The sequence below is a fragment of the Centropristis striata genome, chromosome 18 (genome assembly GCF_030273125.1).
Source record: "Centropristis striata isolate RG_2023a ecotype Rhode Island chromosome 18, C.striata_1.0, whole genome shotgun sequence".
NCBI lineage: Eukaryota > Metazoa > Chordata > Actinopteri > Perciformes > Serranidae > Centropristis > Centropristis striata.
The window spans coordinates 7,420,726-7,564,904 of NC_081534.1; the positions used below are offsets into that span (position 1 = coordinate 7,420,726).

General features: G+C 41.0%; 1 protein-coding gene across 1 annotated transcript; it reads right to left on the reverse strand.

Annotated features, from left to right (window-relative positions):
- Nucleotides 1–3,555: 3,555 nt before the first annotated feature.
- On the reverse strand, nucleotides 3,556–75,509 carry ches1 (checkpoint suppressor 1). Its single transcript, XM_059355955.1, has 6 exons — nucleotides 75,096–75,509; nucleotides 42,196–42,795; nucleotides 26,825–26,976; nucleotides 20,144–20,202; nucleotides 11,306–11,414; nucleotides 3,556–9,154 (listed from the first exon to the last, which is right to left on the reverse strand). Exons 2-6 carry the CDS (start codon nucleotides 42,775–42,777, stop codon nucleotides 8,596–8,598), a joined length of 1,461 nt encoding a protein of 486 aa, XP_059211938.1. The 5' UTR covers nucleotides 42,778–42,795; nucleotides 75,096–75,509; the 3' UTR covers nucleotides 3,556–8,595.
- Nucleotides 75,510–144,179: the final 68,670 nt, after the last annotated feature.

Below are 144,179 nucleotides of genomic sequence, written 5' to 3' on the forward strand. Positions count from 1 at the left end.
AGTGCGATCACAGCACACAGCAGAACTCCTGAAAACAAGCTCTGGTTTTCTGATTCCATGACACACACACACACACACACACACACACACACACACAGTCCATTCACTTTGTATAGCAACTATTTTACACATGATTCAATAAAGTGGGGGTGTAAGTGAATTTTTCAGATGAGCCACATCCATAGGTTCTATTGGTTTAATCAAAAACACACCAGTCCTGACTACCAGGGGAACATTTCCAAAAACAATAAAGCTTTGCAGTAAATGAGAGCTGACAAGAGAACGTTACCTCCACTTCTGTCTCCATGGAAACTTGCCTCACTGGTCATTGTGTGGATATGGATGATATAGACCAGGAACACACAGCGCTCTGTGTATCAATCCACTTAACACTTCAGTGTTCTCCTCTACGATGAAATGTCACAACTGACTTCATTTAATTTATTTCAGTGAAGGGGAAATTAAAGGTCTACCCGACACTGATGAGAACATGCTGTAGATATCACTTGTAAGCTCTTTTATTTTTTTAAGAAAAATTGGTAGTTGTAAAAAAGAAAATTGGAGACTTGAGTCCAGCCGGTGTTTCTCAAACTATGAGCTGTGATCAAACCGAGGCATGTCGTCGCTACCTTTGAGTCTCACTCTCTGTAACTGAGTAGTATGATGCCCTCTAAAGATCTAGAGAATGCACACTTTTCTCCCCCCTCTTTCTTTGCTGTAGTTGCATAGCAACAGAGGAGCTGCTAGCTCCAGTTGTGTTGGTGGTGGGAGCGCTCTGCACAGGGAGGCACTGGCTCCAGATTAAGCCTGTCTCGGCTTCAATTATGAATGGGCTTCCACTGCCACACGGCTCCAAAATGGCACCACTCAGATTGATAAGGCATTGAGGAACTCTTTGGTACACTTAACTCTTTTACTTCTCTCCCTGAGGGGGCAGCTGAGTTTGACTTTAATCAGAAGTATTGAACTTAAATGATTAGAGGAAGTAAATGAATAATTAACTGGTGGAGGAGGCATGGTTATGATAAGACCCTTGTTGATGGGAATATGTGAGGTTAATGATTGGGGTCAGCCTTGAGAGCAAATTAAAGAGTCTCCAGTCTCACAAAGCTCACACTTTACCAGGAAATGGGGGTTAGTGTGTGTTGCATGTTAGAGTGGTGAAAAGGAGGGGGATAGAAAGTTTGATATGCTTTCTTGTAAGGCATAACTATATTTAACTCGGAACTTTTGAGGAAAAATTGTTAAATTGCTGCTTTTGTAGCCCACATGAACTTCTTACCAGTGATGCTGTGGTTAAAAGCATTGAAATATCTTAAGTTTTATTTTTTGTTGAGTTGTGTACTTAGATTATACCAAATGTTTCCATAGTCAAACCCAGAGAAATCTGTAATTGTTACCAAGCTCACTCCCTTTATGTACAAAAATAGATACATCCATTCCAAACAATGTAACTGTCACTGCCCACATAGTCTCACATAGCCAGAAATCCACAGCGCTGAAAGGTCTGTCTGAACCTTTTATCACTCCAGCTTGTTTGTATTTCTTTTAACCAATCACACACGTCTTGGGTGGTACAAAGCCCTGGATACGGCGACAGAATGTTAAGCAACATATCCACTAGAGGGCAGCGCAGCTCAGAGTTAAAAGTTTACGATAACAGCAGGTATGGTGAAGGTGGAGAAGGTCGTAATAATGAACCCCTTTTAGCAGAAGCAGAGGAGGCAGTGTTGTAGACGGCAGTGGTCTGTGAGGCCAATAAATACATTGTGTCATTTTTCGCGAATATTGACCTAGCCCCAGGATGAGAAGCACACTTCTGAGCCAATTTTTGCAATGGCCCAACTGTGGAATGACAGCGTGATTACGTGATGCCATGAAGCCCAACACCCATTTTTTTTGCATAACCATCCCAGAAAAAAAATATTTTTTTCACTATTAAATTTGTATGGAAAGTCTCAAAGAGACCCACAATTAAATTGTTGGGAATGCTTTATATCAAGGTCCTTGTAATAACAATTAATTAACAATTAATACGGCATTGTTCTCGCTTTAGATCCCTTTAGCTGCAAAAAGCATAGTTAACTGTTAACAAGTGCATAGTTAACTTATAATAGATGAGCAATAAAGTATATTTTAATATCAATAAGTAAACAAAAGATTAATAAAGGAATGGCAAAGACATAATGGGTGGGTTATGGGTGTTTGTAATGCTATTATGAAGAATTATAAGATACTCATGAGGATTTTTTTAATGTTCTTATTATACATCTCTTATAGCCTGCTATTAGCTGTATTATAATGCCATTATTAACACTTATACAGGCTTATAAAGACACAGTAATGTAATAAGCATCTTGCAAGGACTTGCAAGGGCCTTATTACTTGTTAATTAATGGTTATTACAAGGACCTTAATATAAAGCGTTACCAAATTGTTTTATTCCCATACAAGTTAGCAGAATGTTAAACTGGAAGTTAAAGGGCTCAGTCGTTAGAATCATCAAGGGTACTAGTTATTTTATACATAAAAGTTGGCACCATGCACCACTATCATAGGAATGAATGGGATTCTGCATGCGAACACTGTATCCAGTTCCTTTATACATCCATAATATCTCTTCAAAACATTCCATTTATAACATTTCTTCAACATGTCTTATGGTGGCGTTTTCCCCCAAGATTTTCTCATGGTGCTGTTCTTTGTTTGTTTGTGTCTGTAAGCTTTTGGAAAACATGCGGAAATACGTACGAAATGAACGCAGAGTATAAACAGAAGACTCCGTCTCTATCCATAGCTAAAGTTAAGCAAAAATGAGGCCTGATTATCTTTGCACATATTTCAACTTTGTAGTTGTCTGCCAGAAGCTGCTATAAATTGTCATTTTATTCAGTTTTAAGCCCCTTTTTATTATACGCTTTTTAGATCTAGGTCTTATTTTTGTTAATTATATACAGTATTTTAATTGGACGAGGGATTAAAGTCACATCTGGATCTTAATGAGAGAAACAAGCTGAGCAAACGTTAGCGGCTGCATGGCTAGCACCCCCTCAACCGACATGCAGGACAGCTTAGGAGAAACAGTGTGTAATGTGTAGTATTCTGTGTTTTAACCGGTTTAAATCACTGCTTCCATTCGTTTTCAAGAGGAAAGACCTCTGTGGATAATTCAGCTCAGGGTAAAAACTTCCAAAACATCTGAAACTTAAGTTATCAGAAAAACAAGCTGAGCAAACAAAGCTCAGCCAGCAGCTCCAAACACCATTGAAGAAACGCCGAACTTAAGGAAAACTGCTTTATCCAGTGTTTTTACCAGTATAAATCACCATGTCTGTTTGTTTTGGAGAGGAGGAGACCTCTGTGTATAATTCAGCTCTTGGTGAAAACCTCCTGACAATTAAACCCTGAAGGATTTGAGAGACTGGCATAAGTTTTTGCAGAAAATTACATATTACACTTTAAAATGTGTCATTCTAGTTGACACAGGTATTATTCTCTATGATTATGGTTTTCATGTTTGATCCAAGTCTGTCAAAAAGAACAGCCAAACAAATCTTCTGCAACTTGTATTTTTTATTATTGCAACCAACTGGAAGACAATACATCACATAAACATCATTGCAGTTTTTCAGAAAATGGAAAACAAAATAAAACAACATTTATATATTTTTTGCCACGGTATTGGACAACGTTGATATTTACATGTAGTGATGAAATAGGTCTTGAAATCATTCTTTGGCAATATGATTGCACAATAAGGAGAGAATTGAACATTTACTGAAAAAAAAAACCAACACCCGGGTGCACTCTGCATCACATCTCACAGATCAATAACAGTTTTGCATTTTGACATCTCTAACCTATGGCTTTCCAATATTCAGCTCAGACAGTCACCAAAAAATAATGGCAGTATTGTAGATAATTTTGTCAGAGAGAAAACAAAAACAGAAAATGAAAATGCACATAAAAATATCAACAAATAAAAAATGGCAACTGTATTTTTTTTTTTAGAGCGTTTCATTTTATGTTTGGCAGGTTTGAAACAAACACTTGTTTTAGGGGGCTTTTCAGGCAGTGAAAGTATATTTCCTTTGCTTTAAAAATGTCCAAGGTATATTTTATGTGTTGCTCTGTTTTTTTCCAGGACTCATAGGTCAGGAGTTCATCTTTCCTGCATGTCACCGAGTGAGTCAGAGGAAAAAAGGTGGTTGCTAAAGCAACGCATTCTCCCCTCGACATGCCTCTTTGCCAGCTGAACACGTTATTAGTCACCACAGCAGTGGATTGTTGCTGCACATACAGCAGAGTGCTTGACCTGGGCCGCGGAGCACTCAGACAGATATCAGACGACAGACGGATGGCACACAACAAGACAGTGTCTCCTTTTAGCCTTTTTTATATGTCGGCATGGATACCATACAAAATGCAAAGCCGGTGATGCATGCTACAGGTGGCAAAAGACTGTACCAGTGGATGGGACATGCATTTGTTTGCCTGCTTGGCTCGCTGACAATCACTCCATTGAGCTTAAACAAAAACCTTGTCTGACTGCTACAACCAGCCTATGTTTTTCTCCTACAAAGCTGCTTTTTATATGCATTGCATCTCTGCAAAGTGAAAGGGGGCGATTAATACTTTTACGCATTCCTGTTCCAGCAAAAGCATGCCGAATAATGGCAGTGCAGTATTTATATCGATTCTGATGCAAAAAGCTCACTACTGCTCCTGCGGATTTCAATCAAGTCAGTGTTTTCATTAAGTGCGATAAAAATACACTGTCAGAGTATATTAAAACAAACCTTCTGACTCTGGATTGGGCTCTGGAGATAAATACCTATTAGGGCTGTCAATCGGATCGATTAAAAAAAATGAACTAATTCATCACACAATTTGCTGTAATTATTTACACTTAATCTTTTTTTTTTCTTTATCTTAAGACTAGTTGTCTGTAAAGGGGAGACTCATGGGCACACACCCATTTTCATTCAGGTATCTTGAGGTCAGAGGTGAAAACGGTCGTACCATTGTTTCCGTGCCAAAATGTAACCTAACATTCATTAAACTGTCTGGAAATTGTGAAATCCTATTCTAGTTATAGATATAAATGTAAATAATTATGTTATATAACCACAATATATCATTCGATATTTAATCGAATCGAAACACCCGTTTCTAATGTTATCATTTGATTTAATGTGGCTGTTATCAGTCCTTACCAGATTCATTCATATGGGTTAGAAGGCGACTACTCCACCGTCTAGTAGGTGCAGAAGGTCGTTATCAGCTTATTCATAGGCCGGTTGCTGTTTGGTTACATTTCACTTCCACTTTCGTTAGGTTTAGGCACTAAAATTACTATATAATTTTAGAAAATAAAAACTATGTAACCCTGTGTTACACATGTCGGGACACGTACAGGATATAAAAATCACTTACAAAGTTATCTTTTGTTTAAAACTTTATGTCTTTATGAACTTGTGTCCCAGAGATGAAAGGCAACATCCATATACAATGTCATGTCCTTCTTTGCTATTAATTACTACGGCCACTAGAGGTTAGTGGATAACAATAACCTTAGTATAGCAGCCCATTTTCTGGGCTGACAATGACCATCTCAACCTGCTAGCAGGTGGAGTAAGCCCCTTGTAACCCAGGATGGTTGGATAACCACTGATAATGCCGATTAAATCATGTGATAATGTCTGGAAGTTGTATTGTGGTAGACTTTGTGATATCAGCACATATGGTATTGTTTCCCAAATAATTTATATTATATCGTATTGTGATGGAACATTAATTTTGTGTTAAAAATGTTGAATTAATCGCAAATTTCCTTTTTTGTTTTGACAGCACTAATAGGTATGCAAGCTTGACATCCACAACAGCAAGTAATTCCATTTATCAAATGTTAAAAATACTGTAAGTAAATAAAGAAAAACTTTTTCTGAATGCCATCTCCTACATTCCTCTCTTTCTTTCTTTTCAATCCAACTCCTAGTAGCCTGTTTGGAGATATGAGGTTCTTTCAGAAGACCTACAAAGTTTCCCGTCTGATCCGTACATTTACACTGAACAATGCCGATGGAAAATAAGGACACATGTACATATACACACAGGAGAGAAAATAAACAATACTGTTATAAATAAAGACAAGGAACGTTCTGTCAAAACATGTCAGAGACATGACAACAGAGGTACTGAGGGCAGGCAGGCAGGCAGGCACAATGTTAAAGGGGTGTGTGTTCCTGGGCACACAAACTCACACACTCTACAGATGTGTTCTGAAATAACACTGGGGTTAACACTGAACACCTAAAAATCACTGTACAGGCAGAAGAAGACGGAAGCCCACCCCTACGAGGTGATTCAGCTGGCCTACATAGCCTGAACCCGAAGCCCAGAGAGGTGGCACCCTCGGGGCCTCTATTTGCAGAGTGATCTCCCACGCTCCTCCCTGAAGACGTGTCTTTGAAAGCCCGCTCAGAAGAAAAAAAAAAAAAAAAAAGAAAAAAATCAACGAAAACAAAAAAAATTCAACGAAAAAAAAAAAAATCCAATATAATCACGGGTATAAGAATTGGCGGCAAAACTTTTTTTCTTTCCTCTAGGATCAAGGTTTATATGAAAATAAGTCATGCTTCATGCTAAATACATTGTTTATCTTACATGATCTTTGAATAAAAAAGATTTGCTTTTTATCTTATTTACAAGCACCCATGCAATATAACTGAGAAAGTCCTGCAGGTCAAATTGCTTCAATTAAGAAAGGAAAAAAATAAAATATTTTCTAACCTTTTTACAGAGTTGTCCACACGGGACAAATTGCTTATATCTTTATGAGGGTAGAGTGAGGGTAAACAGACACAAACAGAAACCCACAGTTCATGTATATAGTTCTTTGACATTGTCAAATGAATAGGAAGGTGTGGTAGCTGCTGGTAGCTACGATATCTATACCAGGTGTCTACGTCTATGGACAGAAGTACTGGGGGGAGGTTAAGGGACGTTTACATTATGCAACAACAACAACAAAATGAAGGAGATATTGCCTCAGACCCGGCACACTATCCATCTCTATGGTGATAAACATGACTTTTTTTTTATTTTAAAATATCTATTCTTAAATACTATGAGTGCTCTTGAAATAAACCATGTCTTTACCCATGATGCTTTTATTATAAGTGGTGTTAAATAATCTTAAGTGCATGAATATATATCACATTGGGTTTTACAATTATTTTGACTCCCTAGCTCTTCTTTACTACTATGCCTTCTCTTCTTCTTTTTTTTTTTGTCAGCTGTCGTTATCGGCTACATGAAGCAACCTGGTCGCTTATCTTTGGCACAGTCTCACATTTGTGCTCGTGGATGTAGGAGAGTGATGCGAGCGAGCGGAGGCCCAGAGAGCGCTAAGTCTTGTTAAATAGGCTCTGCCGTCTTTTGCTGGCATCACTGCAAGATTGCTACAGATTCACATAGAAACAAACAGGTAAGACAAACAGCCATCTTCTGTGTTTATGCTCCTCAATGTGATTCAGTTTTGTTCAACTTGTCCAAATTAGTGACAAAACATGCTTTTTTTATGGCTTTCATCCCCTTTTTAAACAACAAAAACAACAAAGACACATGAGAAATACCCATTGATGTTAGTGTTGCTGAACATGTAGGAAAACATAGATTTTTGATATTGCCACAAATAAGTAGGATTCACCTAATGCCCTGCAGATAGATAGAGGGAGATGAGAAGTGTCCGTTGAGACTAATGCTGTAGTAACGTTACCTGTTGACCTATTTGTGTATTGTATGTGTGTTAATGTGTGTGTGCGTGTTTTGAGCTGTATACTGTAGAGTAACTTAAGCGTCTTTATTATGAAATCAACAGAAGAGGTTTAAGAGTAAAACTTTCCACACTGCAATAAAAAATAGATTTGAGAGCAAAACTATCGACACCGCAACCAGAAATGTTTTATTGCAAGTAAAATACATTTGTGATTAAAAGTGTATCATTGCAGATCAAAAAGTTTTGGACCAAGTGTTTTGTTTGCAAATACAAAAGTTCTGTTTGCAAATCCCCAAATTTTGCATTTGAATGCAACAGTTTTGTTTTCAAATCCCCCCAAATTTTTTGCAAATTCAAAAATGTTGCATTTTAATCAAAAAGTTTAGTTTGCAAATCCAAAGATTTTTTTTAAACCCAAAAGTTTTGTTTGCAAATCCCAAAATGATGCTTTTGAATCCAAATCTTAATTTGCAAATCCAAAACTTGTGCTTGCTGCTGAGCTGAAAGATGAATCACTTTTCTACTGATCAGAGTGACGGCTCGGCAACATCCGCTGTTTTGGAGTCGATGGAGAAGACGGAGCCGGAGCGATGTTGCCAAGCTGTCACCCCAGTCGACACGTTTGGATATGCAAATTATTATATATCCACATTAATACTTTTTTTTATCACAAATGTATTTTACTTGCAACAAAACATTTTTGACTGCAGTGGTGATAGTTTTTCTCTCTTTTCTGTTTGACTGCATGATAAAGACACTAAAGTGACCCCACGGTATACATCTGTGTGTTTGCATGACTATGTAATATGTGTGTGTTAGTTTCTAAGGGCCTCTTTCTGCTCCTTCTGGCCCTTGGCGGTGCGGTTTGTGATGTTGTTGAGGCAGGCTCTGACCCCCGCCAGGTGGAGCAGCGACCCCGCCGCCTCCTTCATCTCCTCGTCGTCGCTCTCCGGCGGCTTCTCCACCGCCGCCGCGCGCCGCTTCTTCAGCGGCAGCGTGTCGCTAATGCCCCTCGCTCGGTTTTTGGTCCAGGGCAAACTGCTCCCTGCCAGAGTCCCAGCTCCCGGCCCCGAGCTACGTCTCTGTCCGCGCAGGGGCTGCTGGGAAATGTAGGTAGCGGCGGCAGTGGTGATGTGAGAATCCAGCGGGATCTCCCGAGGCTCGGGTTTGACGTCTGATTGGATCTCCACGGCGATGATGTCGTCGTCGTCGTCCAGCGGGGAGGAAGGGGTTCCGGCCTGGGAGGAGCAAAGCCTGCTGGGGGATTTGGCGGTGCTGTAAGTGTGGTCGTCTTGGAGGTCCTCGCTGCAGAGCGGGGGAGAGTAGCGGGATGGGCTGTCCTGTCCTCGGCTTAGATAATCTCCCAGGGATGATCTGTATGAAGCACAGAGAGAATATTGTTACTGCTGCTGTCACCCTGCCAGCCAGGTGGCCTGTCTGTATACGCTTCACTCCACTGAAGCTGCTCCAGTTTGCTCTGCATTTGGCTGGAAAGCAAAAAGAATCCACGTGATAATCTATCACCCTCAAATAGCCCCCTCAGGCCTAATGTGCATATTTCAGAAGTCAGATTAAAACCTTGTATCTCCCAAAAAAAAGTCAGCCTTTCCTTTTTGAAATCAGCAGACTCATTTTCACATTGCCACCTTTGCATTTTTCAAATGACACAGTGCATTTTGAGCAGCTCTTGTGCTCCCTAAGGTTGTGAAACTTGCTCAGCACATAAAGGACCTCGCAAGCTTTAACCCCTTAGTGTTTCGATGTCCCACCAGTGGGCCTGGATGACCTTTATTCTCTCAGACAATCTCAGGAAGCCATAGGCATCAACCATGTCATGGTATCTCGCTGTGAAGGGGGCTACATAACCTCGAAGTTATGCTATATTTCTGAGAGGCAAAACCTGACATGGCCATTTTCAAAAGGGTCGCTTGACCTCTGACCTTAAGATATCTGAATGAAACAAGTCTCTCCTTTACAGACATGCCCATTTTATGCTAATCTCATGCAGTTTGAGGCCAAAACTATGCAGTGTTTCTCATGCAGTACAAATGTGTTATTCTCGCCTATTGAATTTGACTATTTCTGCATACTGGGGTCCCTAAACAGTCTTGGAAGTCCATGAATTGGATATCATGGAAAAGCAGAGTTTTTTGTGAATTCAATGAGCCCAATTCAATTTATGTGATTCATGTGATGACATTAGTCCACATAGTAGCCATAACACTGCAGTGGGAACATTTTTGAAACTTGACCTCACTGTAAAAATGACCTGTAGTGACCTCTAGGATAATCACAGCCTCATGAAACTTTACAACTACAAACTAAAGACATAGGGTATCTAGAGGATGTATAGCTTTCTATGTATATTGACAATAAGGGGGTTGCTCAGCAGGTTGCACAACATTAGCGCTCACCATCCAGTTGCTGAAAAATGCAGTTCTTGTCGAAATCTTGCAGAGATGTGGTAATTCGGAGGGATTTCTGATTTTTAATCAAATCTTGAGTGTGCACCAAATGGTATCAACCTCAAAATTGATGGAAAAATTTAAGAAACATAATTGAGCATGGGAATGGCAATTATATCTGCCCTTCATAATGTTCTATACCCTTATACACGTTCAATATTTTAATTAGTTCATTAATTACATTTTATTCTGAGATTATTAATATTCAGGTGTATGCCACTTCTGTGTGCCATCTACTGACCTTTTATTTATCCCTGAACATCCCCTGTCCACCACCCCCACCCCCTCTAAAAAAGAAGAAAAAAAGAGTGGAATGTTAAGAGGTTAAAGTGAGAATGCCACAGACTTTGCAGCGGAGCCGTTTAACCACTGTCCACTGTACATCAGCTTCTACATTATATTGCAACACATATTTTGCTCTATTAGGCAGACGACACTTTTCTCTGTAAGGCATTAAAGGACAGGGGTGTGTTCTGACAACCAATAAATCAAAAGGAGCTTTAGCAGCGTGCCCTGTCCCCCGGACATTTTCTCCACTCGGAATGAGCGGGTTAGCATATTAATATCTTATAAGAAAAACATGCACCCCTTACAGTGATCAAATATTCACTGCATACCTTTAGTGAGACTTTGGGTATGTTTAATTCATTATGCAATGCAGGCTATCATACTCTTATGCTCCTATGATGGATGTGCATGTCCATGCATGCTCCGAATGTTCTTTGAATCATGAGGCCTCTCCCTCTAATAAACCTGTTTGCGTGTGTGTGTGTGTGTGAGACCGTTATATAAACACACCTGGATAAAATGTTCTGAACAGCAGGGAGCGTGTGAATGCCTCTGACTTTTGGACACAATAAAGATGTAATTATGTAAACTATCAGTGGAAAATTTGGGTCTGTTTTGTGTATGTGTGGTTTTTGTGTTTGCTTGAAGGCTACTGTACATGTGTATGTGTGTGTGTGTGTGTGTGTGTGTGTGGGTGTGTCTGTCTGTGGGGGAATGTGTTTGTGCAGAGAAAGCCCTGGCTGACATTAATTATGGGGCAAAGTTAACCCACCTTATGGCCGAGGTTCTGCTCCCCACAGGGCTTACAGGTAGGGGTCTTATCACAGGGAAGAGTGCCTGGCTCCTAACACGGGCGCCATTTTGGATCACACCACGAGGAACTGAAAAAGAAAGAGCAGCAGATGTAAGAACTCATACAGAGCCACATGCAACACACAAATCACTTTCAAAGGAGGAAGGAAACACAGAGGAAGCTTCTCCAAATCCTGATCGGACCTCGATAAGACCCGGGAGCAGCTCGATGAGCATTCACTGACCGTCTGAGGAGGCCAACAGGGCAATATTGATGAGCAAGGCAAGGTTAAATTGAGCGGGAAAGCGTCATAAATGAGTTAAGGCCGCTGCGAATCATTCAATTACCAACGACCGCTGGGCTCGGCTAAATCCAGCCTGTCTGATGCTGCGGGCTGAACAGCAGGCGGCTGTGAGTTAAAGGGGGATACCGCACATTTTAATATGTGAGTAATGTCATTTGTCTGGTTTAAAACTTAGTTCAAGCTCATTAAATGTACTTTTAAAAGCAATCCACATAAAATACTTACTTGGTTTTATACATTTATTAGAACCAAAGTAATTCAGTATGATGCCAGATCATTTTTCTAGTCTTAATCTGCCGATTCTTTTCTAGACTCATTGTCAGAACAAAGCAAAAGTTCCCCAAAAAGGAGTTTAATAACAATGAGAGGCCGGAGAGCTCAGCAATTTTGCTGGATCAAATGACTTAAACGGTTAATAAATTATTAAAATTGTTGCGAGCTATTAGTGCTGCAGCTAATGCTTATTCTCATTATCAATTCATCTGTGGATTTTTGTAGATTAATGAATTGTTTTGATCTATAAAAGGTCCAGGATGAATGTGTAAATGTCTTTTTCACTGTCAGTCCAAAACCCAAAGATATTCAGTTTAATTGTTTAGTTTAGTTTAGTTGTTTTATAAAACAAAGGAAAAGTGACCTTGGTCAGGGAGGAGAAAGGAGGAGAAAAGGCTCAATGGCCTTACTAACCAATACTCAAGGTAACTAGAGAATCTATAGCAGAAGGGCAACTCTACAGCACTCCATCTGAGAGCCATTTTACTCTACTGAATAAACAGGCATATGGCAGCCCACCTGGAGTTTACCAAATAGTGCTTTCTCTCATCTAACGAGGCAAAAATTGAGTTCTTGTGTCTGAAAGCCAAACATTTCAACTGGAAAGAACCTGTGCTGCTTATCACCTGGTGTCACTGCACTGCAGCATGATGTTGTGTCCACCATTAATACATATACAGACAGGTCCTTGAAGAAAACACCACAGAATAGGGCAAAGCTTCACCTTCCAGCAACACAAAACCCCGAAGCACACATCCAGGATAATGGACTGGCTTTGGAACAAATCCCTGAACGTCCTCGAGAGGCCCACCCAAAGCCTGGACTTGAAGCCATTTGAAAATCTGTGGGGAGACCTGAAGATCATAGTTTACCAACGCTCCTAATCCAATCTGACAGCTGGTAGACATAAAGCTGTAGTCGCCATCTCCTGCATACTATAGTGACATGTCAGCTTTTGATTTTTAACACATGTGCAACTAAGAAATAGACTGACTTATTCGTTTCGACAAGAAGATTGGCACCATGCTCAGGTGTATACGCTAAACAAGAAGCTAGAGCCGACAGCTGCTTAGCTAAGCTTAGCTTAAAGACTTGAAAAAGGAGGACAATGTGTAACTATTATACTTCTGTTTTTATGTGTTGATCAAGGAGCTTCTGAGGTGTCCAGATTTTAAATTACATTACCTTTGGACAGAGCCAGGCTGGTTGTCTCCACCAGATCAAAGTCTTTATGCTAAGCTAACCTAACGAGCTGCTAGTTGTAGCCTCATATTTACTCTGCAGACATGACATGTTTGGTAACAATCTTCTCATCTAACCCTCAGCAAACAAGCCTATGAGTCTATTTCCAAAAAATTATGGTATATAATTTCATTTAGCTATAATGAATTAGGTTTATGTGTGCATTAATGGGAAAAAAAAGAAAACTTTAAGAATTAAACTTGTGATGCCATCAATATTTAAAATCAGCCTGCTTTACAATCAATTCATTTAAGGTTCCAGTGTGTCCAACTGGACTTCTGAAGAAACATTTTCTGGCTCAGAATGTAGACTACATAAAAGAAATGGACTTAGCCCTTGTGACATCCTCAATTAGTTTGTGCACCATTGTTAGTTAGTTAGTGGGCCTGAGGACACTATGCATGTCCAACCTGTCAATCACAATTGTAGCCAAGCCCGAGGACTGAACAATTACTCAGAATTTTTTGAAATCACACTGTTAGAGTAGTGCAAAATCCAAATCACAGGAGGTGCAATATTTGTTTTTCCTGGGCAACAACTACATATTACACATGAATAAAAACAGAATGTATTAAATTCAGAATTCAAATGTTAAATAAAATATTACATTCCATGTTATTTACATTTTATACACAAAAAAAATCTAATAATTTCAATATATTTGTCAATAAAAATGAGAATGATGCAAAAATTGGCCATGTCCTTCAATCTTGTTAATGATATCGCAAATGCAATAATAAATCAAGTGAAAGTAGAGTGATTTTCTCATAGATCTCTATACTTTTTGTCTTCTTTTTGCAACCAGTGGAGTGGCCTCCTGCTGGCCATTAGAAATAAAGCAGGTTTAAGACACTTCCACATTGGCTTCACTTTTCAGAGCCGTCCACTTCTTTATACAGTCTATTGTTTAGAACCAACAATGTCTCAATTTAAAAACAACACTTAATTAAAACCAAACTATAAGCACATAATAGTTTGTTTCTTTTGCAGCTTCAGATTTTCCATCAAGGTCAAAGTCTTGACTATGGTTTCCGACAACACTGACTGGACTATTAAAGACCAGAAAGGAGATCTATGTGTACTAATCTATTTCCATATCTTTATTATCTGTGTTGCAGAAGAGCAGAGAGCAGAAGACAAGAGTGCATGTGTACATCTGAGCCAAAAGCTCTCATTACTCAGGGCTGGCTGCTCACCACAGCCATCCCAGTTCACTAAAACAGCTGTCATTTTCATCTCTAGGGTCAGTTTGCATTTTGCAAATGATGACCTGCTGTTTGCTTTGTCTGCTGCAGACACATTTGTTAAGGTGTGTAAATTGTAAGAACGTTTTACCACAGCATCAATACGCTGTAGCTCAAGCTTTTTTTTCTTTATGATTGATGTTATGAGGAGAAATCTAATTCACCCCAGGAACCACAAGCTCATTAAAACATACAAGTTGTCATGGCGAGGCCCCCCAGAAAACCATCCCACAACGTATATTTGGATCATGTCGTAACACAGAGATGAATTATGATGGATCTGTTTGTCGTTTGTCATTGTTGGTGTGTTTCTGTAGCCTTTCCCTTGGCCGCCTGCGTCCACAGTAATCTTATTGACTCCAGTTAGTGTGGCTCTGCCCCTGATATCTCCAGCTCTGCTCTCCATAACCTTATAAGTAGGTCCCTGCACAGAGTCTCTTTTGTAATCTTGATCACTCGCTGCACGGCTGTGTGTGTGTGTGTGTGTGTGTGTGTGTGTGTGTGTGTGTGTGTGTGGGCAGTGCATTAGGTCTCCCCGGGTTGATGTGCACCCACCCCTCCTTCCCCACCTCGCTCCAGTCAGGCTTTGGGTTGCCATAGCAACGGCTCCCCTTCCACATGCCACAGAGTGGTAGATCATGCATCAGCAGAGAAAGTGATAGAGAGAGCGAGAGAGAAAAAAGGGGGAAAGGAAATACCAAGCTCTGTTTGACATGGCCTCTCATAGCTCGGCGACACACTCCTGACCACCACTGTTTACCCTAGACACACACACACACACACAGACACAGACACACACACACACCGCCCTCCTCACACAGACAACTCTCCTCTTATGTGTTTGCTGTTTGAATTTCAAACCCTTTCTCTTTGTCTTTCTAATTCCGTCCTCTCTTGTTGATTTCTTTCCCTCTCTATCGATCTCGCTGTCATTCTATGTATAGTGGTGACTCATATCTCCAACTGAGCATGCACGCTGTCCCTGCAGGTAAAAAGCCTGGGACATATGCTAAGGAGATGAGGTGACAAACTAAGTGGGGAAAGAGCAGGCGGCGCTCCCGGAGCCCGTCCTCACTCACTGGGATTGAGCAATACATTTTTACTCCAAGCAATAAAAAAAAACACAAGACTTGGCTTGGTTAGCAGAAAGCTGAGGGAAAAAAACTGTAAATACAGAAGAGAAGAGGTGTCTGTCTTCATCTCTGCCATCTTCCTGGAGAGAAAATATCCTCCAGTTTGTCTTTTTTCCCATGTCTGGTCAGTTGCTCTGCCTTTCTGTCTGCTTCCTACGTCTTCGCCTGCCTGCCTGTTTTCCAGCCTCCTCCCCTCGCCGCTGCGCTCTCATGTGCCGTATACGCACTCAGCCTCCTCTGCTCTCCTTAAATGAGTTCCACATGGCCCTGCAGGCTGCAGTCTCTGCTCGTCCACACAAACACACACACTCTGGGCTCACACACCCGGTCCAAAGGGTCAAAGGTCACTCCCAGTAGACCTCGAGAAAGCAACCGTTTGAAAGTGGCCTCTCGTTCAGTCAAAATACCCCCCCAACCACCACCACCACCTGTCTATCTGCCTGCTTGGCTGCTGTGTGTTAAACTGAGTCCGAGGGCAGGATGCATACTAATGTTGTCTGACTGACTGTTTTGCTGGTGGGTTGGCACATTAACTGGATGGCTAACTGGCTTGTCTATCTGACACTCCAGCTGAGCGTCTAAGAGGCAGGCTGACTGACATGTGCTATGACTTACAGGGGGGGATGGAATAAATGCAGCACTTCATTACAGTAACTTAATAAGGCTTAATAAGCCCAGCGACAAACATGGGTCATATCAGGGCTGAAGGCTAACCAGCAGGACACCTCTGCTCTTACTGTACATCGGTCCTGGTTACATCCTGGTCTTTTATTTTCAGGCAGTTTGGCTAAATTTTTAACTTTATTCCCCTAAACATATTTTAAAAAATGAAATCTTTTGACCTTCTGTTCGTGCAAAAATGATCTGGGCACCTTGGAAATCTCATACTGCTTTAAAAACTTCACTCTTTTACACATAAAGTTTAGTTTACTTGAGGAGTTCTACTCAGAAAAACAGTTGAAGGTTACTTTGTTCAGTAGAGAAGTACTCAAATACTTTACTTAAGGCTATAGTATGCAGGATCTTCATAAAAAACAATGTATAGACTAAATTAATTAATCACTCTAACTCTGCTTATATTTCTCTTTTCATTTAATCTGGCTGTGTTCGGGACATTCATTCACTCTAGACACGAATTTCACGAAGCCCGGAAAAAACAATAATATAACGAAGTGAAATGGCAGGCAGGCAAAGCTGGTTCTAAAGTGAAAGTGAATCTGGGGTTTGCCTTCACTTTAGTTGAGCTGGGGAGGTGGGGCCAAGTTAGAATGTTGTGTTTACAAACACTAAGCTGCAATTCCTGCGTAGTGTGCCTTTAAATAAATCTATATCATACAACGTTAGGTAATGGTCCTAAAAATGAAGTAAATTGTGAAGTACAGTTATTCAAGCACTGTATATACTTATTTCCATTGTATTATACTCTCTATTTCTGTTTCATTATATTTCAAATGTAAATGTACTTTTTAGTCCACCACATTTATTATACAGCTGTAAAGTAAAGTTGCTGGTACTTAATTTAATTAAATAACAATTATGTTTTTATATTTATTTGTCACTTTTTGTTACACAAAGTTAGGAAAGAAAAGTTTTAAAGTGCTATCAGCTGGTACTCGGTTTCAGCCACAGTCCAGATATTGATATTGGGACTAAAAAAGAACTGGTGCATTCATAGATTTTACATGACTCAAAAAAAATGGTTTGATCAATTTATACAATATGATGCAAAATATATTAATATATATTATAAGACATGATAGAATGTCAATTGTATATGGAAGAGTTTAACTGAACTCCACCTCTAGCCAGCTAGAACATTAAAAAGCTGCAGTAATCATAATGTAATAGTTAAATCATCTATTAAAACACTTTAAAAGTGGCCATCCTGCATTGTGAATACTTTTGCTATGTTAAGTAGAATTCATTGATAACACAAAGTAATTTAAAGGTAGGACTTTTACTTTATCAGAAAATGTACTAGAAAAGAAAAGTAATCAATTTGCAGCATAATGGTCCCTGTTATGATGAATAATAACTCTGGATCATTACTGCATTTTAATATTGTGGCTGGTTGAGGTGAAGCTAATATTGTGCAACTATTGTGGGGTTCAACTTTCTGTCAAACAATGCATCAAATTTTATATATATTTTTTTTATTATAGTTGTAAGTCATTACAGGTATCAAGGGTGCCACTTTGATTGGAAAAGTGGTGGGAAAATACCTCCACCAAGACTCATGGATGAACTGATTAGACTTTGGGGGTGAAAGGTCAAAGGTTACCTTGTGACCTTGTGTCTGTCCCATTCTCATGAACTTGTTATCTCAGGAACATCTTGAGGGAATTACTTCAAATTTGCCATAAAAGTCCACTTACTGATGGATGAACTGTGACCTCACAAAATACATTTTGAGCCATAACTCAATAATTAATTAACTAATAATGACAACATTTGACACAAACTACTAAATGACATTTAATTAATACGGTCAAAGGTCAACTTTAAAAACATTATTCAACCTCATAACTCAGGAACAGAAGAGGAGACTGGCTGGATTCTGAATCTGTGACACGAATCTTAAAGCTGAAGTGATTGTATAGTGGTTGTGTGTGAAGGATCCACGTTTTAGAACTTCTAGCTTCTTTGCAGCAACATCCATATTCAAAGCATTGTCATTATCATTATCAGCTATATATATATGAGCCTGGACAGTTACAAGCTGCAACTTGACTGGTTTGCAGAGGCATACAACCACAAGGCGGTAATTCTAGTTTTGACCTCATTTTACTTTTTTAGACAATTGTTTTTTCTACATTTTCTTTGCATTGTATGTTTTCTTAGTGTACAAACAAACCATCTCAAAGCCTTCACATTTAGCTGTCTTTTAAGTCAGTTCTAGCAAGTTATGCTTTTAAAAAGTTATGTGGGAACAACATCTATGATGGGTCTAGGTAAAATCTGAACCTGATCATAGCTGTAACTGTTATTAAGCATAAAATAGTATGCCATGACATAATCAAGTAAAATAAATACTCAAAACTATCTTTACAAGTGTACTTCACAGCTTCAATTCAATTTAGTTTTTGCTGTGTCTCACTTTTAAAAAATAAAAATAGCTGCTGCAATCTAGCTGTCTGTAGTTGCAATAAAAAAGGAATATTTAATCTCCTTTGCCATGTGAGTAGAATATTCTGACTGTACTGTTCTCGCTAGAGTTGAAGGGTAATCATTTGTAAATAGATGTAATTCAACAAACCCGATATATGTTTGAATCGTCAAAGTGGTTGTGATGTGCTGATATGCTGCGATTAAACATTTAACAGCTGGTCAATTTCTCTATTAACTTGGAAACACCCTTCCTCTGCAGCTGACAGGTTTCTAAACGCTACGACTCAAACAGGGTTCCCTTTAAAACCGATTCCTGTGTAATTTAGAGCTACTGGATGATGAACCTTGGGGTGACGGGGTTGGATTAAGGACACGGCATCCAGGCATTTGTCCTTGTGTTGATCCTGAGCCGGTGCCTGGCCACAGGGAGAGGCAGATTTCAGCCCACCTCGGCTCCGAGCGGAGCAGCTCTGAAAGCTCTGGGAATGGGAGATGGAAGTAATAATGGAGGGCACTAACAGCCCCGAACTCACTCTATCTGGCAGCCCACGTCCCCTCACCCCACACCACCCCCATCCTCTTTTTCCTTGTCTTTGCCTCTGGCTGTCTGTCACAACTTCTTTCCCCCCGCTGCCTCCGAATGTCACGCCCCACCATTCTTTCAAAAACACATTACACATTTAAAAAGTTTCCTCTTCCTGTCTCTCCCTGTCACATGTGCACGCCAAGTTCCTGACTGTCTCCCCCTCTCCGTCTGTCTATCCGTCCATCTATCTATCCGTCCAGCCGCTCAGACACATCACTCTCACATTGTGTGCGTCTAGAGGGAGTCCAGGTTTTCAGACACTCTCTCCAACCTCGGCTCCTTGACCATTACTACTCCATTATCAGCGGCGATGGAGGGCGCGCCGCAGACGCCTAATGTATCCATTTCCCCCTCCATTTAGGACTCGGCAGCCCAGCGAGCTCCCGGAGTGCTCCCTGATTGGGATTGAATGTCCATTTAAACTGCCGTCCAGCCACCAGGGAGGAGGTCGAGGGGGAAGAGGAGGAGAGGGGAGGAATAATGGGAAACACAGGGAAAAAGAGGGAGTAAAGGAGTCAGACTGTTGTGGCGAATGAGGAAAAGGAGGCAAGGGGATTGCTCCCCAGCCTCTGATTTGAAGCTGAGATTTTCTCTCTTTCTTTTCCTCCCTCACTCACTGTGTCTCTATCACTTCTTTTTTTTTAAACTTTCAAATACGCCTCCGTAGAAAAAGCTTTCCTCCTCTGGCTCCGAGCCAAGTGTCAGAACTCAGCACTCGGTATTCTCAAGGTGCGCTTCTAAAAAGAGGGATTTGGAATTGAGATGATTGGAGTTGGCACATCCGTAGAGAGGGATGGGGGTGGGGGGATGGGGGGGAGAAAGAGGAAGAGAGTGAGACAGAAAGAGAAAGAATGAAAGAAAGAAAGAAAGAAAAGAGGCGGGAGATCACACACGTACAGTAGAAGACTTGTGGAGGTGAAACGGTACCTTGTAGGAGAACTCCTCCGTTCTTTCTGAAGAGGGGACTCCCCGACCACAATGGAGGACTAGAAAGGGCAGAAGAAGAAGAAGAAGGGATGGGGTGAGAGAGAAAAACTGGTCAACCATTTGATCATGTTGCAGCAGCCAACCAGCCCAGCAGGCTTCATCATGAGGCAGATAGCAAGGCAGGAATTTGAGCCCATAAGCCAGTGCTTCTGATTATAGTGATTAGATTCCCGGGTGTCCCACTGTTGCCATTATTCCCTGTGATTACCTCGGAGAATTACAGCCTCGCCGCTGTAGTCCATGGGGGTAATTTCTCATGACAAACCCCCACCGCCCGCCACTAGTCCATTCACACACATTCAACAGACAAAAAAAAAAATCATCAGCGCACACACACACACACACACACACACACGTTTAACACGTGCTCACGTCACACAGGCATGTTTGAGACAGACACGCACACACTGAGGTACACACAAAGCCGGGACTCAGTTTAGGTGATCATTGCACCACTAATGAGGGAGGTAATGACGGCATTTCTCACATAGACGGAGACATCTTCACTCACAAATGCACACACAGGAAGACAAAAGATACACTTCTGCTGGCGAATCTATAATTTTAAGACAGAAGGAGAAAGATGGAGAGAAAGAGGAAGAGAGAAAGAGAAAAAGAGAGGCTGGGAGAGCTTTTCCAGGTTGAGTGGTCTTTAGCTCCCCATTAGACAACACGTCTGACTGCTCTTCTCTCTGTAGCTAGACAGGCTGTGCTCAAACAGTTATTGTGTAGATGATATACAGTGAATATCTTTAAAAATATCTTTATATATATATATATATATATATATATATATGTGTGTGTGTGTAGAATATCTGTATATTTTCTGTACTTTTATTTTTTATGATTTCTTTTTACATATTTTTTACTTAAAATGTATAGTTTTACTGTTAGTAATTTTAGTAAAATGATGCATAGTTTTTATTTTATTTTATTTTTTTTACACAGAATTCACTGTAATTTAACATTCAAGATCATTAAGCAATTGAATAATACTGTAAAACAATCTAAAAAAATGTCTCATTATATTAATTTACAGATTTCAACTTCAATTTTATGGATAATGTTTGTAAAAAAGAAAAAAGAAAAAGCAATTTATCTTTTCATGGCATTTGCACTTAACGTAATGCAGTGTAGTATAAACCTGAAAATGACCATAATATGTCCCCTTTAGACGTCTGACTGCTCCTTTCTCTTGTAGCCTGACAAGTTGTACTCAAACACACTCACTATGTGTCTGACAACATGGATCTTGGTCACACACACACACTCACACACACACACACACACACACATACAACAGACAAACAGGAGAGAAAACACCTGGGGGATGCTGTGAACTCTGAAAAAGCAACCCACTCGTTTCCACTCATCAGGAGAGTTTCCTTTGTAATATGAGTCCTGTTTTATGTTCTGCTAAGCTGCTGAATGAGAGGATTTGGACGTGTGCACTTGTGATGTGGCTCTCACCTCGCCAGATGCAGGGGAAAGATGGACTCTCTCTCACTCACACTCACACACACACACACACACACACACACACACACACACACACACACACTCACACACGCGCGCGCACACACACACACACACGGCAGTACGAAGAAGCAAAAGCAGCGAACGCAAATTTCAGCCCTGAGCCACCTGCTGTTGCCATGGAGAGTTGCCACATTGCGTTGCCACGGCAATAACATATTTTTCCTGCGCTAACAGCCTGTCTGTTTTCCCTACCACCCCACCCCCGCCCATCTCATCCCCCCTCTCTCTACCCCTCTCTCCCTTTTCTCACTCTTTCTTTCTGTCTCGTGTCCATCCTGCACTCTCTCTCACTCTCTCTCTCTCTCTCTCTCTCTCTCTCTCTCACTCTCTCTCTCTCTCAACAAATGGCTTCACAGTGCGACATCACCTGCCTTATACTACATGTGTTGCCATGGCGGCGTTCCCGTTGCCAAGGCAACCCTGTGCATTTAATGTAGTGGGCGAGGGGCTAAACTCGTGGCAGACGCTCGTTCTGCAACCCCCCTCTCCATCCCTCCTCCCACCCCAGCATCTCCCCTCATCTTTCTTTCTCCAAGGGAGGGTGGGAGAGAAAGAAAGAGAGGGAGAAACTCCTCCCCAACCCCCTTGAGACACCCTTCCCTCCTTCCATCCATTCTATCCTCCCCTCCTCCTCCTCCTCCTCTCATCCAGATGCTGATGGGGTGTGAAGGAATGCACCACGGAGCTGACCTCCTACCCAGCATGCTCTCTCTCTCCCTCTCTCTCTCTCTCCCTCCCTTTCTCTCTCTCTCTTTTTCTCCCCCTGCATATGTTAGACACATCTACACATTTAGAAAATGCATGCAAAGGATAGATCCCCCCCCTGCACTTAACTGCTCTGACTTACACACACACACACACACACACACACACACACACATATGCAGATACAATCACACACGCGGACACACACGCTGAAGTAAAACCTGCAGGTGGGGGTCGACTGGAGCGGCGTGAGTTATTATGGTCCGTGAAAAACCAGGAGGTGTGAGCGACAAAGAGTAGAGGACAAAGAAGCATCATGGCTCTCCCTCCCTTCTTTCTCTCTGTCTTTTCTCCCTCTCTTCACTCTCTCTCTCTCTCTCTCTCTCTCTCTCTCTTCATATATCTTCTCATTCTCTTCGTTCATCCTCCACTTGTGACTTGTGTAGAACTGCTTGAGACAGTCCTTGACCTTAACGTAATAGACACGCTGTGCAACCATTCACCGTCATTACACTTCATAACATAATATTCTTGAGAGTGAGTGCTCTTGAAAGAGATATTGTGTAATATTGATTGGACCTGCTGCATTTCAAGATGCATAGAAAGGAAACTGTGAATCTTCCATATTCTAACACAGAATATAAATTGGATTCACAGCTTTTGTTTTATTATTCTACAGACTAGATTCATTCCAGAAGTCCCTTCTAATCCAAACCTAAAGACTGACTTGTATGTGTCTTACTTTATATTGCGAATTCTGAATTTGATGAATTCTGTCTTACACAACGTCCCAACTTTTTCTGGAATTTGGGTGGTATGTGATTACTTTTTCCTATTAAAATGTGTAAAAAGCAATTCCCTTAATAACTTTCTTTTTCCAGGGCTTTCAGCCACATCACATGGTATTCATTATTGGATGGGGTTTCCATTTTGAAAAAAAGGTTTTGAATCCAATAATACCATCTACATGATTGAACTATGATGAAGACTGTTATCCCCTCTTCACCAATTTAGCTCTGGTTCTCAAAACCTGTTCTGTTGAGTTTCTGGGACAGTGATGCTATCTCGTGTTTCTACCAGTTTTAAGAGGATCCACTGTAATCAAGATTGAATGCTTTTATCCTTCTGTAAGGTTGTGATACTATACTATATATGGGTAGAAAGTGCTGTTTCAGTCATTCCCTGGCTGCAATGATGGTGCAGAAACACTGACAGATCAGACTGGAGGGACAAGGGCTTAAAGAGACAGGCACCAAAACAGGTATATTCAGACAGGTAGTCTGAGAAAAATATTGTATTTTTTGAACATTAATGGATGTAAACATGTTCTACAGTGTAAAAAAAAAAGTAAAAAAAGAACTGTAAACACTGTTTAACCACCTTATGTTATTTTACTGATAATATCTTCGAAAATATGGATAATATACTGTAAATACCTGCATTTAAAATATACCTGTAGATTTTTTTTTTACTTTAATATGACAGAAAGTGTTTGGCATTTTTTGCTTTTTTCATGATTTCTTTTTAAAACAAAAAAAGTAACATTGAATTCCCACAGCAAGAATAAAGAAAGTTGCCTTAATTTTAGATTTAGTTAGCAATATGATGTGTATTTATTTATTTTACAGTGTAGTATAAACCCACAATACTAGTATAAACCTTAAAATGAGCATAATATGTCCCCTTTAAAGTTTTAAAAATTTAAATTTAAAATATATCTTGTTTGTTGTTTCACCTATAACTTAAATGAAATTATTTGGGATATCTCATGAATAACCTTCTACACATTAAAATTCAGCCTGACGGGCATGATATCTTTGTAAACTGTGGGCTGTGGATCCAGCAGCTCTACTGTATGAAGCTGGAGAGGTTAAAGGACCATACAAGTGGTGTTCATGTCTTAGCCCATTAGAAACAAATTGTGCATAGTGTACATGCTGTGCGTGTGCTTTACGTCACTGCTGGCCAATTTCTACAGCACGCCATAAATTCTTAAATTGATTTCCATTTGACTTTCCAGGCAGCCGCTGCTTTCCATTAATTTAAGGATGATATTAAAAAGCCGGCTCGCGGAGACTTGAAATATGTTTGTTATTCCATCGTAGACAACATTTAGAAGCATTTACAGTGTGTTGAGTCAAAGAAGTTACAATAAACTGGAAACCTCCCACTGTGTGCAACTGTTTGACTGGATTTAGGGAAACTTTGATGTACATTTTAACCTATTTCATAGATCAAACCATTAAAAAAAATTGAATTTTAAGATTGAGTGAAAATATTTGTTAGTTGCAGCCCTACTATAGACCATAACTGCTGGGAAGTACACACTGTACATGCACAAATACACAGAAAGCGTGCTCTTCAGGTGCTGCATCACGAGGGACCGTCTCACCAAGAAATGGACTCTCCTCACTTACTCTCTCATTTCCCACTGTGTGTCACAATGCAAATGAACAACCTCCCCCTCTCTCCCCCTCCTCCCCTCCTCACACTCCAACTTCTCCTCACAACCCCCCGCCTCCCCTTCCTCCTCATGTTCCGAATCCGGCCTCCAATTTGTTCCACTTCCCCATACCTCATTGTTCAAAATGACACTTTTACATTTTATGGTGAACCAATTATTCTGTCTTACACAGTCCGCTGGCTCTGCAAGCCAACCTGCCCGGATCAACTGGGGAGCGGGGTGGGGTGGCGAGGGTGGTGGGGTAATGCGGGAGGGAGAGAGACCGAGAAGGAGAAAGAGAGGAGGTGGAAGGAAGGGAAAAAAAGACGACTAATGGTAGCTCTCGCTGACATATCCACAGGGATGGGCAGAAGAGCCGGAAACTGAGAGGTGAGCAGAGGGAGAGGATGGAGGGGAGAGGAGAGGTCAGGGGAGGAGAGGAGAGGACCAGAATGTGGGGAAACAACACAGGTGAAGAGGTGTGCGTAGGCCACGGAGGGAAGAATGAAGTGAGCGTAGACAAAGGGGGATTTAATTGAATGACAAAGTGGTGGAGAAGGAGTGAAAAGAGTGGAGAGAGAGAAGGAATAAATCACAGCAGGGATAAATAAAGAAGACGGAGCACTGGGTGCCCCACTAGTTGTAATGTATGCCTGAGGATGAGCAAGGAGGGGGGCATTAAAAGAGGAGACAAGAGAGCGAGAGGAGCGGAACGGAGGAGTGTTAGGAGCCTGAGGAAAAGGCAAAATAGGGGGATGGACAGGATATGCTGGGGAGAGGGCGAGGGAGGGAACAAGTGAACATGTGGAGAGAAAGAAATAGAGAGAGAGAGGAAGAAAAAAGGCAAGCAGCGCTTTTACCTGTGATGTGCCTGAGGGGGAAGGAGATAGGAGGAGGGATGGAAGTGTTGCTGCATGAAAACAGCGTGCAAACAGATTTAAGGAAAAGATGGGGCGGGTCAGCTATATAACGCCTGGGGCCAGGTGGGTGGAGAGAGAACAACAGATGGAGAGAGAGAGAGAGAGAGAGAGAGAGAGAGAGAGAGAGAGAGAGAGAGAGAGAGAGAGAGAGGTGGAGGAGTTTATATGTTTTATGCTTGATATGCCTCAGGCCTGCAACTAGCCATTATTGTTTTTTTAATTTATGTATCGATTAATTTTTGATTAAGACAAGACAGTACAGGTACTGGTCAATTTTCAGATTTTGATCTGTAGAACACGTCCTCCGTCAGCCTAGAAGAAGGAAAATATAATTTGGGTGTTTAATTTTCTACATTTTGTTTATTTGAGTCAGTAGATTTATTCTAAATTCACCCCAAAAAATAGCCTCATTTGCATATTAAAACATTCAGAAAACTTGGTTATACAATATATTATGTAAATAAATCAACTGGTGGAAGTTTAATGGTGATATCTATTAGTTCAAATGATATATATATATATATATATATATATATATATATTTAAAGGCTGTTTTTTAAAAAGTAGTTTTTATCCTACTCTGAGCCAGAAATCTCAACTTCAGTAGCAATTACATAAACCAAACTTTCCAGTTTAATGCTTATCTATATTGTGAAGGTTTTTACCGATGGTTTTTACATCTCTAGCGGGATTTTTTCAACATTTTATTTCAAAATACATGGAGAAAAAATTTTTTGTGGTTGATTTACTGAGATGACAAAATAAAACAAGAATTTTTAACCAGATTTTATTCAATGTTCAGATTTCTATTCTGGGAAATTATGCAAATAAGTACATATTTGATAAGATAAATGCCTCATTTTCATAATATCAGAAAACATGTTAAACAAAAACAAAACCTGTCTTAACAGAAGCAATCACCTGGCAAAGTTTGATTACATCTGATAGTAAAAATGCCCAGTTCAAGAGAAACACTAATACTAACTCTTCAATCAATCAGCTGAAGCATCTTACCTGTGGTGAAATGTCTGAGGCAGGGTGGGTGGGGAAGTGGAGGGGGTGGCCAGCCCAGGCGAGTAGGGATGATACGGCGTCTTCTTCAGCGCCTGGATCAAGTTGTGCCTATACTCCGGATCTATGGACCACAGGGAGCCTTTGCCTATGCTCTGAAAGAAAGAAGGAAGATGAGAGAGCTGTTATTGGAAGTGCTGCCGGGCCCCTCAAAGCACATCACAAACACAGCGCAGCACACTGATGTGAGCCAACAAGTCCAAAGCCCAAACACAAGCTCAAAGTCCAGCCCCCTGTGCAGGATTCTTATTTACCGAACCACCTGTACACACAGCGATGATTCCCGTATTCCCAAAGAAAGATAACACTCGGAGGAATTAATACATCCTTTATGCCACCTCGCTCAATATTTTCCAATCCTCTGCCTCTCCGCGGAAAAAAAATAAAATCTGGAGGCATTTTTCTGATTAAGACACAGGGAAACTCTTTAACTTTTTCCACTCCAGAGGCGATGATGGTGTGTATTTTTAGATCAAAGCAGCTTCCCCCTCACCTAATGAAGCTGTCGGCTCCCAATCTGAGTGAAACAAGCCTATAGATTATAGAGGAAAGGGAGGGATTTCAGACAGGCCCGCGATGAAAATACATTCCCTGTCTCTATCTCGCACCATGCTTTCATCTGCCTTGTCATCTGAACGTGGCAAAATCTGGAGTTTGTGTACGGCGGAGAGACAGGCAGGAGGCGGGGGAGAGAGAGAGCAAAGTAAATATAAAATTAAAGGCGTCCTGCCTCGTGTTCGACTCACTTTGTAGTGCTCTGTGATATGATGCAGGTACAGGCTACAGGGTGGGGAGATGTCATGACTGCAGGCTTCTGATTCCTGCAAATACTGCAAGGAATCTATTAAGAGGGAAATGTCAGATATGCCAGAGCCGAGCGTGTGAGCATTAATTGGAGACAGATTCTAAAACCTGAGGAGCGTTTTGTATTGAAGTGGATGAGAAATCACCTTATAGCTTCCCCCGCGTCAATAGATCAGTCACCAAAATGAGAAAAACACTCAGTTATCTCTAGTGGTGTCTTGATACAGAGTTAATTTTTGTTACATCAGCCCAGGTTGAGAGATATGTCACGTTTTTGCCACATTTTGAAAATACAACAGCAGTGTTTTTTTTGCAGAAACAATATCCCTCTTCCTTTGGATAATCCACCCGTCTCACTGTGAAATGTTTTCTTTGGAACTACTTTCTACCTAAAACACTGTCCCATGAAAGAGTGACGGAGGACACTATTTCTGGTAAGACATTTCACTGTTTTTCTGGGAAATTATGAAGGGATTCATGAGAAAATAGAGCCAAATTGCAACAATAAATATTGCTTTGTTCAAGGAAATATTTTTTCTATGAAAGAGGATTGGGGCAAGTAGGAGAAATAAATTACTTCAATATGTAGTTCAAGATTTTAAAAAAAGTAAAAATGACGAAAATTAAGTTAAAATGTCGAGAATAAAGTTGTAATACGATTTCGAGATTATTCACAGATTGGTTGTTCCCGTGTCAATAAGTCATCAGAGGAGCATTGTTTCAAAAAACAGCACGTCGATACAAACAGTTAGGTATTACTAAGACTATTGTTTTGGGAAAACCAGCTTTTATGTGAATTTTTTTGACATATATTAGTAGAAAGTTGACTCTACTCTCGTAATTTCTACTTTTTTCTCCACATTGTATTTAGACTTTTTCTCACCATTCGACTTATTTCTCCAAGTGTTTAATTCATTTTTTCCCCTCCTCTTCCTTCTTTCCTCTTCCTATTCCTTCTGTGACCACTCCGATTTATTTTACTGTCTTTTAGTATTCCTCAAACTTCTAAGAATGTGCAAAAGAGTCGACTAAGTGAAGAAAAGTTTTGCAATTAAAGGGAAGAACACACTTGACACATTTATCAAACAGCTGATTCCTTCTTAGAGCAAGGTTGAAGAGCAACATTTAAAGACACACTATGCAGGAATTGTCGCTTAGTGTTTGTAAACAAAAAGTTTGAAATTTGCTCCTCCTCCTCAGCTCATCAAAAGTGAAAGCAAACCCAAGCAGCTTTGCAAAATTGCCTGGTAAGTTTAGAAACATACTCATTGTGCGCTGTTGTTGTAGCCCATATATGGCGCGCAGCAAAATACATGATATTGCAGCAGTGGGAAAAAAAGTTGAACATGTTTGACTTTCTGTTACCGATTTTGGTAAAACTACATTTTTAAAACATCATTTCAGTCTTTTCTTTTTTCGTCAACAATAAATGAAGTTGATATAATCAATTGATACAGTCGATAAGTGTTCCACTTTTCATCTCGTCTTAGTCGTGGAAAAAAGGTTGTTGACAAACATATAAAGTCATAGATTGTGTTAACGAAATTAACATCAACCCATTGTTCATCATCAAAAGAATTCTTTATATTTTCTCAGTGTTATCTTATTCTGCAAAAGCCTGTTAATGTGACTTGAGTTCATTTTCTGTGAAATCTTTAATATGCCCAGCAGCAAGTAACACACACCATAAACAAGAATCTATACTCTCTGATATTTAAATACAGATGAAAGGAATGTTTGCAGCCCGAAGGAATTAAAAAAAGACGTAACATTTTATCAAATGTGCATTAAATGATAACACCTTACAGGAAAGCAGCAGCTTCTAACAGTGGCTCATGACTCAGAAGGTGTCTGAACTGCAGATATACAGCTCTGTTAAAGTTTTGGTTTTTAGTCAGTAGAAATAAGATATATACATTTTATTCTTGGGTTTATGAGTGAGATGTTTTTATTTTACCTTTCACCTAAGTTTAAACTTGAAATCAAACATGAAAGTCCTTTGTTATGGTCATATCACAAACAATAGTAGAGGAGGTGACACCGATACCAACCTGTGCATGTTAACATGAAACCACCTGGAATATTCTGTTATAAGACCATTACTGTCAGTGCAACTGCAAAAGACAAGCAGGAGCATGAACATGTGATGTGCTGCAGTGAAAATCCTGCTGTGCGCTTCACAATCCGAAATGAACCCTCACATTCATAAATAATATCGAACTACTTTTTTGTTTTTATAAATTCCACTTCCATTGGTTCTCTACTATAACATTAAGGTTAATTATTTATAGTTGAATATTAACCAATCTTAGATATTACAAAATAAATTAAAATAAATACATAAATAGTGTGAGCTGCTACATACAATAATACTGTGTCATGATCATGCAGAGTCAATGTGGATTAGAGCCTGGAAGATATATGTTGACCAATATTATCTGCTGATATTAGCCTATCAAAGGGAAATAAGTATCTATTGGTATAAGTGTATATGTTTTCCAATATGTGCAGACATAAAAAAATGATTTACACGATATAGAATGCAGAGAATTAGGCCAAATAGGATTTAGAAATTATGTTAGCATTTTTTTAAAATTTATATAAACTTTGTTTAGGTTTTTAGCAATTGCCTGACACTGAACATACAGTGCTGATTTTTATTCAGCTTTTCATTTTATTTTAATTCTTTATTTTCTCAGTTATCATTCTAGAATTGGTTGAGAATGTAATACACTTTGTGTATTATGTCTAACAATTTTAAATATTCTTCTATAAAGTGTAAAAAAAAAGCAGCTTTCTGAGTATCTTTGCGGAGTAATAATGGTGCACAATCAGTTCACAATCCACATAGAAAAGGAACATTTTTATTCCAGCTCAATAATTCACTAAATCAGCTGCCATATTAGCTACTGGTGAAGGTTTCCCCTAAAATCACTATCGGTCTGAAAAATCCAGCATCGATCAGGCTCTGCTGTGGATGCCCTGTGTCTCTTGCGTGTCTGATCCCAGGATGTCCAGTGAATCAGTCAAAATCTGTGCTCTCCACTCACCACTACACCATCTGACCTTGTAAGAATGCATGAAGCTATTAGGATGTGTGTGCACTGTTGATTTGTCTCCCCCCCGTCTGGATCTTTGCATTAGTATGTGAGCTGTGTTGAACATGGGCCATATGTGCCATGTTTTGCTGAGTGTGTGTGTGTGTGAAGAAGAGGTGAGTGTGTGTATGGCAAGTTCCCTAGGGAGTGTGATATTACCCAGCGTGGTCTGCTCCTGGGAGTGCTTCTATTACTGCCAGCAACGCCTCTCCTGGAGAGCATGATATTACACACACATACACTCGCTCCCACAGAGGTGACCCCCACTGGGCCAAATTTCCCCTTGCACCTCCAGCCCGCCAGCCGTTTTTGTATATAAATATATATATATATGTGTGTGTGTGTGTGTGTATGTGTCTACTGTCTGCCGCTTGCCAGCCGATTAAATCAATGCTCTCCACAGAATCTCTGTCTGCCGGGGCTCAGGCTTCTGCCAACCAGCCAGCCAATCAAAAGGCTCAATCTGTAGACCCCCCCTGGTCGATAGGCCAATCACAGGGCGCAGCTCACAGGAAGGGTCTGTCACCTGGGTTATAGCGGTCGCCTTGGCAACAGGCATCATCTGGACTTGGAAGCGAGAGGCGGTGAAATGGACTTTTTTCTGACAAAGTTGAGAAAAAGGCAGTCTCGGAATTGATTATCAAAAAATAGTATTTGAGGTCAGAGATTGGTTTCAAGTTTTCACAAGGGTTCAACTTTGATACAGTGTATGATATTGATTTTATATAAAGGACGCTTCCCCTCACAAAGGTGCATCTTGCAGAGTAAAAGCGATAGGACTGTGGTTTTGACTTTTACCTGAAACTCTGTTCTCCATTTCATCCTCTGATCCCATCTGCTCTCACTCCTCTGATACGAGCGCTACTTTCTGGATGACGTGTTTATTTGTGTTGCATCTGTGTGCTGGAAAATAGTCACATCGCTGTAGTGTTTGCAGCTAAAGAGCAGGATTACACAACAAATAATCCACAACTCGAAACCCCTACTTTAAGAAATATCTCACCCAGTATAAATCTGACTCCGCATTACACTTTAAATTGCAACTTTAAGCAATATTACACTTAAAAAACAGTTTTAATTATATGTATCTGTGTCACCACACCAGTTTGTAGTAGTGGTGATTAAGGAAGCGGCAGTCTGTGTTATAAAACGGCACAACACTGAGCCATGCACAGGTACTTTCATGATGGAGAAAACATACAGTGCATACTGTTTTCTTGGCCTGGACACGTCAGAGTGTGAGTAAAAGACAAAAGGGGAAGAAAGAGGAGAGAGAGAGAGAGAGAGAGAGAGAGAGAGTGTGAGTGTGTGTGAGAGAGAGATGATTGTGTGTTGCCAACATCTGTTTCCTGTGTTATATAAGCTGTGGGGGCTGGTCTCCCTTGGAAATGGGAGATATTAAAAAGTCCTGCTGCCACTGACCCCGCCAGTAACATTATACTACTGCTACTGCATTCCTATCTGCACTATTACATTTTCTCATATACATTCATCTGACACACACACATCACTGTATGTCATGACCTTAAACACACCAGACAGTTCATTTTAGATGACTAGATTGACAAAAATACACAGAAGATAACACTAAGGCGCTGATCGTGCTGAACCATACCTATTTACTCTAAATGTTACCAGTTCTTACTCACATACTTTAATAGGCTGAGGGAACAGTTTTGGGAAATGGCCTCATCCACTTTTTTCCCGAGAGTTAGATGAGGATACCACTGTCTGTCTGTAAGCTAAATATGAAGCTAATGCCAGTTAGCTTAGCTTAGCATAAAGGGGAAACAGCTAACCTGTCTCTGTCCAAAGGTGACAAAATCAGTTCGTCTAAAATGTACTAATTAACACTTTGGCTTTATTTGTTTAATGCGTACCAAACAAGGTAGCTAAAATGTGGCAGAGTGCAGACCTCTGCCAAGGCTAATGGTGCATTCATGAAATCCTCTGAACGTCTCACTTCCTGAATTGGGAAGTTTTTTGTTTTTTCCCCCCAATTTATGTTTATTTGTCTTATATAGTTAGCTAAAATGATAGGTGCTTCCAGTATTTGTGTGACAACAAAGAAAAATTGATCAGGTGAGCCTTGAAATATGGTCGGGAAACACAGTTTTTTTAATTGTTCCAACACCACATGAATGCAGCACTAATGCCCTTGAATAACGTATAAATTCATCAACATTGTGATTTGAAAGCTCTCTGAAATGGAACTTCCTTGGCTCATGCTACACCCTTCCACAAAGTTGCATGAAAATTAGGCCAGTAGTCTTTCTGTTATCCTGCTGACAAACAGACAAACTGCACTGACACATAACCTCCTTGGCGGAGGTAAAAATAATACATTGTGGTTTTATGTTCGTTTATTCTTTTCTTTAAACAAATAAATGTTGTAGTTTTTATACTTTACAGCAAAAAAACTACAACATACTAAATTAAGCTGATCTAATCTAAGATAAAACAAGCTAAACGCTCAGGGGGGGAAAAAGCAAATAGGGGCACATTTATTAAGAAATGTTGAACTCCTCCTACAAGGTTGACAAAATCTCATAAAAAAAAATAAAAAAAATCAACGCTACGATCAAGTATTGCTTGTGATATTTAATTCCTCACCTTCATTGGTTTCCAATACCCATTCAAATCAATCACATCAATGAGCCATATTGTTGCAGTGACTAATATGCTGCTTTACTACAATGAACACGGCCACAGTAGTTTACTTTCCATAGTCACTCACACATATACATTATGTTGCTGGAAATACTTATTAGAGCACCAAATGTGCATTCATCCACAGCTGAAAATAGTCCCCATACATGCACTATTTCCCCCTGTTTGAGTAATGCTTGCTAAAAACTACAGCTGTTTTAGCTTTATATTTTTAACCTCTTTTATTTATTTTTAAAGATTTACATCTTCCGTAGAAACCAATGAGCCTAGTGCCATAGACAGCGTAGGGAAGACAGAAAGTATTAAGAGATGAATGCATTGTTGATTTTGGTCTTCATGGTATTTGATGGAAATAAAAGAAAATATCTCTGCAATCAAGCAGACTTTATTATAACAGCTTGTAAAGTCTACCAGCCATATACCTCCCACCACTGCAACTACAGCTTTAAATATTTTTATCATAATTAACAATGGCATTCATACACTGTAGAGACCCATTTAAACTGTTCATATCGGCTATTCTGAGAGAAGAAAGAGTAAATTTTGTTTTCAAGTAGATTAAATAAGATGCACAGAGAGCACAGAGCTGCCAGTATCTGTGCAGAGAAACATGCACGGCATCAGTGTAAGAGGCTTTGATGTCCAGTTCATTTTCATGTTCAATATGACTTAACCTATACTACCAATTTAAAGCATTACCGCTGCATATAATTTCATGATGGGCATCTACATTTGGAGTAAAAGCATCAGCTCCGGTTGTGTTTAAGCCGTATTAACCCACTGTGATACACAGATCCATCATTACTTACTGTATATACATATAAATATACAGATAATAGAGGATTAATACTATAGAAGATGTACAGCTTGGACCAGATACATGGCTCAATACCAATTAAGATATTCAGTACAGTAGAACAGAAACAATATGAGGTCTGTTGTTCAGAATTGAAGCTGAAGCGTGACTTTAATACGCACTCAGAGAGACGAGAATTACAGCAGAGGATGCGAATGTTCTAACAGAGACAACACAGAGCTTTTGAAGAGGAAAGAGGGAGAAAGTGGGGAAAGAAGAAGAAGAAGAGTGGGGGTATTTCTTCTGATAAAAGTTGCTTGATACAGGCTGTTTCTTGTTCTTGTTGAGGCCACTTGACAGAAACAAAGAGACAACGGGACAAAGAGGCCCTGTTGTGTGTGAAAGCTACATGTTGGTTTTTGACAACAGGGTATTTTTGTCAAGACATAGAGAAATGGAGCGGGGTAATATGTGGAAATTTCTTCTACAGGTGTTATGAATTGACTTTCCTTCCAAGAGGACCAAACTTTTTTCCCATGTGGTTCTAATTTAAGCTCAAGTTTGCCCCAGTTTGTGTTTCTCCTGTCTGAATATCCTGCATTGGCTATTACAATGAATCAAAATGCAGATGTAAGTCTGTGTTTGCATCAAAGATAAATACAGGGCGAACCTTCAAAAACTCCAGGTCATTTGCCAACACTGAAAACTGTATCGTGCCGTTTATTCCATCAATCCGTGCCTGGAATTTAACAAGAAATGCAAAAGTCTGATTACATGAGAGCCACAAACTGGACCTAGTCCAATGTATGCAACTCCCCAAACACCTATAATATGTTTAGCAATTAATTTCAGTGACGTCCTTTGGGTTTGTGTCCTTGCTGAGCTCGTCATGGTGGCATAATTTTCACATCCGTGCAAGTTCTCCGCGGACACTACAGAGTTCCAGTCTTACAGATGTTTAAATTACTTCCCTGAGGCTACAGTAAACAAATGGTATGTGACAAAAAGGCTTGTCCTCACACTCATGAGCTACAATGACAAAAACAAACACGATACAAATAGCTGGATTACAATAGTTATAAAAGCTCATTAGAGCAGAAATAACTGAAGCAGCAGAGCTAGCTGTAGCACTGTTGGAAAACAGGATGCAGTATGAGCATATTCAGAGGCATATTTCTCTTCTTTTAGCTCCGTTTTGGTTGCCACTAACTTCTAAAATAAAAATCTGGCTCATTAGCTTCCAAATGCTCCATTATGTTCACCGACTAGTTCAGGTGCTGGGTTTTTCATAGCTCTTCCTATTAAATAAAATCTCCCGGATCAAAATGGGTTTGATGAGAGCGGTGAGAGTGAACCACAACAACCAAAACATTGAGCTAAAAATGCTAAAAATTATGGAAGCAAATGGGATGAAAAAAAAGTTTCTGTACTTCATTATAATGAGAAACTTTCTGTAAATAATGACTTTGTATCTCAAAAATAATGAGCATAGCATCACAAATTAATGAGAAATATTTTTCGAAATAATGACTTATTCATCTCGAAATAATGACTTAGTATGTGAAAATCATGATCTAGTATCTCCAAATGAAAAACTCATGATTTAGTATGTTTTGAGAAAGTTGATTTTTCTCCTTTTATTTAAAAAAACAAGTTTTATATTTGAAAGTACAAGCTAATTACTTTATCTAAAGTTTCTTATTATAATGACTTACAGGATCTTATTTTTTCATCACAAGGCTAAGCTTTAGTCTTTACTTTAACTGGCTGTGATGGGCTTCTACAATAAAAAGAAAAAGAAAAAGCTGAAAGCCTGGAGTGAGGGCAAATGTGGACTCAGCTGGTACCTCTCTGTGGGTTTGTCACTATGAGTGCTGCTTTTCATAAAACATATAGCTAACTGACCCATCTGTATTGCCTAAACAGTGATTAGTGCAGCTTTAAAAAATATTTTAAAAACTTGCCTATAATGAGATGTTTGGGTTGCCACATTGTGGCTAAATGTAACTAATGGTTTCATCGTTTTATCACTCATGAATGGTGCAATACTTTATTAAGACTCACTGAATGGATTTGTTTTTTTGGGGAAATGCCTGGAGGAGAAAATTACACTGATCATAAAGTCAATTAGTACAAGCCTACTTTCTCATACACTGTAATTTTGTCTTAGCTTAGCTGTTATTTTTGTTTTTTTCTTGGCTTTTTCATGCTTTATTTGATAGTGACAGAGAAAGAATTGGAAGAGGCAGACAGAGGGGAAGACATACAGCAAAGAGCCTGTTTACACTTGGTTAAAAATGTATCTTGGAAGATCGGATCACAAGTGGACAGATGAGACACATCTCTGTTTACACCTGTGAGTCTCCAAGGGTGTCCAGCTGACTGCTTCTGTTCAGATTTCATTGCTACCTATGCCACTTCTGTTAGAAGAAACAACAACATGAGTCGTCACGTTTTCTTTGGACTAAATCTTCTGCTTAAACGGAGATCAGACATCTGGTTTCACTTGCACCCCAACCACATACATCAGTGCTCCTCTCCATTTTTTGACCTTTGCCGTTCTGTCATCAAAACGACCAGCACAGGGCCTTGATGCATTGTTGACATATTCCTGTTACGTCCTTGTCGGGACGCATCAGCGTTTACACTACAGAATATATGCGGTCAAATGCGTTCTAGACCACCTCTACAAGTGGTTTGAGTGATCTAATCACAGTGCATCTTGGACCCTGTTACATTTGTATTTAGCGCTGAACACCTGTGATCCGATAAAACCAAGTGTAAACGGGCTCATTGGGACCTCGGACCCAATTTGATTTCAGGTCAACTGCGAAAAGGACTCAGCCTTAGCTTCACTGTAATAAATTATTCTGTAGTCATTTAATTTTACTTAATATATTTGATAAAATCTATTAAATATAAATGCGTCCTTGATTTTGAGGCAGTTGTTTAAGTAACTTTAATATAAAATGTTTGAGATAGAATCTACTTATTTTGATCACATTAAATATAATCGTTATGTGTTTGTAATTCTAAATCAAGAGAATTTTGAATGAATCCAACACAATATAATTAGTCCGTTTTTAATTGACAGGAACTTCCTGTTAAGTTGTTATTAACTCAACTTGTAACGTAGTTAGATTTAATAAATAATATTGCGTGCAATCTGTTGCCTCAATTTTACTGAGTAGCTATTGTTTATCTTTTTTACAGTGTTCTTCTTTATTCATTGAATGGAAATGTTCATCTACCTGCTTAATTTAAATCAATAAATAAGAAAATGAAACCTTAACACTGAAAACTGAAAAATGACGAACATTTGCGGATCAGTAACAGCGACGTGCTGATAAATGACCGTAAAAAAAACACTCGGCAGACGAATCTAAGCTCGCTGCAAACGCTACAGTTCATAACGCTCCAAGTTAAAAGAATCAAGGGCGCCTCTCTCCTGAACGGGGCAAGGTTAAGTTAGAGGTGACACACTTAAGTGAAGCACCGAGAGACTTCATAGTGAGTCTTAGATTACAAAACTGCCTGTTGTCTCTGCTGTGATTTCATAAGAGGCTTTGAGAAACATATCACTGTGTGAGTGTGTGTGTGTTCCTGTGTGTGTTGTGCTGTTACAACACTGATCTTCAGCACTGATCCAGAAGTCTGAGGGCAACAACACTTGTCATTAAAGGCATGTCATTCAGCACAGCGAAGAATCCTGTTTGTAAACAAAGCCATGGCAACGGCGGGACGCGCACTCTCTCACGCCATGTTCGCACGCACACACGCACACACACTCAAACAGCAGCAAAGCTTATTCTAAACTAGTCCCCATCTTGTCATCTGCCTGGATATGACCCAGAAATACAGTCACTGGAACAAATAGGCCACTGTCATATTAATCTCCACCTCTGTAAATTGATGGAAATATGATTTGGTGCGTTCACAGTACGCCATGTCTCCCTGCTTCCGCCTCTCTCGCTCTCCGTGTGTGTGTGTGTGTGTGTGTGTGTGTATATCTCTCCGTCTATCACTCACAACTTGACCTCCCCTTAACCAAAAACCCCTTGTCTTTTCTTCTTTCCCACAGCGAGAAGTGAGTAAAACATAATGCAACAAAAAGAAAGAAAGAATATCTCAGACCCTGTAATTGCACGCTGGATTCAAAAAGACATAAACAGGTAAAGGGAAAAAGAAAAAAGGAGTATTCACATGCAGATATTCTCAGTGAAAGAGCTTTGAATGGCGGAGTCTGACTGAAATTACAGAGATTCTGTAATTGCAGCTTCAGATAAAGCGCGGCGCTTGGCAGGTAGAGTAGGAGTCTGCAGAGATGTGCCCTCATTTCTACACCGACACGCCGCTCCTGCATGTGTGTGTGAGTCCTTTTTAAGCATTCATGCATGCTTGAGAGTGTGTGTGTGTGTGTGTGTGTCTGTGTTTGTTTGTGTGTCAGACATGCCCTGTGTGTGTTCGGAGGTGTGTGTGCGTGCGACAGAGGGGAATAGGTTTGAAGGGTTAATTAGCGTGCTGTCTTAAACGGTGTGCAGTGACAGGAAGACAAGACAGGCTGTCCTTGCCAAAATCACCTCTACACATGCTGCTCCACACACACACACACATATATATATATGTGCATATAACACAAAATGAGGACATACACTCATTCTCCCCCACTCAGCACCTCAGTGCCCATCTGAAGCACACACACACACACACACACACAGACACACACACACACACACACACACACAGACACACACACACACACAGACACACAGACACACACACACACACACACGCCTAAGTCAGTAAAGCCAAATCAGTTTTCCCGTTGCTACAGCAACAGCATACTTTTATGTCAACTGCAACCTAGTTACTATGGAGATATGTATACAAGAGAAACTCTGTGCCGTTGTAGTCAAGGGCCAGATGACAGCATAGCGTGAGGGTGTGTGCACAAACACACACCATGTCCTCTTCATCCTTCAACCATTTTGTTCCTCAACACACACACACACACACACACAGACACACACAGACACACAGACACACACACACACACACGAAAAGGAAGAGTTCAGGTTCACACGCTGGTCAAGGAAAGCATAAGAGCTCCCATATCCTCCAGTATAATCTCAATCAGCTAAACACGCAAAGCCAGCATTGATCCTCGCTGTTTGTCCCCCCCACCCCCAACACCCTCGGGCGAGATGAAATCTAAAGTCTGCTGGCATCTGTGTTATTAAATCCTCCAGTATTAATTTAGCACTAATTGAGTGAGGGATTCATTCCCCGTTTACCCCGAGTATTTAATGGAGTAAAATCTGGATAGGAGAGCCAGTATAAAAGACTGTATCAAGACTTAAATCAAAAGCGAAATGCTGTTCCCACTGGGGAAGCGCAGAACGTCTGAGTGAAAGAGAACTATGAAAGCAGAGATCATCAACTATTGATAAGGCCGAATCTGGTACAGCTGTAGACAAAATACAGAATATGTTTGACTTCAAGTTGGATATGCCTGCAAACCGCTGATAACTGTCTGGCTGTGAAACAACTTATAACCACACATGATAGAGGGAATAATGGGCCATGCACTGTGTTTACCATATTGCTGAAATTCAGAATATAATTTATGAAATTAATTGTAAAAAAAAAATCACTGCATTGGTCGTATTTCCAGCTGGGCATCATTTGGCATTTTAAAATGATGCCCAGTCCCTGAGTCGGTGGTTGCATCCAAACATGTTATTTAATATGCTAAAACAGTGTGTATGTCTGAAACTGTAATATTAAACCAGCAGTACATACTGCATACCATAGACCGCTTATGAGATCTCGTCACTCTAGTGTCACGCACGCCGATTGCAGAAGGAATCAGAAGTAGGCTTAAATCCATGACAATACTTTAATCACAGGAAGAGTTGTAATCTGTTTTGAACATGTTGTGTTTTGCGTTGGGCTGACAAACCAAAAAAGATACTATTAAAATCTGAATTTTTATACATATACATTGCATTATTATTTTTTACACTTACATATACATTATTTATACCTGCCTATCCCAGAGGGACAAGTTGCTATAATAGACAGCATTTTAACAGTTCAATAAAGAAAAAGTCCAGTGAGAAAGTAGGCTTTTTTTGCTAGCTTGTTTTCTCTGCGTGTTCTTGCTTTTTGTTTTTTTACTCAATGCTTCACCTGCATGTGCATGATCTTAGGGCTGGGCGATACATCGATATAATAAATATATCGATATATTTTTAAATGTGATATTGAATTAGATCATCACATATATCAATATAGTTCAATTTTTTTCTTTATTTATATATAAATGCTGCCCTTATTAGGGTTTGTCATATTTAGGTCTTTTGTTATGTTCGTTATTCTTCTCTCAAAAAAATATTTTTATTTCAGAAAAAGATTGGCCTATTTTATTTCATTTTTATTTAAGATATTTTTGTATTTAAATGTACACTTTATGGAGCTTTGATTTAAAAAAAAAAAAAAAAAGGTACTCGTGTTATACAGTACTTATGTTCACTTAAATAAATGGTTTTAATAAAACTACTTGTGACATGTCATATTTGGCTTTGACTGAACATTTGCTCTCACTTTGCGATAAAATTATTGGGATATATATCTTATATATCGATATTCAGCCTAAATATATCGAGATATGACTTTTGGTCCATATCGCCCAGCCCTACATGATCCTGATGTTTGCTTTTAATTCTCCATATGTAAATTTACAGTTTGAAATAAACAAAGATATTTATTTTTTTAAAAGACAGCTCAGTAACAGTACGTGCTCACTGTACACAACCAATTCGCTTGAACTTCCATCCTACTCAACTGCTGGAAACCGGCATGTGCAGTAAGCTGATGCTAGATTGTTAATGTACAGACAGACTCCCCACTCTGACAAAAGAACAATCCACTGAATGCCTTTCAAAATGTTTTAACAATACAGAGTAGCCTTTCGTTCTTTGACGATCCATCTTTAGCCGATTGCACAGAAATTATGAGACATCTAGCAGAAAACAGCCCACAACCAATTCAGCTAGATCACTAAATTAACATCATTGACAACAGCAAAAAAAAGGGGGGAAAAAATCCAGTGGAGGAATGTAACTAAGTACATTCACACCACTGCTGTACTTTACTGTACAAATTTGAGGTACATGTATGTTGCTTGAGTACTTGAATTTTACGTTTGTTTATACCTCTACTGCACTACATCTCACAGGTAAATATTGTTAGACTTCACAGATTCAAATAATCAAAAATATATATAAATCAACTAATCAATTGTGAGTATAAATATATATTAAGTGACCCTGAGGTATATAAAGTAGTTAAAATATGCACCACCTTTACCAGCTGCAGCATTTGTGATGCTTACACATGAATGTATCAATAATTATAATCCAATAAGCTCATATTCTAAAATGAGCTGTTCTGCATACTTGAGTACTTTTACCTTTGATACTGATTGTACTCTTACTGAAATAAGATTTTGTATGCAGGATTTTTACTTACTCCATTCAGCGTATTTTAAAAGGTTAAAGATTGTTTCCTGTTTCTAAATGTTTCTAAACTGTTTCTAAGTAAACTTGGTGTCCTATATAACTTCAATTTCGTTTTAAGCACTTTATTTAAAACCCAAGCATGAAACCATCACATCGATGTTTTTCAAGGATTTCCAACACCTCTAGGAACCCTGTTGTTTAATGATGTATTGACACTTTAATTTTGCAAATCAGCCAATTTTTAGGATTTCCTGTTAAAATAATAATACATTAACTGGAAAAAGAATCAGATCATTTTCGATGGATTACATCTCAGTACCACTTTGTTTTGTAATAGAAAAGTAAAAGTGTATGCACAGCCCTCAGCTTGAGGAACGGTAAATATTATAGAACATTTGTCCAGACAGCTGCTGATGTCCTTACCTGGCTCCGGTCTTTATCCACCTTCTTGAAGCACTTGTTGAGCGACAGATTGTGGCGCACTGAGTTCTTCCAGCCAGTGGGGGCACTTGCAAAGTAAGGGAAGTGCTCCAGGATCCAGCCGTAGATATCCTTCACTGGCAGCCGCTTGTTTGGCGCATCCTCGATGGCCATGAAGATCAGGCAGCTGAAGGAGTACGGCGGTTTTCTGTTGGCCCCTGCTGCCAAGTCGTACGCTGAATGCGCATCCCCGAGCAGGGGGTCGTCCGGGGAGGGAGACGAGGAGGATGGCGAGCGGGGGTGCTGACCGTCGGGGTCCTGCAGGGGGGAGACGCTACGCAGCCCCGAGTGGCTGAAACTGTTGAGGAGGTCGGTGCTCTCGTGGAGCCAGGAGAGGCTGGTGAGCTCCTCGTCCTCGGCCTTGGAGAAGGAGGCGGACAGGGACAGGGAGAGGTCGGCCGCCTCGGCCTCGGATGCTGCTGTGGCGGCGTCCCCCTGCCGGTACGGCGGGCTCATGCCCTGAGAAGCACTGGCTCCACTACTGGGGCTCTGGGCCTTCTTACTGGGGGGCATGGTGGGTCCCATCCAGCCCAGGGCTCACTCCTGCAGAGGGAGAGAGGGAGAGAAGAAAGAAACGAGGTCAGCTTGCAAAACACAGCTTGCTTCTCACACAAAGACTTCATTTTTGTTAAAGGCCAAAGGGTGGAGACACGCAACAAGATTTTGACCACATTCCCAATTAGGCCGTGTTAGATCTGAGGGGAAAAGTATACATCATCATTTTTCCCTGGGGCTTTTATCCACTTCTGACTGGGATGGCAAATTTAGTGCTTCATTGGTTGAGGAAATCTTGCCTTGTACAACCACCCTCTAATTACCAGCGTACCAGAAAAGTATTGACATAACATGGGGTTGCTGTCATAACATATGAATACTGTTAAAGGTCTAATAGTTGCTGGGTCACAGAGTTGACTCTGCTGCTTTGACATCTCTACAGCAGGAGCAATACATTCTTACTTGTCAGATATGACACAAGGTTAAGTTTAGGCAACAAAGCTACTTGGTTAAGGTTTGGGTAAAAGGTTTTGGGTTAATAACAACAAATTCTGTACTCAACTACTGGATGCATTGGTGACATTGGTGATGACGAAGAATATGACACAGAAGGTGACATATCTACGCACTTACTGACTTTACAGGTTAACTTAAAAAACAACATCGACCCTTGATTTCACAGGACATGAACACTGATCTCCTGAGTTTGGGGTTTGTTGGATCAATCCACTAGGGGTGAAAATTATCAGAAGGCCCACAATACAATTATTACGATACTAAAATCAATAAGATATTTTTGCAATAATAAATATTTTGCTATATGAAGAGCATTTAATACTTTTTTCTACTGCATATTTTGACCCAAAAGGAAAACTCTGTTTTGCGACAATTGAGTATGGAGTATACATTAAAGGCATTGTGGGTTTTTATGTGTTGTGCTGGTACAGAGCAGAGTGTTCTAAAACTAGCGCACATGTCATTTTAAATACATGTAAGGTTTGTTGTTGTAAAAAAAAAAAAAGGCTGCGGTTTCTATAGGTAACAAAAACTTGGTTTAGGGCAAAAAAACGTCCTGGTTAGCCGTTAGAAAAGACAGTTTAAACTGTAAAGAAAAGCACGTAAATGCTGGAAGTGAAATAGTTACATAAAAACATGAAGCACGGAAGTGATGATTGAATCACATCGTACACTTTTGTTTTCACATGTGAAATGTATATATACAGAACTGTGAAAAAGTTTTAGGCAGGTGTGAAAAATGCTGTAAAATAAGAATGCTTTCAAAAACAGAAATGTTAATAATTTATTTTTATCAATGAACTAAATGCATTTTCACACCTGCCTAAGACTTTTGTAGGATACTATATATATATATATATATATATATATATATATATACACACACACACACACACATATATATATATATACACACACGCACATATATATATATATATATATATATATATATATACAAACATAATATATATATTTATATTTCTCCATGGAAAAAAGAATAGATTCCACCCATATTGCCCAGCCATAAATAATAAAATATTGATACTTCAAACATAACAATACTATGCTGTATTGAATTTAACGGATCTTTGCCCTCTTTATATTATTTTCCTTGCTCTGATTGTCTCATAATAAAGCGAATGGGTTTACATTGGAGTAAAAAGAAAGAAAGGTGCATCTCATACAGACACTAAAGGCTGCCTTGTCCGTCCACATTTCCCACAGATGGGCACTGACCAAATGTCAGTATCTGACAAGGTGGGAGTGAGAACGGGTTGGAAACAGTCAAGCTTTGACCTGTGGATGAACAGGAATAAACCTGAATCACAGCATTACAAATAGTTAAGTGTCCAATGGTCAGACTTAGTTCCGCAGCAGGTTATCTGTGACCAGAGATGATCACAATCGGGAGACTTGCCAAGAAAAGAAAGAAACAACTTGGAGTGTGATTTCAAGTCCATCCCCGTTCTAATCAGACCATAATTCTCCGAACATAAGAGCAATGCTGTGCTCGTTAGATGCAGGCAGAGTGTGGTAATTGAAGGGGAACGAGTCTGACTATCACACCACAATCAGACGGCTCACAACCAGGGCCTTTGATTGTCCTCTAGCACAGACAGCTGTGGGAAGGACCCAGGCAGCAGCTACAGCTAAATGTAATCTGCTCCACTCGCCCTGTGAACACAGTCTGGACACAAATACACACATTCTCGCTAGGATGCACATGTGCTCACACACACACACACATACACACACATACACACCCACGCAGACACGTGCAAGTGGAATCCTAAATTTGCATGCACACACAAATTCTGGCAAACAGTCCAGACGGGGGTACAAAAAGGATACAAAACTAAAAGCATACACACATGGATGAACGCTCACACACATGCACACACACACACATACACACAGAGCAGAGAGCAGCGCCATTAGGACATGGGGATTAAATCCAGATATGTTCTGGCTGGCCCCTGTGTGGTGCGATCGCTCTCTAATCCAAGGTGATCATCGGCCGATCTGTCCCCTCACTCTGCGTGATTGACTGACAGCTGTCACCCATGGCATCCCGCTGTGCCGTGACAACTGTCAGTTCGCTACAGCTCCGGTCGCAGTGTCACCATGGCAACAGAGCCAAAACAACTCCTCTCTTGTTCTGGCAGGTTTTTTTTTTTCTTCTCCCCCCCTCTCTTCTCTGTGTCTGCTGTTCTCCCACCTATCCCCCCCTCACTTTTCTACCAGCGCCGACAACTCTGCTTAACAGTGTTGATAGGCTGTAGTGGAAGGACTGAGCTAAATATAGAATTGTGATGTATAGCTGCTGTGCTGTTGCTCCGCGTATAGTCGGCCAGCCTATAGTCACCCCCGCTGCTCCATCCGAACGCTCGGCGGAGCTGGATGTCTTTGATCACCTCTCCCGCTTCTTCCCTCCTCTCTTTTCACTTCTCACACTTCCTGACAGCACGCGCGCTCATTCAACAAGCTGTACCTGTCTGAGGCACGCCGTTGTTGCACCAATATTGACATTGAGCGTAATGAATTCAAATTGCCCTGGTGACGATAAGCTGAAAATAGTGAGCGCATAATCAAAGGGATGGGCGAGGTGGAAAGGGTGTTTGACAGGCTTTTCAAGGTGTGTGCGCGTGTCTTTGTATGAGTATTTATGCGTGTGTTTGACAGGCTTGTCAAGGTGTGTGTTTGTCTTAGGAAAGAAGGAAGTAAAGGGGCATCGTGGTGACATTGTTCCTGGTGGGAGTCCACTGGAATGCAGAGATGGCTCTGATGCTCTCTTTTCTCTCCATCTCCTCTTCCTCCTCCTTGTTATGTTGCCATAGCGGCAAGGGGGCCATGAAACATTACGGCTGACAGTAAAGTCATCTCATTTTACTGTTGCTATGACAACAAACTCCTCACTGTTGGTTGGGGCCAGCGCGAGCTGCCGCCCAAGCCTCGTGCCTGAGTGTGTGTATGAGAAGATGCCTCTGAGTGTGTGTGTGTGTGTGTGTGTGCCACCATGTCTCCCATGGGCTCTCATAAAGCTTAACACACTTGCTCAGCTCTAAACAAACTTTCATGCAACTTCTACAGCGGCCCCTCAGGACCAACTGCGAAAGGACAAAGGCAGATATCGCTCAAGTTCAGACTAAATGATGCCTGCTGTGTGTGTGTGTGAATGTGTTTGAGTGTGTGTGTGTGAGAAGCATCCTCACATTTGTTTGACAGATGGGACTGTGCTATTCTCTCTGTCTTCTTCATTCTCTGGATCGCTTTTGTGTTTGCATGCTTTGTTTTGATTTGTGTTCGTCTCTGTTTGGCATGTCCACATTTGGCTTAGCGTGTGTGCATGTGTTTTTTTTCCCCACCCAGTGTTTGTGTGTGTTTGCATCGGACTGTAAGTATGCCGCCTATAAGTACTCTCCATCTAAGTGCCTGTGCATATCAATGCGATTTAAAGCAGCTGTAATCTGTATGGTGTTTCTCTGTTCTAACTGTGACCGTGGCACCACACCGGCTCTGTTTGCACTCTGATAACATGGACTTTAAAAAAGCTCCACTCAATTAGAGTAAATGGCTTTCTCCGTTTGAAACACCATTCTTGAATGCTTAGAGGTTGGTGGTACACTTTAGTCGGATTGTTTATATTATTATGCGGGCCATGAATATAGGTTTCATGAGACTCTGACAGGTAACAAAGGCTGGAAATTACAGTGGGAACTGTGTTGAACATTCAAACTTCCTCAGACTCCACAAGTGAAACAGCTCTATATTCATTGACAAAATATTATGAATGACAGAGGAAAATGATAATCTACAATGACTTGGAAATAAATCATTTTTTAAAGTGATTTATTGGGCAAAAACATCACATTTACTGCTTTTGCTGATGATGAAGATGTTGTCTAGGGGTGGGCCAATTATTAGGGATATGGCCAATTTTTTTTTATCAACATAATGGTTTATATCACAGTAGAGTAATTGCTCTGTGAATTCAATTAAGGCACGGCTTAAAATGACCATACAAATCTTTGAATTTGATTATTTTCTTATTTGGAACTTCCATACTAAAGTCTGGCAGCAAAAGTTGCAAATAACTTTTTTTTTACCTCTCATTAGAGACCACTTAAGTTAAAAACCAAAAAACTTAATTTTACCCTAAATTGAAGCTTTAAGGTTTGTGAAAGAGCATAACTTCAAGTGTCACAGGTTTCAAGGTTAACAGGTTGCCTAATCCTGCTCTGTATTTTTTTAACTTTACTCTTTTTATTTTCCAAAATCATGCAAAATTTACAGGATTACATGACAACAAAGGACCATGTAAGAATACAAGTCACATCACCCAACCCTAATATTAGATTGCGATTAAGCCTCATATATGCATTTCGCCACATTTTACCATTTATTTGACTTTGACAAAACAATTCTGACTCAAGTTCCATTGACTTCATTTTTCTGTAAAGTTCAATCATATCGGATGGTCTTCATCCCCCAGAATGAGTTTGCAAAGCTGTCATGGAGTTGAATCGTGGGTGCCAGAACAGCTGTTACGTTTTTATCCATAGAGTTGGCCACAATGTTGGCTTAACAATTAAAGGACAAATTCAACATTTTGAGTTAGTCGCTATCTTGTCGAGAGTTAGATGAAAAAATCGATACCACTCTCGTGTGTGCTGTATCAAGCCATCACCAGCAGCCAGTTGGCTTAGTCTTCAGTGGTTGCCTGGCAACCTCACAATGAGGACAAGACAGGGAGTGACTGCACCTGGCCAAGAAATAGTCTGGCACATAACCCGGTATAAAAAACCACAAGTTGCCATTTTTACACTTTGGTTTTTGTATTAATTAAATAAACAAGATATGACGTGTTAATTGGTGAGCTTTAGAGGTGCTGGGAGGCAGATACTGTCTCCTTTAAAGCGATTTCTCATCAGTGCAATGCAAAAGTGTGTTGTGGAAACAGGGAAAATCTGCATGTGAAATTTTCAGCAAGACAACTATGCACACAGGGTGCAAATTATCCGCAGCGATGCATTCCATTTTCTGCTCCGAACAACAAAAACCTATCCAGACAGAGAAACTCCTGTATATGCTTTGGGATACTATGATAATGGTATTGTAGCTGATTAGTACAGAGCAAATAGCTAGCCTCAACAGCTAGCGTAGAAATTTTTGTTAGTATGTGTAGTGATACATTGGCATCTTTACAGTATACCGGCTGCTGGGTTATCTTAAGCCATATTATCCTTTATTTGGTTGTTGAGTTAGTTGTCGCTGTGTCTGTCGTACAATACTGGTTCATTGTTCCTTTATTCATTATCCTAAACTGCTTTTGCAGAACCAATCCCAGCTGACATTGGGTGAGAGGCAGGGTACACCCTGGACAGGTTGCCTGACTATCACAGGGCCGACACAGAGACAGACAACCAATCACACTCTCATTCACTCCTACGGGAAATTTAGAGTCACCGATATGGGACGAAGCTGGAGGACCCAGAGAGAACCTACACTGACACGGGGAGAACATGAAAACTCCACACAGAAGAGGTGCAGCTGGATTAAAACCTGTGACCCTCTTGCTGTGAGGTGACAGTGCTAACCAGCAAACTAGCTATGACCTATAATGGAGGTATGATATCAGTTAGTCAAAATATTTTTCCCCGCTTACGAATGTTACAGTAACTAACAACTGAGCAAACTCCATACACTGATGAAGGCCATGTGATGCAGTTAAAGATTCTACAAAATGCAAGGAGAATTTTTGTGAAACCACAATTTCCAAGATCAAGAATTGGCTCTAAGTTTATTTTTAAAGAACCACAAACACATTTAACAAACCAATAATAAAAGTAAAAGACAAAAGCCAGAGTCCTTCTATCTCCTTAGAATTATTAATGGACTCACTGCATTCTGCATCACTATATTTTAAAAAAGGCCCAATTTTGAAGTAGTGCATCTACATAAAACTTTCATAATTTTCACCCAATCTTCTATTAAAAAAGTAAACCACAAAACAAAATCTAGGCTATATGTATATTTTCCCAGGATTCCCTTTGGTTTGTCTTACGGTTCTCATTGTGAGTGTGCTGCTTGGCTCCAGCTGTATTGAGCCACAGCTGACAATGCAAAAGCAAACATTTTTAAAAAACAATAAACTCTGTTGTCATCTGCATAAAATAATAAAGGGGTAATACATAGTGCTGTTTCAAGATGATCCAAGCACAGATTAAAAGTTGTCAAAGATCATTTTTTGGCAATCAACATTAAAATTTAAAGGTTTTTAAAGATAACCAAAATGGATGAGACTAAAAAACAAAAAATATGAAGAATGTTATTGACTTGGATACAACCCTGCTGACCTCCGGTCGGCTCGAAACGCTCCGAGCTCTTTGTGGCTGGAGGCAGAGGCCACCAGTGTTTACATGGAGGGGAGAAGGTTAACAAACCCCTCTGAGAGTGGAGAGGTTGAAGGCTAATTCATGTGCTCTAATTGACAGTGAAATCATCTTACACTGCATTCATGCTCTCGCAGATACTTGTCTAAATCACATGCCACATTTACGTAATCCTCAAAAGATCTTCATTCCCTGTTGGCAGCTTTTGCTGTCTGACTTGCGGCCGTTTTTTTGTGAGCCGAAGCCAGAAGAAACATTTCAATAAAGCACTTCATTTCACTGTCTTGTACTGGAGCCGGCTGCAATATTAGCCAAACTGACTTTCAGAGAAATCCCCAAGTCATCAACTTACAGAACCCCCAAAAACCACATCAATGCAGGAATATTAAAATAAAACCAAGATAGGCTTATGACATGCTGTCAGCAGCGCATTTATGCTCTGCTCCGGGCCTCGGCGGACTGAAGCGACTATTACAACTTTGTCAGTTTGATCACGGCTCGTGACATATGTTGCATGTCACATCCTCCTGCTCCTCGCTTTCCTGTCAGTCTTCACTATACAGCCCAATAAAGCCAGTGCCATGAAAATAATCCCCCTACCCCAGAATGGAGTAGTAATAGTAGTGTAGGAGATAGCAGCGAAGAATGCAATAGTAGCTGGTAGGAGTTATTACTTTGCAGAGGGGTGAGCTGAACCTTGTGGCTCCTCTGGCCACAGTGATAAAGCAGAGAGTCAGATGCACCGAGGCAAAACTAATCTGGAGTTTTGATGACAAAAGGACGACCTTTATCCCTCCTACACATTCGCTGGATGGATGGAAAGGGAGAGGAAGACCAACAGAGAGAAGGAGAAAATGAGAACTCTCTCAGAGACTGGAAAATAATAACTTCTGCTACATATATGTCAACACTGGTTGGATGAAGCCTTGTGATGTTCTCCATTTTCAGCCCATGAAATTGTCCCCCCTCCTCCTTCTGTATTTCCTGCTTTTCCCTAACGACAAATGTCAGGATTCCAGAGGGCTTTAAGGAAGCGAAGCAGGACCAATCACATCCTATGAGGTCTGACTGTGTCTTCCTTTTATATCATCCGCAGTAGCAAAGAGTTATGGAATAGAGGTCAGGGGTCAGGGTGTCCCAGAGGACTGCTCCTGACCCCTTGGTCCTGGCTGCTGCTCTCGGGCCTGCTTGGTCGCACACGCACACACACACACACACACACACACACACACACACACACACACACACACACGAACGTGCATTCAGACATACACAAACACACAGGCTTTGATTGCCTTTTCCTCTGAGGATGAATTTGGTCTGTGCAGAGGACGTCACTTCACCACACTGGACTGGTTTAAACTTGAAAAGCAGACACTCAAACAGCAGCTTCCCTCTTTTGTATCACAATCACTGTAAATTATAAACTATAAGTTAATTTTGATTTTATTCTTCTCTGACCGATAGCTGACGCTCGTTAAGCAATCAATTAAAAGTTAATAGAGAACTAAGTCTCCATCCAAGTGCAAACCTCCGGGTCTGAAAAATAAAGCCAATGTGGTAGTGCCATAAACGTGTTTTCTATCTAACGGCCAGCAGAGGGCGACTCCACTGGCTGCAAAAAGAAATTAAATGTCTATGAGAACATCACCCTAATTCTCACTTGATTTATAACCTCAATAAAAAAATTCCGAATACGTTTATGGTCTCAAACACTAGTGCCAGGTTTTATTTTTTACGCTGACAGGTTGCTATCATGCCAACCAGGGCATTTTTTTTTACTTTTAACACACAATAACCATTTCATTGTGTTTTCAGTTCATGAAAGTTAACTGGAACATTGAAGTTGCCCTCTAAGGACTTTGATGTTTATTTTGAATTACAGAAGCACCATCCTAACCAAGCTAGCTAGCTGTCACTGGCATTAGCTGAGAACATAGCATCCTCTCGGCTGCCATATTTGTTTTTCAAGCTCCAGCAAAACGTGTGCAGTTACATGTGTTGACCCCATGAATTGCATTTACTTTAAAGAAAGACAAACAAAATATATTATTTTTAGAAATGTGCTTAACTGATCATATTAATCAGTCAGTAAACAGTTAATTATTAACACACCTATGTTGGACAGTTGATCAGACAAACCAAGCAATTTGAAAAAATGCCACCATTGGCTCTGGAAAATTAAACAATCCATTGATCAATCAGGTAATAATTGAGGTATGAGATGCTACTCTGTTATAATACACATTGTACAAAGTACAGGTAAAGCCGAAATGTATATAGGGTAATAGACACTTAATTATTGGGGTTTGCTTTAAAATGGGTCAAGGCTCTTGCTTTACACCCTAAACATAAGTTTGAGTACAGAGTCTGTCTTACCAGAGGATTAAACATTGCCCCTCTGTCTATTGGCAAACCAACTAAGCAGATAATAAGCACATAATATACAGTATATTTAGGGGAACTGAGTCCCAGAACTTTCAAACTGAAAAATGATAGCACAAAAAACACATCAATGGGGCCACTGCTTATGCTGTAAGAAGAGCACTGTACTGTTTCACAAAAAAGCAGCATGTACTCACACTGTAACTAAGAGGCAAAAGCTCAGAAAAGACATGTGTAATGTATGGTGCAAGGAAATCAAATATTGCCAGTGAATAATTCAAGACGGCACACACGCAGACACACACACACACAGCCTCCGTCCTCCAAAGTAGGCTAACCAACAAAGCAAACAGACATTTGCATCAGGCAAACACAGAGTAAGTTTGGTATGATTCATCAGCAGCCAGCGATCATGAAGTCACGCTCATCCTCGCTCTCTGAGGATGGCGAACAATCAGACGTACACACACACACATGCAGACACACCAACTGAGGTTGCGAATGTGGACGCTTGAAGGTGACTTGTGTGTGTGTGTGTGCGCAGCCCGGAGGTCCCTTGGTAGAGTGCAGGGTGTGTGTGTGTGTGTGTGTGTGTGTGGTAGACTGACTGCAACAGTCAGGTCAAGCTTAAAAAAAGCCCAGGCTCAGGGCTCCAGACTTCCAATGGTAATGGCCGTGACACACCACATGCAATCACACGTTCGTGCACGCTCACTCAGTTACTCGCTCGCTCGGTTGCTCATTCGGTCAGTCTTTTATTTTCTCAGTCACTCAGTTCAGGTCAAGTCAGTGCGCTCCCCCGGTGTGGCATTCAGCATATGCTTGTGCTACAAAATAACATAACCACTACTACTGCCGGATGCCAATAGGGTCAGTTTCTGCTTTGGATCCCAAACTGCTAAAATACCAACATCTGCAAAGCTAACAGGCTAATGAATCTGTTATTGAATCATCTGTCTCTCCTTCAGCAAAGAGCAATTAATGTACAACACATGCAAGTCGCAGGACTCTCATTTTTACCCAGCACTGATCATTGCTGTTGCCGGTTAAAATGACAAATGTAGCCAAAAGGCCCGAACGAAACTCTCGGCTGTTGTCTAATTAATGTGCTCTTGCAAGCCGGAGGGTGTACTGCGCTAAAGATCATTTGTTAGAGAATGAAACAGAATTCTCTAGAACCATTTTATGATTGTGGACCGTGTTTTGGCAGTTCCAACAAGACCAACAGAGTGATGAGGCTCCTCAGCTGGATTTAAAGGCAACTTTCAACATTTTGGAAAATAATATAGTTATATTTTCATTCAGTGCAGAACTGGGGCCATGAGGCAATTAGATTAGCTTAGCATTAGCATGTTGTATCTCGGAAATTGAATCCAAATACAAACAAATGTAAGAATGAGAATTTGTTTGTGGGGATTTATGCCCCCTTTATCGCTGGCTGGTTGACGCAAAATGCATTAGTTCCAAAGTGGCTGTGAGGGAAATTCACCACAGCCTCTATAACTCTCGTATACTGCAAAATAAGAGAGCTTTCCGTAGCAGAGATAGACTTCATCAGCATTGTGCAAACCCATTTGGCAAAAGATGTTCATGTAAAAGTCTACTTCATCTTTATTGCTAAACTAAGCTAACCAACTCCCAGCTATAGTTCCATACTGAACACGCAGACATGAGACATCTTTCAAACACTCTCTTCAAACTAAGGAGAGTGTACAAGAAATAAGCTTTACCATATTATTTCATATAGACTATTATTTGGCTGTATTGCAAGAAAACATGCTATATCATACAATGTATCAGTACTGAAATACAAAATTACCTATGTTGAGATAGAAGGTTTTGGCCATATTGCCCAGCCCTAGAGCTAAATCTCCAGTCTGACAACCATTATACCACTGAAGAAGAAGTGTTGGAATAATAAGAGCGGCGGTCAAACCTCAAATTGTGAAAAACAAAGTAGAAAACAATGGAAATCTGACATTTCTGTTTGCTTTATGTATTACTGTGAAGAAGGTTCCATCAGATCTGTGTGGAGTGATGAGGAGCCTGTTTAAAATTGGTTATTTTTTCATTTCTCGTCACATGTTTATTTACGTAAGATTAACTCGCCAAATCGGTTTCCATGCCACTTTGTCCTATTTAGCTTGAGCCAACTTTTCAACCACCGTCAAATGTAAAACTTTTTTTGTGATACTTAATTTATTTTTATTTTTTTTTTCTGCATTTCCACAGGTATTTTAACGCAAAAAACTTGAAAATGTGCACAAAAACAGGTGGATGGGAACACACCTACTGATAAAAAGATAACACTTAATCCCTCCCACCTTCCTCCTCCTCTCCTCCTTCGCCCAGTCCCTCACTCACTCCCTCTAAGGCCTCCCTGTCTTTTCTCTTTGACAGTGAGCAGGTCCCTCTTGGCGCTCTGTGCTCTTTTACAATATTGTGGGAAAGGAGAGAGAGAGAGAGAGAGAGAGAAAAAGAAAGAGAGAGGGAGACTGCCAGAAACACTATACGATATCAAAGTGGCCACTGCACAGCCAAAAGAGCTTTGATAGCAGGCAGGGAGGGGTGCGGGTCAGAGAAACGCAAGGAGAAAGCCTCGTGAACTGTTTAAAGAGGGGAGTGTGATCTATCGGGATCCCCACATTGAGGGGAGAGTGGGGTGGGTGAAGCTTTGAGGTAGTGAGTGTTTTTTTTCTGCTGGATGTCCTGCAGTCAAAAAAGGGGGGAAAATTAAGCAGGGCTCCCTCTCTGTGTCTGTCTGTCTCCCTCTTTCTCTTTCCCCTCTGGCTTTTCCACTTATCTTTAACAAACAGCAGCTCAGGCTCTCAGCCACTGGCCGACAGTTTGTCCCGACAACAAAAAACCATGGCAACAACCACTGGAAGAGCCTGTCCGGTTCCAAAGGTCCGCCCTCTCTGGCTCCTCCGACTCGCTCTGCTCTTTGAGCCTTGTGCAGATTTGGCTGAAATAGTAGATTGGAATCAATAAGCAAATGAGCTAAAACTTGGTAAGAGAAGTTTGTGATCACGTAACTGCGCAGTCTCATGTTTGGTTGAGAAAGCATATCAAGATTGAAGAGTTGATTAGATCACCTTTGGCAGAGAAAGGCGATCGGAGCACAAAAATATGTTCCGGTTGAGAGGAGAAAGTGGAATTTGAAAAAGAGAAGGACAAGGGAGTGAGGCAGCAGTTTGTCAGTAGCCTATACAGTCCTACCCGGCCTGCCTTTGCTGACGATACTTACACCGCTTCTGCTGATGATACAACTCTGCTTACATCCTTCACTCCTCCCTCCCACTCCTACAAGCTGTTTTTAACACTGCACAAGATACCTTATGTCAACTGAAACGTGTTCTGAATGCTGACAAAACTAAATTCAGACTGTTTACAAACTCACAAACAGGCCTAAAAAAGGAAAATGATATGAGGAATTACACTAGTATGGCAATTTCAAATGCTCCTCTTCACAGGGCATGTTTCAGCACCTCGCTGAGAAGTTAATATGCATGTTTTATCCAAATTAATAATACATTACATGCAGAGTTTATTTCCTACTGACCGGTTTCAAAGGATATCAGTTATTTTTAGTTATCTGAATATTTGCACAATCCCAAAGGATCAACTGTGCATCAACTATGTGAATGCAAATTTTGTTATTAAAGTTAGGTATACCAAAGCCAAATCCTTTCCACAGCATCAGTGTTTTTTTGTACTGCTGTTTTCTTTTTTTGTACCAAACCTAAATGTGCCCAAAGCAAGCAGTATTAAAAATAAGTCAAACTGGTATCAAATGGTGGGCTACAAAGTGATGTAGTGGTCAGCAAGAGGGTCACCAGTTCAACTCCGGCTGCAGCTCTTGTTTAGTGGAATTTGCATGTTCTTACTGTGTCAGTGTGGGTTAAACCTAAATCTCTCCGGAGGACCTGGAGGGATTTACGTTTAGACCCGAGTTTAGATAAAATGGTCAAATTCATAGTCTCATTTAATTCTTCATAAAAAAAGGCTCCAGCCCCTGCGACCCAAGTTCGGATAAGTGTTTATGGTGAATGAATGAATAAACTTCAGGTGCTAATTGTAGACTGACATTCTTGATGCAATGTCTGTTGGATATATTTCCATGAAATGTGGATATTCGTGGTCCCAGAAGGAATTCCTAATGACTTTGGTGATGATTCAGACATTCATGTCACACTGTAATAACTTTTTCTCAAAGCAAAAATCAACATATAAAAATTAGGTCTATGACAATATACCATAACTGCAAAACTAATGACATCCCCATCAGCCTCAACTGCAGTTTGTCTTAGGATAATCAGCAAATGTTACCATGTTAACATGCTAAACTAAACATGGTGTGCACTATACCTGCTCAACCTTAGCATTGCCAATGTGAGCATGTTAGCAAACTAGCATTAACACGGCTTAACGCACCATTAAAGTCACACAGAGCATGGCTGTAGACTCTTGTTTGACATTGACCAATCGTGTCGATTAAGCTTCTGGGTCTCTAGTATAGCTAGCTAATATACTGATAACGGATATCGGATAACAGCTAAGACCTCCTTTTCTGTTTACCAGTCATTGTTTATAGTCCGATTAGCAACTTCACCAATACTTTTTGCATTTTCAGGTCCATTAGACATTTCGGCTAAACAGATTGTCATTTAACAATACCCAATGGGTTCCAAGATTGCATTTCGGCCAATATGTTCCACCTCTAGCTGTCCATACAGCCTGTTCACCTGCAGTCAACCAAACCCCGCTCAGATACCATTTTCAATACTTCTCGGACTGCAAGCAGCAATCAGACCGCTTCTGATACCAAAATCAGTTGTCAGTGTCCCTTTTCTTACAGATTATGCATTCACTTGTTGATATCTGTTTGACCGGTATATGACAGCAGAGAAAGAGGAGGTTCCTGAACCAGAAAACACTGCAGTTACATAGTATGCACCAGAGTGATTTTGATTTGATTTCTTTGAATGTTTGGGAGTCGACCTGGAAGTTCCCTAGAAGACGTGTGCACCCCACTAAAATGACTACTGAAGGATAAAGCAATTTTGACAAAAATACACTCACTGTGATGGATTGCCTATCTCAAGCAAGTTTCAAATCTTTTTGCAATTTGATTTAGTTGCTGTCGAAGCTGAATGGGAAAAATATGTCGACCTGAAAAGAAGAAAAAGCTTGTGCAAAGTGGACTGAAATGCATACAAGGTTTTCTTCACACATAAGTCAGGTTTGCTCCTTTTGCTGAGACAGACTGCTTTCTTCTATCGCCATGCTAGCACCTGATTAAGTTGTTTTATATTCACATGCATCACCCCTTCTTGTCTTAGCCACTATAGCACTGAGCTGCATTACTGACTCCACCTCTGTCTCTCATCAGTGTCACCTTTTATGCTCGAGCCGACAGCCACCCCTTCCACTGCCCGACTTATTCCACACTTCAGTTTTCTATATAAATATATAAGGCCACTCTGGGTCTACTTATTCACTATTTTCTTACATTGCTGAAAAAAAAAAAAAAAAGAGTTGGAAAATTACTGTTTGCTGTCCCAGGATTTGTTTTTGTTATCTGTCCCTGAGGTCAGAGCTGAATTAGGCAAAAGTGCCTTTATGTACTCTGCTCCCTCTTCATGGAACCGGCTGCAAAATTATTTAAAGCTGAAAGCTCTCTCCGTGAGTTTACACGGTTAATGAAGGTTCTTGTGGCAGACTCAATAAGGAGCTGTCTTTGCTTTGTTTAGTCAAGATTTAAATAGGTTTGGCAATGAGCCTGCTGGTTTGACGCTCAAGTGTTGCCTATTGGATTGCTTATAAAGTAGTCTCTGGGCTACGTGGCTTTGATTGTATTTTCTTTTGTGTGTTTTCCCTCTCAGAGACTTTCATGTTTGTCTGGATGCTGCATCTTGGTTGGCGTCCCTTGATGGAAGAGATTTTTAATCTGTTGGGCTGCCCAGTTTAAATAAAGGTTAAATAACATTTGGACAGAAGCTCGTCTTCACATTAACCCTTAATGACTTCGCCTTCCAGCAATCCAGTTTGATTCATCTTGAAAACTGTATTTTTTTTTTTAACATGCTGTGTTTCTTCGTCCTTGCACTTTCTTATCTGCAGATCCAGAGAGTTGCAGCTAACAAGAAAGAGGATGACCGCGAGTGCAAATGACAGGAGTGGACAAGAAAGAAAGAGTGAGGGGGAGTAAAAGAGAGAGGGTAGTTATATCCTAGGGTCATTAGCAGCATTTCAAAGTCACCCCGTCTTTCAGCGTATGCTGTTTGACAGGCCCTGCCAACAGAATTAGGGATGAGGGATGATGGTGCCGTGATTAGATGTGTAACTCAGGGGAAAGACAGGGCTTGATCCATGGTTACAGCACACTCACATACATGCATGCAGCAGGAAGAAAACGGAGGGGGATAAGACGAGATATGATAACCCCAGTCTTAAGAGGTGGTCAGTCATTGATTAGATAGCCCTGAAACTCTCTATTTCAATGCACAGTCCTCACGCTAGTCCGTCTGATAAACACCACGGGCTCCCCTGGCTCCCTCTATGAGTGAATTGAATTCCCAAATTACCAGGCTTAAGATAACATACCTGGCTAAATTGCCGCTCTTTATAAGTCTCAAATCTCTTTGTAGATATTCATCAAAGGCTGTTTCACTCCTGATGCGGAGAACACAGGAGATGGGAAACAGGAGAACAACACACAATGTGGTTCGTATTAAGGCCTCTGATCTTCTATCTCGAGTCCCTCGTTTTCCGCTACATTCCTTTAGCCAGGGGTGATGTGTGGGAGAAGAAAGGGAGGGGGGGTGGCATCCTCTCTGCCAGCGCAAAATATGTGCTGAAGCCTCGTTGTTAGCTTCTGCAGGAAAGTGGAGGGCAGCTGATGCTTTCTCTGCCGCCACTTCTTCGGCCTTTTATTACAGTGTAACATGACCTAGCTTTACATGCGCTCCAGTGCAATTGTAGCTTTCTCTGCATTACTACATTACATACTTGCAGTTCATCTTACAGCTTCCTCTCCTGACGTCGACTCTGGAGCAAAGTCTGAAGTTTCCATCTGCCTGGTGCCAAATGAATGCCAGTTATAGTAGTGTTTGTTGGATAAACTGAAAAGGGTCCATCTGTTGGCTGCAGACTAACTCAAAGGCACACCCACTCCAACATTAACCCTACACACAACCAACGTGCCCACTCAAATACATGGCTGAGACGAGGGAATACCATCCAGGAGTAGGAGAAAGAACTGGATGGTTCATCAGATGCCAAAACTTCACAGTAGGGTTGGCCGATTAGACGAATATATATTGGTGATTGGCTGAGTGGATTCCAAGTTGATTTTTAAGGGCAACACACACCTGCATGAATATATTGCGGGTTGATGGGCTGACAAAGGCCAGTTGGAAAATTTTGTCATTTTGCCCAACCCTACTCTAAAGTGGTACCTCTTTACCTCTACGGGACTTTATTCCTCATCTCAACATTCATAAAGTAAACAGTAAAACAAAGCTGCTCACATTGGGGTACAATCTGTCTGGAATTTTCATTCACGTGCATTTTATTAGCCACTGCAGTGTCTTGCCAGATGATGTCACATTTTATTGTGGGAAAAGTTAAAGCCAGGGTGAAGTTTTTTAGCCAGATGTGTCAGGGTTTTTTTTTTTTGCTGGACCAACGCAGTGGTATTAATAAAATGGACAAGGACGCTGCCTCGTGTCTCGGGACGCACAAAATATATCTGACTGAGATATCAGCCAATAATAGGGCATTCATTTTACTGTTAGAGCTGGGCAATAATCCTCAGCCATGAGGAGCAGGCAATTGTGCGTCCCTACTTGTTTCATACAGAAGCTAAAGCATTAAGAAGCATTTTTGTAACTGTGCAAGGCAGAGCTCACAGACACTATATTTGAGTTTCAGTGGGTGTCAGACCAAAAGCAACCCTCCATAACAAAAAACAGGGGAAAGTGTTCAGTGTTCAGGTACCAGTGAGACGATTAAATACCATCCCGGATACTGAGTCTGAATAAATCCAGGGTCTTGAAAGCTTACCAGACACCAAAACAATGCACAGAGATTTAAACACTATGAGAAAAACTCTTAAAAGTCATTATGGTGGTAATGACTTTATTTCATTATGACTATTGTGCGGTAGACAGTAGAAATACACCATTCATGGAGTAATCTACCAACAGTATATGCTTGCACATTTAGTCATGGAAAAAATGATCAGACCACCCTTGTTTTCTTCAATTTCTTGTTCATTTTAATGCCTGGTACAACTAAAGGTACATTTGTTTGGAGAAATATAATGATAACAACAAAAATAGCTCATAAGAGTTTAATTAAAGAGCTGATATCTAGCCATTTTCCATGGTTTTCTTGATAATGATTTTGGTTATTATCAAGAAAACCAGGCATTAAAATGAACAAGAAAATAAAGAAAACAATGGTCTGATAATTTTTTCCATGACTCTATGTGATTGGTCAACGCAGCATGTTGCTGGATGACATAGCAGGTAAAGTTTTACTTGTTCTTGTATACATTAGACTTTCTGATGAATCAGCTCTGAGCTGAGCTGTCTGTACTCAGTCTGCAGCCAGTCCAGCTCAGGCTGCTGGTAATATGTGGAGAGCTTTAAAGGGCAACTTCACCGTCATATTCAGCTAGAACCCATACTCCTAGCATATCTAAAAAAAATTAATAAAAAAAGCAACACAGGAGGAACAAGGAAGCAACGACTGTAGGGGGCTTGAGGGGTCAGGGCACATGGGGACACTGACTGACATAGGTGGTGGTCAGAGCTAACCAACCAGAGAAACTGCTGCCAGACTCTGCTTAACACACAAATCATCTTGCCAGGTCGCTGGCTGATAACATGTAAATGCCTCGCTGCAGAATCTCTGTTTTATCCTCATGTCAAACTTCAAAACTGCACTTCACTTCTGCTCACTTGATCCACTCTCTGTGTGAACAAGTTTTAGATGAATACGTATTTCATTTTATTAAGGCTGTCAAATACTTCAATACTTTTTCGGTACTATGTGTTCAAAAAGAGATGATCTGCGTTACTTATACACTCGATACTATCAAAAGTACCAAAGATATGAAAAAACAGATCTACAATGACATTTTCAACCCAAGGCTGCACAGATGAAACGATAGTTCAGTGTGTTCAGTGACTTTTTCTGAACCAGCACTGTGAGCAGGTTCAAGATTCAATTTTGTGTGCCTAGGCCTTTTTTTTTTGTTTTAGCTGTAGTATGGAATGAAGTTCCTAGTATTGCATTTTTCTGGTATTGTGAAAACCTTACATCTTTACAAAAAATGGCACTGAAAACAAGTATGGTAACATGTCTAATGGAGCATACTTAGGTACTGTTAGCAGTCATAGATTAAGCAAGGCTAGTAAAAATGATTGACAGTTAACAGCCCTTGGCAGGTGAGCCAAAGAGTTGATCTCAGTCTCTGTTCCTGAGAAAAACTGGAAACAAACCATCAACTAGACAGGCAAATAAAACAAAGTTCTCCAGTGTTTCCTACATAATTGTGCTCTTGTAAGAGTGGAAAAGCCTGTGAAACAGACACTTCAGCTCTCCAGTGGAACCTGTACTAATGAAATAGTTTTAGGTGTGCTGGAAGCTACTCAAATGAAAAATCCACCTTTAAACACATAAACCTGAAGGAAGTCTGGTCCCATTTTGTTGTTTAGTGAGTGTTTAGGGCTCTGCTTTTCAAGATTAAACAGCGAGAGCTTCTCTCTAGAGGCTCCGGTCTGCAACGACATGCATTCATACTGGCAGCAATCCATCGTAGCGGAGGTATACTAAAATATTTCACCAGTGACAGCATTCATGATAGACCATAATGCATGCAACCCTAAGGCATGTTTAAAGGGGCAAGTGAATTTACTCTAGACTGGAAAAGAAATCCTGCTATAACTCTCTTTACACACAACTTAACCCCTTCTGAACCCGAAAACCTGTCCACAGGTTTTTAAAAGCACATTTTCTTTTTTCTTTATAATCACTGAAATTACACCAGTTATCATATCCAGAAACTGTAAAAGCAGAAAATATCATTGAATTGTCACATTTCTTACGGCCCTTGAATGGACCATGTGAGACAAATGCTTCTATGAGCAGAAACCTAAGCTTAAAACAGTGCCAATAAAAAAAAATCACTTCAGCAATCAACAGAGCAGACGAGAGGTCAAGAGAGGTTGTAAGAAAAAAAAGTATATATATATATATATATATATATATACCTATATATAGATATAGATATAGATATAGATATATATAGATATAGATATTGATATCGATATGTATAGCAGGTGGTCACTTGGAAAAAGTTTGTATAAATAGTTCCTATGTCTTTCTAATTATTATATAATAAATTACCAAAGAAAATTCACCTATATTATGATATATGGCATTATAACTGTGTTCTACTGCACAAAAGACATTTTTTGTTCTCTCTACTTTTTGCCATGATCGTGCTGTTCGCATAGAGGTACAGGACTTATATATTGTAGAGAAAAACAAGGTTGCAGTGAGCAAAATGGGACAGGAGCAAAAACCACCTCAATATCAACAAGTTAAAGCACATTCTCAGGAATTCTGGGAAATGTAGTAACTAACTGAAGATGACGAGAGAGGCTGAGGGAAAGTGGCTCCAAAAAAAAAAAAAAAATTACATGCGCTTATTCACAAAATAACAGAATGCATTGGACATCCCAGTCTGATGATTTACAACAGCGTAGGAGCAGCTGAGGATGGAATTTTCCTCTGAGGCAGGGCGTTCCACTCTTTTACCAAACGGCAAGGGAAACTCCAGTGTTCACACTTGCGCACACACACATTCCTGCACAGATGCACGCATAAAAACAGCCAACAAAACCACACACATTTGTATGCATTTACGCATACATGCACTTGTTCTCTCCGTCTCTCCTTCTTCTTCCCCTTTTGCTCTTTTACAGCGGTTTCCTGCGTCTACCTCTCATGGTACATTCAGAGCATGAACACCCGGAGTCAGCAAGTCTGGACACAGCTGCTGAATATTCAGCTCTCTCTTTCTCTCACCATCTCTGTCTTCTCCCACCTTAAAACTCCCCCTCTCTCTCCAATCTTACTCTGCTCCTAGCTGTTTCTGCCTCCCTTCTGTAGCGCTCCGCAGCGCTGCCGCCGCTGCCTCTGTGCTCCACTTTCATTAAGGGGCTCTCCTCTGATAGCCCTTCATATAACACTTAATCATCATAACAATAAGAGCACTCTCTCCCCGACGAATCACCTCGAGGGGCCAGTCCTAAAGATCCTCCGCTAACTGATGTCATTAACTGCCAGGGCTGCTGATTGGCCAGAGCGGCGCAGGGAGAACCCGCCCCCAGGTGTTTGACGGAGGGCTCGGTGGGAGCACGCAGGTCGGACAGGCCAAGGACATTCCTCTTATGGATGAAGAGCCAAGAAAAAGACACACAGACACGAGTGCTGGTGGCGTGTACGCGGGCACAAAGGCTCTTGCCGGGAAGCAGAAGACAAGGCGTGTTTGGTTTTGCAGTCAAGAGAGAGATGAATAAGACTATTGAATAAGGGGGAGGGAGGTTTGAATAACAGTATTTTACATGAATGGATCTTCAGGGAAATGACTGCTCCGTCGCTCCCTCTGCTCTCTATTTTCAGCTGTGATTTGACAACAGGGTTGAGTATGTGTGTGTGTGTATGTGTGTGTGTGTGTGTGTTGCATTTTGGCTGATTGAGTCGATGCTGCTATCACGCTGTGGAAGCGACAGTGTGCCATATTATGTTGTTGTGGGTGTGTGCATAGATGAACAGTGACGGCGGCTTCACGCGGACATAAACGCACACAAACAAAACTGCGCGCACATACACACACACACACACACACACACACACAAACCACAGTGAAATCACAGCTGTTCTCAGTTGCTATGCGGCAGTCGCACCATCATCTCAGATAACACACATACGGGGTGTGAGACGGGGACAGTAACACCACACTTGGCAGGGTCGGAAGGTCACAGGGGTATTGTGACAAAGTTGCCTAGCAACAAACACAGAATTTCCAGTGTGTCCCCCCCAAACCAGATCTGAATGTAGTTTGGATGAATGTGGCGGCAGTCGATGATTGTTTTGCACCTGCGCTCTCAACATTAGAGGAGAAATGTGTTGAATGTGCTGGTACTGCATTACAGACCACAATAAATCTTGCACCATTGTTAGCACGCCACAGTGAAACCAGTTAGCCACAGACTTTCTGTGCAGCTACTGGTGCAAAAAGTATAACATAAAGTCCTGTTTTAGGCCACATTCTCACTGTTGAGAAAACTTCAGCCCAATTTGGCCCCTGCTAATCTGGAGCTAATGTTCCCTCTGTACTCTTCTGTGCTTTCCGAAATCGTCCCCTGAGGCTTGCTGTACCCCTGCACTCCTGTAACCCAGTACAGCAAGCCCCTGCAGACAACACTACTGAGCACAGAATACAGTAGCAGGAAAGTGACATTGACGACTACTTATAAAAACGTGTTTCATCAGGACTGCGGATAGCTCAGCCCATCTGTGTACTGAATTCTTTATAGGTTGTCACAGGAACACGGCTCCTGTCCTTTCTGCCTCTATCCCTTTGTGCACAGTGCTGTTCCAAAACATAAACAGGAAGCTGGAGAGGAAATTTAGGGTTCGGTAGAAGATGAATTAAGTTTTTAGGTTTAAAAAAATGCACCTGTCTGGCTAACCTAAGGCAGACTAGATCAGTTAAATAATGTGTATGTGTGACGTTGTGTTGTCCCCCCAATGTAGACTTTATATTACATGATTATTGTTTTCAATTAAGATCTCGATATGTCCAATTGCATTGAAGGCAGCACAGCAGCCAAACAAGAAAAGAGCACAGTCTCAATTATCAGATACCGGCGTCTGACATCAACGCAGAAGGCAGCCGTTGTATGCAATGCATCAGGTTTTCCATTGACTGTAACATAAACCCAATAATATGAGATGATTAGAGTAATTTCATTTGATAAGAAAAGAGCCAATCCATCAGCTCAGCGGGGTGCGAAAGCACAGTGCTCCAGCAAATCACTGCAGAGTGGTCCAGCAAAGAAGCTGATCTGGGGGACGTCCCGGTGGCTCATCGGTAGAGCACATACCATTAAGGCTTAGTCGTTAATGCAGCGGGCCCAGGTTTGAATCCGGCTCGGAGCTCTTTCCTGCATGTCTTCCCCTCTGTCTCATCCATTCACTCTGTATCTCAACCACTATCAAATAAAAAAGCTGATCCAGGGCGCAACTTTTGCTGCAGTGCAACTTCACCTGCAGTCGCTGCATTCACCGATCAAGTGCATGTCAGCACAAAGTCCTGGAAGATTACTTTGTAACATGAACCAAGTTTGTCACAATGAAAGACAAATTAATTATATAATGATAACCGGAGTTGTAAAATACGTTTTACAGTGTTTTGGCATCTGCTAAACCTCTTACTGCATTAAAGGAGTACTTCACCCCCATATGCTCACTACCGTTTCACGGTTGCAAAGGCGCAAAACTCATTCATGCGAGTGCAGACGAGTAGTACGCCTGGTTTAGTAAAAATGCATGTTTGGGAAGCAGGGAGCATACCACTAGATAAATGAGGCTTGGATTACACTACCAGAGTTATGCGAGTTTGTTAATGGATGTTTCAATATTGTTTTCTTGCTGCCCCAATATACTTCCATTTTTCAAGTTTTCTTCATGATTTCAGGGTGTCACATGGTGAGTAAGTGGTTTGCAAATGGACATTTTGTAGGTGAATTCCTTTAATGTGATTCCTTGATCCAATTTCATGTCTCATCTGTGGCTCAAACAACACACTCCCATCACTGCAGCTCCCTGCGCTGCTTTAGCAAGCTGTTTTCAGTCTCTATCCAGGCTACATCCCAAATTCAGCCTGCAACTGATACTACCACACACACAACAAAAAAATAATATGCTTATTTATAGTATAGCACCTTTCACAAGAAAAAAAAATACTGCAGATTAATATAATTTTCCAATCTTAAAAGAAGTTTGCCATCAGCTGTCTCTTACAAACTTCATGCAAGTGTAGTTCTTAGCTACTGTAGTAGCCCTGTATTCCCGTTTTCCTGATCTATAGGTTTAAATACTTTATCTGTTAGCTGTTGTGCACACACAATCATACATTACTCACTTAATATATGAGTTCTATAATAAAACACAAAAAATGAGGGGCCTCCTGAAGACTCAATAAATATATTTTCTACAAAACAAGTAAAAAATAATTAAGTTGGCCGGTTCGGAATGACTCAAAACAAAGTGCTGCATGCTCTAAAACCATCATAAAATCAATAAAAGTCATTTCTAAAAATTGAGTTAAAGGCAGTGGCCTCTGTGTTTACCTCACTTCCTTGCTTTAGTGCGTGATGTCACATGTCAGCACCCTCTGTCTCCTCCGTCTTTGCCGTCTCTTTCCACTGTGTGCAGTGGAACAAAGCAGAGATGGCAGAGAAACTTATCTTTAAAAAGAAACTGCACAGTGTTGTGGAATAATTTGGTAAACTGTCACAGAGAGCGAATCCTATCTCAGGGAATGCCACTCAGACAAACACACACACACACACACACACGCACACACACACACAAGCTTACGAGCATGCACACACACAGGCACTTTGGTGTTTACATCATATGGGAAGGTATTTTTTCCCCTCACACTGCCAGGGAACAGGCCCACGCATGGACACACAGACGCTGACTAAGGCCCTAAGACTGCTGGGGGGTGGGGGGGGTGAGCGTGTGTGTGTGTGTGTGTGTGTGTGTGTGTGGGGTGTGTGTGCACATGTATATAATTAGTTGTGTATCTATGTCCAGCTTGTTGAAATGAAGTTCGGACATCATTTGGACTGCATCTGTTATGCATTTGAGCTTTTATGTGTATGTGTATTATAATTGTGTTTATTTATGCATATATGTGTGTGTGTGTGTGTGTGGGGGGGGGGGGTATCAAATCATGCTGCTCGGTGTTAAGCTGTTGTGTGGTCAGTAGAACGTACAGTGGACTGTTTGTGGTTTGGTCTTAGCAGGGCCGAGTTAAGGCTAATCAGTTTATTAGGAAAATCTGCATATTTTGTGTTTTTGCGTGTGTGTGTTTATACCATTTGCATGTGTGTTGCAGCTCAGCTCATAAACTGTTAAGTCACTGTGTGGTGTGATTTCCCTTCAGTTTAGGGTTTGAGGTTAGAGAGAAAAGAGAAAAAGTGGGAGCGGACGGCAGAAAGACAAAGTGTGTTTGTGTGCGTTTGTGTTTGAGTGTCTGTTAAAAGCTCCCAGTCCTCCCATCCAGCGTCAGATGGCTGATGTTCAGAGCTTCAACCACAACGCTTGGAGAACACAACAGGCGGCCTATTCAACCCAAGACACAAATAGAGCGCTCTTCCTCTGTGCTTGAGTCAAACGGCGAGCCTAAAACAGATATTTTCGTTGAGAGCTGAAGAAGGCCGACCACCAAATCGCTCCTCTTTCTCCATGACGCTGTGTTTTCTTTTGCTAAAAATAAGATCTGGCACGTACGGTATCTGTGGAGACGACCCAGCATCATCTCTTTCTCCTTTCATTCACTGCCTGCCTGTGATTGTTGGCGAGTGTCGGGATGAGAATCAACAAAAGGTCAGACAGTCGCAGACAGAGGGCAGCAAGGCGATGGAGTTACCAGTTGCGAGACACTGGGGTATTCATTTCAAATAGGAGCCACTCTCAGGGGGCCGCAACAGGCTGGGACTGTGTGTGTGTGTGTGTGTGTGTAACGAGCATGTTTGAATGCCTCATTTTGCATATAGGGTTACTTTTTGTCTTTATTATGCAGTCAGGTAGGATAAGTTTGAACCTCTTCTTGATACACTGATTTGGTGCTCTATAACTCAAGAAATAGTTTTTAGAAATCCCTTCAAAATACCACATTAGGACACCAATACCTTGAGGAGCACCACAGAAGAAATCCATGCTGTGATTTGAACTCAAAGACTTTTCACATTATGGAGATTTCTGCAAGAAATGCATTTTTCAGCAATGGTGCTTAATTCTGTTCTAGAAATAGCTGAAAAACACCCTTAGTGTTAATATACATAGGGACGCCATATATCCCTTAAAATCCCTAAAGTTTCATGAGGCTGTGATTATCCTAGAGGTCACAACAGGACATTTTATACAGGTCAAGTTTTTAAAAAAAAAAACACTCACTACAATAAAATGTTACTATGTTAGTCATCATTCATGAATCAAGATAGGCCCATTGAATCCACGCTTTACAGTGATGCCAAATTTATGCAATTCAAAAACTGTTTAGAAAGCCCAGTATGCAGAAATATTCAAATACAATACGCAAAAATAACACATTTGTACTGCAAGAGAAAAACTATAAGGGATTTGCATGAAGTGGGCTTGTCTGTAAGTTGGGGGTCTCATGGGTACCCATTGAATTCCACTACTGATATCTTTAGGGCCGGATGTCAAGGGACCCCTTTGAAAAACTGGCATGTAAGTTTTCTCTTGCTGAAATTTAGTCTAATTTGGAGCATTATTTAGTCCCTTGTTAGCCCTAGTTGGTACATATGGATTCCTCAGGTGTTCTAGTTTCATGCGATACCTTAACTTTACTGTGTGTGCCTTCAGAAAGAAAGTCGGCCGAGACATTTATTTTTTTATTTTTTTTATTTAAAGTTAATCAATTGCCAACAACAATCAAAAAGATTTGTTTGTAAATCCAAAAGTGTGCAGGGCGGACCTACAATGACTGTATCGGTCGCCATTGGCCATTCTCAATTAGAGTGACGGCTTGGCGGGCGACTGGCCAATAGAGACGTGTCTTACATCTTCTAGTGTAGGTCCCACCCACAGGATTCAGCTCAACAGGAAGCAAAACTTTTGGATTTGCAAACAAAAGTTTTTGATTTGTATCATTTTTTAATTAAAAAAGAATTTCAAATTTTTACTTGTAATAGAATATTCTTTGATTGCACTGTTGATGGTTTTGCTCTTAAACCTATTCTCTTTGACTGCATAATTAAGACACAAAAGCAACCTCATAGCTGCTAAGAATAACACATACAGAACAATCAAGTATCTATTAGCTGTGAAGTCTTTTCACTTTAAGGGGGAAAAGGAGGGAAAAAGAGGAGGAGGAGAAGTAAACACATTATATAAATCAGATGGTCCCTGAGGTCATTTTTGTCTCCACACACGATCATGCATGCCAACACACACACACACACACACACACACACACACACACACACACACACACTGCATATGGCTGCATGCACTTATGACATCACTGTAGCTAGCCAGAAAGACAGGAGCGTCCGAGAGAGCCAAGCTGACGTCATCCCATTCACTCAATGTCAATTACGTAATCATGGGGTCCAACGCCTGCAGGACAGGCATGCTGTGTGTGTTTTTTTGTGATCGCATGCAGGGCAAGAACACATAATTGCAATCTCATGTGTGAGAGGAGACATAAAATGAGGCATGCTGATGACATCATTAGCGGGAGGCGGCCTGGCGTGAGCGTGGCGGCTGTGACATGGCGAGAGTGTTTGGGTAGAAGAGGAGGAGACAGAGAGAGCTGCAAACAGAGGAGTTATGCAACGCAAATCCAACTCAACAGACTAGAAAGGGCCCTTTTTTTGCCTTTTCTCTGTGTGTACAGTGTATACACAGTGTGGGGATGTGTGTGTGTCTTAAGTGACTTTTCTCTCGCACTTTTACTTGAGGCGAAGAGTGCATTAAAAACACACAAGCACTCAAGCATACTGCTGAAAAGCACACTGAAATCTACACACAGACACATGCATATACGTACACACTCACTCCCCCCCCCCCCACGTATAAACAAAGCTTCCTAAGGACAGGAAATCCTTCCACCCACGTTCCTGTGTTGCTTGGCAACCAGAGCAGCGTCACCGTGTGCATGCCTCCACCGCTGAAAACAACACACAGGAAGACTGAGACACAAACTGCAACTCCTTAAACTCCGCTCCTTTAAAAGCACCTAAAAATCACCAGAGCCGAGCAGGCTGATACTCACCACAGCTGCCCTACGATTCGTCAGCTATGGATCTAAACCAAACATGACATCACCCCTTGTAAACATAAAACACTTTTTCCCCCCATTTATAAAGTCTATTTTTACACCCGCTGACGTCTTTCTGTGCGTGTGTGCTCATGCCTGTTTCTCAGTTTGTCAGTGTGTATTTATGTGCACGCATTTGTGCGCCGCTGTGCAAGGATGCGACCGGCAATAGCTCAGCACGACTAAGTAGAGAGAGGCTAATTGAGCCGAGGTGCCCATCACTGTGGACAATGAGTCCATTTCAAATCAGCAGGAGGCCTATTGAAGACGATTATAACCTGGGGGATACAGAGGAGAATTATTCTTCTAAGCCATTTTGGTCACTTAGGCCGGCTGTGTTTCCACTGCAATTTAAAACCTTGCTTTTAACTCTACAGTTGTTTTAACACATGAATCAGTGCATGAAAGGTAAAGGTCACCTACCTATACATGAAACGAAATTAAATTGTGAGTGCAAAAACTCAGTCATTAACTCCTAACTACCCAAGTGTATAAAAAGCAAAGAAAGAAAGGTCGACACAGCAACAAAAATAAAAAAAAAGATGACAACGTATTTCATCAAACTGTTTCATAGTGAAAAATTGCAATGTGGACACAAAGTCACTTTCAATTAAAGTTGGTGCAAGTAACAGTAAAGCAATGGCATCAAAGATACATAGAGTTTAAATGCTATATTGCCTAATCCCAAAACATCCAACCACTTCACTGTGAGTGTTTGGAAAGTCAAAATGGTATGGTATGACGCTCCTCTGTTGCATTTTTCTAGAAGTTATTAGACGTGCATAAAATATAATTTGATTCAATTTCATTGTGCAAGATGAAGAGCTCCACCGATTATCAATGTCACATTTGGCCGATCAAGAGGTGGACTTTACTCCTATTTTAATACTTGTCGACATGGAAGGAATAGTGGGATGGTAATTGCAAAAAAAGACAAAAGGGTGATTTTAGCTGAATTTAATTTACTTTGCTCGGCAGCTAGATTCTTGCGATATCACGAAATGACACAAATCGTTCTAGCCAGGCTTTCAATCGTCGCAGCCAATCAGTGTCTGGTGAAGAGCTGCTGGCAGCTATGTGTCCAAGATGACTGTTCATTCGATTCAAACCAACAATGTTGGCTCCTTAAGAGGTTAAAGTAGATGCTGCAGTAGCATCAGTGACATCAGAAATGGAGAGCGTTTCTTTATTAAATAAACAGCTTTTATCCCAAGTGGTTTTCCAGCACGGACGGTGTGTGGCGTTGATAGACAGATGGTTCATCCAATCACCTGCCAGGTATTTGTTTTCCAAACAGTTTCCAATGACGGCTTCCCAGATGGTTCTGTGCAAAAATCCACATGGCAGCATCAGGTGCGTATTTAGCAACAATACACTATACAATTCAAGGTCGCCAATTATTCAAATACTAATCAGTGAAAGCATGTGTGGAGTTGCATGAGCATCCAGGTGAATCTGCCTGGTGAGTATTATGATGTTTACTATGCTGATAAATAGGCTAGCTAGCTAGTTAGCTGTTCAATTGAGAAAGATTTTGCCCAAGGTGCTTTGCCAAGGCATTTCTGTAGTATCTTTGTAAGCTGGGAAGAAATTAAAACATTTTGAGTGTGTTTTAAAAAAAAACATTATTAAACAAAATATCTTTGGGTTTTGGACTAACAAAATAGGAAATTTAAAGACATCAGCTTGGACTTTGAGAAACTAGGAAAGACATTTTTCACTATTTTTTGACATTTTATAGACCAAATATTTGTGATTAATTGAGAAAATAACTGACAGATACATTCATAAAAATGAATCGATAACTGCTGCCCCTGTGGCAAAACCGTGTAAATACAATGTCTGGTTCCGTCACTTGATGGACTCAGAATGACTTTTTCCAGGATGATCCAGGAAATTTACTACATGAAAGTTGAACTTGTTTGGGTCCATGCGCCACTGAGCAAATTTTATGAAATGAACCACTTCTCTTTATATATCTATGCTATTTGTTCCATGTTCTTGAATCACGTTTTCATTGACCAAAAGATGAATGGTTAATGACTGAAGTTGCTCTCCTAATTTTTTCTTCTTTAGGAGGGTGGGGGTGTATGATGCCTTTAATTAGTTCAGCTATATTTAGTGGGCTTGGATCCGGTGGGAATCAAACCCTTGACGGTAGTGGCAGCACCATGATGTACTGTACTGAGACAAAAGTGCCACACTCTTGCAAAGACAATGGCTGTATCTTTACATTACTGCAGCTCTGGGAAACGCAACAACTCACTGTACTATATGATCACATTACAAAGGCACAACACCATGAATCTTGTGGCAGTGACATGCCGAGAAACAATGTCAACCCTGTACTTTCTATGTCCTCTTTTCACTGAGTAAACACACTAAAAGTCCATCTCACATACAAAACAAACAAGTCTGATAAATCAGCCCTCATAGACATATCAGTATCCATCAGTATCAGCATATATGTTGTCTGATATGCACCAATATGAAAACTTTTTTACAAAACATATCATGCAAAAAAAGGCTTCAGGTTATTAAGAAATAGTGTCATCGTCACATAGTTTGTTCAGCAGAGTGGCAGACAAATAAAATGCAAAGAAAATAAATAAAATGTATTGCATGTTCAATGTATTATAATTGAATATTCTTCGGTAAAGTTGTTTTTTTTTAAGAAAGCAGCCTTCTGCAAAATCAGTGCACAATCCATACAAAGAAACCCATTTTAAATCAAGCTCATATATTAATTTTATAGCAACCACAGTGTAAATATTTTGACTTAGAAATTCAGCATCAGTCTCAAAAATCAGGCTCTCTAGATAAGTCAGAATATTTTTTATCACTTTTGCTGCTAAGTTGCACTTCTGTAGTGTTTACCTTTCAGAACTGTATGTCCCTCTGCAGTACACTCTTTTTTCTGACTGTGCAGTTTAGACACTCTGCCATATGGCTCATGGGCCTCTGCTGACCAGAGCAGTGGGTTATAGTGTAGCTCCAGGCATAGCTAATACAATCAGAAATATTAAAAGAGCCACTTTTGAGTATTTACGCTGAATAAATCATGCGCTGGCGTCTGTGCTTTTATTCAAAACACAGACTATTCAATTCATTCACACATGAATTATAGATCCATTATGGACTGTTTTAGCTGCGTTGAGGGAATCCGACTAACAACAGTTGTTCTGAGAGCACTAACCCACTGAGCCATCCATACCAATTATCTGTGTCTAGGGTGGAGTCTGGATTCAATATTCAATTTACACAATTCAATCTCACATCAGAGCTTCCAACTGAAAAAGTACTGGTGTCAAAAGAGCTATAACGGACAAAAACAGAGCGGGCTTGCCTCGCAGAAACTCAACTGTCTCCAAAGTGAAAAAGAAGCGGGCTAACTGAACGTCACACCGCAGGGGTGTCCATTGAGAGACAGGAAGAGGTGGAGGGGCGAGAACTCCATTGAGCGCAGCCATGGGGGGTCAATATGTGAATGAACGTTTGGCATGGAGGTGAATTATGAATGAGCAGCACTCGGAGCACTCCTGGAGAGAGCATGTCAGCCCCCGTCTCCTTCACTCCATCTCCTCCGCTTTCTTTCCATCTCTCCTCCTCCTCCTGTCCTAAAACCTCCATCATCCTTTCTTTCCTTTTCCGTCTCTGTTTCATCCCTCGCTACTGGATTAATCTTCTCATCTGCCTTATTCGCGGTCATCTGATCGCTCTTCCTCCCCTCCAGCCTTCCCCCTTAACCCTCCTCCACCTCCTGTCTCCAGACCAGAGGGGAGGTGGGAGGGGGGACGCTGAGGTAGACACACACGCCGTCTGTCTGAAGAGACGACAGAACATTCTTTCCCTGCACATACATATTTACACAGCCTCAGATGGGTACACACACTCACACACACACAGTAGCAAAAGATAATATAAAAGCAAACAGTCCTGCACGTGCAAAGCCAGACGCGTGCATTAAGTGAAACGCTCTCAGGCACTGACACACACACATTTCTCCCAGCTGTTCTGCTGGCCACAGAGCTTGTGTGTGTATGTCTGTGTGTGTGTGTGTGTGTGTGTGTATTCGTCTGTGTGTAATCCAATGTGCTGCTGCTCAGCCTGTGCCACGCTCTCTCCTCTGTTGCTGTGCGTCTGATCAGATCTGCCTCCCCTCAACCTGTTTGCCGTATATGGCACACACACACACACATGCACGCGCACTCTTTTACACACATATTCACACACACCAGAAGCTGCTACTATGTATCAAGCCTCATTCAGTGTTAAGGAAGAAAATAGAAAATCCATCCTTTGCAGCTTTTGCAACCTCAGAGCAAAGACTGTGTGTGTTACCTGCTGCACTGAAAAGTCTGCTTACACACACACACACACACACAGATATATATATAGAGAGAGAGAGTGAAGGAGTAAAGAAAAGGGGGGTAAAAATGGACTCTTATATGGGAGTGCTATCCTCCTCTTTCCCCTCACTCAACTTCAAGTAGCCTACCTGAGAAATGTGTGTGTTGGTGTGTCTGTGTGTGTGTTGGAATGGGATCATGCTGTTCCCTAAAAAGTATCCACTCCTTTTGATCCCTTCACTCCAGTTTACAGCGGTCAGCTCAGCTTGCATACACACTTTGGCCCCCTTTATAGCTTGTGGAAAACAACCCGAAAAACTCTCTCACACACACAAATATATATATATAGGCTACACACACACACACACACACATTTGCCCACCCCTCTCTCTCTCTCTCTCTCTCTCTCACACACACACACACACACACACACCTCCACTCTTCTTCCCTTTAAGTGCAGAGCCATGCAGCACATGTCAACACCCCGAGAGAGCGCGCACACAAACACGCACGCGCACAACCATGAAAGCCCCATAAAGTCACCTTAGGATCTTTCTGTGTTCCAGACGAGCCCCTTCTTCACAGTCTTCCTCTCCTCTGTCAGACTTCTCTCTCCTCCTCCTCTCCTCCTTTCCTTCCTTCCTTCTTTCCTTCCGTGCTGTCCGTCCTTCCTCTCTCTTCTCTTCTCCTCTTTTCTCCTCTCCTTTCCCTCTCTTCGTCTCGGTGCTCGGTCAGTTCCCAGCGTTTTTCCCGAGCCCCTCCATATCCGCCCCGCCAGTCGTTTCTACCACCGAGCGAGCGTACCTTCACACACACACACGCACACACACACGAGCCGCTGCGTTCCTATAGTCTCTCTCTCCCTCTGTTTATCCCTCTCTGCGCTCGCGCTCTCTCTCCTCTGTCGGAGAAGAGCTCGGCGAGTGTGTGCGAGTGTGTGTTTGTGTATGCTTGTGTGCGTGGACGTGTGTGTTTCTGTGCTCTGCCTTGCCCCGCCAGCAGCAGAGGACTTCCCCCGGCGCACGCCCTGGGTCCTAGCGCCGCTTGGGTTCACTGAAAGAATGCTATTGTGTACGGAAGGTATACCCAAAGATCGTCTATAAATTTGACAGGACCATTTTTTGTCCATTAATGGGTTTTTTTATTTTTTAAAACCATGTACTGTATTGCTGTAAAGGTGTTTGACTAAGACAAAGAATAAAAACAAATCATACAGATTGAACTCCCCCTAAATATGACCCCATGTGTTGTTTGCAACAAGTGCTCCAAACAATACAACCTCACATATCGTTTCTTCTTACCCTCAAATACGACCAACAGAGGCATCCAAAAATTCATCCAAAAAGAATGCCCTTACTGCTTTAAGTAGATCAACACGTCCTCATATGTAAATCTAATAGTTGTTGGTTTAAAAATGTTAAAGTTGTGAAATAGTCACAGTTTTGTGTGGTTTAGGCCACAAAACTACTTCCCAGAAGGCATTATGAAAGTCAAAAAACAAGGTTAATACATGCACGTAACTGCCAGAAGTAATTACATAGGCTAGCTGAAGTGAATAAATATGTTGGTGACATAAAAACGTGACACGCAGAAGTTAAGTCACATTTGTTTGTTTGTTTTTTTTTGTTTTCACACGTGACGCGAATGTCGATCTGCTGGGTGAAAATCGAAGGAGCAACAAGGTCCACTTAGGGAGGGCGGGAGGTGTGGTGGATAAGTCAAGCAAGACTTGAAAAAACAAATGTTCGTGTTCTGTGTGAAAACAAAAGTAACTAATATTATTTGAAGTAATGTGACTCAACTTCCTTTGTCATGTTTTTACATCACCAATGTAACTACTTCACTTCCAATAGTTACATCAGCTATGTAACTACTTTACTTCTGGCAGTTATGTGCATCTTAACCTGGCCAAACTGTGATTTTTTTTTTTTCAGCGTTGAAGGCATGTTTAAAAGAGCGTCTCATTACATTTACATATGAGGACGTGTTGATCTCCTGCAACCAGCTTTAAAAAAGCTGATATGGGTCGTATTTGAGTGTAGAAACAAACAACATAGTGGTTTGCGGTCTTGTTGATTATTGATTTGAAGCACATAACTTCTCAAGCACCACAAACATAATTGCAAAAGGCATACATTTACACACCATCCATATCTGCTTGCCTTGAGTTATAATGTCTTTCACTGAGAAACAGAGAGATAAATATGCAGTGCCACAGATAGCTGCTGTTCAAACCATCTACAGCTCATTTAGAGCAGTTAACATCCAAAGGTAAAATGTAGGTTTTTGTCAGTAAGTTGTTTTGAGTCTGTACCAGACTGGTCGCTATGGCAACAGCAGGGCAGGAGCAGAGGCAGAGAGCCATGCAAGGGTGTAGGAGCCATTATAGATGGAGGATGGAGGGGACATGTCCTCTGCACATGATCACGTCTGAATTCTTTCTGACCTATTTGTCCAAATGGTAAATCATTATTTTCACATTTTCTGTGCTGAAGTCGGGTTCTTAAAACAACTTATTTTAGTGTGCGAAAAACCATCCCATGATTTTTCATTATGGGACATACACACACACACACACACACACACACACACACACACACACACACACACACACACACACACACACACACACACAGGGTTCCCCTTTATCCACTTCCAAAAAAGTACTTTTAACAAGGATTGCAAATGTGAGAGATGTGAGTGAGTCATCCTCTTAAATATACACAATCTTTGGTGCAGCTACCTTCTTCCTCATCTCCCTGCACCTCCCTCCCTTTTCTCCCTCCCGTCCTTCCTCAGAGCGTCATCAGGTTGCCATAGCAACGGCCCGCCTATGGGAGACAGAGATCAGACCATTATGGACCATGGGATCCAGAAACTGAAGGACATGATTTTTTTTTTCTGCGAACACAGGAAGTGGGAACCCTTAACAGGAAAGCTTGAACTCCCTCTTAGTTAAACACCCAGAGTAGCACTGCATGGTTGTGCAGAAGGAAGTTTTGCAGAGTGCTATCTGGAGTAAAAAAGAAGCGCTGATGATCCATTTAAACCCTTCAAAAACATAAGTAATGCATGTCTGTTTATCCCAGCATGTTGCCCAAGATAAACCAAATTTGATTAGATACGCAAATGGATTGTTTTGAGATGTAAACATGTCGCCCCAAGAAACGGTTAACCAGAACTTGCTTGCACACTTCTGAATTAATGGATCTGACAGACGTGGCAGTGATCGGCCTACTGAAAGCCCACAGCGAGGAAATCCAAATGTGCTCTCATTTTATTTATGGGTGGGGAAATCGAAGTGGGAAAAGTGCATTGCAGCATGTTCAAGTTGAGAGATGGAAGCATAAAATACACCAAGGAAACTGTTTTGTTTGATAAAGATCAAAGAGAATTGTTCGGAGAAAGAAGTGTGTTTACGAGTCCTCGAATCCAGGCTGCCTCTCCCTGCCCCTATTATTAGTGGGAGGCCGTGTGTGTACGTGTGTGTGTTTGTACCGAGCACCTAGAGGGCTGCATTAAGTTGAAGTGACAGTGGGGATCTTTAAGATGTCTCGCAAAGTTTGCCATTGAGAGAGATCTTATCTCTGAGCCCCAAAAAGAGGAGAGGAGAGGAGAGGAGAGGAGAGGAGAGGAGAGGAGAGGAGAAGAGAGGAGAGGAGAGGAAAAAAAAGTGGAGAGGGAGTGAAAAAGCAAGGCAGAGCCCAGGTAGTACAGTTAAGCTTAGCAATAAGTGACGATTAGGGTCAACAAGTGGCAATGAAATATCTAAGTGGCTTTGCTGTTTATCTTCAAAAATCAAGTTAAAGTTTTACATGTATTTAAAGTGTTGATACACTTTAAATTTAAAGGTCTGATACAGCTCTTAATAGTGATTATTAACCCTCTTTGTAGCTTAATGATGACTCCTAATCACCCCAGTACATGTTGCATCATTGATCACAGAGATTCTTGAACTTGATTGTAGTGAGTAACCCAGGCAACCATCGGAGTCGGGCTGATTACTGCTGTGTTCCCATGCCAGACGACCAAATGTGAGCTGGTTTGAGCCCAATTATTGCTGCAGATGTTGAAGATTTGGCTGGGTTTTGAGGGTGAAGTGTTGGGTCAATATCAGCTGGGAATCAGATCCAGTACTCAGGCTAGCTCAATGAGCCACATCCCATTTACACCTGGTATACACATGCAATCTGTATCTGGATAAGTTTACTAAATAATTACAACAGGTCATGGGTCTTTGCATTCACACATGGATAGTGGGGCTTATTTATTTATAATCAGTTGCATCAACCAAACTCAGGTCTCAGCAGCCACTTTATTATGTACACCTGTTCAACTGCTCTTTAACGCAAATATCTAATCAGCCAATCACATGGCAGCAACTCAATGAATTTATGCATGTAGACATGTGAAGATGAGCTGATGAAGTTCAAAGGGAGCATCAGAATGATGAAGAAAGGTGATTTAAGTGACTTTGAACTTGACATGGTTGTTGTTCTGAGTATTTCACAAACTGCTGATCTACTAGGATTTTCACGCAGAACCATCTCTAGGGTTTACAGAGAATGGTTATGAAAAAGAAAATATCCAGTGAGCCTTGATGCTTTGTTGATGCCTTGAGGTCAGAGGAGAATGGCCAGAACAGTAACTCACAAAACCACTCGTTACAAGCAAGGTTTGCATCTCTGAAAACACAAAACGTCTAACAGCAGAAGCAGATGGGCTACAGCAGTAGAAGACCACACTGCCACTTTATTAGGTACACTTTGCAAGCATCTGTAGCCCTAGTTTTTACAGTGCAACCCGCACTTCCAGCACTAGTTGGACTTTTGTTAGCAACTTTTCAGCCAATTGAGCATGTTGCATCGGCAGTGAAAGGAATCACTTTAATTGGCTGTTCAGGTTAAGCTAATCAGTGCACGACTAGAGGAACGGAAGTGAGGAAAGCAAGCATATGACCAAAGTCTTTGTGATGTGTTCAAGTGCAACTCTTTGGCCCAGACAGAGGCAACGTAAGATGACGCAACAGTCTGCCTTTGTCACTGCAAGTTCTTTGATTCAGTAGTATTGACCAACCACGTTTTAGCAGGCTTTGTGAATGCAGGTAAGTCTGTGTGGAGAGGAAAAGAGGTTGAACGCATTGGCTGAAATACAATCATGGAACCCATTGGCTATTGTCGGACAAATTTAAGTTGCTTAGCTAACTTTGCTAAACTGGCTATGAAACAATCAGGTGATAGATGTCCTCTCTCAGAAGTTGCTAATTGGACTGTGAACAACGACCAGCACACAGAAGAGGAAGTCTCGGCACAGGTACTCACTCTATAAGTCTGACTTAATAGTTAAGCAGGTTGGATTTTTTTTTAAACTTACACTGTTGTACATTTTGTTTTGAATATTATAGGCTATAAAGAAACCCTCAAAATTCAGGAGCTTTAAGTGGTCAAATTGTACATAAGGAGCAACCTCTGGCTGAAAAGTAAAGCCAATGCAGAAGTGCCAAAAACTGCCTCTTGATGCTGGCTCCAAAAGACAGTCAATTCTCATTGACTCCTCAGTATACCTATTTGAAATCAATACTAGCAATGCAGAATGCCCTAGAGCCTTACATAAAATAATACTTTTATGACAAAAGTTTTGTGATTCAGTTATGTCCCCAGCATCCAGCTAGACACTACATGCTCAAACAAATGAATTGGGCATTCTGGTTGGATTAAGAGTTAGAGATTAAGGCTAATGGTTACAGGGTGAAATGGGGTAAAATGCTGAATATAACATTTGCATACACACATGCAATATGCACTTACTGTAAATACACACACACAGACACATGTGTATAGCCTGGAGACAGTGGGAGGCGTCTATCCATTCATGATCCTTCATTCTTTAAATGGCTCTGCCATCTTGGCCTGTCTACCCAGAGGCCTCAGCCGGGGCAGAGGGGTGGGTCAGCAATCATGTGTGTGACAGGAAACAGGCAGGCGTATTGGCTGTCAATCAAACAGCCTCTTCCTCACGTCTCTCCACGTGTGTTTCTCCGCTTTTCACTGTCTCTTTTTTCTCACCCCGTCTCTCCCTCAAGTCTGACAAGCAAAAGATTTTCACTTACTTCAGAGAAGGAAAAATAAGTGAGAGGGGAGGTGTTAGAGTCTCCCTGTCTCCTTTTACCATTTCCTCTGTTCTTCACACACACACATACACACACACACACTTTGTCTCATATGTCTGAAAGACAGCTAGCAGTGGTTTGTCATTGTAACACTTTAGTGGACTGTGTTTCCAAATCATCCCTTACACTTTTTCTGCAGACAGGCAGACACATAACATTCCTCAGACGACGGGGTAAGAGAGAGAGAGAGAGAGAGAGAGAGGAAGTTGTATACTCTCTCTCTCTCTCTTTCCAAATGCAGCTGAGTGCTCCACACGGATCGATAGTAATCCTCGGTGGGAGCCGTTTATTTTGGAATGTGTGTGAGGCCCAGTGGGTGACAGAATCCACATTCACACTCACACATACATGCAACATTATAAATCTCGCTGCAGCTCGAGTTAGTGCGCACACATGAGCACAACACAGCACGCACTGGTGCAGACAAAGTGACACAAAAACTTACACACACAGACAAGTACACACTCAACACGCTCAGGGCCTGACAAGCAAAGCCTCCTGTTGGGCTGGGCTCTCTTCTCTCCTCCACTGAGCAGAACTCACAGGGCTCCAGGCTGGAGGAGGGGACCCAGTGTGTCTCAACACTGTCCCCTGCCAAGGTCTCTGTTTCTGGGGATGGCAGCTCTCAGCAGCTGGCTGGGCTGGAGCTCTCTGTATGCTGACTCCAAGCCGCTGGCTGTCTAGTCCTGCCAGGAATTTTGAATTCTACAATCACAGAGGAACTTTTTTTTTTCTTCCCCCTGACCAATATAAGCAGGGGTTATATTTTCTATAATTCAGACTCACTCAAAAACTAAAATATGATTATTTTTTGTCATAAAAGCTCTTATTACCCTGCATTATGCATTAAATGGTAAAAATTTGCGGCGGAAATCAGTTTATTTCAGTGGATTCACATGTGATCTCAATCTGACAGTGTTGACCTTTGAGGGAAGCTAAGCTAATAAGCTATGGTAGCTTACATTATTTTTTCTATATATGGACATTTTCGATAATGAAAAAACATCTCTATAAATAAAATGTATTATTATTATTATCTCATGAAAAAAACAAATTTGTAAAACAGCTTGCATGCACTCCTACAGGCAATTTTTTTCCTTTATAGATCACAGTCTACCAGCATCAGCCTTATATTCCGCCCTCTATACGCCCCTTTATAGTTTCATGATCGCACAGTTTTCCCCACTGTAACTGCTGACATCTCTGATCAATATATGTCTGTATCCACATTTGTCCTCTTAAAAGTTTGTTTTTCCGGTTAGTCAGCTTGTAAAAACTTAGTTATGAGTTCTTTACCCTGTTGATAGTACATTTAACCTGTATCCTTTAGACATTTTTCTTTTGTGTGCTAGCAATAGAACTCTGGTGGGGTCGGGGCTTAGGTGCGCTCTGTCTCTATAGAGAGCAAACAAAATAACACATTTTTGAAGGCCAACTCAGAAGTAGCATCGCCATGGGGTCTCTTGAAAATGTGCCTGTATTTTTGCATTGGATTTTGGATCATTGCAGAAAATAAGATCTGTGGCAAAAACGTTTCTGATGCTTACGCGTTTTGTTCAGACTAGAGGCTGTAGGGTGGGCTAGTGAGAGAGTTGCCATCCGTGTCCAGCATGATGACATTTAATGTCCCTGATGACCACTGTAGTCTCATTTAGCCACTCGTAAGCAACCGCCCTTTTAAGGACACGTAACACTCCAAAATTTACAAGTGGGAGTATTTCGGAATGCGCTTCAATGAGTAGCACCAAAGTATGGTAGCTCTTTGATTTTGATCATTACATTACATTACATTACATGTCATTTAGCAGACGCTGATCAATTGTACCGTTTTGTTTTTTTGTATTTTTAACTCTTTTTTTGTCATAATTTTGATTAATACTTCTGTGGAGAGAAGATTTTAATCAAGAGAAGAGCTTTTTTCATTGAAACGGAGCAAGGCTGGAGGACACCTCCACCCTATTCCAGTTGAAGAGGTGTTTTCGTGGTTGTTGTGCTGGCGTAAAAGTGAAGGCTTGGAAATGGAGATAAAAGCCCTTTCTGCCATCAGTCATCATGAGAAATGTCAACTGTCTGCCCAATAAGAGTCATGAAATGGAGATATTGGTGAAGACTCAGAAAGTATATCGTGAGTGTAGTCTCATGTGTTTTATGGAAACGTGGTTGAATTAAAACATCTCAGACTCGTACACCAAAACGCAAACATCTCTTCAGCTTCTGTTAACCAGGTGGCAACCTCCGGGTCTGAGCAGGGAGGCAAACCAGTAAGTGTGTTAAGCTGCATTCTACCAAAAATTCCAGCAGGTTGTGCTAAGTTTGGCTGCAAAAAAATTCTGTCCATTCATTTCAGTGCAAAATGAGAAAACTTCTCACTTGATTTATTACCTCAGAAATTTTCTTTAGGACAACACTATGGTCTCAATCGCTAGTAAAAAATCTTCAAGACAAATTGATGTCAAAAGTGTAAATAATGGCCCCATTTAGAAGCAAAATAGAAGATAAAGAATCGTAGGATTTGGGGTGTGGCTACCTTTGATTGACAGGTCACTAACAAGGCGAGCAGTCATCAGAAGAGAAGCAGAGCAATGTGTATCCACGGCAACGTGTCAATAAAGTTATATATAACATTATATAGATATAAAAAAGGATGTTTTCCGGTTTGGTCTCATAACTTTGACCCTTTCACTGTATTTTCACTAAATGACTTTAGTTTATTTGAACGTTTTGTTTATTAAATGTCTTGTTCAGCGTTTGGTTGGACTAACAGACACTTCAAGGAGTTGCTGGTCATTTTTCTTAGGTAAGTAATGTACATTTTGTTTTTGTTTTTTTGCTAGCCAAAACTAACAAACGATCCCAGTCAATGCTCCAGTTAATGCTAACATGAATTAGCAGCGGCTTCGCTCAGTCAGGTTGAGGCGTAGAGAGGCTGTAGTCAGTGATCAGATCCCTCTCAGTCCAAATATGGTCTGCTCCCCGTAACGGAAACAAGATGGCGACGCAAGATGGTGACGAGTGTAACGATGAACTCGAGGCTTCCAACGGGCCACAAACCAACGGGTGACGTAATGGTGACTACGTCCATTATTTATATACAGTCTATGGTGTTATCCACAGACCTTATTTCAGGCATCTAACCAGAAACCCATTCAAAATCCTCATTGAGTTTGAGAGGCTGGGAGTTTGAGACCCCATGGTGCTAAAGTGCTAACCTGCTTTCTGGTTTAAAAACTCATTCCTGTGGTGCACTATACAAAGCAACTCATGACTGTTGAAGCATATAAATCAGCCAGCAGATCAAGGGGTGGTTTTGGTGAATCATGGAACCAACCTTTGAAGCTTTGTTATTGTTTTCACTTGTTTTATTGTTGGACTAATTCACACAATCCATATGTGCAGGTGTTGAAGGCGTGCCAAGTGAAGTGATCAGAGAAGGAAGAGTGTGTGTGAAAACTACCAGACAACTACCATGCGCTCTGTCATCATTTTCTGTTGAACGGTGGGAAGCAACTAGCGTGCATTAGTATCCCCCTCTCTCAGTGTATTGGTGGTTTATTAATAGTGAACATATGAACACATTTGTTATATTTATGTGTAGGAATATTTTATCAAGATAATTATCATTATCCTTTTTTCCCGAGCCCTGCATGTAAGCAGTGCCAAGTTATTCAGAACATCATAATTTTGTTTTTTGACCGTGTTGCTTCATTGGCACTTTTACCAATTAACACCCATTTCCTGCACTAAATGTAAGAAATCACTGCAAATGGGCTTTTAAATTTTCAGAGAGGATGCTGCGAATGATTTGTATTGGGGTCTAACAATCACAGCAAAACCTCTGGAGGGTTTTGTTTGGCAGCGTGCTGTGAGGGCTTGTCTGGTTTTGCTGTTGGACTTTTTGGGGGATCAGTTTGGATCTCTGGGCAGAAACGTTCCCCTCAGAGGCAGCCTGACAGGCCCACACACCAACCACACACACACACACACACACACACACACACACCTGCGCTCCGCCTCAGAGCATTGCATTATCTGAGGCAATCTAGCAGCACCTTGGATCCCGCTGCCATTTCTGCGGGGCAAAGTGAGAGCAGTAAAAATGACCAAATGCAGGGAAAGAAGCATAAAGTTGAAAAACGGTCATTTTCAACAAAAATTGCATGGCATAGAACGAGACGCTGCAGTAAACACTGATGAGGAAATTGATCTTTGCTAACATAAATCCATTTAGTTAATGCTTTTACACTGAACGAGCAGTACAGGGTTTAAATTGAGATCCATTTTGGATTATATTTCAAGCTAACATTACCCTATGCGGTGATAAAATATCATTGTATCATTATGAGTGATGCAACACTTTGTACTGATCAAATCCAATTTGCTTCTCAAATCCAATCTTACGACAGATTGTTTGTACAGAAACATTTCAACTTGAGCGGAAAATTCACATACATGACGCTGTGTGACAAGCATTGATACCCTCCTGCACAGCATAACTCCGATCAATCCCAGCTCCATTGAGAAAAAACGCATTTTTAAAGTTTCGTGTTTGACGTTTGGTGGACAGAGCCGACAAAGCACAAGCTGAGACTTTTTGTAAATTGGCATCACGTTAAAGTGATTTCGGCATATTTTTTATTTGTAGTATTCTGCAGTTAAATCACAGCTCAATCTGTTTATTTTGGATACATACCAGTGTAGAAGCAGCAGTCAGTACAGTCCTAATCAATCCAAACCAGGCACCATCCAGGTCTGAGCAGTGAGGCAAACCAGGAAGTGCTTTAAGCTAAATTCCAACAGGGGGTGCTGACGGCGGCTGCAGACGCATTTGGCTCCATTCATTTCAATTCAAAATGAGAAAACTTCTCACTAGGTTTATTACCTCTGCATTACCTTATTTTTTTTAGGACAACACTATGGTCTCAATCGCTAGTAAAAATCTTCTTCAAGATAATTTGATGTTAATAGTGTAAATAATGGCCCCATTTAGAAGAAAATAGAAGATAAAGAATGGTATGATTGGGGGCATGGCTACCTTTGATTGACAGGTCACTAACAAAGTGAGCCATCATCAGAGGAGAAGCAGAACAACGTGTTTCTGCGGCAACGTGTCAATAAAGTTATATATAAAGTTATTTGGTTTGACTAACAGATACTCCAAGGAGTCGCTGTTTATTTTTCTGAGGTAAGTAACATACATTTTGTTTTTGTTTTTTTGCTAGCCAAAACTAGCATCCCAGCCAATGCTACAGTTGATGCTAACATGAAATAGCAGCGGCTTCACTCAGTCAGGTTGAGGTGTAGAGAGGCTGTAGTCAGTGATCAGATCCCTCTCGCTCCTCTACAGTCCAAATATGGTCTGCTACCAGTTTTCAGAAACAAGATGGCGACAAGTGGAACGCTGAACTCAATACTTCAAACAGGCAGTCCACAAGCCAATGGGTGACATCATGGTCACTACGTCCATTATTTATACAGTCTATGATCCAAACTCGGTTCGTCAAGCAAGCAACTTTAAAAATGCTTGTTTTCTCAATGGCGTTCGTATTGATCAGAGTTACGCTGTGCAGGAGGATCTCAGTGCTGATAGGCTTTTGTGCCACAGCGTCATGTGAATTTCTTGCTTTCAAGTTTTTTGCTTTTCTGTCCCTGATAAAGCATGAATTCAGACTTTTTTATAAATCAGAATCATGCTTTCATTTGGCATAGTTATTATTGCTTTATCGCAGCTACATGAAATTATTTTGGGTAAATACTGCTGTGAAATGCTGCACAGGCAGTCATCCAGACGCAGTTCCTTTAGCAGGCAGTGGAATTCACCAAGCTGCTTGCTTGATGATATTCTAACATTGTTTACACTGGTGCATCTCACACAAATAACATTAATAAACATAATGTGGTCAAACTTGTGCAAGGAAACCACTGTATATCTTGTATAAACACCCCATAGGTCACTCTAACTCCAGTCAGAAACGGGAACTTTCTATTATCAGATGATATATCTCACCACTGAGCAACCCTAGTGCCCTTAAAAAGTTCAGTAAGGATAGAATAATGGTGCAGTAGGGGCATATGCTGTATGTTGCTCTACAGGCACATGGGACCTGACCACTCAACTATCTCTGGGCTTTGCAGCAGTCAGCAATACAGACATATCCTCAGCAATACAGCCAGCTCAATAGTGTACCTCCTTCAGTGCAGTATAATCACCTCTTGTGACAACATCCCTGGCTCCTCAGGAGTCTATCTACCTCCTCAAATACCCTCACACCATAAGATAAAGACATTAGAGACTATGGGATTTGGAGAGAGTTAAGAATTGGGTCTACAGTCTGTGATGCACAGTGATACAGACCGGGAACGCATGGCAGTTTGGGATCTCTCTAACAGATACCATCAAATGAGCACAGCAGAGCGGCGGGGCGGACTGGAGCAAAGCTCAGCGTGTTGCTGAGCTGGTTAGGAGGGTTTCTGTTGTTCGTAGCTGAGCCGCCGTCGCGTTGCAAAAAAGGAAAATCGTTTTAAAACAAAAAGAAAACGGTGGGGGAATCATCTGCGAGGCTCCACGTGGGACTGCTGAGAATCACATTGCATGTTTGCTGGGAATAAACGGCTGTGAATAACTTTTAGAATGATACGCACAATCGGATTAGCATAGCATTGAAATAAAAGGTCAATAAGAAAACGCTTTATGCCACATGTCTCCTCTGTGAATCTATAAACTAGCTCTTTCCTCTCCACTATTGTGTCGTCCCTCACACTCTCCCATCCGTCTCCTCTGTCTTTCTCCTCCCTCACTCCCCCTCTCCCTCACTCGCTGTCCCTGGGTGGGATGAGTCATCGAAGAGAGAGAAGAAAGGAAAGGAGAGGAGGTGTATTTGTGTGTACTGTATGTGTGTGTGTGTGTGTGTGTATGCGTATGTGTGGTGTCATTCCTCCTGAGGTGCTGTGCCCTTCACACTCCTTCTCAGCTTCATGTCAACCTTGCTGTTAGAGTGCAGACATACACATACACACAAATTTCCTCGGGTATCTCTATATGCCATGATTAAAGTCTCATTCTGCAAAGATGTTTGGGGGTAAAAACTTTATAAATACATACCGGTGTTTCTCTTACAGTATGATGGGATGAACCCACCTACATTATGACCACCTACATTTGTTCCTCGTAGACAATGAAGTCACCCACAAGGGTTTTACAGTTTCTATCCTGAACAACCAGGCACCATACAACATAAGTACATATTTTAACAACTTTTGTCCCCATTTCACATTCAAAATCTTTACTTATAGTGAGATATTTCTTATTTTGCATTTTAATTTACATACTAATGTATGTAGAATTTTAGCACTTTAGCTGGCCAAAACTGTTTTAATGCTGCCCACGTTTGATTTAAAAAAAAATCTATACACAGTGGATTTAGAAAAAATAATTACAAAAATATGATATAAAAACAACCTTTCTCCACATTTTCACATAAAAGATCCTTAAATATGGTAAGATGAAAATATATTCAGTGGATTTAAAAAAAAAAAAAAAAAAAAAAATGACATAACAAAATTGTCCCCCTCATTTAAAAAAAAAACAAAAAACTTAAATATAGTGAGATACTTTCATATTTTGTATTTTACATGAAGGAAATTTAACACCTATTTCAAAGCTACTATACTGTATGTAGAATGTCAGTGCTTTTGGTGGCAAAAACTGTTTCAGTGCTTCCCACTTTGGAAAACTTTTATTCTATACACTGTGGATTTAAGACAAAAAAAAACACAAACTTTTCTCCACATTTTTACATAGCATTTTAGCACTTTTAGTTGCCGAAAGTGTTTTAATGCTGCCAACAAAGATGACAAAAATTAAATAACTTTCCCCCTCATTTCCACAGTGGATTTATGAAAGTAAAAAAAGAAAAAAAGTTTACTGCTGTTGAATAGCATGAGATTTCAGGAACTAATAGAATAACAGTGACTCATCCTATAATACGGTGTGATAACAAGACTCTAATGGCAGATCATTTGGCACCTATAGAGCAGACGAGACAAGGGCATGAACACCTAAAATATGCATCAGTCTTCTCTAGAGGGCCGATACATCTTTGTCACTTTACCACTTGTATTGTTGTCCACTTCTGACAAACTGGCCAATATGAAATTTATCTATCCTGTCACTGTGGCAAGTGATGGATTAGTATAGATATTTTCAAAACAACAAAGGTGCATGAAACGGTGATATAACTATGATAACATTTCCCAGGCATGATGCATGTGAGTGTGTAGTAGCTTCAAAGATGAAAAATGACCAAATAAGGTGTACTTACAAATGTGAGTAAGCTTTGTATAATGAGTCAGTCGATGTGAGGAGTTAAAACACATAATTGCCTCACAGTGTAACTCACAGTACTAATGAAACCTGTAAATGTGAAGAAGCGTAACATTTATGAAACAAGGTAGTGCAAAAACTTGCAAAGGAATGATATGATACTGTATGAGTACTGTGCATATGAATTTTAGTTTTGGACTTTTGGTTATGTATAATATTTTTTATATATATATTTCTTTCATTTACAGTGTTTAAATCTAACAGGAACTGCACAGAATAAGGGGTTTAAAATAGGGCAGATGGAATAGCTAAACTTTTTTATTCAACATAAACTGCTACCACAAAAGTAATGACTTCATATTTTCTATTTATTATTTTTAATATGAGAATTTGAGTTGTATAAGAAGAAAATGATTCAAATAAACTAAACTAACATAAAGTCATCATAATGGCATAATAATGGTACTACTCATAATATTAATAATAATAATAATAATCATAGTTTAGCTGAATTACACAGATGGCAATTTAAAACGATTCTAAGTGCAGCAAATCTGCTGTTGTTGCAAATTTAAGGAAACTGACACAACATAACATTGTTATATAACCTATAAATTATTAAATGCATATTATATTTAAACTGATAGGTGGGACCAAGTTATTGTTTTGCAAGTCATAAGTAAGTCCTTGCACTCAAGTCCCCAGTCCTACACTTTGAGTCCTAAACAAGGCATAAGTCATGTACCCCTTCCTAAATGTAATGCTATTTGAACAACAGAGTTATAATAAAAGTTACAAATAGCAAAACCTAGTAAAAACAAGTTCATCTGAAAAAAGTAAAATATTTTTGCATCAAAGTTTAAGTAAAGCCAAGTCACTGGTCTAAAAGTCCAAGTGGAGTTGCAAGTCTTTTTTGATTTTGTTAAATCAAGTCTAAAATCATCAAATTTGTGACTCAAGTCCAAGTCATGAAACTTGAGTCCACAGCTCTGACACTTACTATTACTGTGTCTATGAAACAATATTGTTATTACAGTAAACTGTATACCAGACTGTCTCAGGTGGCTCCACCTGCATTCAGGTGATAGCAGAATATTTCGGTATGGAGTTCTGATTTCCATGTGTAGTCTGATTAGTATTGATCCATCACGTTTGGATGTGTGTGGAGAGCAAAGAGGCCGAACCATTGACAGGAATTAATGTAGTCCCCGTAACGTCACCCACTGATTTTAGAACTACAATTTTGAAGCCTCAAATGGTTAATGGACTGCACTTATATCGCTTTTCTAGTCTTTGCGACCACTCAAATCGCTTTACATTACAGACAGCAATTATTCACACACACATTCACACACTGGTGACCAAGGCTACCCTAAACGGTGCCACCTGCCACCATCAGGAGTTCATTCACACACCGATGAACGCAGCATCGGGAGCAATTTGGGGTTCAGTATCTCGCCAACGGGAACTTCAACATGTAGGCTGCCATGTTCAGGGATAAACCCCCCGATTGCTCTACCAACTGAGCCACAGCCGCCCAAGATTTTATATTATTTTTGTTTTGGCCATGCTTGGTTTTTGGAACCAACATGTGCACAGAATGGGTCAAACTGTAAACAATGACTGAAGAACAGAAAATAAAGACATCGGCTTGTTACTTCGAGACCCCAATGCCTGCAGAGGGTAAATCATCATCAGCCCGATAGCCGATGGGCTTTTAAGATTGCTCCACCACTTGCCAAACACGAGAAATATAACATTCATCATCAACCCTCATTTAATTTGAAGCCTGTTTATTTCACAAACATCCCCATTTCCTGTGCAGCTGTGGCTGTTGGAGGCGAATCAGTCCAAATACTCAATGATAGGGAGTCTGATCTGACTGGGCCGCCGCAGAGCTGTCCAAAGAGACAGACAGACAGACGGACAGTTAGAGAAAGAGATGGACACTTCAGCGCTCTCTCTCTTTTCCCCTTCCCTCTCACTGTCTCTCCCTCAGACAGCCAAAGTGGATCGGCTCTAAGATATTTGGCTTTCATTCGCAGTGACAGGTCGGCCTCCGTGCACCCTCGCCAAATGTGCAGCGGAGTCGCGGCTCAGTCCATTTCAAGTGATACAGACCCAGCTCATCACCCGAAAATAAATAAATAACCATACACTTGGACATACACATCATTAGTTGTGCACGACCGCAGACACCGGCTGACACTCACACAACTGAGCTTTTAAATCCTTGCTGTGCCTATACACACATGCACACATGCACACATGGATACACATACAACACACACACAAACACACATTAAGCACCCAAGCAGTGTGCAGCCCTCCAGAGTGCTGTACTGTCATTTCCATAAATACTCTTAAAAGGTGCAGCCAAAACCATGGAAGGGTGCGATTGCCTCTCGGCTAGAAACGCACAAAAAAGCTCTTTTCTCTTTCAAGAGACTGTAGGAGAGGATGACCCACTTAATCGAACAATTTGGAGCGCCTGCAAATGTGTGTGTGTGTGTGTGTGTGTGTGTGTGTGTGTGTAAAAAGGCCTCCCAGTGCCGGGAGACAAACAATAAACAAAACCAACGAGCTTATGGTATTGCAGAGACATGGCGTGATGGCTGTCTTGCAAGAGTTACGTACGTGTGTGTGTGTGTGTGTGTGTGTGTGTTTGTGTGTGTTTCTGAGAGAGAAGAGAATTGCGTATGTGCTCTACATTTATGAGTCACAGCTTTTACATCACCATCTACTGTACAGGTATGTGTAACGGTGGGTACACTGTGTAGGGCACGACCAGCAGTTTTATTTTTTTTATTTTTAGCAGCAACTCTGTGTGTGTTTGTGCGTGTGTCATTCCCAGAGGTGCTGCAGTAATGAAGCCTTCCATCTGCCGTTTGGAGCAGGGTAAAATAGAGTGGGGCTTGGGTGGGGGTTGTGTATGTATGTGTGTGTGAGTGTGTGCGGGGGTCAATCCTGGTTTAGCCTCTAACTGCTCCTAATGTCACTCATGCCAATTTTTATAATGTATTTGCCATAGAAATAGAATGATAGAATCATTTGTTGGTAATAACAAAATGGTAATTGTTGTTAGTTGTTATGGTCACAAGAACAGGCTCGCTGGCTTTCAAGCCAATTTGTCGGAAATTACAACTTCCTGGTTCATTCACTGATGGGTTTTTTTCTTTATGTCACAACCCGTTCAAAATGACTTGTTACACATTCAGGATTTGACCCATTCAGTCCATAAGTGACATAGAAGATGGTTTTAATTAGAAGAAGTATTTGAGATGAGATTCAACTTTATTGTCATTGAACAGAGCAACAAGTACTAGGACAACGAAATGACCATCGCTCTTCCAATGAACGGCGCCTGGCTCTGCCCCCCGTTGGTCCAAGGCAATCCAGACTCTTTGCACTTCTTGTTCCCCGCTGGTGGAACACACTACCAGTTCCTACCAGAGCAGGGGCGTCCCTCTCTACCTTTAAAAAACTCCTGAAGACCCAGCTCTTCAGAGAGCATCTTCTCTCCTAGACCACATGATAAGTCTACTCCTCAAAGAATTGTCACTAGCACTAATAGCTCTTATTGCACTATACCTTGATTGTTTGCTTTTTACTCTTCCTGTAAGTCGCTTTGGATAAAAGCGTCTGCTAAATGACTAAATGTAAATGTAAATGTAAATATACATATACATACATACAATATGACAAAGGGGTGGACAGGACAGGAAGACAGGGATGGAAGAGATACAGCATAACAAGAGGATAGGGGAGCAACATAAGCACATATTCAATACACTTTATAACATGAAAAACTTGTGACTTGCAATAGGGGAGGGGGTGGGAGAATGGAGATAGCCAGCGCAGGCAACCAGCCATCCGGTCCTGCAGCCACGGTGGCGCTTATCACAGACCTGCTTGTCATACTGGGGCTACACAGCAGCGAAGGCGTGGGATGGGGGGTAGGGTGGGTGATTGCATATCTGTATATGTGGCGGTGTGTGTTTATGTATGTAGAAGTTCATGTGTGTAAGGCTGTTGAGTCGTCTGGCATCCCAACCAGTCAGTGCCTCAGTTTGCAGGAATGTCATAGCCAGAGACAGCCTTGGTCATGTTCCGGACAGAGTCAACAAACAGCAGGTGTCTGTAGAAGGTGTGCAAGAACGTCTCACGTCTTCCAGGGAAGTTGTTTTTCTGGCAACGGCCTTGAAGCCAGAGATGGTTGAGGGGTCTGAAAGCAGATAAGATTGGAGTTGTTGGGCTTTGGGCGAGTGGCCACATTTAATTTACATGACTACCCTTCTTGTCCATTCTGGTCTCCGATTCGATTCAAAAAGGCAAGAACGTAAAATATACCATGCCGTTGGCTCCTCCTCCAGTCAGCAATGGTCTCAGTGTCGGCAAGCAGGTAGGAGGACGCTGCTAGCAGTCGCCAACACTGCTGCTAATTCATAGTGAATGTTAGCAGCCCACCTCCTGCCTGATTCTGGCCCGGTTCCTGGCTCCCTTGGGCAGCTAGTAAAGAAATTGGTAAAGAAAATGCCATAAATATGCAAATTAGCGCATTACATCTCATCATCTCAGTCATCTGGCAACTTTTGGACATAGTGTCAGCTACTTTCACTGGAAAAGAGTTAGCAACACTGCCTGTAAAGTGTATCAGCAGCTCAGAGATGAAGAGCTGAGGCCTGAGGGAGCATTAGACCCAGTGCTGCCCCTGGCCACCTGCCAGCTGTTGGGCTAACTTTCTGTAACCAATATAGCATGAATTAGCAAGCTAACTTAATGGCTAGCAGAGGGTTACCAGTTAGCGCCTGACTTGTTTGCCAGCTAGCCAGCCGATGCTTCTTAATTGGAACTGACTGCTACCAAGGGAAGGAAGGAAGTTGCCATGCTATTTTGCTGACTTAAATATCAACGAGCCACCTACACATACAGCCACTTTAGTATGTAATGTTTTATGGCAAATCCACCTGTAGGGCAGCCCAATGCTGTAATCTGTGAACAACAAAAGCGAACTAAAAATAACATTATGAGCATGTTTAGGCTTACTGTACGCATTAGCTTGGTGATTGGCATGAGCCTGCCATTTTGGTAAGACTGACAGTTACAAACCAAAAACCAAAAACAATGTAAGCAACCTACATGTTGAACAAATACTGGTGTCGAAGTTAAGTACTCGAATACTTGAATATAGTTTTTGGTTTATATGAACGTACAACAGTCACCAATGGTACACATAAAAATGGCTGCCGCTCTGAGCATCCCGCTTAGTTGATTTGAATGGGAATGTCCATTCCACTCTCCCATTTCTATGGTATTCGCTTGTTTCTTTCTTCTTTTACACAAAAATCACTTAGCTGCAGAAAGTAATTGTTCACTGCTGCCTCATGAAAAGCTTTCATTTAATGACAAGGCATCATGCAAAGAACATCACTGGATTCTCTCTCCCTCTCTTTTATTCCCTTGTTCTTTCCTCTTCCCCTCACTCCCCCCATCTCTCTTTCCAGCCATTGAGATCCACTTTCATCTCCTTTTATAAAGCCATGAAACATCAGGCAGCGGCATAAATCTAACATGTGATTGCTGTAATGACCAGGAGGTGCAGGCAGCATCTGCAACAGGAGCCCGGTGGATGTTCCACTCACACAACCCACAGGGGTCAAGGCTGCCTCTGTGTGTTGCATGCAGTATCAGTGCCACAAAGACACGCACACAATTTACAGTAATGCAACTGAGCCCCACTCCAACATAGCTGGCTAGTTTGACATGCTACTCATGCACAGGCTCAAAGAGTACAAGACATGGCACAGAGGGGGCAAATCTCCCAGCTCAGATAGCGCTGGCTGTACACACAGCCAGAGACACAGGCTGAATAGAACACTAATGGGATTCAATTTTCTTGGTCCTCCAGAGCCACGATACAAGCCGTACAGCCTAACACAAATATCACTCACAGAGCGCACAACACAGAGAGCCATTCACAAGAGAAAGGACAATGAATGCAGGCACTTTAAACAGCTCGTCTTCCTACATACACGCTGTACGATTTCATAGAAACACAAGCTTTGTTAGACAGCAGCAGTGTCCCAGAGCGAGCTTGTATCACTGGAAGTCAGAATTTAAGGAATTTGGAAACTTATAAAAAAGTGCATTTTTAATTGAGGGGTTTCAGACACATTGTAGCCACTGTAATAAACATAAATTTGTCATTAGTGCTGTAATTTTTTGGGTCAAGTCGGCATAGATGAGATCCACGGTGGAGCACATATTTACTGGTTAAGCTGGTTTGTCTGTTACCTGCACTGTTTATTTCTTCCAAAACAGTGGTGAAGCAAATGCCAAGAGCTGAGTTTTCATTAAAAAGAAATCACAACCGGTATGTTAACTCAATTAAGTTTCAATTTTTCAATTTTATTTACATAGACCAATATGACAAATCAGGATCTGCTTCACAGGGCTTTCCAATCTGTACAGCGTTAGACACCCTTTGTCCTTTGACCCTCACTTCAGATGAGGAACACACACACACACACATGCACAAACAGCAACAAACAAACAAACAAACAATCAAAAAACTATAGGCTAAAATAATCAAAGCACACAAGGCCCAATTGCCTTTGGCAATTACAAATAAGACTGGCTGCTAAAAATAAATGTACCATTTAAAATGATGTTTTCTAAATGGAATAAAATCAACAAAAAAGTTCAGATGTTGCTGAACTGTTCCGCAGCGCGCCCGTTGGAAATGCTGTCATTGATTAGAGTGGCAGCGATCAGCAACGGCCGTAGCACGCTAGAAATCAGGCTTCAATGCACCATGGTTGTTCGTAGTGACAGCAGCTGTTAAGATGTCTTTGTAAAAGCCTTAAATTTCACTTAAATTCAATATCTACATAAACCATGTTACTACAGCCAAAAACTGATAGATTTCGCTGAAAGTCACCAGTTAACATGGTCACTCAAACACCAGTACTGCTTCTCTTGGAGATAAGAGGTAAGTGGGTTTAATCATCTATCTCAGGATGCCTCAGAGTTTTTTTAAGCCACAAAATTAAAAATTCACTCAATCAATTATTGCTCAAACTAACTTAGGTAACACAGGGGCCTCAAAAAGGGCCCACAGCTCACTGTAATCTGGCTTTGCATGCCTGTCCCTGTTCACATCACGTTTCTTTTCACTTTTAATGTATTTTAAAATTTCCATACAATATAACAAAATATCAAGTGTCAACTTCTTTTCTTTTCTTTTCAATACAATGCAGCTCCTTAGACGTCATTAGGGTCTCAAAGCACTCAAGCTTAAGAAAAGATCTAGGTGTTGGCTAAATTTTGGAAAAGTAAAAGCTGACTTGAAGCATGTAAGAGACAGATTCTGTTTACTTTTCAATATTTAACCCAAACCATGATCCTTCCCTAGTCTTAGTCAAGCCAAAAAATCTCAAAGCGAGGAGGTCAGGGTGGATGGATGATTTAAAGATCTGACATGGAAGACCAGTGAGAGCAAACTCCTGTCTCTGCTGTCAAAGTCTTTGTGCTCTGTACACCCACCATCCACTCTTAACTCTTCATTAGGACACTTTCTGAACTGGAAAACAACATTGACAGTGAACAGCAATTACGTTTCCTCCAAAGAGTATTTAGCAGGGAGTATTGGTACTGGATGTCTGTACTTTGTTGGAGAAAGATTTAGGTGAAAATGGTTTTATGTCGCATCTCTCTAAGACTGTCATAACTTTTACCATTTTCTTTGTATGGAATGTGTCCAATTCGCACTGAACCTCTTAATTTTTATGTTAGGTGTATTTACATCCACCGGTTTTTATGTGTATTTTCAATTTGCACATAAGAAAAATAAATAAAAATGAAGTGGAAACCGAAGGGTTTTTTACCTTGGCCTAAGTAGAAAAGTTTAGGTCGCTATAAAAGCAAAATGCAACAAAGTGCCATGGATGATGCTTTGTGATGACGTACATGAAGCAGTGACTTCAGCATCCACTGAAGCTTCTGCTCTGCCGAAAAGACAAAAAGTAGCAGCAGATTAAAACATATCCTTATCTCTCCACACAAATCTTATTTAACCGTCTGTATATTAATTCATGAAACAAAAGGAAATTTGTTTTTCCATCCAGTTTTCAAAACTGTTTTTCACTATTTGAGATTCAACTGACACTTTTGTATAATGGTTGCTTACTGGAGAATTGGTGCCACTTACTGCCTATCGCGATAAACCAGATCTTAAAGGTGTTTCACAGCAACCATGCGTGTTATTTCCAAAAAGATTTGCACAAAAACTTTTGAAAATTGATGTAACAGACAGATTTTTGAGAATTCTATTTCTGCAGATTTCCACAAGTGAAATATATGTTTGACAAATTAAATAATTTGTTCCAACCAATGTCATACATCTAGGTCATATATCATATCTAACATGCTGCCAAAATGGGGGCAAGTTGGTTCCTGAATACCCAATATTTGTTCGACAGTGCATAATTAAATACAACAAAGGACTATAGTGTAGCTGACTGGGACTGCAACAAAACATATTTTAACCGCCTAAAAAAGGCCCACCTTAAAAATGTTATATAGACCCGTCTATGCATAAATATAGAAAATGTCCACCGATTTTTCTCAACCGTATTCTTCTGATCTGCGGCAGTGCACCAAGCATATAAGTGTGCTTATGTGAAGGAACATGGAAGTTCTATGCTTGAGAAAAAGTAGTGCCAAATTAAACGGCTGTGGATAGCAACAAAAATCTGTAGACATATTCTAAATATAACATACACATAGAGGGGTATAACTTTTTTAAGGGTAGGCCTAAGAACACAATAATCAGACCCACTCTGGACTATATCAGCTACATTACCATCATCATCGTATCCCAGCTGCTGATTGATCTCAATACATACATTATAACTTGTCTGCCTGGATAGCATTTTGTTGTGGGAAGCAGAAAATGGAACATGGCAATGCGGATAATTCAAAGCGTACCCAGTGTGCATAGTTGTGCAGATTTGCATGAAGATTTTCTGCAAGCATTTTCTTTTCCCAATTTCCTCAAATTCCGGTTAAAATTCGCAATGCGTTTGAGTGGCAGCCTGACTATTGAGTGGAATTCTCCTTTAAAGAGGGGCCAAGACAACATGCATTTCTTTCAAAACCCCATAATGCTTTTGGCTGTGTGAGCGTTAAGTGCGTCCCCATTGAGACAGGCCTGACCCTGGCGGCAGCGCCGAGGGCCGTACATCACTGTGACCTTTCTGAGCACCGCTGCAGCCCGCTGCCTTTGTTCGCCTAACGGGTCCCACACAAAGCGACTTTTGACCAACAACAGAGAAAGAAGGAGGGCAGAGATGGAGAGATAGCGACAGAGGGGAGGGGATGAATGGATAAAGGGACAGGCGTCGGCTGGAGGTCCGCGCTAATGGCCCCTGTGTGTTTTGTAATTAGGAGCAGTGTCAAGAGACGCAGGGGAAGAAATGGGGGTGGTCAAACGACGGGCAAAAAGAAACGGGCCAAGAGAGAAAGGAAGACAGAGTGAGGACAGATATCCAGACAGACAGAATAAAGCCAGTGTAAGAGAGAGGAAGAAAGAGAATACAGAAAAGAAGAGATTAGGGGCCAATTAAGAGAGAACTGGAGAGGTTGACTTCTAAAGAAAGCCAAGAGAAGAAGCTTCCATCGTCTGATCAGTAATTGATCTTGTGCCATTGTGCCTTCTGCATCCATATGAGTGTGTCTGTGTGTGTGTGTGTGTGTGTGTGTGTAAGGGGGGCTTCACTGAGTTGCAGTTTAAGAATGGACCTCTCATAGCATTAAGCCCTTGGACAGCACTTTCTGGAGGCAAACTTAACAACCACACGGACAACGATGATAAGCGGAGCACATGTTTTTATCTGGGATTCAGGCTTATCAAGCTTACTTTGAAATTCAAGTCAAATTATTTTGCCATGCTGACAGTCTCCAGGAAATTCACTTGTTTCATGATAACATACCCATATTCCAGACATTTTCTTGAAACACAAGAGGCTGGACTTCTCATTCCAAGTTGTTTATTACAGTAATAGATTAATAATACTGTATGTTCTTGAAAGATATAAGATTTCTTAAGAGGGATCATTGAGGTATTAATTTCCTATTTTCTATTGCCATTTCAAGTGTTTCTTCAGGGTCTAGTGTTAGTTAACATAGAAACACAGGGAATTCAGAGACAATGCAACAATTCTATAGGACTAGGTTAAATATTTCAGCTTCTTAGAAATTATGTTTTGTTCTGTCAGTTTGGCATAGAGGATGACACAAAAAAGCAAAATGGTACAAGCAGCACAAACTGTTCCTTTTCTCCAAACCTTGATGTGATAAACAACATGTTACATTAATCTGAGTATGCACATCTACATATAAACAGCTATATTAGTGGAATATTTATTTTCATTAGCTGTGTAGCCTGTATTTGCGAATAAGTCTGGAACCTCTAAGTTCCCTTTGGATTTCAGACCAAAATGCCTCTGAATAGACCTTCAACCAGTCAGAGCAATAAAGCGTATGACAGCACTGAGTAACACATGCAAGTTTGGGCACGCCTTGATTGTTTTCAATCAAAAAAATCACAGCTAAAGAGTTACCAAAATGTGTTTCTGAAAACATTTCAGGCAAGAAGTGGGCAACGCAGGGCCAGAATCTTGATTCATATTTGATCAGTGCTGCCTAGTTTGACAGTTTGATCAATTTTTTTTGTTAATTTACTCTGGACATCATCCTATCAAACCCACCTTGTAAGAGTTAAACTGTTCTGATTGGCACGGCAGAGGCAACCACTAGACATATCTACCAGAGCAAATAAAACATGAGCTCTGTCTATTTATCGGAATAAGTACAAAAAAGACAATATTTTGTGTACGTAAATGTAAAAACATAATGTGAAAAATGAATGGCTCCTCCCATTTCTCTAGTCTATAATGGCACAGCTATGACTTGGTATGACAGCTCATGATTGCTACAGTAACTTAAAACATGTTCTGGAATTTTTTCATGCGTACATTTGTCAAAAAATGTGACTTTCAGAGAAAAACAAAGAGAAAATGTTACTGTAAATAGACCTCAAGATATGCTAATATGTTTGACCAAAAGAGTTTAAACCAGACTGTAGTGAAAGCTTCTTGTATAAAGAAGGCAGCTGTCAAATATGGCGATGATGCCAAATAATAGTGCAAAATACAGTCTTTTGAGTGAAAACACTCCTCTTCAGACAGCAAAGATCTGAAACACTTCAAGCAGCTAAGCGACCATAACAAATGCTGGGGAGAACCTCATTCACACTGTGTGTTAGAAAGCAAATATTGTTTTTGAAAGTAATGCTTCCTATACATGTTGTATGTGTGCCTATGCGGCTCCGTGCCCCCTGTGTGCAAGCGTGTATGTATCAGCATGTATGTATGTGTGGACGCCTTTGTATGTGTGTGCCTGCTGCACATGCGATGAGGGATAGACATCACCAGGGCAGCGCTACGAGTGAACGAGGCAGATCAGTCAAAGACTTAAAGCCCTGCTCCCCAACGGAGGAAATGGACAGGCTTTGATGTTGATGCGAACAAATAAAAGGAAGCCAAAATGAGTGGAATGGACCATTATCTGCTGTGGAGAGGCCCTCCCATGGAACGGAGCCTGCCTGCTTTGCTTCCAATCAGGGGGGGTGAGGAGAGGATTGAGGAAGATGGAGAGAGAGAAAGGGGAGAGAGTGTGTGTGAGACACACAAAAAGACAGGGAGAGAGGGGGTAGGGGGTCCAGAATCCTATTGATTTCACTCTTGTGCTAAATCCAAATACTGCAGTGTTCTATATTTGCTAGTGTGTGCAGCCTCTTACAAAGGACAGTTGTGTATGCAATATCTACTTTAACACTGCAAGAGGCCATGTGAGGATGATCATCAGTGGAGCATGCTGAAAATGCTTAATATAAATATATCCACCATGCTATATATGGTTTAGACTATTTTGACCAAACGGTCAAAATACGAAAGATTTTCTCAGCTGATAAAACAGGCACTGTACTGCTGCAATCGGAGTATTTCAGTGGCACTAATAATAAGACTTGGCTAATCCCGTTTAGCACTGCTAATGTTAACTCGCAGAGACGCAAGGCCCTTTGCCAAAGCCATTAATAGACAAAATCCAAGAATAAAATGTGCCTTCTGCTGAAGCTAAAGTGGTGAAATAAAATACTCATACCTTCATGAAGCGGTAACCAAACAGCAGTAGGCTGACTAATTCAATTAATATTGTATGTTTGTCATAGGCCAATTCAAAATCAGACTTTGCCAAAAGCAAAAAAGCCAGCATGCAAAAAAGGTCATTCATGCTATAAATGAATAGAGGAGTATTTAAAGGCACAGGGAACTTGTTTGCACAAGCTGACACATGTTAACCATCTTTTGTACTGGCTGGAAAAAGTGGGTCAGACGCTCGACAGCAAATGTGTACGGGGCTAACAACAGAGAGCAAGAGAGACAGAGGGAGACGGATTCATGAAACGCTGACCCACAGAGGAAAGTTTGTAAGAAATGGCATGGAGAGTGTGGTTACAGCATATCATTAGAGCCAGAAGTGATGCAGCATGTGTTCATCTGAGAAGAAAACATTTCCAAAAAAGGAATGTTTGGACACAAACAGAATTTGGTTTAAAACAGAAAGATGAGGCTTGGCTGAACTGTGAATTTCCCAGTTATCAATCAGTTTTGGTTGTTTCCACTTTCTGTTTAGCTATGCTGGAGGCATGGCTCTTGGGATGTTGGTCTGTCCAACACTTAGACTGAGGAGTAAATATCTCATCAACAGGATGGGTAAATTAATTTTAATCTTTATAAAGACACACATGGATTATTTAGTGATATATCTTTACATCTACCTTGTGGATTAGAATACATTTTTGTAATCACATTCATGGTCCTCAGAGGATCGATTCTAAAATAATTTTGTTGATTCCCTGTTGTTCTTCTAGTGGCTCCAGTAGATCAAAGTTTATATTTTTTCAGTGACATATCTTAACATTTAACTGTGGATTAGCACACATTTTTGTACATACATTCATGGTCCACAGTGGATGAATTCTAAAGAATTTTGTTGATCCCCTGTCGTTTCTTCTAGCACCTTGAGCAGGTCAAAGTTTTCAGTTATCCATGGACACACCTTAACAGTTAACTGTGGATTAGCGCACATTTTTGTAATGACGTTCACGGTCCCCAGAGGATGGACACTATACATTTTGTTGGTCCTGTGTCTGTTCTTCTAGCACCTAAGGCAGGTCAATGTTTTCACTTATCCATAGACATACCTTAACATGTTATTGTGGATTAGCTCACATTTGTGTACATATATTCATGGTCCCCAGAAGATGGATACTATAATTTCTCTAGCACATCTTGACTCATTGGTTGTAGTCTTATAGAATAGGCCTGCTACTGGTTAAGAGAAATGAGTATAGAGTGTTTTCCCCTTTTCCCAGAATGAAAATGTGTACAGCCAGAACTGACACAGAGCTGTGGAGATAGGTCTTGCTATGCAAGAATAGCATACAGCCTACTGTCTTGGAGGCTGTCCTGGCTGCTAAATTATGAATTCCAATATAGTGAAGGCATGGCCCACCTAACTCTACCCTACTCTTTCCTACAATTGGCTAGCACACATTGTCTTCGTTGGTTGGATTGGTTGGGTTTCGGCATTAGGAGGGGGCTTTATTAAGGTTAGAGTAAGAATATCAGGGTAGACCACTCAAAGACAGAGTAGGGAAAAAATATTACTTGGATCATCTGCGCTTCCCAGGTAATAAAAGCAGTCCCATGTGCATGCTTTTTCTCGCTTTCAATGGCTAACATCAACCCCGCATCACTTTCCTTTAGTTTTTCACCTTCAACACGTCCATAGCACACATACCACACATCCATGCACTGCTTGAATTGATGATCTATTCTCCATTGTTCATTTGAGTTAACTTAGTTTGAACAAATGACTCGTTTTAAGCTTCACACATTCTTTATTATTCCTCTATTAATCTCTCCCTCATTTCCTGTATTCTTCCTACTCTAGACTACACGGATAAAATGGCCAAAGTTATTTTAAAAAATGAACAAATTGCAAGAGGAATAACACAAGTAGTTTCCAATGATTGTTTTTCCTCCCAAGTGGGTAAATGAGTATCCTGGAGAGGGATTGAGATAACGCAGGAAATTAGATAATGGATCGTTAAGACTGGCTGTGGAAAGGGCAGGAAAGCTTCCCTGCAAACCTATAGCTTTAATGCAAGTGATAATGAATAATTAAAAAGAGGAGCTTTTACCTGCAGGATGATATGTTGGAATAAAAGATGCAGCAGGGCTGAAGATGGTTGCTTAAACAAAGTGGTTCCAGCACTTGGCACTTGTTGAACTTTCAGAACAAAAGCCCATCTCACTTTTCACCAGAGTGCAGGTGTTCCGACTCGTTCTAAACTTCAACTTCAATGCGTCCACCCATGCGACATGATCCCAGTTGATGTCCCGGCCCACTTTGTCTCTCAAGGTACCATGACAGTGAATGAGGGTTGGGGGCGTCAGCAGCTGAAAGTTGTAATTAGTTTGTGATGCCACGTCTGCTGAAGGGCAGTCATCTTTAATGAACATCAGCAGCCCTAATGGAGCGTAAAATGACACTAGGAAATACAAGATGCTGTGGTCAACAAGGGAATGGCTACATCAGTCAGGCCCTTCATTCCCTTACATATGCTTCACTTTAGACAGACGACTCAATGATGGGGACACTTTGCAGCTTTTTTTCCTGCATTTAAACATCAAAACATGCTTCATTTAACTTTTATGGACTCTTAAACAGCTTCTACAACTTGATCTGTCTACTTCAGTAAGAACTGCTGAGATCTCGGATGTCCTATTTATTATGCTCCTTTTACTCCCCTCCCTCTGTCTATTCCTCTTTTATTTTAATAACTTTAAATATTTTCCACCAATATTCTGTTGTGAGCCTGTGCAGCGGAACACTGAGCTTGACCGAGGCTTTGATTTATTCATGAGGTTCAATGAGGGAGGCCTTTGATGTCCATGAGTTTTTTGAAGGCAACATTTTTTTGAATAATCCCACACTTTGGTAAATACATCCCCCCGCTGCCCCACCAAGTCTCTTTAATTATGGTGCTTAGTGGGATGGTGACACCTGGACAGATGAAAGACAAAAGTTAAAGGGGACATAAATGGCGTCCACAGCTGAAATTGCCCAATGCTGTGCTACAGTTTGTCATTTATCAACTTTACAATCTTGCACAGCTTCTCAACCAGTAAAAGTGTTTTCTAAACTTTTGCTCTGTGCTTGAAATGTTTTCATTTTATGCAATAAATTGTTTCATAAGAGTAGGTGTCTCTTTTTATTTCCAAATGGTGGGCACAGTGTCTTATCTTGGAACAAAGCTCTTTTTATCACAGTTGGTTGATGCTGCCATCCAAGTAGCTATAGTTTAAAGCTCCTCTCGACTTAAAAACGTGTTTCCTATAGGTTTATGTCCTCTAAAATGTCTAACCTTGACTATCCCTAACTTGACAGATGCTTGTTATGGCGGTGTCATTTGATGCAGTAGCTGAGTACTATATTAAATGCAACGAGGGCCATTCTATGGGCCACCATTGCTCTTGGCTGCACTTAGCAACTATGACCTAGCAATGGTTGACTAAACTGACATGTTTCTGCGCAAAGATTTTAACTAGAGAGGTGTTTTCACATTCCTCTACTGAAGGAGGGAGTGTCCGTGCAGTTCCCTCACGTTTGAGATTCAAATGTACAGCAGACAAGCTAAACTATTTCACTACTTGGGACCTGAAACCTCCAGCACAGAGCAAAATTGTCAGAACAAAGAGGGAAAACAAATGCATGGTAGTAGACACTATTGCTGTCTCGCCACTTCCAGTTTCAAATAAATATGCTAACTACATTACCCACTCTGATATGTCTAATAGTCACTGATTTTGGTGCACAACAGACTGCTCGTCTGATTCTGAAGGCTTAAATGTATCATTACATCTCTCCAATACTTTCACCAATGCGAGCCTCCTTGATGTGCACTGCTCCTTTACCAGTCAACCTAGTTGCAGGGTTCTCAAATGTTTGATGACAAAGGATGATGATGATGACAATTCAGGGAACCATTGTGGTCTTCACAAAAAAATGCAGTTTTGAGTTGTCCACTAAAATCGGTAATTGTACCCAACAGAACAAGCAAAGTACCAGTAGCTTTCTACAAGTAGTCATTCATAACTTGACTTGTTAGGGTGGTGCTGTTTGACGCAGTAGCCCAGTAGTCTATTAAATGCAACTATAGCCCCTTTTATAGTGCCGTTTCCTGCCGGGACATTTATGGCTCTGTGAAAGTCTCGCCTGCACTATAAACGCGGCAGAAGTGGGATGCCAGGATCAAATGATCCCAAGGCGGAATATTTGATGCCACGTGTGACATCTGATACAAACCTCCCACTTGGTCCGAAAGTCATCGCATCACTGTTCTCTGTAGCCGCCGTCGCTAACTTAGCACATCGCCCGGCACTTATTGTAAACAAACCGGCATGCTTACTGAACACGTGGTGTCCGCCGCTGACTGTAAACAAACCGGCATCGCTTACTGTGCACAAAGTGTCCAGTGCTTGTTGTAAACAAACGGACGTTGCTAACTGAACACATACTGCTGCAGCACATACATTCTGTACTGCTACAGAGCTAACTGAGTAGCCTAATAGCACTGTGTTACTGCGCAGCCCTGCTGCTGCTCTGTTGCACTTCACTAACGTCTCCTCCCACCTCGTTCCGAAATGTCGGACTGCACTATGAACACCCTAAGGCGAAAAGCCGGCACAGATATTTCCGGCAATATAGCGAGACATTTGCGGTACGGTACTATGAAAGGGGCTCATGACTCTGAACACAATCAGCAGTGGTGAACTTTCTCAAAGAAGGAGAAAGAGTAGATGTACTTTCAGCCCCTTTCCAGATTTTTAACTTAAACAAATAAAAATTAAATGTGTTTAACATTTTAGGTAAAGTTTGAATCATCATGAAAATATAAAGTGTATTATTTCTCTTTAAAATAAATGTTCTAGATTCTAGATTAGATGTGACCCAAACCATGCAAAATGTCAAGATCAGAACAGAAAGGGCCTAATGCAGGTATTGTTTGACTGGAGAAGTTTCAATATTACTCAGTTTTGCCTTTTTTAACAGCCTAAACCTTAAAGGTGTTGAGTATCACAACTTGCATCATTATTTTAGTTACAAAGCTGGGCCACCACAGACATATGAAATATTAAATTATCAATACTGATGCACAAGATTTTATTTATTAAGTAAAGTACTTTTTAAATATATATATATTTTTTGCAATATATATATTTCCAATTTCTACAATTATTTCTTTTAAAAATATAATGCTTTATCTCGACCTTAAGAAAGCAACAATATCTTGCAATGTCGAGACTATGTTTCACTATATGCAAGTAAATAATAGTAATAAGTAAAGCTGAATTAAATTGAATTCCCCATTTTCAAATATGTCCTCTTGTGTGAATGTTTATGAACAATGTATTCCGCTAGAGAACATGTTAAAAAATAATGCATTTACCATTTTGTGTCATTGGTGTGTTCACCATCATGTGCTGCATTAGAAAGGTGTAATATTATGTGCACGGTTGATAAGCCTGGTGATTAGTGAAAGCTGAGACCCCCTGCTGGTCTTCAATGTTAAGTCCAGCCAGCATCAACAGAGCTCCCAACTAATCTCAGCTTGTCTCTCATTTGATTTGTCCACTGACTGGTAACACAGTCCTGTCTTCTATTACATTGTAAAACCACCATTTCTGTCATGTACAGTTCAGCAGAAGCATTACTCTTTTTGCTCTGGCAGTTCTCCCTCTCCGTCTCACTTTCTCATTCACATACCGGTGCAGCGAGCATGCACGCACGCACACACACACACACACACACACATGCAAGCACGCACACACACATTCTCTCTCCTTTTGCCTGTCTTTGCCTCTGTCTTTGAATGGTGATATTATACGATAGCATCGCATAATGTGGTGTGAGGGCAGCGGAGAGAGCAGTGACTGGGATCCTCACCCAGCCGTGCTCTGCTGTTTTACCCCATGCGGTGGCACACAGCGCAGGCAGGAGTGATATAATTAGAATGGAAATTACAGAAAGTTACAGGCGAGCTAAATCCCCCCGCGCATCGCGTGGCTAAAAATGTCCCGGGCAACGCCAGTGGATGTATCACCATAGCAACAGCCTTCTTCTGCACTCTATTTTCAGACTGAAAAGGGAGAACCATCCAGAGAGCGAGAGAGGAAGAGAGCGAGGGAGAGAGAAATGCAAACATTGCCGTTTCTGTAGAAATTGATACATTATTCAAGTAAGGAAAACATCTCAGAGTGAGTGCTGGGCGGATGGGAGGTGGGCTGCGGCGTGTGCTTGCTTGTCAGAGCTAAAGCGAACTGTCTTATGGGGGGGCATTAGTGTGACGGTCATACAAGGACAATGGGGTGCTGCGGGGTTGACTTACACGTCTCAGCAGAGGTCAATGCTGAAATCCACACCAGCAGCCAGAGATGTTAACATCAATGCAGCGCTGCGATGAGGCTTCCTAGCCAGAGCTGCACTGGCTTCTATTTTAATCAATCACACATCAAATGGGTAGAGGATGAGCTGCGGTGGAAAGTGAATCATCTTGTGGAGGAAATGGAGTAATTTGGGCATTAAGACCAGGCTTCAATGAACCTGAGTTCAGCAGTGTGTCAAGGACACGGTGTCATTGCTCCGATGAGTCAAACATCTGATTTTAGTTCCCCAAATGGCTTGAAATTCAAAATAAAATGAAAATAAGAAGCCCAGATCTCATTGCACTTAGTCTCTATTTCCCAATTCTCTTCACTTCACTTCAATTTATTATAATTCATTTCAGCACAATGTGGTTTATTGGCATGGCAGTTGAGAATGAAATGCCAAAGCACCAAGACAAAAGATTCACATTTTCTCTCTTTCTCTCTCTCTGCTGGTCTAATCAGGTCTTAAATGAAAGCATACTCTCTCTCTCTCTCTCTCTCTCTCTCACACACACACACACACACGCACAAAAACACTCTCTGTCCATCTTTCCGTCTCCTAATGTTTCTCTCACCCCCCAGGGGGTCTGATTGAGCCGGCTGGGAGGCATGGATCTTTCTCTATTGATCCGCCTGCTGAATCACTTATCCCTTTTCCAATGGCCTTCATCACCACACTCAGGTTTTAGCACTCTCCGCATGCACAGATTTCCTTACTTGTACAGCCAAGATCCGGGCTTGGAGAGAAATGCTTCACAAGTGAAAAGAATATAGTAATTGGATTGCAAAGAAGTTGCTAACTGTAATGAATTACAGTCTGTGGAAAAGAAAGGTGTAAATCACACTGATCGGATAACAAATACCTCAAGGAACAAAAGGCGATGTCTAAAATGGACCCAATTTCCAGTAGCAATCAATAAGGTTTCTTAAGGAAATTGGGTCATTGTATATAGAGCAATATAAGTGGCCATGCTAATGGACACTACAGATTCTGGTTTCCGATAGATGTTGCAGTTAATTTAGAGTTCAAAGCAGTAACTTATAGATGCAGAATTAGCACATTACTAGATTTTCTTCTGTGAGTGGCCTGTCAATCAAAGCAATAAAAACGACTGCTGCTCCTAGTTAGAATTCCTCCAGTGTTAGGGTTTTACCAGGAGCCACATTATCCTCAGAGATCTCCTTCTAATGGACGCAGCAGTTAAAACTGGTGAAACCACTGAATAAAGCAGGTTCATTTTAAAAGTCAGTGCTTGGCTTGTTGGTGGAGGTACTGCTAGCCAAGCTGCTACTAACTTTTGCACTACGATTCGTACAATAGCCTACGAAATTGACACGTGGCGACTGCTGCTGTTCACTACATCACGATTAGCATTTTAAACATCACAATTGTTGTTTAAAACACGTTGTTATGTTGTAAAACAGTTAGGTTTAAGATAAAAACATTTTTCTAAGGTAAGGGGGGGAAAACAAGGTTATAAAAAACACTACTTGACATAACTTGTGACAATGAGACACAAACACTGGTCTCCTGGGTGAAGAATCTAGTTGAACCTGTTCAAAGTTCAAAGCGAGTATCAGAATGGGGGAAAAAATGGGATTTAATGACTTTTAATGTGGCATGGTTGATGGTTTGGGTATTTCACTATCTGCTGATCTACTGGGATTTTCACACTCAACCAGTGTCCAGTATCCAGTGAGCCTTGATGCCTTGTTGATGCCAGAGGTCAGAGGAGATTGGCCAGTCTGGTTCAACAGGAACTCAAATAAGCACTCGTTACAACCAAGGTCTGCAGAAGACCATCTCTGAATGCACAACATGTCCAACAGAAGTAGCAGAAGACCACATCGCCATATTATTAGGTACATCTTGCTAGCTAATAAAATGGCTGGAGAGTGTATATCTGAAAGCTGCTGACTTGTTCAAAGGTACTACCCTTTCATCTCAAAACAAAGCCATTCAAAGCTACAAACCAAGAAAATAAACACCTGGACGCATACAAAATTCCTTTCTGTAACTCAGTAGCTGCAAACAGCTAAATATCCTAATAACACTCCATAGAATAAATACTGAACCACCATCTATTGAGGTCAATAGACAATGTAGATGTAGGTCAAAGCACAACATTTTCAGCACTAAACATGTGCACCCAGTATTCCACTACCCATTTCCATATGGCGATGAAACTCTGCAGACAAAGCAAAGCTGAGACATATATTTATATGGCACACTATGTAGGCTACTGGAGATCATTTGAATGCAGCAGTGCCCTATACAAACCTTTTATTATCACCATCCATCAACTTGTCATGCATCATTTTTTTTCTTCTTCTGCAGAAGAAAAGAAAATGTAGAAACAAGAAACTGTCCTCACTGGTTGCAATTTGAGCTGCATAAATCAAACAATCATTTGATCACTGAGTCATTAAATCAATACAGAGAGGAGAAGAAATTTCATCTGAAGGCTAAAATCTTCTGGATTCAGCATTTTTCTGGTCCTGTAGGCCCTTTCAGGAGACATAGACCGCTGTAAACATGTTTTAAAGCGGTGTGGTTTTTTGGAAATGTTTTCAACTTTCAGCACCTGGCATACTGAACACTAAAAATACTTCTCTCCCATACTGCTGGGAATGCGCAAAAACATGTTCTTACCATTGAAAACAACCAGGAAAAGAGGCCAACACTGTAAAGACAGGTCCCTAGTGGTCATGCAGCTTTTTGCAATGTCAACCAGATGCCTGTGGGCTGATACAGATGCTTTCATTCTCCTAGCAGGACGGACTCACTAACACTGCCAGCCTCTGTCCGGGCACAAAACAAGTCCCTGCATGCATCCTGATAGTGTCTATCTGCCTGTTTCTGTCTACCGCTCTCTCTGGTTCCACTTTCTTTCACTGTCACTCTCTCTTTTTCTCTCTTCCTGTCTCTTCTAATTCCTCTTCTGCTTTTTTTTTTTTTTTTTGCCCTTTCTCTCTCTGCCTCCCTCGCGCTTTTTCTTTGACTTTATTTTCGTCATCAAACGTGACGATTTGTCATCGTTGACACAATACGCTCTGACCTCCAGCGCGCTCCGTCACTTTGAACCTTTGCCGCTGTTCTGTTGGGATGAATCGTGCCGACAGAGGACACAGGGAGAGAAGAGAAAGAGAGGGAGAATGGAAGAATAATGATGAGTATTTAGCACGGTGGGGTTGAAAGTCCGCAAGAAACAAGGGCGCCGGATCAAATGAGACAAAAGCAAAGATGAAAGGGACAAAATTGGATGATTCCAAAATAGTGACCATCTGTAACATGCAGAGAAAAATGATGTTGTAGCATGTTAACTTGTCATGGCAGCTTCCGCACGTGACCGCAACGGGGTCATGGGAGTTATTTCTGGCTGCCAATGTAACGATAAATGCATGGGAGCACGTGACAAGCACACACGCATAAAACTCGTATCTATGGAACTCCAGCTCGGGTTCACACAGCTGTCAGTCAGTTATAGATTTAGGTCAAATAAGCAGACGGTTGGACTGTAATGGTGGATTCAGATCAGTTATAGTAGCCTGTGGGATCTGGAGGAGAGCGAATGAGGAAGGACAGTAGGAAATAACGAAGCAAAGTGGCGTTGTCAGGAAGAGTGCGACCCCCCTTCACAATTAAGTATACAACAACGTTTCATGCAAAGAGGTATTTTGTTGCTTTCAGAGGAGTTTTTTGAGCTCTCGCAGTGTGTTCCTAGAACTGGACTGAAACCAGCATTGAGAGGGAAAAAAGAGGAATGGATAAACACACAACCTGTTTTTGCCAAGTCGCCAGTGGCCTCAAACCAACATTTTTTTGTTACATGTCGGAGCCAACAGAGATCTCAAACAATCAGAGCTTTTTTTTTATAACTAATTGTGTCTTCATGTGCTCCTCATCAATTTGTTTTTCCAACCAAAATAAGTAAGAAATAAAGCTGATGGATGCAGTTGTTTTATCATTAAGGACATGGACAGGCTCTGGAATATTCAGCAGCAGAATGGAGATCAGAGACTGCAATATGTAGGTATTAGATACACAGGAATCCATATTAATCCACACATCTTTAGTGAGAAATCCGTTTTCAATCCAAAAAAATCTTGAGCAAACAGTCAGAAGGTCTGACATATTTTCAGGCAAGCACTCATTTCCCCTGTAGTCTGAGGAGGCCTGATTGTTTGGAAATATAATTCAGGATAATTTGGGCAACAGTGATGACACTAACTATATACCAATCCACAGTTTAAAGACCCCATAAAATGAAGAGATGAGCCTCCTGGGAAACTGTGGCGCTGTATCACAATTTAGAACAAATACTTATTCAAATCAGGTTTTGATCAGAGGAGGGACAAAGTCATTGTTTTAGCAAGTCAAAGGCAAAGTCATTTTCTCATATTAACTCAAGACTTCCAAAGTCTTCAGATTGCTTAACTGTTCTGCACAACTCTTGTGATTGGAGGGTTCTTGATGTCTTTGTGGTTTTCACCAATGCATTCCCATCCCAACTTGTCAGATATAAGGGATGGTCTGCCACTTTCAATTAGTTACATGCATAGTGGCGTGGAAATGGTAAACTTTAGACAATAAATCCACTTAACTAAGGTTGGGGTACAAGAACAGGGTTGGGCTAAAATATAACTACTTCCACACTTAACTACCGGACACAGAAGGTCCACCACCACCACGGCACTCAATATTTTTTGTCTCAACCCATGCCTTGTGCTCTCATCGGGAGTCACAGGAATAATTTCCTTTACAGGGGTGGCTGTGGCTCTGTTGATAGAGTGATCGCCCATTGGTCGGAAGGTTGGTGGTTCAATCCCTGACCATGGCAGCCTACATGTCAAAGTATCCTTGAGCAAGATACTGAACCCCAAATGCTGTGTAACTGAATTTCTAATGGTGGCAGGTGGCACCGTTGCAGGATGGCTTTGGCCACCAGTATGAATGTGTGTGTGAATGGGTTAATGAGTGTAGTTTGTAGTGTAACAAATAAGTGCACTCCATTTACCATTTAACTCAGAAGTAAGTTAGCATGTTAGCAGCATAGGGTCTATCCTCTCAAACTCAATGAGGATTTTGAATGGGTTTTTGGTTAGAAGACTGAAATTAGGTCTGTGGTTAACAGAAGCTGAAGAGATGTTCGCTCTTTATTGTACAACATAAAATATATAAGTAAATTCCCCCACTTGTGAATTTCTGAGATTTTATGTGTCCTTAAAAAGGCGGTTGCTAACAAGTGGCTAAATGAGACCAAAGTGTTTGTTGGGGACATTAAACGTCACCACATCAGACATGGGAACTCTAACTAGTCCGCCTTTCAGCCTCTAGTCGTGTTGTTCAGTGCTCTTGCAAACTCTTGTAGATTCTAAATTGTGTAAATCAACAATTTATTAGGCTTCAGATTCGCAAGCTTGTCAAAAGCGCTGGTTAGGTTGTCTGAGACCGAAGCATAATGGTAGTGACGTTCAAGTCATGCAACCGTGGAGTAGTAGCATAACGTTAGCTTTCTACTTTTGTCGGCTGCATTAACACTTCAGAAGTCATTAAAGTGGTGTTCGTTTGTGAAGATTACTTTCTGCCATAATCCCAAATCCAATGCAAAAATCTCATAGGTGAATTCTCAATAGACCCCATGGCGATGCTACTTCTGAGTTGCCCTACAAAAATCAGCAGACACCTCAGCTCACAGAAATTCACATGGCCGGTTCGTAATGTGGTCGTAAACAGCCGATAAACCTTCTGTACCAGCCCTTAGTAACAGAAGTTCTCAAAACTAATTTTTCCAGTTAGACATTATTGCTTTATTGGACACTATGGTTTTAACGGTGCAATTAAAAAAAAACGACAGACAATTGTACAGTCACAACTTGAGACTAAATAACTAATTGTGAATGATGATCAGACACAGAATATTTTAAAATCTTAATCGTTCACCATTTATGGCTGGTACAAAATATATTTATTTCTGATCAGCTATGTTCAAAAGTAAAACATTATACTATGTCGACTTTATTGCCTTATAGTATTATTATATTGTACCAAACATTCAATGGTAACATTGCAAAAGTACCCCCCATAAACATGTGGACCAATAAAACCACGATTCTGAACAACCTCTCTTATTAAATTGGATTAGCTGTCTCTTTATAAGCAGCATCACATTGATTTACACTTGGAAATAATCTACATTTACAATTTCACAGAGAAGCAGTGAAGGTCTTGTGAGGAGCATGATGGGATAACTGAGTGCAGCAGATGGACCGGCAACAAAGAGGGTAAAGTTCAAATACTGTATGTGACCTGTGACCCGCTAGGAGTGATAAATCACTGCAGAGTAACCAACCACACCTGAGATCCAAGGTTATATTTATTCTATATAAATGGAAATCGCATCTTATTATTATTCCTGAACTGATCGCTATCATCTAAACTACAACAACAATAGAAGCAAGTGTTGAACTGCATTTGGATTGACAGTGCGATTGATCCGTCGACGCTGCCTGACGGACTCACTTTGTTTTTGTCCGGTCTCAGCATCCCTGTTCCAACAGTTACATACACACTCACAAGCACACACGCATGGGCCTTGTTTAGTCCCACAGACCAGTCGTCACCTGTGGATTTTCATCAATCTCTAATTAAGGTGTGTGTGATCAGCATACACAAGCCCATTCACAGCTCTATAGTTGTGTAAACTAGATAGTATGTCTGTAAGCAGCACTCACACACACACACACACACACACACAGCTGATGTGTAACTTTGTGATTAGCAGGAGCTGAGTGAGAGCTTTAGCTATAGAAAATGACAACAAAGGGAGGGCGGACGTTGTGGAGGCGGAGGGAGGGAGAGACAAATGAACAACACGTCACTCAGGTTGACTCTGTATTGACAGCAGAGGTCATGTTGAGAGATTGAGCCTACCTGTAGCTGCAGCTCAGGGGCCAAAGGAAAGGCCTCTAGTGGCTTAGACAGGATGTGAAGGGAGATCACGTAACATGTTAACACACACACCAGCAAGCATTTCTATTTACCAATCTGCTGTTCTTAATTAGACACGAGACTGCAGGTCCTCCCTGTGCACATGGCAAAGCAAACACACACACAGGCAACCCCTATATACATCATAGGCCATAGGTTCCTCCTGCCAACCTGCTGCTCTATATAACCTCTCAACAGGGATTCCCTGGAGGTGGAGAGGACCAAACACCCACACACACTAACAGACGTTCACACACTTTGGCAGCAGCAGCAGCAGCAGCAGATGACTTCAGATATGTAAGGATTTAATCCACACCTGAGGTGCTGCAGAGGTATTATGGACAACAAAGGCCTGATAAAGATGCCATTTTAGTCAATTTAGCTCCGGGATATGATTAGTAACGACCCACACCAGGTGAGACGCCCGAGGCTACTGCACAGCCAGGAGGAAAAAGGAAAGATAGGGGTAGGAAGAGAGCGAGAGAGTATGGGAAAGAGCGAGTGGTCATCTTGTCGAGGAAATGAATGCATCTTTTAGGGATGTATGAATAAGACTATGTAGGAGTTGGAGGGACAGAGAATGGTAGGATAATTGTATAATCCCAATTCCAAAAAAATAGGATGTAAAATATGAATAAAAACAGAATGCATCAAAATACTTTTTTTGGTAATCATGACTATCTGTTTTTCCTAGTGTCCCAACTCTTTTTGTAAACAGGTACTAAAGATGCAGTTGATGATTACAAAAAAAACAGCTCTTAAATTGTAATGGTTTAAAATGAGATTGTCCTCAACCAAAATACAACACCATTGGTTGTTTGTACAGCAGCTGATTACGACCCATAATTACATTATTGTTATGTGGTGCTATGTTGTGGTCGTAGAAATTATGACAGAAGCTGAGACTGAAGTACGGGTTTTAAAGAATGACAGGCAGGAATAATAGATGGGTCATACAAACACAAGTCTTTGACCCAGGAGACCGGTGTTTGAGACTCAAACCCAACAGCAATTTTTGGTGACGTTACATTCTAAGCATGGATGTATAAAGAAGACTGGATACAGCAGTGAAGCTGGGGCCCTATTCATTCTTATGAAAGTTGCTCAGTGGTGCATGAATGCAAAAAAGTTCAACTTCCGTGTATAAAAATAAATAAATCTTCCGCATTTATGGAAGCATAGATAAAGCATACCAGTGTTTCCTTTAACCCCGCCTCCTAACTTATCAGATCTGACTCATTCACATGAGAAAGGAAGAAAAACTGTTCTTTAATTTCAGAGTTGGAAATTAACTTTTTTGGCTGGTGAGTGAAACAGCATATTTTACCAGCATTTGGCAGGTGGCTGGTGTTTATTTCCAATCCTGGCGAACTTTCAGGACCTAATGATTTAAATAGCATCTATTTAAGTGTTCGTACTAGGAGGTTTATGTATGTCTAAAAAAATATATCCCCAGAGTGGGGAAAAACCTTTTGGGGCCAATGGAATCATGTGACGGACCCAGAAGATGTAATTCTAGGGTTTGGCCACTATGTCAAGTTGGCTTCAGAGCTTGATTCTACTCTCTATCACATTTTATGGCACCTGTATACCTACTGTAGCTAGTTCACTTTTGGAGAAATAGTTTCACCCAAAATGTTATTTTCCTAAGCCTAACCATGACGTTTTGTTTCCTAGATGTAACCAAGTAGATTTTTTTGTCTTAACCCACCAGAACTGTTACCATCCAACAAAGTTAACATTATGAGTCAGCAACCTTTACATTTGGGTATGCGGTTGTGTTAATCTCCTGCTACCAGTAGTGGCGCTGATGAAGGAATCACTCCTGCGGGTCGCGTTCGAGGGTAGGAACAAACAACATAAGTGGTTGTATGGTTTGGAGGACTTGTTCGAAACAGACAAAGTTAAGTTTCAAAAGGAGGACCAGAGTAAGGGAGGAAACGAGGGAGGAAGGAGTATGAATGGGGCAACGGGAGGAGATAGCAGCAGCTCTCTGTCGGGCACAGCAGGTTAATTTGCTCTTGTCAGAACGAGGGCTTTCCCTCTAGCCGCCCTTATCTTTGTTGTCCTCCTGGATGTTGGTGTCAAACTGAGAGGCGGTGTGTGGATCCCGCCTCGGCACTGTCACCTCGCTGGTTGTAGCCCCAGAGTGACAGAGTAGCAGCTTTACACTGTAATCCTCTAATTACGTCAATTAAGGGGCTGAAGAATTGAGTGGGGGAATCCAAATTCTTCTTGTAAAGAGGGAAAAGTAAAATGACATACACAGGTACAGGCTACAGGTACAAATGCGTAATAAAAGCATACACGAAGAACAATCTGTGCTCATTAATTGTGCCCTAATGAGTTAAAATGTATTAATTGGTCTAACAAGGTCCAATCATTGTTGACTGCATTACTTCACCAGAGGAAAGCCAGATACAGCCGGAATAATGAAGAAAAGAGCAAAATGCAAATTCAGGATGAGTGTCAGGCAAGAGGACTTAGGGAGCCTCAAAGTGTTGTACATTACCTCAAATAGGATTTACAGCAGCTATAGTGAGAGATTACACAATAACACAGACTACAGTCATGTACTAATCATGTACATGTCAAAGTCCTGCTGAGGACCACTGTTTGTTACTTTTCTTCTTCTTCTTCTTTTTTTTTTTTTTTACAGAATGGCTGTTTGGAAGACTGTAACACACAAGAAAATGGTGAAATACTCAGCAGAGGATAGTGTTCAGCGGTGGTCAGAGGAAGAGGAAATCATACTGAGCTGATTAATAAAAGCCCTAAATGTAAGCCTGAAAAATAAAAATTAAACTTGAAACCAATGCTTTCTGTGGTGGTCCTTAAGGAAAAAAGCAAGGCATAAAAGACTGAAACATTAAAAGAAATGGACTCCAAGAAATGCTGCACATACCAAAACACAAGGGTGAAAGCATAGATATTAAGATGAAATTTAGAAACACTTTAAATATGTAAGCGCAAAAAGATATCTGCAGCAAAAAACATGCTAGAAAATAATGTCAAGAAAGCATAGCAAAGCTGATGCAACTCAGAAAAAAAGCAGCTTAAGGTAAACAAATTTAAATTCCAATATTTATGTTCACTGCCATGATATCCCTTTTCCCCAAGTTATGGAAGTCACATATGTACACTAACACTAATAATGATTACACCATTTATATAGTTACAGGACCCAGCTTACTGTTTCATCCATTGTTAGAATTATTATTAAATCCAAAGTCATTAGACAGAAGAAAGATGCCTTCGCCCATGCTACGAAATGAATGTCTCACGATTTTAAGCATGTTCATATTTTGCAGAAAAGTTTAGGCCATTAGCTTCGTGATGAATTCAATAACTGGGCTTACTGGTGCATTCAAAACAGCACAGCATACCTTTGCGAGAAAGTTCAAACTCCACCTCTGAGTTGCTGTCTGTGGCCGCTACACGCCTCTCTACACCTCAACCTGACTGAGAGAAGCCGCTGCTAATTCATGTTAGCATTAACTGGAGCATTAACTGGGATGTGTCGTGGCAATTTTGACAAACTGCACTAAGTTAATGGGTGAGCTGGCCAAACACAAAGCACTCAATGCTTTGTTCAGCAAGTTTTATTAGCATATTCATATTCCATACACCGCACAATCCCGAATGGCTCTTTTACAGTACAACAAAGTCACGTACACCGCTCGACTTATATCTGTTGTAGTTCGCAGCATTGGTTCTTCAGCAAGCCTCAATGTGGTCCTATCTTCCTGCACTATACATCACATCAGGACAGAGCCCACTGGTCTACATGTTCCCCTCTCTCATGGTGTTATCAGAGTTAAGTTCACAGAGTGAGTTCCAACAAGGCCTTGCGTCTTGAATATCAAGTAGGTCGCTTCATGTCCCACCATGCAGGAAACACCAAATTTCCTTCACCGATGTTAGTTTTGGCTTGCAAAAAAACAAAAACATGTACGTTACTTACCTCAGAAAATTGAACAGCGATTCCTTGAAGTGTCTGTTAGTCCAACCAAGCATTGAACAAGACATTTTACCTAACAAAAAAGTTCAAATAAACTTTCATTAAGTGAAAATACAGTGTGAAAGGGTCAAAGTTATGAGACCAAATTGGTAAACATTCTTTTTTATATCTATATAACATTACATATAACTTTATTGACACGTTGCCGTGGATACGCATTGTTCTGCTTCTCTCCTGATGAAAGCTCGCCTTGTTAGCCACCTGTCAATAAAAGGTAACCATGCCCCAAATCATACAATTCTTTATCTTCTATTTTCTTCTAAATCAGGCCATTATTTGAACTATAAACATAATTGTCTTGAAGAAGATTTTTTACTTGCGATTGAGACTATAGTGTTATCCTAAAAAAAATTGTGAGGTAATAAATCAAGTGAGAAGTTTTTTCATTTTGCACTGAAATGAATGGACAGAATTTTTTGCTGCCAAACGTAGCACCCCCTACTGGAATTGTCGGTAGAATGCAGGCTTAAGGCACTTCCTGGTTTGCCTCCATGCTCAGACTGCCGCCTGGGAAAAACCAACAATTACTCTCCATTTAATTTGTATTTTCTGAACCTCCTTGACCATTCCATCTGCTGGCAAACAAAAGGAAAATGTCTAAAAGCTGCTATGTGGTGAAATGCACTGCCAACAGGATAAAGAACCCATAACTACATTTTTAAAATTAGGCAAACCCAAGAGGATACAGACATGAGGCATCAGCAGTTACAATGGGGAAAACTGTGTGACCCTGAAACTCACTATATTCAATGTTAACTTGTGTATACAGTGCATGTAATTATCACTGCACAGTCAGTTTTAGGCAAATGGCATTTCTGTAAGTTAAGCTAAAGCATTTGACACTGAGTATGTATGTTGCAGAATGTGGATAATTCAGAAAGCTATGCAGTGTTAAGTGTCTTAGCTTGCTAATGTATAGCTAACATTAGCTTGCTAATGGCCTTGTCTACACATAGAGCGCTAAAACAATCATGTGATGTACTTAAATGTAATAGTTTTAGCTAGAAATTGTCATTTGTCAGAGTTTTAGCCCATGGTTGTGTATCGGGTACCAATAATTTTCCCTCCAGGTGGGTGTGGTCATCAGAGAATGACGTGTGGCGTGCCAGAGAAGTCGTTGCAAAGATGCAGACAGGTCTGTGCGCTATTATGCATTTTATATGTTTTATTTATTTGTAGTGTCTCTGGCTTTTATCAGGTCTCCAGCACTTCGTGGGGTTATCCTGTGATTCTAGGGTGACCTCCTGACACCATGAGAATCCAGCTGCCGTGCAAAGTAAGGGTTTAGATTTAGGCTGCAATTAAATCCACACACACACAGGATGTGTATACCATTTCATAGTATTGGCAAAGCTTGTAATGAGCCATCTTCCTTCTATTTAGTATGTTTGATTTATGCGGTAGCCTTACAGTATGTGCCATCTGTTGCTGGGCATTGCTTTTGTCTGCCCTTTTTATTTTTTTCTGTGTTTTGCTGCATGTAGCATTTCTGGATTTGAAGTCCATTTCCCTCCATGTCTATGCTTTCACTTGTGTGTTTTGATATGTGTAGTTATAGACTTGGAGTGTTTTTCTGCTAATATTTGTGCCTTCCCCTTTGTATTTGTTTTGTCCTTGGGGGCCACAGTAAGTTACACTCTTGGAAAATATATATTTTTTGCTTGTGTGTTTGTTCTATTGAAGAGAAAAGATAAATGTTTATTTTATAGGTCCTTCGTATCTTTCTCCAGGGGATGTGATAACTTTAACTCTTAAATAATCCTACACACAAGCTCACGGTACAAAATAAAAACAAGTGACAACTCTCATTGTCTTGCACAATTCCAACATATGTTTATTAAGTACAACACCTTTTATCATGGATGGGTCAAGGAGCTTTCACATCTACTGGTCGTATAGATCTTGTATTATTCGTAACAAAGGTAAAAAGACGTTTTCACATCTGGGTGTAGTTGACGCAGTGTTATTCTTTCTTTCCACTGCAGTACTGCAGGCTACTTACCTTCTCTGTGGTTCTGATCCATGTCAGCCATCAGCAACAATCCCCCAGGAGACGTCCCTCGTTGATGACATCATCTCTCAGTGTGGGAAGTTGATGGATCCCTCGCCATTTTGGTGCCCGTGGTTTTGATGAAGTGGTGAGCAGGTAGCTGAGGGGGGAGGTGAGGGGAGGATGACTGCCAAAAAACACCCATAGCGCTTTGTCAACGTCAGGGAGGTGCACTCAGGGTCCCCATGCAGCCCAGACAGAGATTAAGAACAGAGAGGATAGTGGAAGCAGTGTGTGTGCTTGTGTGTTTGTGTGTGTGTGTGTATGTGCATGCACCATCATCAGATATATCAGGTTATCTCACTACACCACCATCTATTATATAGTGAAATATCGCCTCATGACTCACTACACTATAGCGGCCCCCATCCTGTGATTCCATCCAACCCTTATTGAACCTTTAGCCTGTGAACCAGCCCATGATAAAGAGTCATGAGGGGAAGTCAAGTGCAAAGAGGGAAGGCGGGAGCATGGATGTAGTGTCTTGCACTCTGTTTGAATGTAAAAAGTCTCTGTTCTTCAAACAGCTTCGTCTCACTTTAGTCTCGAGCTGTAACGGGCCAGCAGGGGGCCTCGCAGACGGGGGAGGCTCGCCGTGAGCTCATACAGTTAAAATGTAATTTAGCTGCATGAAAGCATGTGTGTGGGCATATGGATGTGTGTGTGTGAATATGACACTGTATATACTGTATATGAGACAAGGACAAGGGGGAGATGCAAGGCCTGCAGCCATATTTCTGTCAAGGGCAAATCAGACCTGTCAGAAAGCATCAAGCCGTGCTGCCATGGCAACGACGTTAGCACCCGCGAAGGTCACAAGATGGAGTGCGTGTTCCCCTCCTGCTGGGTGGCTGTCATGAATGACACACAACTAAAATCACACACATACACACACAAATTCAATCTGTATTAACAATAAACAGCCGCACAGGTCTTTTTTTTATTTTTATGGTTTGGCGGGAAAAGCAGGCAGGACTTTGTCTTGCCAAGGGAGACGGATGATGTGATGGTTCAGAGGAAGTTGATTTCATTTTGTATTTATATTAAGGGAATATGAAGAGTTGCATCGCTCTAAAAAATGTTCTATTTTTACTGAGTCTTGGGATAAGAAATACAGATTTAAAAGCACAGCAATGTGTACGCATTCAGGTAAATACACACACACACACACCCACATCCACACACACTTCTCAGCAGGTTCACAGGCTCATTAGAGTTTTCCCAGCTGTCTGGAGAGGATCTGTGGGATGTCGCCATCACTTACCTCAACTTCATAGGGATCTAAACATCAGCTACACACAAACACACACACACACACACACGCATCTGCAGCAATACAAGCAAATGTGAGCTCAGAGCTATTGTCTTTTCCACGGGGCCGGCTGCTGGCTAGATGATGAATGTGCTGCTCTGCCGTGTGTCCTCCCTTTGTTAATAGAGTGATAGAGCCACAGTGGCACCCTGCGCTCGCCACCCCTCCTCTCAGCTGCACCTAGGAAGTGGTCATAAATAGGCACATAAAGCCATAAAGCCCTTGGCATCTGAAAAGGGTCAGAGAAGCTTTGTAATTTTTGCCTCATTACAAAGATGGAACTGTTTTTGTACCGTGCTGCCCTTGGGAGGAAGTCCCTTTGGCTTAATATGGGGCTCACTTAAACAGAAAACAACAAAATCATGACTTGGAATGCTTAAACCACCCTGCCTAGTGTAGGATGAGATGACTGCTACCATACTCTCCTCACCTCTGGGCCCTCTGAGGAAAAACCTCTTAAATGATCATGATAGCACTCAGCTAATGTTAGTAACTTTGTCCCTTGAGGCAGGAAGTGTATCATCAGCTCCGCCCTTCTCCTCCTACTCAATTGGTCAAGTTCACACCTCAGCACCTGCCACTCATCTTGATGAGCAGCATCTAGCCTCAGGCTGAGGGATCCAGCATCAATAAAGCTTACAACAGATGCTGAAGAAACAGACAGAATGTGTCTGAATGGACCCTGTCTACCAAAACATTTTCCTCCTTATTTGTTTTCTGCTTTTTGCCGCTTTTTGCTACCCTCAATTTGTTGTGATATTTCATGTGAACATTACAAGGGGTCATATACTGTTTAAAATAAGTGGACAGAGCCTTCTTAAATCTGCATTATTTTTAATGGCCAGCAGGGGGTGACTCACTGGTTGCAAAAATAAGTTTGATTGTGTAGAAGTCTGACAAAATTAACCCACTTCTCATTTAAATTATTACCTCACTAAACACTTTCATAATGAGTTTATGGTCTCAGCTTCTAGTTTTAGGTCTTCTTCAGTAGAACTTGATGTTCATTTTGTACATTTTGGGCAGATTTAGAGTAAAATCGGTGATAAAATAGTGTTTTCAGTTCATGAAATTTAATAGTAACATTTTTGTTCAAAATTCAAATGATTTCATGCTACGACCACACTAATTAAGCCACAGAGGTAAAAAATAAAATAAAAAATGAAGCATAGCCTTGAAGCTAGTCTAGGCAGCTAGCTGTGATTGCTGTCCCTAGACCTGATCTGCAGCACCTGGGCCCAGTGCTCCACGGGCTATAAAGGCCAGACCTTCAGTGTGGCTCAGTATCTCTCTTCCTGCCAGCACCTGCACACTCTTTTGTTTACCTTCCTTTTTTACTTTTAACTCCACAACACCACACACTACCTTATCAGCACATGCACATAAACACAACTGATGTTACTGTCCAACACATCATACTCTATCTCTTTTGTTACTGAGTTTGCATTCATTATAGTAATAAATACTTTGTGTACACTCTGTGTCCGTATGCCATTTTTTGTCATTTCACGAGCCAGGTTATGACATCCCACTACACTCACATGTCATTCTTTTTTAAAAGCGGGAGACATCCAACGTACCCTTCTGATCTTAGTGGTATATTTGCACTTCAAGAGTTCTGCAAATTTTTTGGCTGCCATTATTGGCTGCCACAGTGCATAGACCAAACAGCAGGCAGTGGGGTGCCCTCACTCCCTCTACAGGAGCTTTATTTCTTAACTGGCCTTTTTTTTTTTTATCCCTACATTTAGCTCTCCATCCCCGAAATTTGTTTTGACATTGTATGTTTCTGCATATCACAGTTACACTGATGTGAAACAGCAGCTCTCTTTAGCACCTGCATGAGACACTAGGCTGGTGATGTAGTATAAAGACCGCCAAAGTCCACAAAGAGGTTGTGGGGGTTGGATTGGTCAAACAGACACTGGACTGTTGCCCAGGAGACTAGTTTTCAAGTCCCGTTCATGTGTGGTGTAAAACCAAAGGTTAATATTATTTTAAGTTGAATCATTTTCATAAATATGTGACATTCTACATGACACCGTACGTCACTGTGTCATTCTTTTTTCAAATCCAAATCTTAAACTACATCCAGTATTTAAGTACAATAGTTTTTTAACCCCAGCCCTTTTCCTAACCTTAACCAAGTAGTTTAGTTGCCTAAGCATAACCAAGTAGTTTTTATTTAAATTGACAAAGTTAACCACATTTTGTGGAAACTGTAACCCAGTCTTACAGAATAAGAAAGGGTTGCAGCGGCTCAGGAAGTTCAGATTCAACACATCTGTGGTTTGCAGACATTGTACAAAGCCAACATTTATTTTGGTGAGTGGGTTGTGGAGAAAGCATTGAAAAAGACATTTTACCAAGTCTTTAATGAACACTGCTAGTGCCTTAAAAGTGAAAATCCACAAACTGTGGCAGTAAAAGTTTGCAGTTCCTTTCAGTTAAACACCCTACTTCACAGTAAGTAGTAGTTACAGAAAACCAGTAAACAACGATGACACAGAACAGAAACACAAGTGTTTGTACAATGACTACATGGTGATTTGGGTTTTGTTTTTTGTCTGTTTATATAAAGTGTCCAAAATGTACCACAAGAATGTTTTTAACTAGAACATTTGTACCAGCAACTTTTGGTGGTTAGGCAGGAATGAACTTGGGCTGATCAAAGACTCGAGGACTCAGTTCATACGTCAGCTGTAGCATAATACCTGGCAAAGGCATTAAAACGACATGTTGTATGTCTGTTTTTAATAGGTCTATACTGCCAATGTTGTCAGCATGAGGCTTTTCTTTAGAAGCTGAATAGTCAGTTATGATCTTTTATCACCGCGGGTGCCATGCTGTGTGTGTGACACTCTTTCATCATGGCGTAGTTTAACTGTATTCCCTGTTGAACAAAACAAACCTCCTCAGCCTCAGGGGTTTCTCATGTCTAAACATAGACCTCAGAGGATCATTCTGATCAACTGCAGAGTTCCCAAGGTAGTGCTTCACTTCCAGTCATGCTTTAATGTAAATTTAGCGTCTGTGTGCCGGCCAGGCTATGCATAAAAGCAAGAATTCAAGCCATAATATGTGACATTTTAATATAAATAAAAGTCATATTCACTTTTTCTTTTATATTTGCTGTAGTAAACAGTGATAAGTGGGTCGCTGTTTCCGAGCAGAAGCCCTTGGGTGCACTGGCGGTAATGAATTTGATGTTTCTCTGGAAGCAGCAACAGCGGTTTGTTTAGAATAAATAGAAAAACTGGGCACATAGCATCAGAAACTACCCTGGCTAAACACACTGGAAACAGTAGCTACCCGAGTAAAGTAACAGCAACTCCAAGTGTATGAACAGAAAAAATCAAGGGAAATCATCGTCTATTTGATAAGTGGAAGAGAAGTGTCTCCATGCCAAATGTTGACTGAAAATAAGTGCTGCCTTTTGAGGATAAAAAGGGCTCAAGGATGAGACAGGACTGAGGAGCGATGGAGAAGTGTTCTTCTTTTCTTTTGGACAGGTAGGTTTTTTATGATGTTGTCTAGCTTACAGGAAAGCAGTTGCTGTCAATATTGAAATGAGAACTGTTGGGTTAGATTTTGTTGTCTTTTCCACCCGATCCTGACGTTATTACACTATTCAGAATCAGAATACTTTATTGATCCCCGGGGGGAAATTGCTTTTTTACAGTTGCTGCTGGAGAGGAATAGAATAGAAAATAATTTTGTTGAATTGAATGGTTGTTTATTAGCGCTTATCATTCAGTAAGTATGGGTAAGTAGGGGCCTACTCTTCCTTTTAGTAGGTTGTGTTCAGCCAATTCAATCACCTGCTCCACCTTCTAGTAGGTGCAATTGGTTGTTATCAGCCCATTCGACTCACAGTACAGCGGAGCGTTCCAAAAATAGCACACGTCGTTATATATACATGGTACGGTTTACGGCTGTAAAAAAGGTTGCAGTTTCTGTGAATTCACGCTACAAAACCACTGACCAAGGTCTAGGGCAAAAACGTCCTGGTAAGACATTATAAAGACAGTTTAAACAGCAAATAAATCTACATAAATGCCGGAAATGAAGCAAGAGAGCCGACGTGAGCCGTGAACTTATGCAACCCTGTTCTCCTTGGTGAAAGTCCGCAGTTTGTTCGACCCATCATCTTCCCCTCCATGCCACCCTGACTGCGGCATCCGCCATTTCAATTCCACATCACTACTTATACTACAAGCAAGATGTCAGCAGAGGACAGTAAATATGCAAAACGTAAATATGAGTCATATTTTGATGCCTGTACAAATGCTCTATATTGACGTTTTTGGGGGGAGACCAGTCTGGACCATACAATGGCTGGTCGCTGTTTGGTAACATTTACAATCCATTTCATAAGGTTAAGGCACCGAAAAAGGCCACAGTTTCATTCAGTTTATGCTCCAAACTATTTCCTATAAGGTAAGGGGAAAATGTGTAATTAAGATAGTTTAGTTTGAAGTAGAATAAAGTCACAGAAATACAACGAGTGAAGTTGTTACCAGTAAGACGTTAATACTAGAAGACTATTCATGCTTTATTACTGTTTCCTGGCTTCCCCCTCCCTGTCACACTCCGTTACATCACTTCCGCCTTGGCGTCGTTCATAATTACTATGGCAGCCTATGTGCCGCCAACAATACACGTAAATACAGCAGTACGTTGAATACATACATTTGATTAATCTGCATAATGTCAACATGAATGTCTTTTCAGATTAATCCCCGTCTGTTATTTATAGTCTTGTACTGATCTCAGTAGAGGAGCCCATGCTTGTGGTTATGGCAGCTGCTGTCAGTCCAGTGTTATCTTGGTAAATGTGACACTGGTCAGAAGTGGTTGCTGGCCAGAGAAGTGCAAAAACACCATAGAGGTGGTCATTTAGTACCAAAACAAGAAAAAAAAATCACAGATTATCACTTGAACACATGGCAGTTGGAGGCCTGCAACACCTTTCAAGCCAGCTGATGGCTAAGCTCTTCTGGATCAAGGTCTCCTGTATTTGGTCCCTCAGCCTCACTTGGCATTCTGGTTTTTGTTTCATGGCTCTTCTGGGAACAGAAGAAGATTAAGTGTGTTGGCAGCCCAACACAACAAAACAAATATTACATTACAAAAGCAATTCCTCTAAATGCAATAAGCATTTCTTAGGGATCAAGAGTGCCAACTTGCTTTCTGCATCATATGTTCAACTCCGCTTTATAACCTTTACAGCTTGGCCTCCTCCTCTGTCATTTTCAACAGAAGTGCTATTTAGTAAAGCAGGAAAAATAACAGCAAGGAAAGGGGGGGTGGGGGGGCTTTCAAAGTTGTGATGTTTGACCTAGAAAAAATGCCTACGAATCCTCTTTGAATTAGTGTTTGGAATTAGAAGTGGCAGCAGCACAAGCTCTCACTTCAAATACAAATGGATAACAGTCAGGTTCCGATTTTCAGGGTCAGACTCCAGCTTTATTTGTTCGAGCTGCTACATCATCGTCTTTGGTATTTGGTACATTCTAATTAATAGCATTGGAGGATGTTTGAACGGCTCATTGATGTTTATCGGCTTTGATGAGAGAAAGCTGCCACCATCATCGTCCCGCAACAGCGAGTGTGCACGTTCACACGCTGATTATAGCTTTATTCATCTATGCTGGAAATGTTCCCAGCACGCACGCACACACACACACACACACACACACATAACCCCATAGTGTATATTAGTGCAACTGTACACAGAAGTAAACGCACTGCAGGGATATATATGTGTGTTGTGCAAAGTGACTTAACGCACACACACGCAGTCACACAATGTTGTGACTGATGAAATGATCAAATGGCAGCAGAGTGCTGATTACAAGAAGTGATTCACCGTCAACAGATGTTGTGTGATCATAAACAAGAGGATTTTTGTCAGGGCCATGAATCAAGCTGCCTGCCCTAATGCTGCTGTGTGCGTCACAGAGCCTCATCAAGGTGCTTTTATTATTCCAGGCAAACTTGTATTCCAACTCTGAGGAGAGAACAACCCGCTAAACTAAAGCTTGTATGCCTCTTTGATCACAAGCAAGAGGTTCAAAGTTTCTTCAGGATGTAAAAAGTCCAGCATTCTTTTCCAACTTCTGACTGCATCTGATACCACAGTAATTACCGTGCTATCACTAATGCTGCTACAACTAATAAAACTATTAATATTGGTACTCTTTATTTATGTGATCACATTAGGGGTTCTGCAGGGTTTATTAAACGGGCACGCAATCCATTCAAATCAAATTTAATCAAGGCTTCAAACAGTGTATGTGACTTGTCTTTACTCAATCTGTACTTGATGTTTGAGAAAAATCTCAAAGCACATTGCAGCTGAATCTATTACACACTTCTGTGATTTGCCATGCACTTGAGAATTATTCATGTACTACTTGAACGGATGCAAAATAAATAATGTTTTTATTAAATGACAATGCTCAGAGCTACAGTCAGTATGTTAAAATCAAAATTAAATTAAATAACATTTCTGTTTGAGAACAATTGAGACCTGTGATTTGGGGTTTTGATATGGATCCAACCAATATCTGTTATGTTATTTAACACCTGAGGTAAGTATTTTGTTCTCATATAAGCACATACAGGTGTATACTATAGATTGTGTGACTTACAAAAAGTAGTAAACATTGTTAGGACAACAAAACAACCACAAGAAATTGAATCTGTCGCAGTGCTTAAGTTTGAGTTGTCCCATGGAGTGTCTGTATGTTGTTAGCTAGCTACAGTACACTCCTAGGGTCAGCACCACCCTAAGTCCTATGTTCCCTTAGTACTTACGATTTGTTTACCCATCTTAATTATCTGTGTTCTCTCATGGACTTTTTTTTCAATTCCAAACCATTCCTTTGATGCATAACATGCTGTTTGGGTTAGGTTTAGGGTGACAAAAGTACCGATCTGAGGGAACATAGGACAAAGAGCCCACTTAGCTTTGGGAACATAGGGCTGAAGGAACATAGGGCTGGGGGAACACAGGGTTGGGGGAACATAGGGTTGGGGGAACACAGGGTTGGGGGAACATAGGATTGGGGGAACACAGGGCTGGGGGAACATAGGTTTGGGGGAACACAGGGTTGGGGGAACACAGGGCTGAGGGACCATAGGGCTGAGGGAACATAGGGCTGGGGGAACAAAGGGCTGGGGGAACACAGGGTTGGGGGAACACAGGGCTGAGGGAACACAGGGCTGAGGGAACATAGGGTTGAGGGAACATAGGGCTGAAGGAACATAGGGCTGGGGGAACACAGGGTTGGGGGAACATAGGGCTGAGGGAACACAGGGCTGAGGGAACATAGGGCTGAGGGAACATAGGGCTGGGGAAACACAGGGCTGAGGGAACACAGGGCTGAGGGAACATAGGGCTGAGGGAACATATAGGGCTGAGGGAACACAGGGCTGAGGGAACATAGGGCTGAGGGAACATATAGTTAAGGAAACATTTGGGTGAGAGAACATAGACACACCTTTCACAGTAATCATATTTATAAATTATTAATTATGTAATTGACATGGAGCTAAGGGAACGTACGGTTAATATAACATAGGGTTGAGGGAACGTTATCAAGAAATTTTGATAATGTTTTTTGATAACTTTTTAATGTAGGTTTGATTACATATAATTCAGACAAAACATGTAACAAAATGACCTAACATCTTCAAAAGCAAGTGCAAATTACTAGCTGTTTGTGTTAAGAAATATGTCAGATGTTAAGAGTGTTAACAATAGTTAATATGTGTGTTGTTCACAAAAGTTAACGGTTGTGTTTCGACAAAATTGCCAAAAAGTTGAAATATAACTTTTTGTATATGAATTTCGCAATTGGCGGCTTAAAACATGCAGAGTATGAAAAATGTAAAACTTGACCTGTCTGGCCAGAATCATTACTTTCACACTGGGTTTCTCCCCATAGAGATAATCTAACCTACAGAATCCATCCAACAGGTTATCCATATATCCATATATCCTGCATGCTGTATCAGGAAGATGAAAGCTGTGTGTTACTGCTGCTGCTGTGCATGTAGAGTAGGTCAGACTGTGACTGGAGACCTCCTCATTAAGGTGTTAATTGGATTGGTTACCTGCACTGTCCATCAATGCCCTGGGCGCTGTGTGTGAATGTGTGTGTGTGAAGATGTGAGGCTGGTATCTGGTATCTGTTAAGTGTATGCACTGGTATGATGTGGGAGTATATTTGAAAAAATAAAAACATATAGGCAAAAGCTAAAAGAGGTGTGGGGGTGATGGAGATGGGATCTGGGGAGAACCACGGTTCTCTTGGGAAAGAGGGGCAAATCAAAAACCGACGTGTATTTTGATGAGATGTTATTTTATTTCTGATTGATACAAGACCCTCTCTAATTGGTCTGCGCTGTGAGAGCGATGGCTCCCAGGCACAGCTGTCACTGGATCAGATGTATGCTGATGTGCCCCTGCATCATCAATGACCTTTTTGAAAATGAAGGCCCGTGCTACAGAAAGCTGTCATGTTGAACAGAGCCAGAGATGACGGTAGGGTTACAGAAATCAAGTTGCCAACCTGATTCCACATGTCACAATTTATTTTCAATGACAAATCCGTTCTTTATTAAAAAGGCCACAAAGGAATACAGCCATTCCAGCCAGGCACAATAATTAAAAAGATCCACTTTACTGTACATTTCATTGCATTTTCATGCTAATATACATCCTTTACAGGCTCACAGTTTCAGTTGACATGGAAGCTGAGTGCAGTTAACTTAATCCAACTTAAAATACATGGAAGTCTATTGTCTTTCCCCTCTGTATTTAAATAAAAATAATCCGCCCATGTGTTGTGGGTGTGTGTGCCGCAAACATGTAGTAACAGCTGTTTATGTGCCTCCCTCTGCTGATTTTGACAGAGAAACGTTAATAAATTCAAGTATTTAGTGCTCTGCTAGTGCTACATTCTTATGTGAGTTTTCAATTAAACTATTATTACTTAATTAATATACTCTTTGACTCTGAAACAATAGCCATTTGTTATTGATTTAAGCTGCAATGTTCAGTCTCGATAGGGGTGTTTCCATTACAGTTGAATAAAATGCCCCCAATTTGAATATGAGCCGTCCAGACCGGACTTTTTTTTGGCCCTGTCAAGGAGCAGGGCTGTTTTTCTCCCCTGCAAAAAGCTTGGTTGCTAATAGGATAAAATGCTAAACAGGATGTGACATAGTTGACTCGACGCCACAACAACACGCGCCATTTCTAAAAGCCGGCGAAGTATCAATAGTCACAAGCGAAAATATACATAAGCCCCTTTCATGGAGAGTTCTGTGCCGGCTTTTCGCCTTAGGGCATTCATAGTGATCTTGCAAAGACATGATTTTTTGCCCTTTCATAGTGCAGTCCGGCATCGCAAAACGAGGTGCACAGTAGCACAGTGCTAATAGGCTAGCAGTTAGCTCTGTAGCAGTAGTAGTAATCCTTACCAGATGCCCGTACCACCTCAGTTGTCTTTGTATATATATTAACATTATTGGGGGCAGATGGGCTGATTCACTATCTCTCATCTTCGTTTTCAGCCGTGGCTATTTTCATTAAAAAAAGAAAAAAGTGCTGAACATTGTGGAGCATTTTGCAGCTAAAAAGACACATATTTTCCTCAGGGAACACACCGTTTCATCAGATGGACACAGATGTGACTTTCAATGAATGAATAAGGGACTGTTGGATTTTGACAACAAGTTTTCCATATCATTTTTAAAGGTAATAGTAGGCCAATGGTGTTTTCACAACTTGCTTCTGCTGCCCTCAAGTGGCAAAAAAAATTGCCATTTCAAGTTTGAATAAATACAATAGAAAATATATACAAAATAGTGAATGAGTAGTAAATAATTACATGAATAAAGATACTCAAGCCCAGTCCTTATTTTTTGTTTTTTATAGTTAAACTACATTATTAGATCACAAAGAAAGGCCTTTCGAAAATAATCAATAAAAAAGTGTAAACCAACATGAATGTATTTATTTTTCACACTGCCAGGAATAAGTCTAGGGGAAATGCTAAAGCGTTCTTACATACATTTATCTGTTAGTATGAAATTAGTTAAATTATTTCTTGAAATACTGGCTGTTAAATTATCGATCATATCCACCCAGGTGGTCTACAATATCAGAATGGCATATGACCTCTCTGAGGACAATAAGGACTGCCATTGAGGACAAATGTTGCCACGGCGCTGGTCAGCAATATTTTTGGCAGCTGCATCAAGTTAGGTCAAGTCAGACCCTAAGCCCATTCCTGAGCCCATTCAAACATAAATGTCAAGTTCAGCCTCAGGTGTAAATGCCACTGTCTACCCTATACAGTCCAGCAGCCTCGACAGATGTGACTAGCTCACTCGCCAAATCCATTGATTTTCCCAAGACCAATTACCCAGGCGTCAGAGATCTCACTCACAAGTTCCGGATGGCAGGGGATTCTCTGACTTTAATCACACATCAATGCTAGTCCCTCGGAGCAATCTCCACTGTTTATATCTAGCCCCAGCCCTTTGCCAGCTCTATATCGATTACTACCCGGCTTTCGCCCTGTACTGCGATCCGTCGCTTTCCGTGTCCAACCGCCAGCCGTCCCTCTCACTCTCTTTCCTCATGGCGGGAGAAAAACAGCCGGAGGGGCTTAGGCAGAGGAGAACAGAGCGCAAGAGTGATGATTTCCTCATGAAACTGCCATTGATTTTATGACATGCTGATGCCATCTCTTTCTCTGTCAGGAGAGCGTGAACGAATTATCTGGTCTTGACAAAACAGCATTGGTGGTTATGTAAAACCATGCTTGTGGTGTGAAGCCCAGCTGGTTGGTGAACAACTAGGCAGGTTGACCAAGGTAGGAGATGGTGATTAACTCACATAATGCTATCCTGTGTTACTTTTTATGCAGTGTGGGGGTACAGGGTGGTATTTCACTGTTAAAATTAGACCATGTCTGAACAGGAAAAGCACAGGTGTAATTAATAAAATTAATTATGCCGACATTGAACACAGCTGCATCAGTTTCAGGGTCCTGGTATTGTGCATACTGGCACGCTTGCAGTGGCTTATTGGAACACCTATATGGAGCAGAGCCATCAATAATGTTATTTTATACTAACACCTGCGATTTCCTGCGATAACAAGTCAAAAGTACTTATACAGAAATGAAGTTCTACATATACAGCCTTACATGGTCTGGTACAATGGTGGAATGTAATGAAACATTTACTCAAGTATTGTGCTCAAAGGTACTGCATGTGATTCTGGCGAAAGTTTATTGTTGATACTCCAAAACTTTCATAGTATGCAAGTATAGAAACAGAATTGCATAAATCCCAGCTGCCTTTTTAGCTTTTGTAGCTGACACTAGCTCCAAATGTCACAAAAGTAATGTGGTTATTTGCATACTTATGACGTCAAGGCGTATGCGCTTATGCATATTTCTCTGTGCTGTCCAGCTCACGCAGCTCTCGTTGACTAAAACGTGTGACTGTTCACACATTGTCTTCCTGCCTTCCCACACTGAGACCATTGCTGACCGGAGCCCAAAGTGCCGTGGACTGTGATTACTCTGAGGAGCCGGCACCATACAAGGTATTTATTACATTTTTTGCCTTTTCCTCGATGGTCTGAAAAAGTGGTTAAATTTGTCGCTTTTCATAAATAAAGTCACAGAAAGGGTCTGAAAAGTCTCTAAAATCTAGCCACAAAGTTGCCAGGTTGGCAACAGTGATCCTTGCTAATCCTGTAAAGTCTATGAGCCCAGTTGGAACTCGTAGGCGGGGCCAGTGGGAAAAACATTTATGTGCATATTTAGTGGGTGCAATAATGTGGAAGTAAATCCAAAAGCTAGAAACAGTTTTTGGCTTAGCAATTCCCGCCATCTTATTGTGTCCATTATAACTTCTTATATTATAACCCCAATTCCAAAAAATTGTTGATAACGTAAATGAAACGGATATGATATGATATCCGTGATCGTACTTCACTGGGGAACACATTTGTTGTTTCCTGCAGTTCCTGCATCAGTTTGTTCTTTAAAGGAACTGATTCAAGATAATATTGGGAAATTAAAGAAACTTCTGTGTCATTATATGGCAATTGTCACTTGTTGCCACAGTGACTGCTGTTCAGCAAAGCTGTTTGCCAAAAATAACCTATGTAAAGAGTATTTATCTGTCTTTTGGCTGCACCAAATGCTGACCCTGTCTTCAGGCTTTGATGACAAGCAGCAGTTTATTAACACAGTCCTTATAAGTTGGAGATAGATGTGAGATAGTTCAGCACTAACTGCAGTTTGATTACCTCATCATAATTTGGCTCACTGGTGTCACTCTGGACAGTCAGAGAGCCAAAGTACTTGATGTGTGTGTATGTGTGTGTTTGCATGTGAATTTGTGGCTTTGAGCATAAATGTGTATTTAACTGTGTTTGCGTGCACGAGTTTGGCACAGTATTTTTGGAGTGTGTAGGTGCCAGCATAGGTGTGTGTATGCTTGTGTGTGTGTGTGTGTGTGTGTGTGTGTTTTGGCTGAGTCACGGTGGTTCTGGCAGGGTCGAGGCCGGCTGGGCTGCGATGGGTTGAGTTTGGACGAGGTGGAGGAGCGGACGTGGGAACCCTCTCTCCTGTTCTCCCATCTGTTCTTCTCGGTGGAGGTGCAAGAGGTGATAGAGGTGCTGTGTGTGTGTGTGTGTGTGTGTGTGTGTGTGTGTGTGTGTGTGTGTGAAGGACGAAAATATAGGGAAACAAATTCACACAGGTTTGTACAGAAGTACAGGTATGCGGGAAACAGAAAAACAAACAAACACACCACTAATCTTCATATAAATATATGGGTTAACATATATTGTACATTTGGATGTATGCAACTACGATGTGAACACACACATCCAAAGTCAAATATTATATATTTTTTAATGTATGCACAAGCCGTCGTACACAAACTACAAAAACTATCTCCCTTTATCACACATTCCGTCATGCACACACACACACACACCTCCGAGCCACAGATGGTAGAGTGAAGGGGTTAGGGCTTCCTGAGGTCTGTGCCTGCGCATCCTGTGGGCAACATCTCTAGAGCCAAATATCATCTTCCTCCTCTTCCTCCTCCTCTTCACCTCCTCCTCTCGTTCTCCTTCCCTCCTGACATGACACTCATTCATCACCTGCAGGCAGGGGTTCTGCTTTACAGCTATTAGAATGCAGGTGGTGCATCACTCTAACCTTGGCCGAAGGTCCGACTCCTTCAGTGGTACTTTGACATTCTGACGTGGTAGAGGGTGCACTTTGTTCTGCCTTTTACACCGGTTTTTACCCTTTATTTATCCTAGAAAACTTCAAGTTTGTCACACTTTATCTCTTAAGTTCAGGGTTTTGTCCACTATTGCTATCAGTCATGAATGATAACTTTGAACTCATTAAGTTTTGACTGATATCAGACAGAACTTGCAACACTGAATTTCTCAATATAACACACATTATCTTTACATCTTGCCAACCAGATCACCCCCATCCAATCTTCCAACCAAGCACCAGAGACCAAGGTATCCACATGGATCTAGCCTAATTCTATGTCCAACGCTGATATGCCCTCACAGGTGGCTTATTGCTGCATTCAGCCTGCTTCAGCTCACCCACGCTCTGCCTCTTTACCCATTTTTTGGATTAACCAGGAGTTAGGAGGAGTCAGGCAGTGAGAATAACGTCAATATTAGACAACTCTGCAAAACCCCGGATCAGGCCAATGCCAATATTTTGAAATTCTTAAACAGAATCTGTGCAAAAAAAACTACAGTACGATTGAGTTCAAGGAAACATCACGTTTATGGTCAATAAAAACACTGATTGCATTTGTGTGAGGGTTGAGACCAAGAAGAAACAACTCTAACTCCCATACCCTTACTTTTCACCTTACTACATGAAGGGTGCAATTCTTCCTCAACTAACACTGATCAGATTGTTCTGATACACTGTTCTTTCTTACACCTACGAAATGCAATGCACTATATACCCCTTTTCAACCAAGGCAGTTCCACGGCGGGTTTGGAGCCGGTGCCTAATCATGAACCAGTTCCTCTCTTTTTGACAGCCACAGAACCTGCTCTTGCTGAGGGCGGGGTTAACATGACCAACAAGACCAACCAAAACATGTATCATTCATTTTATTTGATATGTTTAACAGCATGTGATCGATACAGGCTGGCATTACCGTGTTAGCGTTACAGGACTAGCGTAATATCCTAAAACAAAGTCTAACATTAACAACTTACATTTAAGTTTTAATAAGAACGTAATCTCCATAGAAATCAAGACAAGCAGAACAAATATATTGAGTGAGCCAGGAGCCAGGAGCAACATTTATAGAGAGACATTTTTATTATTATACTTGCTGAGAGAGCGGAGACATATACAGACATATACAGTGACATAATGATGTGGAAAAGCAAACCAGTTCTGAGATGATTCGCAAGTTGAGCCAACTGTGAACCACAACCACAACCAGCAAAAGAACTAGGTTCTTCTTGGTCAAAAAGAGGTGTATGATATGTATTATGAACCTGGTAGTGCAACTAATAAAGGCTCATATTAAGAGTTGTTAGGTGGAAACCTCTAGTGGCTGTAGTAATTATGACAGGAGGAGGAAGGCAGGCAACATTGTATATTGTATAAAGAGTGAGAAAGTCCACAAAGTAAGAAGGCAAACATTAAAAGTAGTTTTGTTGCCTATACAAACCTTTTAAAAATGTCAAACCCCATGTTTAAAACAGCATCTACTTCACTAAGTTAAATAGAACAGTCATATTTATAAGATATCAAACAAACTGTTGTATGAGCATAAATTTCGGAATTGGATGTAACTTGTGAACAGGGGAATCATCCACGGTAAGAGTAATTCTTAGAATACAGGCCTAGATAAAGTACACTACTGCTGAAGCAAAGCAGCTTCAAACACAACCTACTTTACAGTAGGTTGTGTTTGAATACTGGATTTAAAGCTGACAAGAGATCAATACTGCAGGTACCTGCTTGAGGTGTGTTGTAGTCATTTTGTGTGCATACATTAAATTAAACTTTCATGATCTGTTGGGGGAATTCTGTTGTTGCAGCTGCAAAGAATCAGATATACTGTTAAAAATAGAACAAATTCAGAATATTGAAGATACTACCTATAAGACCTTATTAAAGGATTCTCCATAGAGAGTCTCTTTATGCTGACTATAAACACTTTTATGGGTTGGCAGATGTACAGCCAAACCTATAGAATCACATTAAACACACATGCATGAAATGCAGCCATGACTAGATAGGATGACAGAACACATGTTGTCTTGAGAAATTCACCTCCATACCCCCCTCCCACACACACACACACACACACACATACATGCCCCCCTCCCCATAATCCCACCTCCCCTGAGACTCTCCAAACAGGTGACATCCTGTGCTGTATCTGGTTTGAAATAATCTCATACAACAGATGGGTCCTTTTCCCCGAGCCTGCCAGCCAGCCCCGCACTGCACCGCGGGCACTCGTGGCAGCAAGAATACGAATGCTACCCACGCCAAGAGAGTGGTCCAATTCTCAACGCAGTGCCCACCAAAGCCGCCGCCACCGCACACGCCGTTCCACCGTTACGGGTTGCTTTCCGGAAATACCAGTGGGCGTTCACTTCCTGTGCTCTTCTGGGCTGAGGTGTTAATGCTTGTGTTTGTGTTTTTCAACGTGGAGTGGTCAGTGAAGCTGAAGAAGAAGAGCGGAGGGTGTGATGTGTGGAGCTGTGGCGACAGGTAGGCAGCAATCTGAAGGCACAATGCAGAAGTGGGCAGGAGACCAATAAAGGCAGGCAAGGCAGGCAGGCAGTAATGCGTGAAAGCAGGTATGTGTCTTGAGTGCTGCTTAATTCATCTGTCCCCTCGGGTTTACCCAATCAGCTAAGCCCCAATCTGCTTTCAATCACACCATAAGGAAGAAGATAATAAGGAAACTGAGAGACACAGAGAGAAAAAGATGCATCAAACATGATTTTCCTCTATCACCAGCATGAGATGGACATTTTTGTTTTTATTGAAACATCTCAACAACTATTTGATGGATTACTCTGGTCATTTTTCTTTGGTTCATGACCAAGTACATGCAAAACGAATGCCTTTCCAAACAGCTTATTTTGTATTTTATACTTTTAGCAACATATTTAGTATATGTTAGCATGCTAACCAGTGTTGGGATCAAAATCAGTGATTAATTACTTATTTTTACTATTTATTTATATTCGTTATATTTAAAAAAATATATATTACTATTATTATTATTATTATTACTATTATTAATTATTATTATTATGTTTTATTTATTTATTTATTTTTATTTTTTATTATTATTATTATTATTATTATTATTTATATATGACTGATTCCAGCAAAGGGAGGGGGAGGGAGTAAGCCAGAGGGGTGAGGGAGGTATGGGGGGAAGGGGGGTGGGAAGGTAGTTCAGATTCTTGTTTGTTGTTCTTCTCACATGCTGCCCACAGTGGTTTTTGATATGCTGTACAGTTGGATGTGGGGTGGGATGTGGCTGTGTGTGGTTTGAAAGGAGAAGAAAATAATAAAAATTTGATCACAAAAAAAAAAAAAAATCAGTGATTAATTACCATAGACTGTATAAAAATAAGGGGTGCTTTCACCATGCCTTTGTGGACATTGATTTCTAAGCCTTAAGTTTGGCATTTTGGCCATATATTTTTTTTATTTTGGCTACTGTCTTGGTTCTTTGCACCCAGTACATATCAGAACAGGTCAGGAGCCGGAAGAGCGTTATCACCTTATGTTAGCACTAGCTAGCTTGGTTAAGATAGATAGATAGATAGATAGATAGATAGATAGATGGATGGATGGATGGATGGATGGATGGAGAGAGAGAGAGAGAGAGAGAGAGAGAGAGAGAGAGAGAGAGAGAGAGAGAGAGAGAGATAGATAGATAGATAGATAACTTTATTCATCCCCGAAGGGAAATTCGGTTGTCACAGCAGTCCGGTATTCAAGTACAATAAAAGACAATAGAATAAAATACTGAGGTAGCATAAATAAAGACAACAATAGAAAAAAACACAGAATAGAACAAGGACACTTAACAATGGGCATCTGTTATTCAAAATGAAGAGGCAACTCCTTAGAGTTTTTTACATTACAACTGAATGCTGAACCATTTTGACATGACATTTTTAAGCTCCCAAAATGTTGCAGTTAACTTTGAGGAACCTTTTCACATTGTGAGAGGGTCAAAGTTCTAAGTATGCTGTTCTGAAAGAAACATGAAGCTAGCAATTAAGACCAGATCAAAAAAATTGGTATCTGTATCAAAAAAATCCCAAATCAGTCGAGCTCTAATTTGGAAGAGTTTTAAAACACCAAATATAGCTGGGATCTCGTCCATCAGGCAATTATTTAAATGTTAGTATGTTTCATAAACCATAAACATGAACTGCTTCAACCAGGGACAAAATAAATAGCATATTTTGTCTTATCTGGCACTTTATTTTTTGATAAACCAGCTTTATTTTTATGCTTTTCAATGAAATCTAGTATCTTAGTTGCATTCACAGTACCTAGTATGAATCCATTTTTTTTCAATGTGAATTAACAAATGATCGGCGTCCATAAATACACCCTATTGTGGGACAGATTTGGCCCTTGGGCTATAAGTTGAGTATCACTGCTGTAGAATCTCTTGTTTACATTTGGAAAAGTTGGCTGTTTCTACTTTGTGTGTGTGTGTGTGTGTGTGTGTTTGATGCTAAGCTAACTATCCTCTTGCTGTAGCTTCATATTTAACAGGCAGACACAATATGAAGGCGGTATTGATTTTCTCATCTGACTCTGAGTGAGGTCGCAAATATTTCTCAAACTATTTGTTTGAATCACTTTATTCTTATACAAACAGCATCTTGACTTGTAGTTACAGCTGTGCCCTTTTGATAAGCCTCAACTGAAGTTTTCATTATGTCATATTCATACCCGACTGTGAGGCCTGATAGATATTACATAAGGATAAATTCCAGTTTGAAAGGCCATTTCTCTACAACTACTACCTCCATTCAGATGCTGATGTGTGAGTTTGCGTAGGAGTGTGTGTTTGTTTGTGTGTGTGTGTGTGTGTGCGTGTGTGTGTGTGTGGTTGTGTGTGTACGCGCTGGCCAAAAAAGCTCACTGCATCCTAAATTAATCACGCCACTTTAACATCTATGTGTTCTCTGCTGAGCCAGCTCTAAAGTTGGAGTGAGTGTGAGAGAGAGAAAGAATGCTAAGCAGCTTCCCCAACTCTTTGCATCACAAGGGAAACTCAGCAAAGTTAACAAAACACTCCTCTTCTTCTTTTATATCCCACCTCTTCTCTCCACCTGCCTCACTTCCAACTTATACCCATCAATCCTAAGTCCCTCTTCTCATATCCCGCCTCTCATTAATAACACCCTCCTTCCCAATATTTTCCATCCTCCTTCTATCCTTTTTTTTTTTTTTACTCTCCTACCCTCCACCCGCATCCTCCTCCCTTGTCCTCCCCCTTCGGTGCCCTCTGAGCACTGTTCTGTAACAGCTCAGCTGGTGACGGCGTGCCAGGAGACTGCTCCTTTTGTGCCCCGCTGAAAATCTTGTGAGTGTGTGTGTGTGAGTGGGAGAGAGAGAGAGTGTGTGTGTGTGTGTGTGTGTTTGAATGAAAGGGGTGGGGGGGTCAGAAAGATTGACATGGGCATCCATCAACGGCGAGCGTGTGGCGTGCCTATTGCTGTCACAGAGATTTCAGTCGAGCTTGTCCACATCAATTATCTGTGGTAGATAACTGGGACATAACCACACACACACACACACACCTACTACTACCCCCCAAATACTGCAGCTTCCCTAAAATTTTATTGATGCCAGCCCTTCTCTCACCAACACACACACAAAAGCTCAACAACCTCAAACTCATCTCTTTCAGCGGCCGCTATAATAAAGACACAAAAGAGCGCCGCGTGTTTTGAAGGCCAGTAGAGCATGACACTGAAGAGAAGGAGAAGAAGCCTTGTTAAAAGCTCGAGCAACTCTGTCTTCTTCTGTGTCTCCCGCTAATGGATGGATAAATTTAGAAATACAGTCAAAAGAGGAGAGGAGAGGGGAAGAAAAAATACTTCAGCCTGAGGAAACTTCCTCTTTTTCAGCTGAGGATTGTAAAGAGCTTTCCTTAATACGCTGAAAAGGAGTTTAAAAAGAACAACCTGCTCAATTTGTCTTAATCCAGGGCAAAAATAATACACATTTCTCCCTCAATTCTGTTGTCATATAAGAACAATACCTGCAGTGAGTTAAAGACCACATGGCAAAATGGCGGCGTGATGGTCAGCCATAAAATATGATGAAAATGACAGAAGAAAGAAAGGACCTGTGGGGGATGATATCATCATAATGATATTCATCCTAATGCACCATCTGGAGTAATGGCTTTTGGATGGTCCTTTGACCAAGCCCGGAGCTACAGTGATTTAATGATTTATTGACAGTGGCATGCCTGATGGCTATACGACTTAATAAAAGCTTATAATCACGCCATTCTGGAATCATTATTCTATGTACATGTAATGCCAGCGGTCTGGGCAAGAAATGTGGCACAGAAACTCTGAGTATTGCATGTGATGGTCAGGCATGATCACCTCCAATAACTCTTTATTCTCACAATCAGCTCATAAAACTCTTTACTTGAGCAATGTTGAAAATACAAGCTCACCTACTGATAGACAATCTTTTTAGCAACTTTTGAGGTAGGAAAAACTATGTGAAGCAAGTATAAGTAACAAAAGAAGTGTGTCTAATATTAAATCAATGGTGCACTCAGCAGAGTGCAGCTCTCTGCAAGGTGCTGAGAATATCCTGCATAGCATAGCTCTGGTTGGTCCAAACTCAACAAACAAACATTTCAAAAGTTGTTTGCTTGCTGCTTGCAGGCAGACCTGACATCATCCAGACGCAGTTCCTGAAAAAGGTGCTGAGATTCACTGAGCTGTGTGCACCTTCAAAGGATATTAGTAATCCAGACATGATAGCATTTGATTGTCCAATGTATCTGGGAGTTCCATAACACATACAAAGCAGCAATAGTGTGATCAATTAAAGCCTTAATTGATGACAAAAAGTGAACTGGTTACACTGGTGCATCTTGCACGAGTAACATTCATTCATTCATTTATTATGCTTAAATGCTGACCTCGGATTGCAGCAGGCTGGAGCTGATACCAGCTGACATTGGACAAGAGACTGGACAGGTCGCCAGACTATTTCAGGGCTGACAGATAACAATTCACACTCTCATTCACTCCTATGGGCAATTTTAGAGTCCCTAATTTAACCTAAGCTGCATGTCTTTGTCCTGTGGGAGGAAGCTGGAGGACCCGTAGAGAACCCAGGCTGACACAGGGAGAACATGCAAACTCCACACATTAGAGCAGCAAGCAAACCTCTTGCTGTAAGGCGACAGTGCTAACCACTAGACCTATGCGTGAGTAACGTAAATATGTGAGCACCAGAATAAAAAGCAAAAGTTTCTGTGATGTACATGTGCTGTATAGGCCAAAATGTAGCCTTCAACAGACGAGGGAAGGCTTGTTTTTAGCTGAACATATTCCCCAAAATGCCTTTGCAATGGTTCTGAACAGGCTGTCCTAACGAATGGTTAGCAGGAAGCCACATAGGTTGCTGGATTGGCGGGTGGGATGGGTGGAGGCCTGCAAGCAGCAAGCAAACAACTTTTGTAATGTTTGTTTGTTGAGTTTGGATCAACCAGAGCTATGCTATGCAGGAGATTCTCAGCACCTGGCAGAGATCTGCACTCTGCTGAGTGCACCATTGATTTAATGTTAGACACACTTCTTTTGGTACTTATACTTGCTTCACATAGTTTTTCCTACCTCAAAAGTTGCTGAGAAGATTGTCTATCAGTAGGTGAGCTTGTATTTTCAACATTGTTCAAGTAAAGAGTTTTATGAGCTGATTGTGAGAATAAAGAGTTATTGGAGATGATCTTAGCAAGGAGACTTGTGTCTTGTTTCTGAAAGTTACATCAAAAATGTTGTTCGTGTCATTTCCCCCCAACCTTAGGATAGTGGTTTTGGTGCCTAACCGGAAGCGGTTGTGGTGGCTAAACTTTTCAGCATTAATAAAGCGTATGACAACAGCAATGTTTTCATAGGAAATGAAGCAAGCCCCATCACTACAATATGTTTACTGAAGCAGTCATTGGTCACATCAATTGTTGAAGCAGTTGGTGTTGCTCCTATCAGCCAGGGAGTGAAGAGCCAGCAGTGAATGATGATATAAAACAATCAATAAAATAGTTTCTTGCTTTTTTCTTCTTCAAAAAAATATGAATCATTGCAACCATGAGAGGTCCTAAAGCAGGCGGTCATAAATGTGCCCAAAAAGTATTAGACTGATTGGTCCAGTAGTATGAGAGATTAGCTGTAGACAGATGGACAGATAGGCACACACACAAGTGACCAAACGTATGATCCCCTCCAGGCTTACGCGTGGCGGAGATAATAAAAGACTGAAATGACCAAGTTCCAGGAAACAGCCATCCAGCACAATACAGTATTGACCCTCTTGGATCAGTGCTAGAAAACTCCTTGAGCTGCACACAGCAGCCCAGACTTTGGAGAAATGGGCTTATGAAGATAAAGTAGAGGGTTTGACTGGTCGGAAAAATCACTGAGCACATTCTCTGCTCTCTCTGCAGCAGCCACCACACGGATACCCCTGAACAAGGCATCTGTGCTCGGAACTGCTCCAGTGGAGATGCTCAATGCCCACAGGGGCTGTAGCAGCTCCCAGGTATGCTACTCAATGAGGATATTCAGGACATTGCTGTAAAGGAGCAGATGTGTTTCATCAACCCATTGCACATTAATAAAGGTTTTTAAAAAGGTCATATTTTGAGCATTTTCCACACTGCTTAAAAAAAAATCTAGAAAACAAGGCTGTCCATTGTGTGCATGATCCAAAACTAAAATATGTCACATCTGTGGAAAAGGTAAACGTGGCATGTTTCAATTTATTCCCAATGAAATGTTCCA

Bases quoted from the DNA above. Each gene is read 5' to 3' on its own strand.
- ches1 (XM_059355955.1), bottom strand. From the start codon at position 42,777: ATGGGACCCACCATGCCCCCCAGTAAGAAGGCCCAGAGCCCCAGTAGT. The intron at 26,977-42,195 runs GTAAGGACATCA...TCTTTCTTTCAG, and splicing joins TGGATAAAGACCGGAGCCAG to AGCATAGGCAAAGGCTCCCT. The intron at 11,415-20,143 runs GTACCGTTTCAC...TTTCTTTTTCAG, and splicing joins CGGAGGAGTTCTCCTACAAG to TTCCTCGTGGTGTGATCCAA.